This window comes from Salvelinus namaycush, chromosome 2, assembly GCF_016432855.1.
Source record: "Salvelinus namaycush isolate Seneca chromosome 2, SaNama_1.0, whole genome shotgun sequence".
NCBI lineage: Eukaryota > Metazoa > Chordata > Actinopteri > Salmoniformes > Salmonidae > Salvelinus > Salvelinus namaycush.
Genome location: NC_052308.1, coordinates 66735641 through 66864510, shown reverse-complemented (window position 1 = coordinate 66864510; position 128870 = coordinate 66735641). Strand labels below are relative to the sequence as shown.

Genomic DNA, 128870 nt, shown 5'->3' with positions numbered 1-128870 from the left:
CAACAGCCCTGCACCCCTCACTGCAACTTGCCCAAGCCTCCTCATTTCTCCTTCACCCAAATCCAGATAGCTGATGTTCTGAAAGAGCTGCAAAATCTGGACCCCTACAAATCAACAGGGCTAGACAATCGACTATCCTACCAATCCTTGACTTCGGCGATGTCATTTACAAAATAACCTCCAACTCTCTACTCAGCAAATTGGATGCAGTTGATCAGTGTCATCCGTTTTGTCACCAAAGCCCCATTTACTACCCACCACTGACCACTGCGACTTGTATGCTCTCGTTGGCTAGCCCTCGCTTCATATCTGTCGCCAAACCCACTGGCTCCAGGTCATGGTCATCTATAAGTCGTTGCTAGGTAAAGCCCCGCCTTATCTCAGCTCACTGGTCACCATAGCAGCACCCACCCGCAGCATGCGCTCCAGCAGGTATATTTCACTGGTCACCCCCAAAGCCAATTCCTCCTTCGGCCGCCTTTCCTTCCAGTTCTCTGCTGCCAATGACTGGAACGAACTGCAAAAATCACTGAAGCTGGAGACTCATATCTCCCTCACTAGCTTTAAGCACCAGCTGTCAGAGCAGCTCACAGATCACTGCACCTGTACATAGCCAATTTGTAAATAGCCCATCCAACTACCTCATCACCATGTTATTTATTTTGCTCCTTTGCACCCCAGTACTGCTACTTGCACACTCATCGTCTGCACATCTATCACCCCAGTGTTTAATTTGCCATACTGTAATTCATTTCGCCACTATGGCCTATTTATTGCCTCACGCCCTTATCCTACCTCATTTGCACACACTGTATATAGACTTTATCTATTGTGTTATTGATTGTATGTTTGTTTATTCCATGTGTAACTATGTTTGTGTCGCACTGCTTTATCTTGGCCAGGTCGCAGTTGTAAATGAGAACTTGTTCTCAACTAGCCTACCTGGTTAAATAAAGGTAAAATAAATAATGAATTCATGGTGGTCACAGACCAAGGTGATGCCATTGTCATAGGTGAGTTCATCCAAGGGGTAAACAACAGAATGGTGAAACCGGATTGGCTGTTTGCAACCTCCGGAAGTAGCATTAACCACCCTAGCGTCGTGTTAGCACATTTTTATTTTATTTCGGACGGTACCGATATTTTCCCTGGTTTTTAGGCCTGGTTGCCATTGAAGCTAGTTTAGGAGGAAACCAATGCCTTTGCAGCCAAATTGGAGGATGTTTTATGTACCTGCTCGTCGCAGGGACACGAGTGTATCACCAGCTGGACTGACTGCCTTGGGACACCAGAGATCAGACAACGTCAGGAATAATAGAGCCCTCTGGCGGTCCTTGGGGCTGGACTTGACTCTGGTTTTACACGTGCAACAGGGATTTATATAAACTCGATAGCAGTCAGGGTTGAATCTGACTGCTGTGGAAAATGATATAGCGAGTTTAATTTGGTTGAATACACTTATCTTGCGATGTCTGAAAATTCATTTTATTAGGCTACATCATGCAACGTCATGTCAGCTTGCAAGAATAATTCTCACTTGTCACTCCAAGTTATCTCAACGTTCTTTCTTGATACAATCTCTTTTGTTTTGATGTGTTTGGACTCTTTTCACATCTATGTTAATATGGCAAAAAATTTGCTAGCTAACCAGCAAATGGAACATATAAGCCTCTCTACCAGACGAATTCAATGCATCTTATCCACGTTTAGACAAAAAGACAACACTGAGCCATTCACAAGGGCTCCCGCAGTTGAAGAGGGCTGGGTGTTCTCGCTCTCCGAGGCCGACGTAAGGTTTTTTAATCTGGTCAACACTCACAATGCCGCGGGGCCGGAAGTATTCCAGGGCGCGTACTCAGAGCATGCGCAGCCCAGCTGGCAGTGTAGGAGTGGCTTTGGGACAAGTCTCTGAATATCCTTGAGTGGCCCAACCAGAGTCCGGACTTGAACCTGATCAAACATCTCTGGAGAGACTTGAAAATAGCTGTGCAGCGACACTCCCCTCCAACCTGACAGAGCTTGAGAGGATCTGCAGAGAAGAATGGAAGAAACTCCCCAAATACAGGTGTACCAAGCTTGTAGCATCATACCCAAGACGACTCCAGGCTGTAATCGCTGCCAAAGGTGCTTCAACAAAGTACTGAGTAAAGAATCTGAATACTTATGTAAATGTGATATTTCAGTTAGTTGTTTATATATAAAAATATCTAAAAACTTGTTTTTGCTTTGTCGTTATGGTGTATTGTGTGTAGATTGAGGGGGTAAAAACAGTGTCTAATCTATGTTAGAATAAGGCTGTAATGTAATAAAATGTGGAAAAAGTCACTGGGTCTGAATACTTTCCGAATGCACTGTGTATATATACTGCATTTATTTAAAAATAATTCTCAGAAAATTTGGGGGGCCAAATAAAACCTCCTGCATGTCAAAATCATCCCGCGGACCACCAGTTGGGGAACCGTGACCCACTCCAATTTGCATACCGCCCCAACAGATCTACAGACTACAAGTTTGGGACCCTTGGACTGAACAACTCCCTCTGCAACTGGATCCTGGCTGACCCCAGGTGGTGATAGTAGGCAACAACACCTAGGCCACTCTGACTATCAACACAAATGTTATTCTGCAAAAAAATAATAATAGTGTAACACTTTAAAAAAATATATATTTAAATGTATTTGAACCGTGAAGTATCAATTTAGTTGAACATCTTTTTCGGAAAGTGATTATCTCAATTAAAAGTGACAGTCACATATATTACCTCCCAACCAAAGTAAAAATATATAATAGTCCTCGCTTTTAGAAGGTATTTAAACCTTTCTGGGGGAAAAATGGGTGCAGACGTAAAGGTTAAACTATGAAGTTATGTTTTTAGTAAGAAATCTATGTATTACATTGGACCAAATCATGGTTTCTGTTTCTTCCACCTATTTTCCATAGAAACCATTCTCCGGGTAAAGACAGGGGAACAGGTTACCATGAAGTGCTCCACCACTCTAAAAGACCAGGAAGGAATGTACCTGTATGTTGGGATGGACAGGGACAGGGAGGTGCTCTATTACTACCAGCATGACTCCAAGCTGAGCCCCAGGAAACGCTACTGGGACAGAGTGAAGACTGAGGGACCTGTGGACCAACTGACCATTACCATCACAGGTGTCTGCTGGTGTGTTTACGCAAAAGTCAATGAAAATTATATCAACCAAGGAACAAGCTCCACTCTGGTAGTAGTGAATGGTAGGTGTATGTTTATAATAGTAGATATGATGTGTTTTACTCTTCTCAATGTGGAAAGTAATTTCACATGTAGAAAAAATGTATTGTAATCTAGAATCTAGACGGGTGTTTCTCAATCTGTGGGTCATAATCTGGCAACGGTCCCTGAGGTGTTCCAGGGCGATTTAGTAGTCTCATGTTAGTTTCAAATAAGCAATTATTCACAAGAGCATAACTTCACCTATACCAGGCAGGCTCTTTGTGAGTAGTAACGGATCTCCGACAGAGAATATCTCTACATTTGTAGACCATTTTGTGAAACACTGGGCGATCTCCCTTCCCATGAATACTAGAGACTATTGATTTTATTAATCATATACAGTTGAAGTTGGAAGTTTACATACACTTAGGTTTGAGTCATTAAAACCCGTTTTTCAACCACTCCACAAATTTCTTGTTAACAAACTATAGTTTTGGCAAGTCGGTTAGGACATCTACTTTGTGCATGACACAAGTAATTTTTCCAACAATTGTTTACAGACAGATTATTTCACTTATAATTCACTGTATCACAATTCCAGTGGGCCAGAAGTTTACATATACTAAGTTGACTGTGCCTTTAAACAGCTTGGAAAATTCCAGAAAATGATGTCATGGCTTTAGAAGCTTCTGATAGGCTAATTGACATCATTTGAGTCAATTGGAGGTGTATCTGTGGATGTATTTCAAGGCCTACCTTCAAACTCAGTGCGTCTTTGCTTGACATCATGGGAAAATCAAAAGAAATCTGTAGACCTCCACAAGGCTGGTTCATCCTTGGGAGCAATTTCCAAACGCCTGAAGGTACCACGTTCATCTGTACAAACAATAGTACGCAAGTATAAACACCATGGGACCACGCAGCCATCATACCGCTCAGGAAGAAGACGCGTTCTGTCTCCGAGAGATGAATGTATTTTGGTGCGAAAAGTGCAAATCAATCCCAGAACAACAGGAAAGGACCTTGTGAAGATGCTGGAGGAAGCAGGTACAAAAGTATCCACATCCACAGTAAAATGAGTCCTATATCGACATAACCTGAAAGGCTGCTCAGCAAGGAAGAAGCCACTGCTCCAAAACCGCCATTAAAAAGCCAGACTACGGTTTGCAACTGTACATGGGGGCAAAGATTGTACGATTTGGAGAAATGTCCTCTGGTCTGATGAAAGAAAAATATAACTGTTTGGCCATAATGACCATTGTTATGTTTGGAGGAAAAAGGGGGTGGCTTGCAAGCCAAAGAACACCATCCCAACTGTGAAACACGGGTGTGGCAGCATCATGTTGTGGGGGTGCTTTGCTGCAGGAGGGACTGGTGCACTTCACAAAATAGATGGCATCATGAGGAAAGGAAAATTATGTGGATATATTGAAGCAACATCTCAAGACATCAGTCAGGAAGTTAAAAGCTTGGTCGCAAATGGGTCTTCCAAATGGACAATGACCCCAAGCATACTTCCAAAGTTGTGGCAAAATGGCTTAAGGACAACAAAGTCAAGGTATTGGAGTGGCCATCACAAAGCCCTGACCTCAATCCCATAGAAAATTTGTGGGCAGAACTGAAAAAGCGTGTGCGAGCAAGGAGGCCTACAAACCTGACTCAGTTACACCAGCTCTGTCAGGAGGAATGGGCCAAAATTCATCCAACTTATTGTGGGAAGCTTGTGGAAGGCTACCCAAAGCATTTGACCCAAGTTAAACAATTTAAAGGCAATGCTACCAAATACTAACTGAGTGTACGTAAACTCCTGACCTACTGGGAATGTGAAAAAGCTTAAATAAATAATTCTCTCTACTATTATTCTGACAATTCACATTCTTAAAATAAAGTGGTGATCCTTTTTTTCATCTTTGTTTTATACATTTTCAACCATTTGAGACCCGTATAATATGTTTGGCAACAGTTTTATAAAAGCAATAAGGCCCTAGAACCTGGGGACTATCATGTGATAACTCCCTCCTAGTTATCACATGATAATCCCTTTAACATCATGCAAGGTTACACCCCTACTAGGCATCACCATCTCACTGGAATTAGATTTGTAATATTCCCCTATGGTAGAAGAGGAATAATAATAATGGACCCCAATAAATACAACAGGTTTCACCAGTGTCGCTGATGAACCCCTAACAAGAACAACAATACACATTGTTAAGTGAAGTCAACCAAGACCTCTCTGGTATGTCTGCTCGTCGAACATCTCATTCCAAAATCATGGGTATTAATATGGAGTTGGTCCCCCTTTTGCTGCTATAACAGCCTCCACTCTTCTGGGAAGGCTTTCCACAAAATGTTGGAACATTGCTGCAGGGACTTGCTTCCATTTAGCCACAAGAGCATTAGTGAGGTTGGGCGCTGATGTTGGACAATTAGGCCTGGCTGGCAGTTGGAGTTCCAATTCATACCAAAGGTGTTCGATGGGGTTGAGGTCAGGGCTCTTCCCCAAACTGTTGCCACAAAGTTGGAAGCACAGTGTCACGACTCCCACCAAAGGTGGCTCCTCTTCCTGTTCGGGCGGTGCTCGGCGGTCGTCGTCACCGGTCTACTAGCTGCCGCCGATCCCTTTTCCCTTTTCTGTTGGTTTTGTCTTATTGGTTACACCTGTTTCTTGTTTAGGTTTTTAGTTGGGCTATTTAAGCCGGTAGGGCCCGCCTGCTCTTTGTGCGGGCTTATTTTTCCTCTGTGTAGTGCATTCCCCTTTGTTTTTCCTCCGGACTGGCTGGGTCCTGGTTTTGGGCCGGTCTTGTATGTGCGCCCGGTATTGGCGCGAATTTTTTTCTCTGTGCCGGAATAAAACATTGTTCTGTACCTTCTGCTTCCTGCGCCTGACTCCACACCCACTACGTCTAAAGTGCGTTACACACAGAATCGTCTAGAATGTCATTGCATGCTATAGCGTTAAGATTTCCCTTTTTTTAAATGTTATTTCACCTTTGTTTAACCAGGTAGGCTAGTTGAGAACAAGTTCTCATTTACAACTGCGACCTGGCCAAGATAAAGCAAAGCAGTGCAACACAGACAACAACACGGAGTTGCACATGGAATAAACAAACATACAGTCAATAATACAATAGAAAAAGTCTATATACAGTGTGTGTAAATGAGGTAGGATAACGGAGGTAAGGCAATAAATAGGCCATAGTGGCGAAATAATTACAATATAGCAATTAAACACTGGAGTGATAGGTGTGCAAGTAGAGATACTGGGTTGCAAAGGAGCAAAATAAATAACAGTATGGGGATGAGGTAGTTGGATGGGCTATTTACAGATGGGCTATGTACAGGTGCAGTGATCTGTGAGCTGCTCTGACAGCTGGTGCTTAAAGCTAGTGAGGGAGATATGAGTCTCCAGCTTCAGTGATTTTTGCAGTTCGTTCCAGTCATTGGCAGCAGAGAACTGGAAGGAAAGGCGGCCGAAGGAGGAACTGGCTTTGGGGGTGACCAGTGAAATATACCTGCTGGAGCGCCTGCTGCGGGTGGGTGCTGCTATGTTGACCAGTGAGCTGAGATAAGGCGGGGCTTTACCTAGCAAAGACCTATAGATGACATGGAGCCAGTGGGTTTGGCGACGAATATGAAGCGAGGGCCAGCCAACGAGAGCATACATGTCGCAGTGATGGATAGTATATGGGGCTTTGGTGATGACAAAACGGATGGCACTGTGATAGACTGCATCCAATTTGCTGAGTAGAGTTTTGGAGGCTATTTTGTAAATGACATCGCCGAAGTCGAGGATCGGTAGGATGGTCAGTTTTACGAGGGTATGTTTGGCAGCATGAGTGAAGGATGCTTTGTTGCGAAATAGGAAGCCAATTCTAGATTTAACTTTGGATTGGAGATGTTTGATGTGAGTCTGGAACGAGAGTTTACAGTCTAACCAGACACCTAGGTATTTGTAGTTGTCCACATATTCTAAGTCAGAACCGTCCAGAGTAGTGATGCTGGACGGGCGGGCAGGTGCAGGCAGTGATCGGTTGAAGAGCATGCATTTAGTTTTACTTGTATTTAAGAGCAGTTGGAGGTCACGGAAGGAGAGTTGTATGGCATTGAAGCTCGTCTGGAGGGTTGTTAACACAGAGTCCAAAGAAGGGCCAGAAGTATACAGAATGGTGTCATCTGCGTAGAGGATCAGAGACTCACCAGCAGCATGAGCGACATCATTGATGTATACAGAGAAGAGAGTCGGCCCAAGAATTGAACCCTGTGGCACCCCCATAGAGACTGCCAGAGGTCCGGACAACAGGCCCTCCGATTTGACACACTGAACTCTGTCAGAGAAGTAGTTGGTGTACCAGGCGAGGCAGTCATTTGAGAAACCAAGGCTGTGAGTCTGTATTGGCCAGGTCGATGAATACAGCTGCACAGTATTGGAACTAAGGGGCCTAGCCCGAACCATGAAAAATAGCCCCAGACCATTATTCCTCCTCCACCAACGACGCATTGGGGCAGGTAGCATTGGCTTGGCAAATGGTTATTTTAGGATTGTGTGCTGCTGCTCGGCCATGAAGCTCCCGATGAACAATTCTTGTGCTGACATTGTTTCCAGAGGCAGTTTGGAGCTCCGTATTGAGAATTGCAACAGAGGACAGACTATTTATGTGCTACGCGTTTCAATAATCGGCGATTCCGTTTTGTGGGCTTGTGTGACCTACCACTTTGCTCACAAACGTTTCCACTTCACAATAACAGCACTTACAGTTGACCGGGGCAGCTCTACCAGAACAGACATTTGACAAACTGACTTGTTGGAAAGGTGGAATCCTATGACAGTGCCACGTTAAGTCACTGAGCTCTACAGTAAGGCCATTCTACTGCCAATGTTTGTCTATGGAGACTGCATGGCTGTGTGCTCGATTTTATACGCCTGTCAGCAATAGATATGGCTGAAATAGCCAAATACACTCATTTGAAAGGGTGTCCACATACTTTGTATTTATACAATGCATTCTGAAAGTATTCAGACCCATTGACGTTTTCCACATTTTGTTACGTTACACCCTTATTCTAAAATTGCTTAAATCATTTCCCCCTCATCAATCTAAACAATACTCCATAATGACAAAACTAAAACAGGTTTTTAGAAATCTTTGCAAATGTATCAAAGATAAAAAACTGAAATATCACATTTGCATAATTATTCAGACCCTTTACTCAGTACTCGAGTCTTCTTGGGTATGACACTACAAGCTTGGCACACCTGTATTTGGGGAGTTTCTCCCATTCTTCTCTGCAGATCATCTTAAGCTCTGGCAAGTTGGATGGGGAGCGTTGCTGCACAGCTATTTTCTGGTCTCCCCAGAGATGTTCGATCGGGTTCAAGTCTGGGCTCTGGCTGGGTCACTCAAGGACATTCAGAGACTTGTCCCGAAGCCACTCCTGAGTTGTCTTGGCTGTGTGCTTAAGACATTGTCCTGTTGGAAGGTGTACCTTCACCCCAGTCTAAGATCCTGAGCGCTCTGTAGCAAGTTTTCATCAAGGATACCTCTGTACTTTGCTCTGTTCATCTTTTCCTCGATCCTGACTAGTCTCCCAGTCCCTGCCACTGAAAAACATCCCCACAGCATGATACTGCCACCACCTTGATTCAACGTAGGGATTGTGCCAGGTTTCCTCCAGACGTGACGCTTGGCATTCAGGCCAAAAAGTTCAATATTGGTTTCGTCAGACCAGATAATCTTGTTTCTCAGGATCTGAGAGTCTTTAGGGGCCTTTCGGCAAACTCCAAGCCGGCTGTCATTTGTCTTTTACTGAGGATTGACTTCCGTCTGCAACTCTACCATAAAGGCCTGATGGGTGGAGTTCTGCAGAGATGGCTGTCCATCTGGAAGGTTCTCCCATCTCCACAGAGGAACCCTAGAGCTCTGTCAGTGAACATCGGGTTCTTGGTCACTTTCCTAACCAAGGCCCTTCTCCCCCGATTGCTCAGTTTTGGCAGGGCAGCCAGCTTTAGGAAAAGTCTTGATGGTTTCAAACTTCTTCCATTAAAGAATGATGGAGGTCACTGTGTTCTTGGGGACCTTCAATGCTACAGAATTTTTGACAATCCTGTCTCTGAGCTCTACGGACAATTCCTTCAACCTCCTTGCTTGTTTTTTTGATCTGACATGCACTTTCAACTCTGGGACCTTATATAGACAGGTGTGTGCCTTTCCAAAATCATGTCCAATCAATGGAATTTACCACAGGTGGACTCCAATCAAGATGATCAATAGAAACAGGATGCACATGAGCTCAATTTTGAGTCTCAAAGCAAAGGGTCTGAATACTTACGTAAATAAGGTATCTGTTTTTATTTATTTTTAATCCATTTTAGAATAAGGCTGCAATGTAACAAAATATGGAGAAAGTCAAGGGGTCTGAATACTTTCCAAAGGCACTGTATATATATCCGACAAACATATTTGCAATCAAGTTGAGCTGCATCACTCAAGCTTGTAAACGTCTTTGGTGAAATCAAGAATAAACTGAGGCCTACATTTTGCAATGTACGAATCATTATAATTATTTTCCTGCCCCACTGCCATTCGCTCCGACAAACATCGCCCTGCAGCTGAATCCATTTGCCTACCCCTGACGTACGTGTTAATACAGTATGTTTATATCAGCTGTGTGAAAAGTGTGGTGAAGCAGCCCTGTCGTTTGTGAGAATTTACGTCTCTATTCTTAGCTGTTGTTTTCCTGTTCATTCTGTTGTCTTGTAACCATGGCATGTACACCTTTTCTTATTCTAGGTTGAAGATACCCATTAACTTCAACCTATATGTAAACAAGAAGGTGAGAAACTTAAAAGGCAGGTTGGCTATTTAGAATGCACTGGGTACGGTAGGAGGAGATACTTGGATCACGTGTTCCGTCCGGTAAGAGGACAGGAAAGATAGGGCAGGAATCCAGTTAGAGTTTGAGCTCCCATTTCCTTTCCACTTTCAAGGCATGGAAGAAAAATTATACAAATATTTCCCCTTCCTCTGAATATACAGTACACCTGTACAAAAACATACAGTACTTTTGAATACATTATTTATCTATACATAACTAGAAAGGCATCAAATCTACATATTAACCTACAGCAAGTCTCTCTCTCAACCCTGAAAACACATGCAGCTGAGTGAAACTAACACCTAAGATGTTTTGGAGAGATTGTGGTTTGCCTTACTGACAAAGAGATAGGAAATAGAGCAAGCAGCTAGAAAATGACAGGTTGTAGAATAGCAGATCCAGAGTAACCAAGGGAGGTGATAGGTGGAATGGACCCATGGTTGCAGAAAATAAATTCTTGAATTTCGTGTAGAGGAAGAATTTCAGGATGCATGGCTTAACTTGAAAAACAGTTGTCCGTAGCAGTAACATTCAGGATACAAAAACTCACAAAAATGGCAGCGAGTCTAAAGTTCAGCCCCTCAACAGGGTTCCTATTGCAGCTAAGACTATGCCTAAATCATTCCATGGAGGGCCTAGTGTCTGCAGGATTTTAAAAAAAACTTTCAGTTTAAACCTAGACTACCAGGTGAGGGAAGATCTTTACTAATTAGTGACATTAATTAATCAAGTAAAGAGAGGAGCAAAAACCCACAGACACTCAGCCTTCTGTGGAATGAGTTTGACATGTGATCTAGACAATGACGTTGAACCAAAGTTGAACAGACGTCTGTGCCCAGTGGGTATTTTGTCACAGACTTTTTTTTATTTATTTTTTTTTATATTTTTTTTTACAATCGGCAGCTGTTTTACGTTTACAACCAGCAGCCTAATCAATTCTGATTGGCTGCACAAGGCCCGTATGGCATTTTTTTTGCACATTCAGGCGGCAGATAGGTCAACATCATTCATATAAAAAACGGACTACCAGAGGAGGCTGGTGGGAGGAGCTATAGGAGGACGGGCTCACTAATGCCTGGAATGGAATAATTGGAATGGTATCAAACACAAACATATGGAAACCACGTTTGACTCCGTTCCATAAACTACATTCCAGCCACTAAAATGAGTCCGTCCTCCTATAGCTCCTTCCACCAGCCTCCTCTGCAGACCAAGTATAGGCAGCCTGGATCAAAATGTTGTTGTTTTAAAAGGTCAGATTTGGAACTAACCATTTTAAATGGATAAGTACTGTATTTCATCAAGGTAAGTGTTTATTTTAGGCTTCACAAGAGGAGCCCAAATCATGTCTTAACCTAAAGCTCGTGTGGATTTAGCCATTATCATTACACCACATCAATTGCACTACATTGGGTCATTGGATGACCCCTTTAGCCTTGTCAGGGAAATGCCCCGACTCTTAGACGCTGCCCAAATGCTCTGTCTAATCGCAAATACACCTCGCATTCGAAACAGGTTTGGAAACATTTGTAACTTAACTTTAATATGAATGACAACATTTTCAAACACAAAGATACACTTACTGTATACATTACACAGTATAGCAAAGTTGCAGCCAGCTGTGTTTTGATTAACACCTGCTTCTGACCAGAAATGTGGAATAGAATGGTCCAATGGAAATGTAAGTGCACAGTGAGAGTATGTGTCATTCCATGGCTGAAGGCTGTTACAGCTGGGTGCAACTTTCTAAACTGCTTACAGTAAGAGTTGATTCTTACTCACTGGTATAAAAGTTAAGTTCCAAAGGTTTCCAAAACCATATTGCGAGCTAGGATTATGAACGTTTCTAAACGTTAAAACAGAGTGTTGGGATTGTAGTTCATATAGAGCCAGTTGTGGTCCAAACCTTCAGCTAACAACCCAAAAGGCTATAAGCCCCCTTGGGTTCTTGAGAGCTAGTGTGGATTTAGATAAGGCCCAGACAATAGGAGCTCACCTGCCTATTTCACGTGAAATGTGAAACTTAAGCTATGAGTATAAAAGATTAAGCGAGTGACTAATCTCATCCATATTAAATTCTCCTTTTTCATGTGCTATAATAAAAAGTTTGGAGCTGAAGTTTTTGTCAGTGGCCTAAAGAAATGATGACACATTGCAGTTGGGGTAAAAAATATTTCAGCGAGGCAAAGGCCAACATTATTAGGTCTATGCGCTCACTGAATTAGTTTCATTATTACTACAACTATACTGAAAAAAATATCAACCCATTGTAAAGCTTTGGTCCCATGTTTCATGAGCTGAAATAAAATATCCTAGAATTGTTCCATACCCACAAATAGCTTATTTATCTAAAATGTTGTGTACAAATTTGTTTACATCACTGTTAGTGAACATTTCTCCCTTGCCAAGATAATCCATCCACCTGACAGGTGTGGCATATAAAGAAGCTGATTTAACAGCATGATCATTACACAGGTGCACCTTGTGCTGGAGACAATAAAAGGCCACTAACGTGCAGTTTTGTCACAAAACATTGCCACAGATGTCTCTAGTTTTGAGGCAGCATGCAATTGGCATGCTGACTACACGAATGTCCACCAGAGCTGTTGCCAGAGAAATTAATGTTCATTTCGCCACAATAAGCCACCTCAAGTCATTTTAGAGAATTTGGCACTACTTACAACTGGCCTCACAACCGCAGACCACGTGTAACCACGCCAGCCCAGGAACTCCTCATCCGGCTTCTTCACCTGTGGGATCGTCTGAAACCAGTCTGAAACCAGCCCCCCGACCAGCCACTGAGATTATCCACCCGAAACCCATTCTGATTGGCTCCAAAATCCCAAAGTGGTGGGCCTATGCCCTCCCTGGCCCACCCATGGATGCGCCCCTGCCCAGTCATCTGAAATCTATAGATTAGGGCGTAATTTTCTTATTTCAATTGACTGATAACCAATAAATTCAATCAATTGACCTGACGCCAATGAGCTCAAACACATTTTTTCCATAGAGCAACAGCCCATGACCTCGTCTCTGAGACCTTTCTCTCTTCACATGGATGGATTGGATGCTTACGCACGGATGATGTCAAGCATGGAAAGCGCAACACTAAAATAACAGCATGGTCATAAGTGGGACGTGCGTAAAAGGCACATCAACATCCATTCATGCCACTGATGCTGATGTGAAACATATCAGGCGACAATAAATAATACAGGCTAGGCTACAATAAGTTAGAGTTGGCTACTCGGTGGTTTGAATTGTGATTCTGCTGACCGTTACGCATGAGCCGCCGCAGACTAACAATGAGAACAGTGAAAGAACAAGCGGGATCGAGTACAAGAATACTTGGACGAATAATTTATGTATTTTGGGGGGGGAACGTTTACTAAATCGTCGCCCAAACGACCAGAACATGAAGAAAAGTCCTGCGAATTCGGGTTGTTGGGAAATTGTTATTTCACTAGTGTGGAATGCACTCTTGTGCGCCTGCCCATCAATTCCAAGTAGCTTTATTTCAAAAAGATGTTGGGGGCTTGTTGTAGCTAATGTGATATTTTTGCATGTCTGTCTGTGAATTTTCAGCACTTAGTTTGAATCCTTGGTATTTTAATTATATTGATTTGAACCTCTTATATACATTTCTGAATACGTTTTAGTTTAATGATCTATAGGCTAGTGTTTTTCCCTACATGTCTGCATGTGTACCATATGCCTGGATTTCCCTGTATTTTCATTACTTGCATGACTTGTCATTAGATAAATCAAAGAGCCTATACTTTAACACAGGGAGCAGTACAGGTCAGTCACCTCTATTCCCTTTCTCTCCTTGTTATTGTCAGACTCTCCTTTTATTTGATCTTTCTCTGTCTCTTTTTTAATGTTTCTTCTCTCCCCTCTGACCAGTGTGTGTATGCAGCCTGAGTGTTCTCCATCTAGAGGAGAGCCCCCTGGACTTCTCTAGCCATTAAGGCCTCTGTCTGTTTCATTATGCATCATCCCTCTGTCCGTCTCCTTCCTGCTCTCTGTGGCTGTGATGTGCTGGCCCTCTCTAGGCTGTACTCTATTAATACACATAGTTTTGTGTGTGTGTGTGTGTGTGTGTGTGTGTGTGTGTGTGTGTGTGTGTGTGTGTGTGTGTGTGTGTGTGTCACAGCATACCTCTGCTCACTGGCTCATCTCAGACCCCATCTGTGCTTCCCTCTCGTTCCCAACGTTCAGGACCACAGGACAGGCTCCTGGGATCAAGTGGATCAGAGAATCGGAATATAACACATGCTGATGCCACAGTGTTTTTTAGTGTGATTCATTCATTTCAGTGTTGTCAGTGATGTGTACGCCGAGGAACTTAAAGCTTTCCACCTCCTACACTGCGGCCCCGAAGCTGGTTGAGAGAATGCCAAGAGTGTGCAAAGCTGTCATCAAGGAAAAGGGTGGCTACTTTGAAGACTCTTTAGCACTTTTTGGTTACTACATGATTCCATATGTGTTATTTCATAGTTTTGATGTCTTCACTATTATTCTACAATGTAGAAAATAGTCAAAATAACAACAGGCCCTCCGATTTGACACACTGAACTCTATCAGAGAAGTAGTTGGTGAACCAGGCGAGGCAATCATTTGAGAAACAAAGGCTATCGAGTCTGCCGATGAGGATGTGGTGATTGACAGAGTCGAAAGCATTGGCCAGGTCAATGAATACGGCTGCACAGTATTGTTTCTTGTCGATGGCGGTTAAGATATTGTTTAGGACCTTGAGCGTTGCTGAGGTGCACCCATGACCAGCTCTGAAACCAGATTGCATAGCGGAGAAGGTGCGGTGGGATTCGAAATGGTCGGTAATCTGTTTGTTGACTTGGCTTTCGAAGACCTTAGAAAGGCAGGGTAGGATAGATATAGGTCTGTAGCCGTTTGGGTCAAGAGTGTCCCCCCCTTTGAAGAGGGGGATGACCGCAGCTGCTTTCCAATCTTTGGGAATCTCAGACGACCATAAAGAGAGGTTGAACAGGCTAGTAATAGGGGTTGCAACAATTTCGGCAGATCATTTTTGAAAGAAAGGGTCCAGATTGTCTAGCCCGGCTGATTTGTAGGGGTCCAGATTTTCCAGCTCTTTCAGAACATCAGCTGACTGGATTTGGGAGAAGGAGAAATGGGGAAGGCTTGGGCAAGTTGCTGTGGGGGGTGCAGTGCTGTTGCCCGGGGTAGGGGTAGCTCGGTGAAAAGCATGGCCAGCCGTAGAAAAATGCTTATTGAAATTCTCAATTATAGTGGATTTATCTGTGGTGACAGTTTCCTATCCTCAGTGCAGTGGGCAGCTGGGAGGAGGTGTTCTTATTCTCCATGGACTTTAGTGTCCCAGAACTTTTTTGAGTTTGTGTTGCAGGAAGCAAATTTCTGCTTAAAAAAGCTAGCCTTAGCTTTCCTAACTGCCTGTGTATATTGGTTTCTAACTTCCCTGAAAAGTTGCATATCACGGGGGCTGTTCGATGCTAATGCAGAACGCCATAGGATGTTTTTGTGTTGGTTAAGGGCAGTCAGGTCTGGAGAGAACCAGTTCTGGTTCTAAATATCTTGAAAGGGGCATGCTTATTTAAGATGGTGAGGAAGGCATTTAAAAAAAAAAAACCAGGCATCCTCTACTGACGGGATGAGGTCAATATCCTTCCAGGATACCCGGGCCAGGTCGATTAGAAAGGCCTGCTTGCTGAAGTGTTTCAGGGAGCGTTTGACAGTGATGAGTGGAGGTCATTTGACCGCTGACCCATTACGGATGCAGGCAATGAGGCAGTGATCGCTGAGATCTTGGTTGAAAACAGCAGAGGTGTATTTAGAGGGCAAGTTGGTTAGGATGATATCTATGAGGGTGCCAGTGTTTACGGCTTTGGGGTGGTCCCTGGTAGGTTCATTGATCATTTGTGTGAGATTGAGGGCATCAAGCATAGATTATAGGATGGCTGGGGTGTTAAGCATGTCCCAGTTTAGGTCACCTAGCAGCACGAGCTCTGAAGATAGATGGGGGGCAATCAGTTCACATATGGTGTCCAGAGCACAGCTGGGGTCAGAGGGTGGTCTATAGCAGGCGGCAACGGTGAGAGACTTGTTTTTAGAGAGATGGGTTTTTAAAAGTAGAAGTTCAAATTGTTTGGGTACAGACCTGGATAGTAGGACAGAACTCTGCAGGCTATCTCTGCAGTAGATTGCAACACCGCCCCCTTTGGCCGTTCTATCTTGTCTGAAAATGTTGTAGTTAGGGATGGAGATTTCAGAGTTTTTGGTGGTCTTCCTAAGCCAGGATTCAAACACGGCTAGGACATCCGGGTTGGCAGAGTGTGCTAAAGCAGTGAATAAAACAAACTTCGGGAGGAGGCTTCTAATGTTAACCAAGGCTATTACGGTGACAGAAGTCATCAAAAGAGAGCGCCCGGGGAATAGGAGTGGAGCTAGGCACTGCAGGGCCTGGATTCACCTCTATATCACCAGAGGAACAGAGGAGGAGTAGGATAAGGGTACGGCTAAAAGCTATGAGAATTGGTCGTCTAGGACGTCCGGAACAGAGAGTAAAAGGAGCAGGTTTCTGGGGGCGATAAAATAGCTTCAAGGTATAATGTACAGACAAAGTTATGGTAGGATGTGAATACAGTGGAGGTAAACCTAGGCATTGAGTGATGATGAGAGAGATATTGTCTCTAGAAACATCATTGAAACCAGGTGATGTCATCACATGTGTGGGTGGTGTAACTGAAAGGTTGGATAAGGTATAATAACCAGGGCTAGAGGCTCTACAGTGAAATAAGCCAATAAACACTAACCAGAACAGCAATGGTCAAGGCATATTGACATTAAGGAGAGGCATGCTTAGCCGAGTTATCATAAGGGTCCAGTGAGTAGTGAGGTTGGTTGGGGTCACGGCGATTCAGACAGCTAGCCGGGCCATGGGTAGCAAGCTGGCAGAGGATGGAGGTCTGTTTTTAGCCACCTCGTGCGATTCCGTCGGTAGATTAGTGGGGTTTCGTGTGGTAGAGGGGACCAATCCAATTGGCAAAATAGATATAGTTATAGTGGCCCAAGAAAATTGTCCGATAGACCTATTCAGATAGCAGCCTATAAGACAGCTAACGATTAGCGGGCCGCAGATGGGCGTTCAGGTTACGTCGCGACGGAGGGGCCAGTTGGATAACTCCCTCAGGCAGATAACGTCGGTAGTCCAGTCGTGAAGGCCCGGTGGGGGCTCCGCATCGGCAGTAAAACGGGTCCGGATAGGTGATTGTATCCCAGGAGTGGCTGATGGAACGCTTCAGCTGGCTAGCTCCGGAATAATTGATGTTTGCTCCGGGACCGACGTTAGCCAATAGTCACTCGGATAGAAGCTAGCTAGCTGCAAGATCCAGGTGTAAATGTCCAGAGCTTGCTGTAGAAATCCGGCGATATGGAGAGAAAATAGGTCCGGTATGCTCTGGTCTGAGTCGCGTTGTAGAAAACTGCCGATAGCTTTTCGAGCTAAAGGATAGCTGATGACCGCCAACCGTGGTTAGCTGAATACTAACGTTAGCCAGTGAACTGGCTAACTTCTGGCTAGCTTCTGTTGTGGATTTCAGATTTGAGGTGAATAATACTTTCTTTTTTTTTTTTAAATTGGTGAGGCCGGTTGCAGGAGAGTGTTTTGAAGTTGAGTTTTTAGAAAAAATATATATAAAAAGATATGCGAAGAAAATATGTAAATATATATATATATACGGGACACGATAAGACGAGGACAAAGGACGTCTGACTGCTATGCCATCTTGGAATGTAATAAGTTATGTGAATGCAGTGAAGTTCATTTACAGTTGGATATGTTGTTGTGGTTCTATAACAATGCAGTCCATCTAAACTCTCCACTCACCATATTTTATGTCCAACACACTAACACAATAAACCATTGAAATCATAATAACATATATAGAGAATTTGATTCAGTAAAGTAATCTAAATTAGATTGTGTATAGTGTTCAGTAATACAGCTATTCTTAACCAGGGGTACTAGGAACCATGGAGGTACTTGGCCTATCCACAGCAGGAACGTAAGAAGACTCATGATTAGACCATTGGCTTACTGGTAAATTGCATGAGGGGGTACTCCAGGCAGAGCAACATTCAGTTGGTGGTACAGTAACTGCAAATGGTTGGGAACCACTGCAGTAATACATGAAGGTGTGGTTGACTGTGAGGGACTGTGATGTCAGATGTATCCTATTTCCTGTTCTTTATAAGTAGATGTCAGACAAAGACAGACAGCAGTACACAGACAGCTGTGGTAATGGTGATGTCACTGCTGAGGAGTTTGCTGTTGTTCTACTTCTCATTCAATGAATTGACCACAGCAGCAGGTAAGGCAAGCTGTTTCCTCCCACCAATCAAGGTTGATTCTGTGTTAAATCATCAGTATGGTACATATGTATCTTTGAATCTAACAACCATGGTTTCTCTTCCTTCCCTCTCTTTTATATAGAAGCCATTCTCTGGGTGAAGACTGTGGAGAAGTTTACTATGAAGTGCTCCACCACTCTAAAAGACCAGGACGGAATGTACCTGTATGTTGGGCTGGACAGGGAGGTGTTGTATTACCACCAGCGTAGCTCCAAGCTGACCCCCAGGAAAGGCTACTGGGACAGAGTGAAGACTGAGGGACCTGTGGACCAACTGACCATCACCATCAGTAACCTGACTATAGAGGACACAGGAGTCTACTGGTGTGTTTACACCAAATTCAATGAAGCCATGTATGAAAATGACATCAACCAAGGAAGAGGCTCCACTCTGGTCGTGGTGAATGGTAGATGTATTTTTACACTCTAGGGGTTGTGATATGTTTTACTCTTCTCATGAATGAACAGTCAATTTCACATGTACAAAACATTTGTGTAATCTAGAATCCAGACTGGTGTTTCTCAGTCTATGGTTCATGGACTGGCAGCGGTCCCTCAGGTGTTTCAGACCAATTTAGTCAACTCTCAAGTGTTAGTTTCAATCTAAACAACCATAGCCTGTTGGTCCAGATACCAAAAAGTTGACAAACACTGTTCTTCAGTGGCTTTTCTGTTGTACAATTCTTTCTCTAGTTATTTTGTGTGAGTGCCGCAGCATATTGGTTAATATTCCCATCTGGTGATGTCTTCCATAGACGATGCCCCCCAGCTGCCATGCCCCACAGCTACTGCAGTACCACTGACCCCCTTTCACCCAGCCAACGACAAGCCGTGCCCATCTGGCGTGGTAAACATCATCATCATTAGCATCTTGACCATCCTGCTGTGTGTCATCTTCCTCATCTGGGTCGTTTCACGGGTGAGTGTGCTGAAGGTTGCCCAGGTGATGGGTTAATGACGTATATCTGTCAAAACATTGTCCTTTATTAACAAGTTGTCCTGTCCTACTAAACACGTTCATTGCATATTACCAGTACGCAGATCTACATTTTGTTCTAAACTCTCAAAACACAATGTCCTTTCAATGCCAGTCATTGTCGTCCAAGAATAATTAAAGTGGTTGAATTAGACAATATAATTGATTGCTTGTAGCGCATCAGAAGATATGAATGGAGCAACATTCCTGTTGTACAGGTGAAGAGGTGCTTTAACCAGGGAGGATACACACCCCAGGTCTTTCCTGACTCGGTCTATGAAGACATGGCCAAGAATCACATTTATCCACCAGACACACAGCAGGTAGAATCGGACCCGTTTTCTGTGTCTACCAAAGGAGGAAGTAGGACAACTGAGTAGCTTCTTCAAATGCTTTCTCTGAATATGGCTTCTTTACTTTCTCAGAATTGAAAAACCTGTCTGCTGTATTTCACAGTTCTAGCCTCAATGCTAGTCTTATTGGTCAAATTGTTTGTGTGTGTGTGCGCGCGTGTGTGTGTGTGCGTGTGTGTTGCGCCATACCATGCTTATGTGTGTGAATAAAATCTCTATATGGACAGTATTCATTCATATTTCAACAGAAGAGGGAACAGCCAATGTTATATTCCAGTTCTATTCAACTATATTCTTACGGGGGCCAGATGTAAAAAAAGGTTAATTTCAGGGGGGCCAGACATTTTCCACATGCGACCCACACACACCAATAAAGCACTTTTCTTCTAATGAAATGTTGCTAAAAGTAGTTGGGGAAGAAGTGGAAAGTGCTCGATCAACGTGAGTTGAGGTGCAACCAAAAAATGTGCTCCTCTTTGAAAAGAAAAAGGCTCAATGCTTGCTCATCCTTTTAACTATTAAAAGATCCTTAAATGTAATTAGGTCATTTGAAAATCATCTGAAAACTAAGCATCTCAATAAATAACAGACAACAACCATAGTGCTTTTCATTTTGCCACTGAACGTCGGATTTTGGTGCAGATCTTTTGTGAATGTTCAGAATTGATCAAAGGGCCAGTCTAAATTACTGAACGGTTCAGATCTGGCCCGCTGCCGCCAGTTGAATATCCCTGTTTTAGTCCATAAGGTGTACAGTTGATAGCGATGGAGGCCTCCCTATAACTTTTTTCAATAGATCAGGTCATAAGATTCATATTGCTGTTTTCTAGTGTTTTTAGGTCACTGGACCACTCATCAAGCTGTTCCTGTGCATGTTGTCTGCCACAAAGTCAAAAGAGCTTCAATGTTAAAATGAGAACAGTTTGTTAAGACTTTTATTATATTTTATCATAGGTACAAATATTTTAGCTGCCTAAACTTTCAGCTATATCAGGATATAAGCCATTTTTACATTCCATTTGATCATTCTATGGTTTTAGTTGAGATAGCTAGTAGGTTAAACCATAATGGTCTGAGTACATTGTTTTCATGCTGATACGGAGTAATGAGTGCGCCTTGTGGTTGGAAAAACAATGATTCATTTTTACCAAGTGACGTAGTATTTGTCTTACACTACGAGTCACTGTTTTTAACTCATGTTTCAACTTCCTAACAGCTATTTTCACTTTAAATAGTTGTAAATGTGTATTGTATTTTTTTAAAGGAAGAGAAATATTCTCACCGTTTGCCTTTTAATCAAAATATTGATACATCATTGATAGTCATGTGATATTCCACTTGTGTATTAATGTTAATGTTGTATATGTGTATCTGGTATGCATTGGTGATGTTCAGCTATATTTCTTACAGTAAATTGTATGTTTGGAAAGTTTTCTAGTTAAATCAATCGAAGACAAGTTCAGACAGGAAACCAGAGTATTTGTATCAGCTGATATTGAACCAATTAGATTCACTCTACCGAAACATGGCGGTCTATTTAGTTAACCAGGTAATGCAAACTCATTTCATTATGTCTGCTGCACACAAGCTATGCACTGGTGTTCTTGGTGACATGCTATGCTGTAACATGCAGTACTCGCCCTGCATGTCTGCTTTCCGACCACCCACCCCAGACTCCCCTGTTTGGGCACAGCTTTTGTTTCAGTCAGGGGGATTGGTATAGCATACCTGGCTCACTGTTTGTTATTATGTTATCATTATGCATGCTCTGGCAGTGAGCTACCCCGAAGGAGCAGAGCCTAACGCCAAGAGTAACATATTGAATGTATTGTAATCTTTTTGAATAAATGGTTAAACGGTCTGAACCACTTTCAATGTCCAATTTACGTTTCAGTATACATGAGAAGCATCATTAAGTTGTTTTTGACACTACATTCTACAATCATGTCCAAAATCATAACCATAAGTCAAGTACGATATAAATGTCAAACAGACCCATGTAAGCCAGACCTCAGTGTGCTGCTGGTGACAGTGATTTATGATGTGGTGGCAGCAGACACATGCAAAACTATACCCAACACCCCAGGGGAACATAGTGCTTCCGTTTAACACGCCCACCATTTTCAAAAACCAACCACAGTGAGTGAATAACTCAATTCCAAGGCCCTCCAAAACAACCAAACACACAGAGCATGACCTGCATGACATATGAATATGGAACACAGGCTGTATCCCTATTCTCACACACTCTACGACTTTGTCTTTGTGAAACTCTCATTCTTGAATCAGAATGCGCAAGGCCTAAGTGGTACTCTCTTCTGATTTAAAAATGTCTTTAAAAAATTGTGCATGTTTTAAAACTCATAGTTATAATAGTATGAAGTATGAAAATGGAAATATGAAAATAGTATGAAAATGCACACATACAGAATGTTGCTTTTTGGCAAAATTGAGTTTTTATTTTTGGGTTATTTAAATAAAATGCTATAATTGGCCATGGTGATGTTACAGTTGGTGGTAGCAACTGGTAAAACAGTTATTTTCAATAGAGGCAGCTCTGTTGTCGTCCTCTCTGGAGATCACAGAGGAACACGTTATGCTCCTCCAGATGCGGCTGAAGATCTTCCTAATGACGTTCTTTTTCTTCTTCGGCTATTTGCCTCCAGCTCCGTCCTCTATAAACAATGAAATACAGTTGAGTATTGCAACAATTTGCAGTGTTGATGTACATTGCCTAAATAAACATTTCAAAAGCATGTCTGTTATATGAGATTCAATAGAGATGGGTTGTGTTGCCTTGAATATAGAACGACAGACCTGAGACCACCGCTAACATACATTCCTGAGTTACGGCCTTCAGCAGGCACTCAGTGTTCTGAAAACAGACAGACGAGAGCACTGTAAGAGGAGGAATAACGACACAATCTTTACTGTAGCTGTTTCACAAAACATACCACAGACATCCAAAGAAAATAATTGTTAATTTGTGATATGATGTTACTTTGGACACAGTCGAGTGCCAGGTATAAATCATAGCCTGTTTCTGCACCTCTTGCAGGAGGAGGACATCTTTGTTACAGTTGTCTTCGCTGTTGGTGTTGCTCAGAGCGAGTTGCTCAGATTTAATCTCCAGGCACATTACTCCTTGGTGAATGGTGCCTAGCTGGTTGAGGTCTGCATTCTCTGTGGAATCCTTCTGCAAACAGACAGACATACCGCATATAACTATTGGAACCTAGTAGCAATTTTACAAAACATATCGAAGTCATTTATACATAGACAACTTGACAATGTCCAAAATGATACACATAACCTATTTCATTCAAAGACTATCATAATAATAGGCCTTTTCAGATGGCTCTTATTTCTTACCTCAGTGTTCACCTCCTCGTTGGCAACCTATGGTATCACCAGAAGATGCTTGTGAAGGCTGAGGAAATCTACCTCTGGCTTTCCAACACCCATAAACTCCAAGGGCTGCTCCTCCATCTTCGAGGGCTGATGCTCCTCAACCTCCACAAGTTCCTCCATGTTGGTACCTGGGTCTGAGGTCTGGACCTCAATGAGGATGGTGATTGATGATTCTAAAATTTTCCCCATCCCTCGCTGGATCAACAGGACCTCCTCGTAGTCGGACAGGCATTGGTCTGGAACCCGTATTGCGGTGTTCACTGCCACGAAATATTCCAAGTATCTCTCCAGGTTTGGAATATCAGCCACTCTGCTTTAGAGCATCAGGCTATCGGCGAACATCAGAAATTATGTTGGAGTCAACCTAATATCAACCTTTTTCTACGTTGCTGGCAGAGGCATGGAACAGAGGGATGAAGAATAGAGTGGCTCCTATTGAGCAGCCTGATGGTCTGGGGAGTAGAAGCTCTTGGCCAGTCTTCCAGTTGTTGCCATGATGCTGCTGTACTGCCTGCGTCTGAGTGAAGGAAGAGGGGAGAACAGGGCATGGCTCAGGTGGCTGAGGTCCCTGATCATCCTATTTGCCTTCCTGCGACACCTGGTGGTGTAGGTGTCCTGGAGGTCAGGCAGTGTGCACCCAATGGTGCGTTTGGCTAAGCGTACCACCCTCTGTAGCACCTTGCGGTCCATGACGGTGGAGTTGCCGTACCAGACTGGGATGCAGCCCGACAGTATGATCTCGATGGTGCTCCTGTATATATATATATATATATATATATATATATATATATTTCAACATAAATGTTTATCTTCGGGGAGATTTTACAGAGTGGTGGGAACAGGACAAGGGAGGGGGCGACAATCCCCAAATAACAAGTAACAAGTATGAGACAACAACAAAGGAAGGGTTAAATGCTATCCTTCAGGAGTTTCATGGGAGTGTGAGGAATGCTAAGGGTGAAGTGTTCGGGCTGAGTAGCTTCACGGGTCTCCGTGCTGGTGTTGTGCCGAAATCCCCCCCCCCCCACATTCGTGTGAAAACGCACCCACTCAAGTTGTCATTGCACTTGCTTGCTAGTTGAGATTTCTGCTCTTCAGTCCGTTGTCAGTTTAGTCTACATTTCAAGGATCTTAGTAGCAGAAAGCATTTTTTTTGTGTCCTTCAAGGCACCTGTCAATGATCACATTAGGCTGCGTTTCATTTGATTTTTTATGGTGGTTTGAACACAAAAGGAGGAATTAGTCATGTCTGCAGTTTTCATTTTGGCTATTTGTTTCAAGTGTATTAGTCTATAAATAAATCTCATCGCCAAAATTCGTCATCTCTCCCATGTTTTATTTGACTAGTAGTTGTTCTGAAATGTTTATTGCGTGCCTACATTTTACTTTGTTTAATATAACACACATAGATTAATTATTAATTGTCTTTGCCTGTCCTGACTTGAAGTTTGTTCTATAGAAAGTATTTGACTCTAATGACAAAATTAAGGAAATTAGAAATTGGGGTGGGTGTGGGGATTTCGGCAAAGCAATTTTCTTACCTACCAAACTTTGTGGCTAGAGTCAAATCATTTTTCGATGAAACAATGTCATTAATATTTGTATAATATGTTTGGCAACAGTTTTATAAAAGCAATAAGGCCCTAGAACCTGGGGACTATCATGTGATAACTCCCTCCTAGTTATCACATGATAATCCCTTTAACATCATGCAAGGTTACACCCCTACTAGGCATCACCATCTCACTGGAATTAGATTTGTAATATTCCCCTATGGTAGAAGAGGAATAATAATAATGGACCCCAATAAATACAACAGGTTTCACCAGAGTCGCTGCTGAACCCCTAACAAGAACAACAATACACATTTTTAAGTGAAGTCAACCAAGTCCTCTCTGGTATGTCTGGAGTAGATGGCAGCAGGATCAAGATGATGATCCTACATGAACAAAAGTATGTGGACACCTGCTCATTGAACATCTCATTCCAAAATCATGGGCATTAATATGGAGTTGGTCCCCCTTTTGCTGCTATAACGGCCTCCATTCTCCTGACGAGTGGCTTCCGTCTGGCACTCTACCATAAAGGCCTGATGGGTGGAGTTCTGCAGAGATGGCTGTCCATCTGGAAGGTTCTCCCATCTTCACAGAGGAACCCTAGAGCTCTGTCAGAGTGACCATTGGGTTCTTGGTCACTTCCCTGACCAAGGCCCTTCTCCTCTGATTGCTCAGTTTGGCCGGGCAGCCAGCTCTCGGAAAAGTCTTGGTGGTTTCAAACTTCTTCCATTTAAGAATGATGGAGGCCACTGTGTTCTTCGGAACCATCAATGCTGCAGAATTTTTGAAAATCCTGTCTCTGAGCTTTACGGACAATTCCTTCAACCTCATTGCTTGTTTGTTTTTTTTGCTCTGACATGCACTGTCAACTCTGGGACCTTATATAGACAGGTGTGTGCCTTTCCAAATCATGTCCAATCGCTTGAATTTAAAACAGGTGGGCTCCAATCAAGATGATCGATGGAAACAGGATGCACCTGAGTTCAATTTTGAGTCTCATAGCAAAGGGTCTGAACACTTATGTAAATAAGATATGTTTATTTAAATGTTTTATCCATTTTAGAATAAGGCTGTAATGTAACAAAATGTGGAAAGAGTCAAGGGGTCTGAATTACTTTCCAAAGGCACTGTATATATACACTGCTCAAAAAAATAAAGGGAACACTTAAACAACACAATGTAACTCCAAGTCAATCACACTTCTGTGAAATCAAACTGTCCACTTAGGAAGCAACACCGATTAACAATAAATTGTGGCCTGCTGGAGGTCATTTTGCAGGGCTCTGGCAGTGCACCTCCTTGCACAAAGGCGGAGGTAGCGGTCCTGCTGCTGGGTTATTGCCCTCCTACGGCCTCCTACGGCCTCCTCCACATCTCCTGATGTACTGGCCTGTCTCCTGGTAGTACCTCCATGCTCTGGACACTACGCTGACAGACACAGCAAACCTTCTTGCCACAGCTCGCATTGATGTGCCATCCTGGATGAACTGCACTTCCTGAGCCACTTGTGTGGGTTGTAGACTCCGTCTCATGCTACCACTAGAGTGAAAGCACCGCCAGCATTCAAAAGTGACCAAAACATCAGCCAGGAAGCATAGGAACTGAGAAGTGGTGTGTGGTCACCACCTGCAGAACCATTCCTTTTTTGGGGGTGTCTTACTAATTGCCTATAATTTCCACATTTTGTCTATTCCACTTGCACAACAGCATGTGAAATTTATTGTCAATCAGTGTTGCTTCCTAAGTGGACAGTTTGATTTCACAGAAGTGTGATTGACTTGGAGTTACATTGTGTTGTTTAAGTGTTCCCTTTATTTTTTTGAGCAGTGTATATTTGCATTCAAGTTGAGCTGCATCACTCAAGCTTGTAAACGTCTTTGGTGAAATCAAGAATAAACTGAGGCCTACATTTTGCAATGAACAAATTATAATGATTTTCCGGCCCCACTGCCATTCGCTCCGACAAACATCGCCCTGCAGCTGAATCCATTTGCCTACCCCTGACGTACGTGTTAATACAGTATGTTTATATCAGCTGTGTGAAAAGTGTGGTGAAGCAGCCCTGTCGTTTGTGAGAATTTACGTCTCTATTCTTAGCTGTTGTTTTCCTGTTCATTCTGTTGTCTTGTAACCATGGCATGTACACCTTTTCTTATTCGAGGTTGAAGATACCCATTAACTTCAACCTATATGTAAACAAGAAGGTGAGAAACTTAAAAGGCAGGTTGGCTATTTAGAATGCACTGGGTACGGTAGGAGGAGATACTTGGATCACGTGTTCCGTCCGGTAAGAGGACAGGAAAGATAGGGCAGGAATCCAGTTAGAGTTTGAGCTCCCATTTCCTTTCCACTGTCAAGGCATGGAAGAAAAATTATGCAAATATTTCCCATTTCGCTGAATATACAGTACACCTGTACAAAAACATACAGTACTTTTGAATACATTATTTATCTATACATAACTAGAAAGGCATCAAATCTACATATTAACCTACAGCAAGTCTCTCTCTCAACCCTGAAAACACATGCAGCTGAGTGAAACTAACACCTAAGATGTTTTGGAGAGATTGTGCTTGGCCTTACTGACAAAGAGATAGGAAATAGAGCAAGCAGCTAGAAAATGACAGGTTGTAGAATAGCAGATCCAGAGTAACCAAGGGAGGTGATAGGTGGAATGGACCCATGGTTGCAGAAAATAAATTCTTGAATTTCGTGCAGAGGAAGAATTTCAGGATGCATGGCTTGACTTGAAAAACAGTTGTCCGTAGCAGTAACATTCAGGATACAAAAACTCACAAAAATGGCAGCGAGTCTAAAGTTCAGCCCCTCAACAGGGTTCCTATTGCAGCTAAGACTATGCCTAAATCATTCCATGGAGGACCTAGTGTCTGCAGTTTTTTTTTAACTTTCAGTTTAAACCTAGACTACCAGGTGAGGGAAGTTATTTACTAATTAGTGAACATAATTCATCAAGTAAAGAGAGGAGCAAAAACCCACAGACACTCAGCCTTCTGTGGAATGAGTTTGACACGTGATCTAGTCAAGGGGGGTAGCAAACTCGATCCTGGGTTTCCCCACAGGATCGGCAAGGCAATACTATGAAGAACAAATTAACTTAATTACATTCATTTGTTTAAATTAACATATTTAGTCAAGGAGACTACTTTAAAAGACATAGATCTGCATCAAGTAGAACATGACTAGAACTACTCCTCGGAGACTGAAAGCATGTGTGAGCTGCTTGTTAATTACATAACTCACCACACCTGGCTTCAACCTGAGCAATCAACTTGGTAGCAAACAATTAAGGTCAGGCACACCTAAAACGGCGGCTAGCTATGCATGGCAATGGACTAGTTCACTTTATCCAAACCACACATGTATATACTTTCAAGCATTTTAGATAATATTCACTTCATGAAATACCTTTTAAAATGGTGATGAGGCCAGGCTAAGGCTGCCTCATCACACAGGTATAAGATGTGTTTAAAGTTTATAGTGATATCTGCTGTGGCCTCTCCCTTGTAAACCAGAAAAGATGTGACTGTCATTTTGCAGACAGTACCAGAAACTGTAATAGTTAAATGTATGCTCACTAGAGGGCAGCAAAACCATGATAATGTAGGGGTAGGAGGGGATGCCACTTGCCATGTTCGAGAGCATCAAATCCATGATGCATTGTGGATAAATGGTGACTGACTGACTGATCTACAAATATTCATGAGTAGTTATTTAAGATGCAAGGGGATTTGTAGATCAGTCCTTCGGCAGTCGCCAACAATGTCGAACAAGCCCAATGGTCGCGTTCCCCTGCTCAGATGTTGCTTGCATGAACCAAACTGTCATCAACTGACAAATTGCTAACAGAAGCCTGGTTGAATCAACGTTGTTCCATGTTATTTCAATGAAATGACGTTGAACCAAAGTTGAATAGACGTCTGTGCCCAGTGGGTATTTTGTCACAGCCTTTTGTTTTAAACAATCGGCAGCTGTTTTACGTTTTCAACCAGCAGCCTAATCAATTCTGATTGGCTGCATGAGGCCTGTATGGCTTCTTCTTTTTTTTGCACATTCAGGCGGCAGATAGGTCAATATCATTCATATAAAAAACGGACTACCAGAGGAGGCTGGTGGGAGGAGCTATAGGAGGACGGGCTCACTGTAATGCCTGGAATGGAATAATTGGAATGGTATCAAACACAAACATATGGAAACCACGTTTGACTCCGTTCCATAAACTACATTCCAGCCACTAAAATGAGCCCGTCCTCCTATAGCTCCTTCCACCAGCCTCCTCTGCAGACCAAGTATGGGCAGCCTGGATCAAAATGTTTTTTTTTTTAAAGGGTCAGAGTTGGAACTAACCATTTTAAATGGATAAGTACTGTATTTCATCAAGGTAAGTGTTTATTTTAGGCTTCACAAGAGGAGCCCAAATCATGTCTTAACCTAAAGCTCGTGTGGATTTAGCCATTATCATTACACCACATCAATTGCACTACATTGGGTCATTGGATGACCCCTTTAGCCTTGTCAGGGAAATGCCCCGACTCTTAGACGCTGCCCATATGCTCTGTCTAATCGCAAATACACCTCGCATTCGAAACAGGTTTGGAAACATTTGTAACTTAACTTTAATATGAATGACATCATTTTTCAAACACAAAAGATACACTTACTGTATACATTACACAGTATAGCAAAGTTGCAGCCAGCTGTGTTTTGATTAACACCTGCTTCTGACCAGAAATGTGGAATAGAATGGTCCAATGGAAATGTGAGTGCACGGTGAGAGTATGTGTCATTCCATGGCTGAAGGCTGTTACAGCTGGGTGCAACTTTCTAAACTGCTTACAGTAAGAGTTGATTCTTACTCACTGGTATAAAAGTTAAGTTCCAAAGGTTTCCAAAACCATATTTCGAGCTAGGATTATGAACGTTAAAACAGAGTGTCGGGATTGTAGTTCATATAGAGCCAGTTGTGGTCCAAACCTTCAGCTGACAACCCAAAAGGCTATAAGCCCCCTTGGGTTCTTGAGAGCTAGTGTGGATTTAGATACGGCCCAGACAATAGGAGCTCACCTGCCTATTTCAAGTGAAATGTGAAACTTAAGCTATGAGTATAAAAGATTAAGTGAGTGACTGTCACGTTCGTCGTATGGAGGAAGAGAGGAGGACCAAGGCGCAGCGTGATATGAATACATCTTCTATTTATTATAACGAAGAACACTTAACCAAACAACCGTGACGCTATATAGAAAATAGTGCTGAACACAAAACACTACACATAGACAATCACCCACAACCCACAATGACAAAACAGGCTACCTAAATATGGTTCCCAATCAGAGACAACGACTAACACCTGCCTCTGATTGAGAACCATATCAGGCCAAACACAGAAACAGACAAACTAGACTACAACATAGAATGCCCACTCAGATCACACCCTGACCAAACAAAACATATAAACATATAAAGCAAACTATGGTCAGGGCGTGACAGTGACTAATCTCATCCATACTAAATTCTCCTCTATCCTGTGTTATGAAGAAAAATAATTGAGCTAAAGTTTTTGTCAGTGTCCCAAAGAAATTATGACATTGCAATTGGGGGAAAATACATTTCAGCGAGACAAAGGCCAACATTTTAGGTCTGTGCCCTCACTGAATTAGTTTCCTTATTACTACAAATTTACTGAAAAAAATATAAACGCAACATGTAAAGCTTTGGTCCCATGTTTCATGAGCTGAAATAAAATATCTCAGAATTGTTCCATATTTACATCAAAGCTTATGTATCTAAAATAAAACATCCCTGTTAGTGAATATTTCTCCTTTGCCCAAAAAATGTAATAAAATCATCCACCTGACAGGTGTGGCATATTAAGAAGCGGATTAAACAGCATGATCATTACACAGGTACACATTGTGCTGGGGACAATAAAAGGCCACTAAAATATGCAGTTTTGTCACACAAGAATCCCACAGATGTCTGAAGTTTTGAGGGAGCGTGCAATTGGCATGCTGACTGCAAGAATGTCACCAGAGCTGTTTCCAGAGAATTTAATGTTCTTGTCTCTACCATAAGCCACCTCCAACATTGTTTTAGAGAATTTGGCAGTAAGTCCAACCAGCCTCACAACCACAACCCACGTGTAACCAATTCAGCCCAGGATCTCCAGATCCGGCTTCTTCACCTGTGGGATCATCTGAGACCAGCCACCCGGACAGCTGATGAAACAGAGGAATATTTCTGTCTGTAATAAAGCCCTTTTGTAGGGTAAAACCCATTCTGATTGATTGACTGGGCCTGGCTCCCAATTTAGTGGGCCTATGCCCTCCCAAGCCCACCCATGGCTGAGCCCCTGCCCAGTCATGTGAAATCCATAGATTAAGGCCTAATTAATTTATTTCAATTGTCTGATTTCCTTATATGAACTCTAACTCAGTAAAATTGTTGCATGTTGCGTTTATATTTTTATTCAGTAATAGAAACATCTGAGCCATTTAATATTTTACACTACAATAAAATGCAATGGATGTGTTCTAATTTACGAATAGAACCTCCTCAATCTTCCATGTAATGGTCAGTAGAGCGACATTTTGGGGACGCCAATGAGCTCAAACAAATGTATTCAACAACCTATAGGTCAACAACCTATGACGGCGTCTCTGCGACCTCTCTCTTCACATGGATGGATTGGATGCTTACGCACGGATGATGTCATGCATGGAAAGCGCAACACTAAAATAACAGCATGGTCATAAGTGGGACGTGCGTAAAAGGCACATCAACATCCATTCATGCCACTGATGCGCGCGTGATTCCATATGCACGCTCGTGTGGTCTGAAACGTGGAGCATCCCACGAAGTGCACATCAGGCTTGGTGAAACATCCAGCGACAATAAATAATACAGGCTAGGCTACGATAGTTAGAGTAGGCTACTCGATGGTTTGAACTGGGATATTTCGAACGGTTACGCATGAGCCGCGGCAACAGTGTGAACAGTGAAAGGACAAGCGGGATCAAGTACAAGAATACTTGGACGAATACTCAATACATTTTGGGGGGGTAACGTTGACTAATTGTCGCCCAAACGACCAGAACATGAAGAAAAGTCCTGCGAATTCAGGTATGTTGGGAAATTTGTTATTAATTTGTTACCCCTCAATTTCAAGTTGCTTTATTTCCAAGAGATCTTGATGGCTTGTTATAGATGATGTGATATGTTTGAGTGCATGTCTGTCTACTGTGTATTTTCAGCACTTAGTTTGATTCCTTTGTATTTTAATTATTTTAATTTGACCCTCTTTTATACATTTCTGAATACATTTTAGTTTAATGATCTATAGGCTAGTGTTTTCCCTACATGTCTGCATGTGTACCATATGCCTGGATTTCCCTGTATTTTCATTACTTGCATGACTTGTCATTAGATAAATCAAAGAGCCTATACTTTAACACAGGGAGCAGTACAGGTCAGTCACCTCTATTCCCTTTCTCTCCTTTTTATCATCAGACTCTCTACTTATATTTATTTTCTCTCTCTCTCTATCCACCTCCTTATTTTTAATGTTTCTTCTCTCCCCTCTGACCAGTGTGTGTATGCAGCCTGAGTGTTGTCCATCTAGAGGAGAGCCCCCTGGACTTCTCTAGCCATTAAGGCCTCTGTCTGTCCCATTATGCATCATCCCTCTGTCCGTCTCCTTCCTGCTCTCTGTGGCTGTGATGTGCTGGCCCTCTCTAGGCTGTGCTCTATTAATACACATAGTTTTGTGTGTGTGTGTGTGTGTGTGTGTGTGTGTGTGTGTGTGTGTGTGTGTGTGTGTGTGTGTGTGTGTGTGTGTGTGTGTGTGTGTGTGTGTGTGTGTGTGTGTTTAACAGCATACCTCTGCTCACTGGCTCCTCTCAGACCCCATCTGTGCTTCCCACTCGTTCCCAATGTTCAGGACCACAGGACAGGCTCCTGGGATCAAGTGGATCAGAGAACCAGAAAATAACACATGCTGATGCCACAGTGTTTTTTAGTGTGTGGGGATTCATGCTCAGATCACAGTTGGCAATACAGCACAAATGGATCAAGGACCAGGCTAAGCATCATTAAGTCAGTGTATGACCTTTCAAAGGGAAGGAGAATGGCCTTTAAAGCAGGACCTTTTCCTATATGGCATTATCCTCAGCAGTTTATGGAGTGCTATCAGTGATTATCACTGTATGTTGGCTCCTATCTCTGTTTATAATCCCAGATCCCTGGGAGAGCTCTGATACTGATACCAACCATCTCTTAGTGGTGGTGTTGAGACAAACCAGACAGCCTGTCCCAAAACACTCACTAACCCTTCTCCTTGGGCTTATCCTTTTGATGTTAAATCTGTAGGTTGTTAGCAATATGGTGGAAGGTCTCCCACTACACTGCTGAAACCTGTCCAGACCCTCCAGATCTGCTTATACTGATACTAGGGCTCTGTTTGTGAGGTTGAGACGAAACAGAGACCCACTCTGAAGGGAAACTCACCCATGGTTTTATTGCTTAGTTCAAGCATTGCATGGATGCGTGCCTGTATTTCTGAGCTGACTCTTCATGAGTTATGATCATGCTCTGTTCTAGCGGCAATTCTGGGCTTGTGTAGTTGTCACAAGTGGAGATGTTGAGAGAAATCTCTATTTCCCATCCCTGTGGTTAGCGCTGCTCTATTTTCCATCCCTGTGGTTAGCGCTGTTCTATTTCCCATCCCTGTGGTTAGTGCTGCTCTATTTCCCATCCCTGTGGTTAGCGCTGCTCTTTTTCCCATCCCTGTGGTTAGCGCTGCTCTATTTCCCATCCCTGTGGTTAGCGCTGCTCTTTTTCCCATCCCTGTGGTTAGCGCTGCTCTATTTCCCATCCCTGTGGTTAGCGCTGCTCTTTTTCCCATCCCTGTGGTTAGCGCTGCTCTATTTCCCATCCCTGTGGTTAGCGCTGCTCTTTTTCCCATCCCTGTGGTTAGTGCTGCTCTATTTCCCATCCCTGTGGTTAGCGCTGCTCTATTTTCCATCCCTGTGGTTAGTGCTGCTCTATTTCCCATCCCTTTGGTTAGCGCGGCTCTATTTTGCATCGCTGTGGTTAGCGCTGCTCTATTTTCCATCCCTGTGGTTAGTGCTGCTCTATTTCCCATCCCTTTGGTTAGCGCGGCTTTATTTTGCATCGCTGTGGTCAGCGCGGCTTTATTTTGCATCGCTGTGGTTAGCGTTGCTCTATTTCCCATCCCTGTGGTTAGCGCTGCTCTATTTCCCATCGCTGTGGTTAGCGCTACTCTATTTCCCATCGCTGTGGTTAGCGTTGCTCTATTTCCCATCCCTGTGGTTAGCGCTGCTCTCTTTCCCATCCCTGTGGTTAGCGCTACTCTATTTCCCATCCCTGTGGTTAGCGCTACTCTATTTCCCATCCCTGTGGTTAGCGCTGCTCTATTTCCCATCCCTGTGGTCAGCGCTGCTCTATTTTCCATCCATGTAGTTAGTGCTGCTCTATTTCCCATCCCTTTGGTTAGCGCGGCTCTATTTTGCATCGCTGTGGTCAGCGCTGCTCTATTTTCCATCCCTGTGGTTAGCGCTGCTCTATTTCCCATCGCTGTGGTTAGCGCTGCTCTATTTCCCATCGCTGTGGTTAGCGCTGCTCTATTTCCCATCCCTGTGGTTAGCGCTTCTCTATTTCCCATCGCTGTGGTCAGTGCTGCTCTATTTCCCATCGCTGTGGTTAGTGCTGCTCTATTTCCCATCCCTTTGGTTAGCGCGGCTCTATTTTGCATCGCTGTGGTCAGCACTGCTCTATTTTCCATCCCTGTGGTTAGCGCTGCTCTATTTCCCATCGCTGTGGTTAGCGCTGCTCTATTTCCCATCGCTGTGGTTAGCGCTGCTCTATTTCCCATCGCTGTGGTTAGCGCTGCTCTATTTCCCATCGCTGTGGTTAGCGCTGCTCTATTTCCCATCGCTGTGGTTAGTGCTGCTCTATTTCCCATCCCTTTGGTTAGCGCGGCTCTATTTTGCATCGCTGTGGTCAGCGCTGCTCTATTTTCCATCCCTGTGGTTAGCGCTGCTCTATTTCCCATCGCTGTGGTTAGCGCTGCTCTTTTTCCCATCCCTGTGGTTAGCGCTTCTCTATTTCCCATCGCTGTGGTCAGCGCTGCTCTATTTCCCATCGCTGTGGTTAGTGCTGCTCTATTTCCCATCCCTTTGGTTAGCGCGGCTCTATTTTGCATCGCTGTGGTCAGCACTGCTCTATTTTCCATCCCTGTGGTTAGCGCTGCTCTATTTCCCATCGCTGTGGTTAGCGCTGCTCTATTTCCCATCGCTGTGGTTAGCGCTGCTCTATTTCCCATCCCTGTGGTTAGCGCTGCTCTATTTCCCATCGTTGTGGTTAGCGCTGCTCTATTTCCCATCGCTGTGGTTAGTGCTGCTCTATTTCCCATCCCTTTGGTTAGCGCGGCTCTATTTTGCATCGCTGTGGTCAGCGCTGCTCTATTTTCCATCCCTGTGGTTAGCGCTGCTCTATTTCCCATCGCTGTGGTTAGCGCTGCTCTATTTCCCATCGCTGGGAAATGGACATAGATGTGGACAACCAGTGGACATAGATGTTATTCAATATTTTCTTCCACACAGAGGAAGACTTTTGTTTTGTGTCTGATGTCTCCTATGAAGGCAAGGCCAGGGAATCTTCATCTGGACAGAGTCCTCTGTCTGTCTGTCTGGGATACACATTGAGAACTAATGGGCTGGATGTACCTATGTTGTTGCCTATTTCCCAGTAACAAACTCCAAATGAAAGTGTGGTGGGGGCTCAGCTGAGTAAATGCACTCCCCATCTCTCCCTCTGTACACTTGAGCGAACCCAGTCAGCTGCACTGTACACTGACTCCTCTCAAGATTTGTCCGCACACTGAATGGACCTTTTGTGCTAAGGAGTTGCTCAAGGGGGTGTTATGAACTTGTTACACTTGCTATTTTTTGATGCTGGCCTCCATAATGAAGTGGGTGTCAGGTCTCTAATGTGCATTAGCAGCACGCCTTTTAAAGACTTAATAGCAAATCAAATGGTTCGGTGAAGCGTAACGTCCCCATCAGCATGATTTGTCATCACGAAAATCGTTATCCTGACCTACAGCGTTTTACATCCTAGTCTTCAGCTAAGTTAGTACTAACAGGAAAGAGAGACCAGAAATACATGTATTGTTAGTGCGTATGAGTTACTAATCTGTAACAGTGTTTGTGTTTGTCAGATTATCTGTGTGTGGCGTAGTCATCCCTAATGGGGCAGCACTCCCGGTGATGTCATTGATGTGAGGAAGTGACAAAATTATCTCAGTCCTGTGTACAGTATTTGGCCTAAGGAGGCTGTTGGTTTAGGTTTGCCCCCCCCCCCCCCCCAGCAGATGTCGCATCGGGGTCAACTGGGACCGCTAGGCATCTCTGGTTCCTGGGCACAGACAGTTGAAAGTAGGGCAGAGTCTCTCAACTCTGGTCCAGGGTACCCCCACACAGGGAGTGCAGGCTTTTGTTCAAGCCAAACACTAACTCTTGAATCAATTAATCAACCAGTTGATTCAGGTGTGTAAGTGCTGAATCAGATTAGTGATGGGCTGGAACAAATGCCTGAATACTGTGTGAGTGTCCCTGGACCAGAATTGAGCAACACCCTTGTAAAGGGATGCTGTGTATCAACCCTCCGTGTGGCTGGACGAGTTGAGCAACCCTGTATGTAATAAGGAACTTTGTATCTAGTTTTTCTCATTAGGCTCCAGTGTGTCAGCTATCCTCCTACTCAGTAGCACAATGTCAGATCCAGGTCCCGTAGTGACCAAGCAGCAGATGAGGAGTCAATACTGCTCTTTATGTCTCCTTAACAATGCTGCCTTACAGTGAAGCCAGCTCGTTCCCTGAGTCTGAGACACTCTGTACTGGACCAAACCCAACTCACTGTGGATAGTGCATCCAATGGTTCACTGAGTTCAGCATGTTGCTGGCAACACATGGGTCGTGGATTAGATTTCCCTCGTGGGCCATTGTTTTTAATGTTCATCCTGTGTCATTGTTAATGTTGACTATTCTGTCTCTTTAGAATAAAGTGTCTGCTAAGTGACCTATTAAGCTCTCTCGTTGATGAGTATCACACCAGAACTCCCACTCAGAAAAACCCACTACTTAGCCTATGGTTCTCAAAGGGACTTGGTGTTCTGTGAATTTGCGTATCCGCACAAATGGTTATATCTCCATTTCCTGCTGGAGAAGCTTTAAGCTTTCATTAGCCTAATCTTAAGCCCCCCCCATAGGAAGTAACCCATTACTTATTATGGCTCATTTGTCTCCAGTCTCCCCAGGTCCAGATGCCTCTATGATTAGTCTCGTTGTACAGGAATGCCCACTGACGTTTTGTTTCGGAATGCCGTCAAACCGCTGGAAATACTGTGGTGCGCTCTATGACATCATTAGCCAGTGTGTCAGAGTTCAGCTATATATAGGGTTGTTGATTTGTGTAACACGGATGATATTTCAGCTTAAAGCCTAGTCCCCCCCCCCCCCCCCCCCACACACACACACACACACACACTGAAAACAGGACACTGAAAACAGGGCCATGTCACTACGGCTTAGGGTGATGGGCAGTCTTCTAGTGTTAACCATTATTTAGTTATATAACTTATATAAAACACACACACCTTCTGTTGAGAGCAGATGTCATTAACATAGCATGACTAATGAGCTAGTCATTATTGCCATGCAGATTAGCTTGTAAACATAATGTGGACAGTCATATTATGTTATATTGTTATATTGTTTATTGAATTTCCGCAAATGCATTAAAAACAGTAATAGCATGTGTTTTTAAAAGAGTCGATTTTAAGGTACTATGGTAGGTAATGTGGATGGCCATGTCAATTAATAGTTGCATAATGTCTCAGTAGAAGCCACGTAGGGCATATTTAACACTCTGTGGTCTTGTATTTATCTGGGAGTGCTCTGTGACCAAACACCAAATGCACAGACACTACCACAGCGCTCGTGTGTGTGTGTGTGTGTGTGTGTGTGTGTGTGTGTGTGTGTGTGTGTGTGTGTGTGTGTGTGTGTGTGTGTGTGTGTGTGTGTGTGTGTGTGTGTGTGTGTGTGTGTGTGTGTGTGTGTGTGTGTGTGTGTGTGTGTGTGTGTGTGTGTGTGTGTGTGTGTGTGTGGAGACTGTCTGGGTCAGTGCAGCAGATTTAGACATCAGGAGCCTGCCATGCTGATTACAGGGGCACAAGCCACAAGGAACCACAGGAACTTTTTCTCTCTCTCTGCCTCTCCATTTCTCCCTCTATTGTTCTCTCTCTCTTTCTCTCTCTCTTTCTCTCTCTCTTTCTCACTCTCTTTCTCACTCACTCACTCACTCACTCACTCACTCACTCACTCACTCACTCACTCACTCACTCACTCACTCACTCACTCACTCACTCACTCACTCACTCACTCACTCACTCACTCACTCACTCACTCACTCACTCACTCACTCACTCACTCACTCACTCACCATGACTCAGTTTAGTCTAATTCGCAGGGACAGGACAGAGGTGTGTGTGTGTGTGTGTGTGTGTGTGTGTGTGTGTGTGTGTGTGTGTGTGTGTGTGTGTGTGTGTGTGTGTGTGTGTGTGTGTGTGTGTGTGTGTGTGTGTGTGTGTGTGTGTGTGTGTGTGTGTGTGTGTGTGTGTGTGTGTGTGTGTGTGGAATCCCAAAACACACATTATTGTTGACTACCTAGCCCTCAGTCTTGTTTGTCCATGCACTCTGTACCCTGCTGTGTGTTACGCAGTACTTAGTGAATTGATAAGGCATCCAAGCCACTGTTGATGATTCATTTTCTCAATGTCAACATGTGTCAGTATTTAACTCCATCTGTCAGTTCTAAATGCTAAGTGTGGTTCTGACCTGGGCATTTTATAGCCTGAGTCCAAGATCTGTTTGTGCTGTCTTGCCAACTCCCTTGCTATGAGTGTCACGCCAAACAAGTTGGAACACAAACAGATCAGAGACTCAGGCTAGGTCTGGGCTATGTAGAGCCGGAGACTCCTGGGCCTGGACCCGACACTGTGAGGATATATCCCATTCTGGCCTGTCTGCTGCCAGCTTCCTCCAGGCTCTAATTACTACCTTATGGTGAGGAAATATCCAGCAGATGTCCCAGTACTACCACAGCCACGCTGGGAAGGACAGACAGACGGACTGCAGTCCAAGCACTTTTTCAACACTTTGATTTAACATCTTACTGACCTGGAATTGGGGTTGGGGGTTGTCAGACTTTTGGAAAGAAAAAAGTCTGTCTTTGAGTCAGAGTTGAGAAATGATTGTCCTGAGGGGATTAGATAGTATCTACAATCTGTTTTGTACTGTGAGCAGCCATTCCCAGAGTAATTACTCAGCCTTTGGGACATGACTTATTCAGCTATATATTGGCCATGAAATTCATTCTCTATTTGGTTATGAACTGGGAAGTGTAACTTCTCTCTCTGACTGGTTTACACCAGGTCATCTTTAACCAATGAAAACCATGAGAAATTGATAGCAAACAGAAACGTCAAAGACCAAATCTAATCACTGTGTTATTGAACGCAGGCCTTGCTCATTAACTCAACCACACTGACTCCGCATAATCACAATCTCAATCCGCGTCTTTACACCGGGTCAATTCCCCCAAAGCCCCAGTGAGCCCCACTCACGCATCCCCTCTCCCTCAGCATTTGGACACCATCAGTGGGGAATATGTGGATGGGATTGGGGATGAGCATGTGGCTGCCATCGAGAGCAGAGAGAATCGGGTGATTGGATCAAATCAAGGTCCCTCAATCAGGCAGAGTTTGTGTGTGTGTGTGTGTGTGTGTGTGTGTGTGTGTGTGTGTGTGTGTGTGTGTGTGTGTGTGTGTGTGTGTGTGTGTGTGTGTGTGTGTGTGTGTGTGTGTGTGTGTGTGTGTGTGTGTGTGTGTGTGTGTCATAGGCCCTAGATTAACAGCTGCTGGATGTGTCGTAGCAGGGTGGCAGATAGAAATGAATATGTCTAGCTTATCGATTCCTGAATGTTGTGAATGAATCCCAGGCCAGCAGGTCTGGTTGTAAAAGCAGGGCAGTAGACTCATGAGAAGGACAGGCCTGTCTGTGTCTAACAGAGAATAGAGGAGCTGCGCTGTGTAGCGCTGAGATGAGGTCATAGATTGTGGCTGCAGTGACGAATCGGGCACAGTCTGTTTTATTTTCTCTCCCTCGCTCCCCCTTTATTCTGCATCATCAGCTCTTACTGTAGGTTTAGAAAGACGGTCTAAAATTGTGTGTGTGTGTGTGTGTGTGTGTGTGTGTGTGTGTGTGTGTGTGTGTGTGTGTGTGATTATGCCTGTGTGTATATCATCGGCCCCCCGAGGCCCTTCCCCAGATGTGCAGAAGACATGCTCCTGCAGAGGGAATCTCCTGATCTCTCCTCCTCCTATCCTCCCTTTTACCTTAACTCCTTTCTTCTTCCTGTCCATTTACATTCAGTCCTTTCACTACCTCCTCCTCTCTTTTCTCTTCCCACTCATCTTTTATCTCCTTCTGACTGTTCTTTCTCCTTCATAGTGCATCACCGCCCCATAAGCATGTCTATACTAGTGGTCCGCTGTGTACTGGTCCAGTCTTTGACTCTTATGTAACTAAATGTAGCATGTCGGGGTCAGGCGTTTGGTCATAGATCATGTAGTAAAGTGACGGCTTACATTTAATGTGAACCCTTCGGCTCACCATGCAACGTCAGTCACCGTGTAGGCTACAGCTTTTTGGGGCTTGTGTGTTTGGTCTTGCATGGGTGCTTTTGTGTACATGGCTGTCTGCGTTCTATGCCCATCTGCCTTACTGCACAACGTGTGTGTGTGTGTGTGTGTGTGTGTGTGTGTGTGTGTGTGTGTGTGTGTGTGTGTGTGTGTGTGTGTGTGTGTGTGTGTGTGTGTGTGTGTGTGTGTGTGTGTGTGTGTGTGTGTGTGTACAGGATGTACGGTCATGCGAGAGGAATCTGCTCTGGATAACAGCCTTTCTCCCCAGGCTGGGTGGTGATGGTGGTGTGTGTGTCTGCATATGAGTGTGTTTGTATGTGTGTGCATGCCTATGTGTGCATGCGTGCACATGTGTATGTGCGTGTATAAGTGTGTGTGTGTGCATACGTGCGCGTGTGTGCATACATGCACGTGTCTGCATATGTGTGTTTGTGTGCATACATGCGCGTGTGTATGTGTGTGTGTGCATACATGCGCCTGTGTATGTGTGTGTGCATACATGCGCCTGTGTGTGTGCATGCGTGCACGTGTGTGTGCATATGTGCGTGTGTGTGTGTGCATACGTGCGTGTGTGTGTGTGCATACGTGGGTGTGTGTGCATACGTGCATGTGTGTGCACATGTGTGTTTGTATGCATACATGCGCTTGTGTATGTGTGTGTGCATACATGCGCCTGTGTGTGTGTGTGTGTGTGCATACGTGCGCGCGTGTGTGTATACGTGCGCTTGTGTGTGCATACGTGCCCGCGTGTGTGTGTGCGTGTATATGTGTGTGTGTGCGTGCGCGTGTGGGTGTGCATAGTGCGTGTGTGTGCATACGTGAATGTGTGTGCATACGTGTGTTTGTGTCAATGCATACGTGCGCGTGTGTGCATACGTGCGCGTGTGTGCATACATGGGCGCGTGTGTGCATATGGGCGCGTGTGTGCATACGTGCGCGTGTGTGCATACGTGCGTGTGTGTGTGCATACGTGTGTGTGTGTGCGCGTGTGTGTGTGCGCATACATGCGCATGTGTGTGTGCATACATGGCAGAACACTGACATTCCTGTCATGCAGGAAATCACGCACAGAACAAGCAGTATGGCTGGTGGCATTGTCATGCTGGAGGGTCATGTCAGGATGAGCCTGCAGGAAGGGTACCACATGAGGGAGGAGGATGTCTTCCCTGTAACGCACAGCGCTGAGATTGCCTGCAATGACAACAAGCTCAGTCCGATGATGCTGTGACACACCTGCATGTTCATTAATTGTTTATGGTTCATTAAACAAGCATGGGAAACAGTGTTTAAACCATTTACAATGAAGATCTGTGAAGTTATTGGGATTTTTACGAATTATCTTTGAAAGACAGGGTCCTGAAAAAGGGATGTTTCTTTTTTTGCAGCGTTATTATTATTATTATTCCAGTCGTTTACCGCTCTCATTGTCGGAGTGGACACGTTGTTTGCAGAGCGCATAACCTATACTACACTTGTAAGAAACACATTTTGGTTTATTTCATTCCATTTACGAGTTCTGTCAATTTAGTCATTTACAGGAGCACTCCAAACAAAAGACAATGTTGAGTAAGAACGTGCACCTGATTACGAATAGAAGTAGGCCGGCCTATAGGCTTCTCAAAGTAATGTTTTCTTCACCTCAAAGCAAAGTCTGTTGAGACTAACAATTGTTCCTCAATGTATTTGAAAAATCTTTCCAGCTCTCTCCCTTTTTGATAACCACTCAGTGTGAAAGGAAAAATGTCATGCTCTGTCTGTGTCACGATCGTCGTAAGGAATGGGCCAAGGTGCAGCGTGGTAGATGTACATTTTTTATTTTAATAAATGAACACCGAACAAAAAACAACAAAACGAACAAACGAAACGTGAAGCTATACAACTAGCGCTGACAGGCAACTAAACATAGACAAGATCCCACAAACACAAATGAGGAAATGGCTACCTAAATATGATCCCCAATCAGAGACAACGATAAACAGCTGCCTCTGATTGGGAACCATATCAGGCCACCATAGAAATACAAAATGACCTAGATTACCCACCCAAGTCACTATCACGCCCCAACCAACACAGATAAAAAACAGCTTACTATGGTCAGGGCGTGACAGTCTGATCCAGTGGAAGCATCATAAAATAGGCCTACCTGATTACTACTTATCCCTTGCACAAATACCCTACAGCTGATGGCATAGAATATTTTATACAATGTTGCAAGGAGCTCCAGGCCAGACCCAAGTTAAGAGTTAATACAATGTTTCAAGTTTGTTGCAGACAGGCCATGTGTAGACACTGCAGGCTGCAATGTTTTTATTTGTTGGCTTTATAGGCTATTTTTACATAGTTGGCAATAGAAGTTACTTTTGAAGTTTATATCATTTTCATATAGAATTGGATAGAATTTTGATGTACCACATGACAATGATTTTGAGATATACGAAGACATTATTATGAATAAAATGAAATTGTTCCATGACAAATGTGAATATGGAAACCATAACTGGTACACAGATCAGTAAAAATTGTAATATAAATTGGCATTCCATGTGAGAAAGTTGGCCGACTCCTCGTGTAGCCTATTACCAGCAACTTCAGGAGAGTAACAGCAGAATCTGCGAAAGCCAGCGGGAGTTGGATGGTTGGGACAGGTTAAGGTTTTTTCTTCTGGTTATCTTGATCTCTGGCTCCTTCTTGAGTCATTTGTGTCTTATTTCATCAAACAGTGAGCTTAAAGCATCAGACAAGCTCAATGCATATAAAGTGGATTTTATTAAAACACATAAGGTGTGTCTATCACAGGAGGTAAGTGGCACCTTAATTGGGGAGGACGGGCTAGTGGTAATGGCTGGAGTAATGGCTGGTTTCCATATGTTTGATGCCATTCCATTCACTCTGTTCCAGCCATTATTATGAGACATCTTCCCCTCAGCAGCCTCCACTGGTGTCTATATATGGGACAAAATATATTGGTCGAAAGAACAGATGACTCTAGGTCGACCAAGATTTTGTTGTTGTTGGGGACAGCCCTAGTGTGGTGGGAGGTTCTCCTCTAGCAGGCAGGTTTGGATTATGTAGAGGGTAGGTGGTGAAACGTATGAGTGAAACCATCTCTCTACAGCTAGACACTGGAGCTGATCTCTCTCCTCTCTCTACAGCTAGACACTGGAGCTGGTCTCGCTCTCTCCTCTCTCTACAGCTGGACGCTGGAGCTAGTCTCTCTCTCTCCTCTCTCTACAGATAGACGCTGGAGCTGGTCTCTCTCGCTCTCCTCGCTCTACAGATAGATGCTGGAGCTGGTCTCTCTCGCTCTCCTCTCTACAGATGGACGCTGGAGCTGGTCTCTCTCTCTCCTCTCTACAGCTGGATGCTGGAGCTAGTCTCTCTCTCCTCTCTCTACAGATAGACGCTGGAGCTGGTCTCGCTCCTCTCTCTACAGATAGATGCTGGAGCTGGTCTCTCTCTCCTCTCTCTACAGATAGACGCTGGAGCTGGTCTCTCTCTCTCTCTCCTCTGTCTACAGATGGACGCTGGAGCTAGTCTCTCTCTCCTCTCTCTACAGATGGACGCTGGAACTGGTCTCTCTCTCCTCTCTCTACAGATGGACGCTGGAACTGGTCTCTCTCTCCTCTCTCTACAGATGGACGCTGGAACTGGTCTCTTTCTCCTTTCTCTCCTCTCTCTACAGATGGACGCTGGAGCTAGTCTCTCTCTCCTCTCTTTACAGATGGACGCTGGAGCTAGTCTCTCTCTCCTCTCTCTACAGATGGACGCTGGAAGCTAGTCTCTCTCTCCTCTCTCTACAGATGGACGCTGGAACTGGTCTCTCTCTCCTCTCTCTCCTCTCTCTACAGATGGACGCTGGAGCTAGTCTCTCTCTCCTCTCTTTACAGATGGACGCTGGAGCTAGTCTCTCTCTCCTCTCTCTACAGATGGACGCTGGAAGCTAGTCTCTCTCTCCTCTCTCTACAGATGGACGCTGGAGCTGGTCTCTCTCTCCTCTCTCTACAAATGGACGCTGGAGCTGGTCTCTCTCTCCTATCTCTACAGATGGACACTGGAGCTGGTCTCTCTCTCTCTTATCTCTACAGATAGACGCTGGAGCTGGTCTCGCTCTCCTCTCTCTACAGATGGACACTGGAGCTGGTCTCCCTCCTCAATTAGGTCTCACCATGGAGCCACTACAGTACAGCCCTGTTGAGGCTTATAGTAAACCAACGTTGAATCAGACCTGGCTTACCGTACGTAGCACCACTGTTTAAATACCGTACACATATCCCAAATCAAAAAGTGTGACACCAAAAGATACTGTTGTTTTGTTAGTTGCCTGAGTGTCACAAATAGGAAGTCACAGATTGTCACGGGTGGTTCTGTGTGTGTGTTTGTGCGTGTGGTCGCAAGCGTGCCTGCTTGCATGAGTCTGTGTGAAAGAGACCACAGTGCTTTTGGGCTCAGGCCAAGGGTCTGACTCTGTCTCGCCTGACCAGCTGAGCACTGACTAGGTCCAGGGTAGACCGGGTTAGTGCTGCCATTTGGCTGCCCTAAAGAGTTCTCCTTAATTAAAACATGTCATAAGCAGTCACTGCATTCCATTAACTTTGTTATTGCTCAACAGCTTTAACAGCCTTAAAACCGGGCCTCTATTTTTGACAGACTTGGGTAACATTGACAAACACCATGTGGATGGAAGTTGGCTTCTTCCTTATGACTGAGTTCCTCTTTAATAAAGGTGAAAATGTATCCAGAGTGTAGCTCTGATCTGTTTCTTTGTGTGACCTTTAGTAACCACACAGTGTGTGTGTGTGTGTGTTTGTGTGTGTGAGCGCACGCATGGACACACCAACATACACATATGGACACACACCTACAAATCTACACACACCCCTATCCCTCCATCCAGTCCCTCTACTCCCCCACACAGACATATGGCCATATGACTTGAAGAGTGGGGGAGTGAGGAGAGCCAGAGGAAGGAGGTGCAGCAGAGGTGGAGAGACATACAACTCCACAGAGCTGGTTTGGGTTAGAAGGGACCCTAGATAACGGCTTTCTGTTAAAAGGGCTATGTAGATACAGATAACCCCACTGCTCATCCATGCCTGTCTCATTCCCACTAGGCTCCAGTGTGTGTGTGTAGATTGGGGTGTTTGTGTGTGTCCCATCTGTTGGCCATGGGGCACCCTTTCATGACTGGTTCCAACTTCCTTGGGTCCTCCATACAGTAGATGAAGCAATTTAAAAAGAGGATCTTACAAGACAGAGGGAAAACCCAGAGAAGGTTATTATGAGTGTTTGTGAACTCACTTCTGATCACACTCTTTGGCAGAGAGACTGCAAAGTTTGGCTCCGGTTGAAGTTTTTGACAACGTACAACAAATCCCCGTCGACACGTACACCATCCCCAGCCCCGTCTCTTGTATCATCACCTCACCTCAGATAAAGCCGGGCGTTTGTCATCGGGGCGAGGCAAGAGAAACAACTTGCCCTATCGCAACTGTAGCATATCACTGTCCTCACCCAGCCGCGGTTCCTGTAGACTAAACTAAAACAGCCCAGGACAGGTCACATTCACCTGAAAGAGCCAAAGGGTTTGTCTCCAATCATGTTTACACTAAAGCTATCGAGATAGCTAAGTCGCTATCTCTGGCTAGCTAAAGGCGCTAACTCTGCACTATCTAGGGAGGGATTGGATGTCCCTATGAGAACAAATGGAAAGGGAAGTGAAGTGCTTGTAACTTGGGCTGCGTGTGTTTGTTTGGCCGTTTTCTCGCCCAGACGGCAGCTCGCTAAGTGACCCTTGACCTCTCCTGAGAGCAAGGTGGAGGGTCAGAGGCCAGAGTGCGTCCTGCTCTCCTGGCGTCAGGGGAGGGGTTGGAAAGGGAGTGGGGTTAGGGGTGGGCACTATGGAATGCTCCAGGTCTGTTAAGTGACTCCAGTGTTTGTTTTTCCTGATTAAACCCCAGTCAATAGAACTGGAGATACTCTGGGAGGATAGAATACACAGTCTCTGGTCAGGAAATGTTAAAGTTCCTCTATAACTCACTCAGTTGAGTGTGATGTTGTTTAGGGGTGTATTCTTCATCCGCTTACCCCACGTTTACCTTGAAACCATGGCGTCTTAGAATGGTGTCGAAGGTCCCTACACATACAGTATCAGAGAGTATGTGTGTGTGTGTGTGTGTGTATGTATGTGTGTGTGTGTGTGTGTGTGTGTGTGTGTGTGTGTGTGTGTGTGTGTGTGTGTGTGTGTGTGTGTGTGTGTGTGTGTGTGTGTGTGTGTGTGTGTGTGTGTGTGTGTGTGTGTGTGTGATTGGGTGCTGTTAAATAGAGGTAGCGGAGTGCTTGAGTTCCATGATCCTTCTAGAGAAACTTTTTTTAAAGATAGAGAGAACTTCTATATGATCAGCACATGGCCACACGGTACTAACACTGCATTATCACACAGTACTAACACTGCATTATCACACAGTACTAACACTGCATTATCACACTGTACTCACGCTGCATTATCACATGGTGCTCACGCTGCATTATCACACAGTAATAACACTGCATTGTCACACAGTATTAACACTACATTATCACACAGTGCTACCGCTGCATTATCGTGCGGTACTCACGATGCATTATCACACAATACTAACGCCGCATTATCGGGCAGTTCTACCGCTGCATTGTCGTGTGGTACTCGCGCTGCATTATCACACAATGCTAACGCCGCATTGTCACACCGTGCTACCGCTGCATTATCGCACCGTGCTAACACTGCATTATCGCACCGTGCTAACGCTGCATTATCACACCGTACTAACGCTGCATTATCACACAGTGCTACCGCTGCATTATCACACCGTACTAACGCTGCATTATTGCACCGTACTAACACTGCATCGCCACACAGTACTAATACTGCATCGTCACACAATACTAACACTGCACTATCACACAATACTAACGTTGCATTATCACACAGTACTAACGTTGCATTATCACACAGTACTAATGTTGCAGTATCACACAGTACTAACACTACATCATCACACAGTGCTAACACTGCATTATCACACAGTACTAACACTGCATCATCAAACAGTGCTAACACTGCATTATCACACAGTACTAACACTGCATCATCACACAGTGCTAACACTGCATCATCACACAGTGCTAACACTGCATTATCACACAGTACTAACACTGCATCATCACACAGTACTAACACTGCATTATCACACAGTACTAACACTGCATCATCACACAGTACTAACACTGCATCATCACACAGTACTAACACTGCATTATCACACAGTACTAACACTGCATCATCACACCGTACTAACACTGTATCATCACACAGTGCTAGCACTGCATTATCACACAGTACTAATGATGCATCATCACACAGTACTAACACTGCATCATCACACAGTGCTAACACTGCATTATCACACAGTACTAACCCTGCATCCTCACACAGTACTAACACTGCATTATCACACAGTACTAACCCTGCATCCTCACACAGTACTAACACTGCATTATCACACAGTACTAACACTGCATCATCACACAGTACTAACACTACATTATCACACAGTACTAACCCTGCATCCTCACACAGTACTAACACTGCATTATCACACAGTACTAACACTGCATCATCACACAGTACTAACACTACATTATCACACAGTACTAACACTGCATCATCACACAGTACTAACACTGCATTATCACACAGTACTAACACTGCATCATCACACAGTGTTAACACTGCATCATCACACAGTACTAACACTGCATTATCACACAGTACTAATGATGCATCAGCACACAGTGTTAACACTGCATCATCACACAGTACTAACACTGCATTATCATGGCAGATTGAAGACATTAGACCTAAAAGGGAGGGAGGGGGAGAGAGGTGATTAAGTCAGACAGAAAAAGGGGAAGTCTTCAGCAAAAAAAGGAGAGAGAGAAAAAAGACAGACATTACATGTGGCTGAGGCTGTGAGCAAGTAATGGAGCGAGACAGAATAGCCGGTAAGTTCTGGGCTCTCAAACTTTTTTCTTCTGTGTAGTTTGGAGTCTTTTTCATTGAAGAAAAGCTGCTTAATTCTCTCTTTTCTAACTCACTTGGTAACTTTAGTTTGCTGCCTTGCCTGTGTAGAGGAAGCCACGAGTCATTCGGGGTTCTGTTTGCTTAGTCGGGCAGTACAGTAGACGCTGGGGCACGCTGTCTGTCTAGTCCGCTTGCCTCACTACTGTTTGAAAGAGTTTAGGACTAACCAATTCATCTTGCTAGTGAATTCCACAAGAATATGATCATCGGCTCTAATTCTCTCCATTTTTAAGGGTTGACTTGTAATAGTTTACTCTACAGCTGGTGGTTGTCTTTGTCTCTTTCTGACACTGTCAGCTGTGAAATACTGTACGGCTGCCTTTACTGAGTGAGTGAGTGAGTGAGTGAGTGAGTGAGTGAGTGAGTGAGTGAGTGAGTGAGTGAGTGAGTGAGTGAGTGAGTGAGTGAGTGAGTGAGTGAGTGAGTGAGTGAGTGAGTGAGTGAGTGAGTGAGTGAGTGAGTGAGTGAGTGAGTGAGTGAGTGAGTGAGTGAGTGAGTGAGCGAGCGAGTGAGTGAGTGAGTGAGTGAGTGAGAATCATGTGAAGAAGTGTCTTAAGCCCCATGACTACAAGGTATCCCGGATACTACTATGGAAAGAAATGTGGAAAAGCCACAAACAAATATTGAATTTGTGACTGAGGCATTGCAGTAGGATTGCATTGGATATGATGGACTAATGATTCACTACAGCTGACCCTGATGTGGGAGCTAGACTATAGACATGATTCACTCTGAATAATGTCATGGCCATGCGTACAAGGGAGTTTATGCTTGGTTTCAGTCATCTGGATGAACTATGATTGATGGGAAAGTCTATTTTTAGTTATGGGATGAGGCATGAGCTCATGTCTCATGTCGTCGCTAATATGCTTTTTTTCCGGTTGTGGCCTCCGCCAGCGTCTTTTCAGGAAAGCCTAGCACGTCCCACACACTGTGTGCTGTCAGACCGCGTGTCTTGTCATGCTGTGTCCTCCCCGCTGTTGCTCTCAGCCTCAGGGTTGATATTCCTCCACTTCCCCTGTTCATGTCATTCTATCTGTTTACACACAGTGCTACGACTGAAGCTATCTCTGATCCATAGATCTGCCTTATCAGGTCTTTCATTGGATTTTCAGTTTTTTGGTACGTTTTGCATGTCGAGGGGCTTCTAAACTGGCCCGTATGGGCTCAGACTGGATTAAAACGATAAGGCTAATCCAACAGGCTTGTGGAGATTAGCGTCGGACATCAAACTGAGCGTCACTCTGAAAGTTTGCCTTCATTCAGCTGCTAATGAGATGGCTCCGCTTCAGCTCCGAGTGCATCTGATCTGCTGTGCAGACTCTGTATAGTTCTAGATTAAACCACAGGGAGGCAGTGTTGCTATGTGAGTTTTCTCTTAGCCGTCTGTCTCTGCAGGCAGTCAGTGGAGTGCACCACCATTTCACTGAGTTCTGTGAAAAGTTCCATGTGGATGATTCATATTTTGCAGACAGGGATTTCTTTCTTGTGTGAGTTGGAAGAACCTTGCAAAGTCGGACGTTGGTGGGGGCGAGGAGAACTGTAATGTTTTTCCACAGCTCGAGCGTTTGGTGGCAGCAGTCGCCTTTCACCCAGGAAGCCCTGGGCTGAGCAACTTCCTGTTTCTGCTCAACTCTTTATTACATTTTTTATGGGGTTGTTTTTAGATGTGTTGCTATGACAACCAACTTTCCCCCCCAAAAAACCACTTGACTTGTTTTAAGAGTGATATGAGCTACAGTATTAAGTCTTAGCTGGACATTTTGGACCCGTGATCTGAGTCTCTGTCGCCACTCTCCGTTTTGGCTCTGCAGTGTTTCAAACCTCACTGCTATAAACCGTAGCGTCAGACCTCAGAGTTACGGCCGGGGTGTAGCCTCAATACCCTCAGCTGGGCTGGATTTAAGATAATATGTTCAATGTGATGTCTTATTGATCATCTCTACGTATGGGCAGCACATTGTGCTATAATGGCAGATAGTTGAATGTGTCTGGCTGGTGCTTCAGTGGAAAAATGAAAACCAGTGTTTAATAGTGGAATTGAGAGGAGATCAGAAATGCCATGTAACTGTCTGTATTGTGACATTTTAAATAGAGATATGATCAGTACAAGATATCCTGTTGGGTGACGATCTCATCACAGCCATGGCAGGCTATTGGTGGCTGAGGTGTGAGTTGATAGACCAATTGAGGTCAATGCGGAGGGAGGGAGGGAGGGAGGTGGCGATAGGGCTTTGCTCGGAACACTGGTTCTTACATGCTCTGGATCAACACAAGGCCTGTTCAGTGTGTCACATGTCAGCTTACTCATCCTTCGGCTGCTGTGTGTGAATATTCCTTTGCATTAGTTTGGGTTTTGCACAATGTAAACAGTGCAGTGAATGCTGACAATAGCCAATGCAGTACCCTTAAGAGCACAACAAACACATGCAAGACTCCACTCACACACATGCACACTACCCAATGGCTAACCCCTGTAGAGGAAGTTGCAAGGCTCTTTGTGTTCCATAAAAGCAATGTACAGGATTTCCTCCATGAGTCAGCTGTCGACACTTCTACCTTCCCACCTCTCTGCGCCCTACCTTTTATTGTCTGCTAGTATTATTATTTCTCTACTAGGATAAGACCGGGCCCAAAGAACATGGCCCTGGACATTGAGAACAGGAAAGTAGGAAACTGGGCGGGCAGGCTCTATGGAAGCCCCACCTTTTGGTGTTGGGAGTTTGGCTGGTACTAGGCTATTATATGGAAATGACGGAACAGGGGTCAAATCTGGGGTTAGGTTAGTCATGATATATTCGTCAATGGATACTAGTAGTCTTGAAGGTGTATCACGGCAAGGGCCAGCTCTCGTGTGACCCTTGTATGATCTACGGGTCTGACTGGGCCTTGCACCAGTGGAACATTCATTGAAGGTGTGGAAAATGCTAACGTAACGTGTAGGGAATGCTACAATAATGGTATGTTTAGATGGTACGAGGTAGACGGTAGATGGCAAAGCCGATGTCATTGTTTTCAATGAGAGCACGACAGTAAATGACGTTGAGGCTGGCGGTGAATGCCGTCAGCCGCCACGGTAGATGGGACTTGTGGTCAGAGTTCAAAAATGTTAACTTCTGCCGTCTGCCATAGCGTCGTTTTTTTACCGGATGTTGATTTGCATTGTTTGTTTACTGAAATCACCATAGCAATGCATACTATTGTGCTGACTTGCTTTTGCCTTCACCATCTTGCTTGCTTTCTTGTCTCGCTATGATCTGTTCTTTATTTTTGTCTTATTATTTTCTATCCTGATGCCTAGTCACTTTACCCTGCCTTCATATACATATCTACCTCAAAGACCTTATTATTATCTATCCTGATGCCTAGTCACTTTACCCTGCCTTCATGTACATATCTACCTCAAATACCTTATTATTATCTATCCTGATGCCTAGTCACTTTACCCTGCCTTCATGTACATATCTACCTCAAATACCTTATTATTATCTGTCCTGATGCCTAGTCACTTTACCCTGCCTTCATGTACATATCTACCTCAAATACCTTATTATTATCTGTCCTGATGCATAGTCACTTTACCCTGCCTTCATGTACATATCTACCTCAAATACCTCGTACTACTGAACATTGATCTGGTACTGATACTCCCTGTATATAGTTCCACATTGATCTGGTACTGATACTCCCTGTATATAGCTCCACATTGATCTGGTACTGATACTCCCTGTATATAGCTCCACATTGATCTGGTACTGATACTCCCTGTATATAGCTCCACATTGATCTGGTAATGATACTCCCTGTATATAGCTACATTCTTGTGTACTTTATTTTATTCGTCTTGTGTTACTATTTTTCTTTTTATTCGAATTTCTTAAATTCTGCATTGTTGGGAAGGGCCCGTAAGTCATCATTTCACAGTAAAGTCTACACCTGTTGTATTCGGCGCCTGTGACAAATAAAATTTGATTTGATGACGACTGATATGAAGTTTTGTTTTGCGTCCCTCGTCTAAATGCATCATAACGTGACATGTGAAAAGGCCCACTTCATCGCACAGTGTGTGTTTTATGCCTGATGGGCAAAGTGTGAAATTATCCAGTCAGGCTAGGAGGCCTGGCGTGTTTACGACTTCTAGTTGGACAGCTCTCTCTCGCTCTCTTGCTTTCTCTCGCTCTCTCACTCTTTCTCTGAGTTTTATTATCCCGTTTAATTACGTAGAGTTTCTCTACTCAAGCTTTTATTGAAGCCAAGTTCATTTAGCTCCGTCAATTTCATCAGCAGTCATCAGCGCAGTGTTGCCACGCTGTCTGGACCGAAAGGTCAGGACAATCACGTTTTTAAAGGTGTCATTTTCGAGAAACTGTCTAATCCCACACACACACACACACACACTCATAAAAGGAATTGATGTGGGGCGACTGGTTTTGTGTCACTTCCTGGTGATGACCGTCTATGGTTGTGTGTTCATATTCTTCTGAAATTGGCCTGACGACTAAGTCTGCAGGTACAACCAGTGAAGTATAAGGAGGCCTACACCGTAAGTGACAAAGCTAACCCACATATACTGGGGAGAGATGACGTGAAGTAGTCAGTGTGAATATGTGAAGCGTCCTAGACCAGCCTATCCTATAATCAAGTTTATTTTTATATAGCCCTTCGTACATCAGCTAATATCTCGAAGTGCTGTACAGAAACCCAGCCTAAAACCCCAAACAGCAAGCAATGCAGGTGTAGAAGCACGGCGGCTAGGAAAAACTCCCTAGAAAGGCCAAAACCTAGGAAGAAACCTAGAGAGGAACCAGGCTATGAGGGGTGGCCAGTCCCCTTCTGGCTGTGCCGGGTGGAGATTATAACAGAACATGGCCAAGATGTTCAAATGTTCATAAATGTTCACAAATAATAATCAGGAGTAAATGTCAGTTGGCTTTTCATAGCCGATCATTAAGAGTATCTCTACCGCTCCTGCGGTCTCTAGAGAGTTGAAAACAGCAGGTCTGGGAGAGGTAGCACGTCCGGTGGACAGGTCAGGGTTCCATAGCCGCAGGCAGAACAGTTGAAACTGGAACAGCAGCAAGGCCAGGTGGACTGGGGACAGCTAGGAGTCATAAGCACATTGTACTGACCCAAACCGGCACCCTTTTACACAAACAACATGCATCTACACCACAGCTCTCCTGTCTCCTCTCTCTCTCTGCCATGATCCAGGACCAGGCTGTATTGTTTTGGTGGGGATTCTTCTACAGTTTAGCCCTGAGCCTTCAAACACTGTTTACTGGGCTATTTCAGGGGTACTGAAACACACACGCGCTCCAGATGTTGTTTTGAAAATCTGTCTCTCGATGCCTGGAAGGGAGCCATCATCTGCGCGTGCGTGTGTGTTTGCGTGCGTGTTTAGATAAATATATGCTGGCTGGGGAGGTGTGTATTTCACGCGGTGTGTTTTAGGTTTAATTGAGGACTGAGGCTGTGTGGCATATGGTTTACAGTACTGCCACTGGGTCTGAGTACCAGGGGGCCACACTGCTACATTTGACCAAATATACATACATGAATGTATAGTGAAGATGTACTGTAACACACACACACCGCACGCCTATACACAGCTGTCAGGTTTACTGGATGTGTGACACACAGAATGTGGGTATGTGAGTACTTATGAGGCTGACTCAACCCATGGTTGCTTTCAGCACTGAGAGGCACCCTACACAATCCATAGAAGACTGTCACCTTTCCAACACAGTACAAGTGGTAAACATGGTAGCAGTCTAGCAGAAGTATTCCAATCCTATAACTGGTATATATCATAAACACACACACTCCATAGTCCTTGGACACACACACACACTCTACCTGGCAGCCTCTGGCCCTGGTCCCTAGACACTCGCCATACAGGGGAACCAGAACACACAATAAAACACAACAGGACCGCTCCTGACCTGAAGGTGTTAGGGTGAGGCGACGCCAGCCACCAGGTGGGCCCAGGTTCCTATGATGACAATGACCTTCTCAAAAATACCTTTTCATTCATACAACCGGCTAGTATACATAGTACACATTCACAAGACAGAAATATGTATGGCTTGTTGGCGTCAGAGTGGTCCTCTGTATGGTCCATATGCTCCACCAAGGGTGAAATACACTGTGTGATTACAATGTTGACTTCCTGTAGGTCTCAACATGTCTGGCTCCAAACAGGAAGTGAGTTGCTCTGGAAAAGCCATGAGTCACTCATCACTATTTACGCTATTGCTTTGTTAGCGTAGAATGCTAACGGGAGATCATAAGCAGATAGCTCTACTATTGCTTCCTAATGCTAATTACTGCAGGGTGACTGCGGTGCAGACTTTAGTATGAAACACAAGGACAACAATATGTTATTTTTTGTCTTTTTCTATTATTTTTATATCAACAGTTTTCCAAGCCTTCAGAACTTGGTACTCACCCCAAAAAAAGTAGTCCCCAGGGTAATGTAATCACCACTCCGATCAAATGCTGTCTTATCAAGCTCATTCCCGCGTTGTGTTATTAGGTTACACACTCTCCGAAATCCCCACAGATCTTAACTTCCTGTGTTTCTCTAGGAACCAATTTTTAACAGGGAGCGAGTCTGTATGTGACTCGCTCCCTAGCCGCCCTAGGCCCTACAGTGTAGTCAGTCGTTCTGTGTCAGTCAGGAAACTCCCAGAGAAGTGAGTGTTCTTTAATTAGAGAAGTAGTGAGTCAAAGGATGAGTCTGAAATGGAACCCTATTACGTGTGTGTGTGTGTGTGTGTGTGTGTGTGTGTGTGTGTGTGTGTGTGTGTGTGTGTGTGTGTGTGTGTGTGTGTGTGTGTGTGTGTGTGTGTGTGTGTGTGTGTGTGTGTGTGTGTGTATATAATTATATATATATATAATACTTTTTTATATTTTATACTGGTTCAATTGTGCCCCAACCTATGGGACTCCCAATCACTGCCAGATGTGATGAAGCCTGGACTATACTATATAGTGCACTACCTTTTGACCAGGGCTCATATAGTGCACTACCTTTTTGACCAGGGCTCATATAGTGCACTACCTTTTTGACCAGGACTCATATAGTGCACTACCTTTTTGACCAGGGCTCATATAGTGCACTACCTTTTTGACCAGGGCTCATATAGTGCACTACCTTTTTGACCAGGACTCATATAGTGCACTACCTTTTTGACCAGGGCTCATATAGTGCACTAGCTTTTTGACCAGGGCTCATATAGTGCACTACCTTTTTGACCAGGACTCATATAGTGCACTACCTTTTTGACCAGGGCCCTATATAGGGAAAAGGGTGCCATTGCAGATTCTGTCAGACTTTGTGTCAGGAAAGTACCAGAGAAGTGAGTGTTTTTTAATTAGTGCTAGTGAGGCAGAATTCCATGTTAATCTATAACTACTGAGGTACTTTCTGAGGTGGTCAGTTCATGTTAGCTCGAGTGGAGTGGGACTGAGTGGCTTGAGGTTTATGAAGGCCATTTTTGAGGACCTGACTTTTTGACTGGTTGGCTGAGGGAAGAGGAGCTTGCTGGTTGATTACCTGAGGCCAGGAAGTTGGTTAAGTGGCTGTGTGACATTTCCCCTGTTGGCTCATGTCTTTTTACATGTTGTAGAATGTTATGGGATCAGACTTGACACACAGACACAGTCATGCACGCGCACACACACACACTCATTGAGAGGGAGACGGCAGTCAGTGAGATGCACAATAAAAGAGGGAGGGAGTTTCTCTCTGAGGGGAGGAGAGGAGGGCTTGCCTTTCACTCTCTGAAGACTGAACGCTGCGATGTAGTGCCAGGCATAGGAGGAAGCAGAGAAAAAGAAGTTGCTCCTTTAAGAAAGCTGTGGGCTTGGATCAGATCGACTACTCAGCACTCTGGTTTTTTATACTGGCTCCTAATTTGGGATTTGTTTAGAATCAGTAGAGGGACTGGGGAACGTTACATTGATTGGGAAGGGATTCTGTTTACTTTTATATCAAACCAGCAACATGTCTGACTCCAAGGTTACTGCTCACTTGGACGGAATTATCTCTGACTTTGAAGGTTTGTCATGTTTTAATTATACGTTTTGATTACTCTCTTTTATTTGTCACAGACCTTCCTATCGACAGCCAGTGGTGACTAACGACTGAAGATAACTGATGTCAAAAATTCTATTTCTAGATCAAATTTACAATTGAGTCACTAGCCTTCTTCACTTAATAGCACTGGTCTCTCCCTTCTCTCTCTCGCTCTGTTTTTGTTTCTCGAGTTTGTTTGTGTGTGTGTGTGTGTGTGTGTGCGCGCATTGGGCATGTGTGCCCCTCAGTTTCTTAATCTGAGTCTGTTATTGATTATATCCTAGTTATGTCAGCAGAGTACCCCAGTATTGACAGTGCTACTCCACCACAGGAAACGTTCCAACTGAAAGCATTAAAGGGACTCATAGTAAAGCCTCATCTGGCCACCGCATCAAAACCCCATTCATTCACAACTCCTCAGTGTGTCCTCTGTCTCTCTCCTTTGTTTTCCTAGCTGTCCTGTGAAACTAACATTGATTTCCTTTGTTGTCCTCTTCCTCCTTTCCTCTTCCTCCTCCGGTCCGAGTGTGTCCTTCCCTCCAGGTGTGAGAGGTCTGACAGAAGCGCCACACACACACACACTGACCCACACACACACACACATACACACACACACACGTTTGTTTTGCTATCCTTGTGGGGAACAAACAATTGATTCCCATTCAAATTCCTATTTTCCCTAACCCCAAGGGGTGCACGGATTTGGTTTTTGCCCTAACTAAACAGCTGATTAAAATGATCAAAGCTTGATGATTAGTTGATTATTTGAATCAGCTGTTTTCTGCTAGGGCATAAAACTAAACATGCACCCCTTGGGGTCCCAAGGACCGAGTTTGGGAAACCCTGCCCTAACCCCTAATCCTTAATCTAACTTTAACCCTAAACTAAATCTAACCCTTAATCCTTAATCTAACTTTAACCCTGAAACTAAACCTAACCCCTAATCCTTAATCTAACTTTAACCCTAAAACTAAACCTAACCCTTAATCCTTAATCTAACCTTAACCCTAAAACTAAACCTAACCCCTAATCCTTAATCTAACCTTAACCCTGAAACTAAACCTAACCCCTAATCCTTAATCTAACTTTAACCCTAAAACTAAACCTAACCCCTAACCGTATCTCGAACCCTAATTGTAAGCCTAAACCTAACTGCTAAGGCTAAAAAAGCCTTTTTCCTTGTGGGCTTGACAAAATGTACCCATTTGTCTGAATTTTCCTTGTTTTACTATCCCTGTGAGGGCTCTGGAGAACGATTACGTAAAGGTTATTTAAAGAGCAGTGGTACTATCGAGCAGTGTGCGGGTTTCTTATTTTTATCCCCACAAGGACAGTAAAACCAAAACACACACACATTGAACTGAAAGTGTGTTTACTCCGTCAGATCTGAGAATCTGAATGTGTGACTGAACACAGTTAATTAAACATGTCAGTATTGTTAATTCAATTGTTTAGGGTCATATGGACACAGTCCAACACTTGATGAGCGTTGGGTTCTCGCTCTCTTGGTCAGATCAGTCTAAACGTGAGTTCACTCCCTTAGAATTACACTTCTGGATGTGTGGTCCTGTTTCAGAAAGTCCTTTTGAGTCAATGAAGCTTAAAACAATATCAGTCAGACCTTGTAAGACCTTGTTCATTTGAATGAAAGGATTGTGGTGATCTCTCCATAATGGACAGACCAGACTCTGTCTCCCACATCTGTAGGTTTATGTCCAGGTAGTTTTTTGTTGTTGTGAGTGATTATGTGTTCAGCAGCAGTACTGTATGATCAAATGGATGAAAAATACCATATCAGTGCCATGTTAACAGGATGATGTCAGCCACCCTGTCACTCAGCCTGTCCTCTCAGGCAGTTGTGGATTCTGCTTGTATCTGATTCTCCCTGGTATCTGATCTGGGGTCTGTGTAGAAATATCCCTACTTGTCACACGCTACTGCTGACGTAGGCCTACTCTTCCGTTTACTGGCAAATCCAGTCTGGTCTCTTATCTGTCTGTCCCTCAGCTCAAACTAAAAGTGTGGGGATTTTCCAGAGGCTTGTTGTTTGTGGACAGTGTGTGTTTTTAGATTGTGTGGTTTATGTTTATGTGCGTCGGTATGGATTTTTATTTCTTCTTTCTGAGTGCATCTGAGATCAACATCAGGTCATAAGCCTTGGTCTCGTATCGCTCTCTGATCAATTGAATGAGCTGAATAGTGAATCAACCGCATAGTGAATCAACTGCATAGTGAATCAATTCGATAGTGAATAGGCCTACTCATCAACAGTGAATAGTCCTCTCACGATCTGTTTGCTATTGTGGAGTTTGAAATAGCTGCAGGTGTTGTCTGGAATCTGTCCACTCTTGATACTTCTAACATTGGAAACGGCTCCAGTGGTCAATAAGTGATGTAAATCAGGATGGCAGTAGCCTGCCGTACAGAAGGCTTTCTAGTCGTTAACCTGTGGGTGTTGCTTGTTCAAAGGAATGAACTGGGCCTTACCTGCCAAGCACCCAGGGGTTCAGACTGAAAGGTATGGAGCCAAGTACTACTGAACTACCAACAGCTGCATTCACTTTGAGTTCCTCCATATCTTTCTTTCTCTCTCTCTCTCTCTCTCTCTCTTTGTCTCTGTCGCTCGCTCTCTCTACTACAATTAGTTTGTGCTGAACCTGGTGTCAGCCGGAACACGAGCGAGTTACACACTCCGCCGCGTGTCAGCATAAACCCAACAGTGTCCAGAGAAGACACGAGGAAGTGGATATTTGACACCCTAACATTAGCGGTGGCTAAAGCTTTGGAGTGATCAAGTGAAATATAAGGGGAGGGTTTGTGTAACGTTGTCGGTCAGTCGATGGCCTTGCCTTGTCAGACGTGGTTTTGAAAGATTTCTATGTTATTATAATTCCACCGCATAATGTTGTAGCCTGCTTCTGCTGACACTGGCAGAACCGCTCTGTGCACACGTAGTACCACGGCGTTAAACTTCACCATTATAGTTTGTGTCAGTGTATCAAGATAAAGTGGTTGTCAACTTGAGTGGACTTTTCATTCAAGCCATAATCGCTGTTTTGCCAGCGGGTTTGGCATTGTATGTACGGTAGTATATGTCTGACACCGCACAGTTTTTAAATGCTAGCATTATATCCTCATGCCTCTTATGTTTTCATAGACCGTAATCTGGCAGTATTACAGTAACTGTCGGCGTCCTCATCGTTCCACCGTCATGTGATATTGATCAGGAAGTGAGCGAGTCTGGAATGTAAGAGATGGGTCAGTGGTTCAGTGAGACAACCCTTGACTACAGACTTAATACCATGGTGTTATGAGCAGAGAAACGTCAGCAATATTATTTGCCAATATCTTATTCAGTATCCCATAGATGGTGTGTAATACTATATATTTGCTACAGTACAGTTGGCCTTTTCTGCCCTAAAGAACCCTCAAAACACACACTTGCACATCCGGCCCAATAGACATAAATTAGACTAGACACACACACACTGATGAAACTCTAGCATTTGGGCCTCAGAGTTGCGGTCCCCAGGAGAGCTCCCTTCACTCTTCAGTTCTAACAGGCCGGTCTGAAGGCCGTCTGGCCCCCGTCTAGACCCCTTTCTTTGAGGAAGCTGATCCAGCCGGTCACATCAGGACTCAGACGACATGCCATGGAGCTCAGGGCCCATACTCACAAAGCGTCTCAGAGAAGGAGTATTGAACAAGGCCTGGGACTCTAACATGAAGGCCACCATGACGTCCGTTGGCCTTGTTTAGTTGGATAGTGTACTGATGTGGATGAGCTGTAGTGCAACAGTGGGCCCTAGAGAACACAACCTCATGTCTTGAACTTTTTAGTCAGTTTTGGTATATGTCTATGGTCTCTCTCTCTCTCGCCCTCTCTTTCCTCAGTGTTCAATCTTTTCTCTAGCCTCACTAAACCTCACAACAGGATGCGGTGATGACTTTGATCTTTCTGACCTCAGTCAGAACCAACACAACCAGGAAGTCAGTCTCGTTCTATAACTACCGTGAGACTGTAAACAGGAAACAATACGTTGTGGTTCTGATAGCTCGTTTGGTTGGAGCATAGTAACATTTCACAGCTCCATATCCTGCATAAAAATCTAATTTTAATCGTCACATGCTTCGTAAATAACAGGTGTAGACTAACAGTGAAATGCATACTGACTGTGTTAACTCAAACCATTAGATAAAAGCACCTGCATAACTGTATAATTATCATAAGCCTATCTCTTTCTAGCTGCATCAGAGCTGTACAGTATCTGTTGTCCATTACTCTATCTGTGTGTCCTCGAGGAGATGAGCTAACGCCAGTGATGCACACAGGGACAGGAAGTCAAGGCTAGCACCTGGGCCTAGCAGGGTGGGAGAGAGAACAAAAGTCTGTTTCCTCCTCTCTATTTAAATCTATTTAGGTGGGCCGGGGATGATACCAGTATCGCGATACTCGTTAGTGTCGTGGCAGGGAAACAAAACACAAAGCAGATTTCTTTCAGAAAACAGTGCTAATGTTGGAAACAAACATCATTATGTTGTCATCCAGAGTCACATGCATTTATTTTCCAAGCTACAGCACAATATTTTACATACTTTTTTAAAGGACCAAAGAGTTGAGTCTGCTTCGTGTTTTAATTTTTGCCATGGATATTTCTTTGCGATACTGGTATCTTCCCGGCCCTACTATTTAGGTCAGGTGGGAGAGAGCCTCCATCTTAATGTGTTGTGCTATGCTAGGACCAGGAGTTTTCCTAACCACAACATCTGGCCAGGAAAAACTCTGTTGGCCCAGTTATAGGCCTGGACTAGGGCCCAGATTTGTTCTTGGTCAGGAAAAATGCCAGGCCCTATGGCTATTTTTATGGTCATCCCCTCACAAGAGACTGTGAGACACTGAACACTAAGAGGTAGGCTACACAAGGAGAAAGAAGTAGGCTCTGTTTGTTAAGGAGATTCCGCAGAGACGTTCTGTATTTCCAGCTCATTGTCTGGGAATGCAATTTCACTTGGGGGATGAGACGGTATCGTCCGTCTGGCCTTCGCTCACGTCGGGATACTGGCACTCCGTGATCCCAGGTCAATCCAGCACGTGTGAAATCCATGACAGGGATATCCTTGGATGCTTCCTCGGAAACACGTGATCCTTCTTCTCTGTCTTCTAGTGGAATGATGTTCGAAAGAGTGACCTCTGAATGTATAGAAAACCATGGAAAACCGCATGGTAGAACTGAGTCGAGGAACATTCCTATTTGCTATAGTAATTCCCGTAATGTCTCTCTCTGAAGTCATTTTCAGGCATATGGCGACCGTTGAGAAGGTTTAATTTCTAGGTCATATTAAATCATATGCAGCCATCTTGGATGTTATGACAACACTTAAGTCCTATCAGTGTTATGCCTGTCTGACAGTCTCTATGCAACCGTGGTCTTTGGGCATTAATTGTACATTGTACAGTTTCTCTCTGATAATAACACTTAAGTCCTATCAGTGTTAGGCTTATACTGACTGTCTCTATATGCAGGCAACCCTGGAGCCTGTTCAAGAGCATGTAACGTTAAAGAACATTCAGATAGAAATGTATGTGATAGAAAAGATGGGACTGTCTGTCAGATTGAAAATGGAATCATGTCAGCTCTGTTCATTCTATTTCTGTCTGCAACGTTCAGAACGTTTCAGATCACTGAATACACCAATGGTCTTCCAGCTCACTGTTTGCTAAGCACTAAGCAGCAGACTGATTTGGCAGGTCAAATCCTAGTCCTGGACCGAGTTGAAAGTAGCCGGATCCTTGGAATCATTCAGCACAATCATAGAACACGAGAGGGAGGAAAGGGGGGTTATGGGGGATGGAGTCCAGTGGCAAAGTGGTTTGGACATGGAAATAACTTATAACCGTGTTCTGTTTTATAAGCGGCATATGGGATTGGGTCTCCCATTCTAATTAAAGATATGGGAGATGGGACGTGTTTTTAGTAACAGCCAAAGCAACACACATCCTTAAAACGGAGGGCTAAAATGTTTTTATAATGCCTCGTAGACTCCGGAATTTAACTCCAATATTCCCCAAATCATGAGAGCGTAATGGAGGAAGCATGAGAGAATAACAGTTAGTCGTTGGAAATAAGTGTTTAGTTGAGAACCTTTTTTAAAAGGTGTTTTGCGGGTTGTTAAGAGCATTTAACACCTACAGCATGTACACATGAGACCCTTCAAATACAGTTAGGAGGTTTAGCAGTTTGCTAATGCTGCTATGCTAACGTTGGTTAGCTAGCTTTTCAATGCACAGGGAATGCAAGAACAAGGTCAGCAAAATAAAATGGAAAGATGTATGGTAACCATAGCAGTAGTGAGTGTTTAAATAGAGAGATACAGAGGGAAGGGGACTAGCAACACCAATCATACGACAGCATATAGACATCATGGACACTTATGAGGTAGTCAGAGAAGAGCAGGACATTTGCTCCAGCTCGCTAAGTTATAGTTTGGCAAGAAGAGGATTTGTCTTAGGGGGAGAAAGAGTATCGCTGTCATAAAATTAAGAGTCTTATAGCAGTAAAATGTAGATTAGGTCCATAACTGATGTTTTGATGAAGGCTTTGGTGTGATTGTCTCCAGCTCTCTGGGTCCCATCACAGCTCGGACTGGGTTTATGGAGAGGGCAATGGGATATGGGCTGATTACCCCCTCTCTGTGGGTGTACATACATACATACATGCATTCATTCATACATACATACACTACTGTTCATACGTTTGGGGTCACTTAGAAATGGCCGTGTTTTTGAAAGAAAGGCACATTTCTTTTGTCCATTAAAATAACATCAAATTGATCAGAAATACAGTATAGACATTGTTAATGTTGTAAATGACTATTGTAGCTGGAAACTGCAGTTTTTTTTTTAATGGAATTTCTACGTAGGCATACAGAGGCCCATTTGATAATAACCATCACTCCTGTGTTCCAATGGCACGTTGTGTTAGCTAATCCTAGTTGATCATTTTAAAAAGGCTAATTGATCCTTAGAAAACCCTTTTGCAATTATGTTAGCACAGCTGAAAACTGTTGTTCTGATTAAAGAAGCAATAAAACTGGCCTTCTTTAGACTAGTTGAGTATCTGGAGCGTCAGCATTTGTGGGTTCGATTACAGGCTCAAAATGGCCAGAAACAAAGTCCTTTATAACCTGCCCAGGGACTGCGGTTGAAAATTAGCCGGCTGGCTAAAACCGGCACTTTTACTGAAACGTTGATTAATGTGCACTGTCCCTGTAAAAATAAAAATAAAAAAATAAATAAACTCTTCTGAAACTCATCAGTCTATTCTTGTTCTGCGAAATGAAGGCTATTCCATGCTAGAAATTGCCAAGAAACTATAGATCTCGTACAAAGCTTTGTACTACTCCCTTCACAGAACAGTGCAAACTGTCTCTAACCAGAATAGAAAGAGTGGGAGGCCCCGGTTCCCAACTGAGCAAGAGGACAAGTACATTAGACACGCCTCACAAGTCCTCAACTGGCAGCTTCATTAAATATTACCCGCAAAACAACAGTCTCAATGTCAACAGTGAAGAGGCGACTCCGGGATATTGGCCTTCTAGGGAGAGTTCCTCTGTCCAGTGTCTGTGTTCTTTTGCCCATTTTTATCTTTTCTTTTTATTGGCCAGTCTGAGATATGGCTTTTTCTTTGCAACTCTGCCTAGAAGGCCAGCATCCCGGAGTCACCTCTTCACTGTTGACGTTGAGACTGGTGTTTTGTGGGGAACTATTTTATGAAGTTCCCCCCACACACACACACACACACACACACACACACACACACACACACACACACACACACACACACACACACACACACACACACACACACACTCTCTCTCTTTAGGCCACAACAGAACTGATCATCAGCTTGGAGTTACTGAGTAGTACAGAGAGGTCATGGATGTGTGTGACTGTGATGTCATAACCAGCTCGTAACCACAGTGACTAGCTTAGCATCTTCCCCGTGGGATTCAAGTTGACTTCTAAGAGGCAATGCCTACAAGGCCAAACTAGCCTCGTGTTTTTGTTCAAACTTCTTTTTAGGATTTTCTCACAACTCCACCAGTAACCTGGGGGAGGCGTGTCTCCTTTTGTTCATTTGGTATTAATGCATTGTATATAGGCTATGCATCAGTTACTACCACTACTCATCCATAACTCATACAATATTCAAGAATGCATGTAGAGAATACAAGGCAGATATGTGACTTTCATTTATATAAGGCCATGCAAGTCTAAGGCCATTTGAGGCCGTGCAAGTGGGTGTATATATTGGATCACATTTTATAACATACAGTACCACACTGTGTCATACAACTGGCACCAGTTAAACTTGTATACACTTATAGAGTGCCATCTGCAGTTGTATGTAGTGACAGATTGGCACCACTAATAACGAGTTTTTGAAATGAGTTGAGCTTGGCTTAATTGCTTGTCGCTGCCATTTTCCTTTGTGATGTCGCCGAGATTGATTTTCCAGCTTCTCTCCACCCACTAACCTCAAGCAGCTATGATGCCACAGGGACGTCAAAACAGTTCATGTTGCTCCTCTGAAATTAGAATACACTGTTCATATATTTGCTGTCGTATTTGTTTCGTCCAGGACTAGCCTGGACTCATTGACTGAGTGTGTCTGTCTCATCTCACCCTCCATGCAGCTCTAAAGAGGTCATTTGAGGTGGAGGATGTGGACACCTCGGTCAACTCCTCGCCAGGCTCCCGCCGGGTTCCCAACAACACCAACCACCGCCCCGTCACGTCCCCCACCAGCATCTACTACCGTGAACTGGGCGCCAGCAATAACAACAACGGCTCCATCTCCAAGACCATCATGGGAGGGGGCGGCTCCAAGCCTCCTGAACCCATATCCCGAGGACGCACGGAGCTCTCCATCGACATTTCCTCCAAGCAGGTGGATCCAACCAGCCCTGGTTCCCTCCGATTCGCTGCAAAACGGCCCGAGGTCCTAGGCCACTCCAAGACACCCGAGATGGGCCACAAACGGGAGGTGACCTTCTCTAAAATGCCCCAGGAGGTGGTGATTCGCGCAGGGGCCCGGACCCCTGAGCCACCCAGCCATGCCCGGAGGTTCGAGCCCCTCAGTCTGGGGGACAGCCCGGCCGCGAGGACTACACCAGGGATCAGTGTCACCAAAGCACCCGAGACAACGGGGAATGGAAAGAACAACCACGAGAACCATGGTCATCATGCGCCGGTCCACCACCCGCACCACCCCAACCCCCACCACAACACCATCGTCACCACCATCCGCTGCTCCTCGCCCAACCGCACCAAGTCCCCCAACCCTGACAGTGAGTAACCTCTGACCCTAGGTTTCTTCTCCTGAACCCTCTAACTCCTTAGGTTCCTCATGTGATCCTGGACCCTCACTGGACCCCCAACCCACACTACCAACCCACACACTCTAACAGAGTGAGGGCCTTCAAGTGGTGGGGAACACAAACAGCCTTAGAGATGCTTGGGTTTGTAGGAAGGCCCCAACTTTCCATTGTGTTTCAATTGTGTCACTGTGAAGTTGCTATGGAGATGACCAGTATATACATGTGTAAGCAAGGGAGAGTAAAGCAGTGTTTTGAGGCTGTGGGCCTAGTGTGTGTGTGTGTGTTGCTAACCACCAGATCATAGGATCTGGTGTGTTTGGTAGTGTGTGTGTGTTTGATCTGGGCTGGAGTTCCCCGTGGCATAACACAGGCTTCTGAGCAGAGAGGCCCAATGAGGCGTGGAGGCAGTAATGGGCTCACACCACTGATCTGGGGACTGTTTCTAGGAGTGGCCTCTCCAACACAGGCTGAGTGCCTCCAGTCTGATACAGCCTGCCTTGGTGGAAAGATGCCACTCTGTAAAAGTGGTATGAGTAAGCAAAGTGCATCGTAGACTGGTCTCACATCTGTTCGTGCTATCTAGCCAACTCAAATCGTTTTTTGTCATGCCAAACATGATCCAAGACCAGTGAGGCTCGGTGTATATATAGAAACCGTGTACTATGGTCCTGCATTCATGTCAGCTTTCTGTTTTAAGACTATTGGCAATATGCACATACCTCCGCAGTACACAGTAGTGTAGGTATCCACATTTTGGATACACTTTTAGTTTTCAAACCTCCAGTGGTGGCGGTACAGAACATTTTACAGAACACATCATCTTGCTCCAGTTGTCCTCCTCTACTACCTCACAGAGGGACTGGAAGATGCAATCACACACAGAGTGGAGAGCTCTGGGTCCCCGGAGTGGGCCTGTAAGAGGAGAGGTCTGTTTGATTAGAGCCCAGCCTGGGCCTGTCTGTCAGTACGGCCTGTCCCTCCTGTCCCCCTCTGCTCTGTCTGGAGCCCAGCGTCTCAGTCCCCTATCAATGAATGTTCAGCTGTTTTGTTCTTCAATTCCCTCTCAACTCAGTCCCCTATCGCTGAATGTACAAAAACTATTCAGGCAATTTGTTCTTCAATTCATGCACTCTTGGTAGACTGTGAAATAACAACAATATATTGTTTTATTCTCCTACATATGCAAGTGATGAATGTATAAATGGAGGGAGAGAACCCTGTCCTAAAGCAAACCAGTGTGTTTTAGCAGTCGGCAGCATCTGACACATTTGGGTTCCACTCACTCACTTTCCTTTGCTTTGTACTTTCTTTGTCTATCCCTCTCTTTGCTCCTCTCTCTTTCTTACAACACACGCACAAACACTCCTCTTCTTTCCTCCCTCTGCAGATTGAGCGTGTCTCGGCCCCCAAAAAGGGGCGTCCGACACGAGCCAAGTTAGATTCCTGTAAACTGAGGGATAAAACCCGGAGCCAAATATTACCTAATGTGTCAGCATTTACACAGTCTTTAGACGGCATTCAAGCCATATTTAGAGAGCGTTTAGAGAATGTATAAATAACGCTTAGACAACGTTTTAGACCTGAGACTGAGGGAGCACACAGCATGGGGCCAGCTGCAGGGAAACTACAGCTGCTAGACGCATTGGTTTGTTTATCAGATGAACAAACGCACACATGTTGCATCCCAAATTGTACCCTATTCCCTACATAGTGGGGCTATGGCTCTGGTCAAAGCTAGTGCACTATATAGGGAACAGGGTGCAATTTTGGACACAGACACATGCAGAAAAGCATTCTACTTAGCCTTGCTCGTTCGCTTCCTCAAACTCGAACTCCGCAGTTATCAAATGAATCATGGCTTTCAGTATTTAATAAACCAGTATGTTCCAGTCAGTGCTATTAGCGATATTGCCAAGTATTCCATGACTTATTTGTCCTTAATTAACTATAATTCTGTAGGCTTTTTTCCTGTTGACACAGACCATTTTAGCATTATGTGTTCGTGGATTGGAACAGTATAAATTACCATACTTTATCATTCGGTACGAGTTTGTAGGCTATATTCCAATATTAGGAGCTCAGATTTGATGGGACGAGTGTGTGTGTGTGTGTGTGTGTGTGTGTGTGTGTGTGTGTGTGTGTGTGTGTGTGTGTGTGTGTGTGTGTGTGTGTGTGTGTGTGTGTGTGTGTGTGTGTGTGTGTGTGTGTGTGTGTGTGTGTGTGTGTTTCTGCTCTGGACCTGGGAGTCTTGTAGCCTGGTTCCTACTCAGGCCACAGAGGTCTGGGCTAGTTATTTGCCCAGAGGGAGAGGGCCTTATTAGGGCTCTCAATGAAGGGTGACCTGCCTGGAGGGCCTGAGGCCGGGGCCCACCCTGACTGACTGAGGGACTCTGACCCCTGCTCTGTCCCGCTCCGTCTGTCAATGTGGGGAGATGGCGTCAGTGGAGCAGAAACGTGAACAACACAGCACTGTAGTGGACTGGGAGTGTGGGTTGTTTCCATCAGATTTGTGTGTCAATTAGGAGAAATTGGCTCCAACATAATACACAAGTAGGCCCTAATTAATTTCAATAGGTGACTATGAGTGATAGATGTGGTGGTTTCACAAGTGACTTAAAGGAGAGATTGATCCTCTTTCATCCACCTAGATAATGGTGGATATGAAACTCTTTACACTGGCGTACAGATTGTTGACTCCGTGCCTTGTTTGAAATTTTCCACGTTACTGTCAGCTGTGTTTTTCTGAGTGATAAGCCGTTTTCCTGTCCATTCAGTTTTTCAAACGGGTAATGACATCAGAGGCACACACTCTGGTTTCCCCGACTTCCTTCCTTCCGTGTCCTGTCCGTCAGGGCGATTGTTTCCCCTCGTCCTGACCTCGCCGCTCTTCCTCTCTCAGCCTGGGTCATGTGATCTCACCACAATAGAGTACATCTGGATACATTTTTCGTTCGTTTCTAGGATCAAAATGTCAGTCTCTGATCTCTGTAGGTGGCTCTAAATATCAACAGGTAACTGATGTTTGTAGAACGCAAAATAACCTGTTTTTATATGTACTGTAGAAGAAACTCTTTAATTGAATCAGTGCACTGTTGCTCCCATTCACACATCTACATTGAACTTTACAGTAGATTGACAGGGTTATGATTTGCCTTGGTTGACTACCCTTTTTATTTTATTTAACTGGGCAAGTCGGTTAAGAACAAATTCTTATTTACAATGAAAACCCACTGTTCCCCGGTAGGCCAACTGCCTTGTTCAGGGGCAGAACGACAGATTTTTACCTTGTCAGCTCAGGGATTCGATCTAGCAACCTTTCGGTTACTGGCCCAACACTCTAGGCTACCACTAGGCTACCTGCCGCACTTTGACCTTCGTAGAACCACAGGTCCATTAGACTGTAGATGACTGTTATGTTATACTGTAACAATACAGGGAGGAATTCTCATTGAGATTCAACTTGACCACTCTGTCCTGGGGGGTGCTTGGTTATACCATCAGTTCTGCCACTTCAAGCCCTCTAACCCAGCATTGAATTTGTTTATATAAATCCTCAGTGTCTCATTGGCCCTGAACTGACATGTTTGGTTGCTCAACAAAGTTGTGACGAAGGAGTCTGATTGTTCCGTGACCCACTCCTCTCACTGCTCTCCTCCATGCCCTTTCATTCTCCTCTGGTGGCCTGCCTGTGTGTTGTCTGTCCCGGTCCCCTACCCCCTTGTACCACCATGTGACCTTCTGCAGCGTCACACCAGATGAGGGCCCCACTATCCCCTTTCTACACAGAATCCCTCCACACACACACACACACACACACACACACACACACACACACACACACACACACACACACACACACACACACACAGAGAGAGAGAGACAGAAGGGTCGGGAGATCCCAGGCTGATTAACATGATTAGCAGTGGACCCCCCAAGAGGAAAGTTTAGGGAATAGGGGGGCCGCTATTCCCATCTGGCTAACGTCGCGCTAGTTAGTCTCTGACAACACACACACACACTGGGCCTGTACTGTGAAATCGAGTGTAAACATTCCCAAAGTAAGAATCTTTGTACTAATTCCCTAGAATTCTAAAGTACTGTATTCAGTTTCGCCTTCCCCATGTCATTCCATGCTGTGCCACATATGTGGAACTAGAATGACCTCCAGCGCTATGTGATTTAAACTCCAGCTTCTTAGTCTTAGTTGAAGCACTCCGATTGGTATCTCAGGTAAAGTCGTTGTGATAAAGCAGCTCTTGACAGCAGGGCCCGTGGTGTATTCATTACGGAAACCGTTTACCGTTTAAGAACCAAACGGAAGCAAACAGAGCAAAACTGGAGTTTCTATTGGACTAATTGTTGCAACAGAATCGGCGTAATGAATATGCCCCTGGTATCCATCATAGCAAGAGATGCCTCTCTCTCGCTCGCTCGCTCGCAGGGTATTCATGAAGTCATTCACCAAGTCACTATGGTACGAGGAGAGAAAAGAGGCCCCACTCATTTTAACCAGGCAGATACTGAACTGGAGATGATGCTTATTGGGTGTTCTTAACAGATGTCCACTCTGGAGTCTGGCTTCACATTTGTTTTCAGTTTGTGTACAGGACTAGGAATGGGACAGGGGAGTGCCACAGGGTTTGGGCTGGTGTAAATGTTGCTTTTACATAGCTAACAAGCAGGGACTTGATGACAAGGAAGGACTATGACACGCACACACACATGCACGTACGCACCCCCCCCCCCCCCCCCCAGACAGTGGTCAGGCGTCTCACAGTTTAATTGCACTCAGCATGACCTGCTGTGTCATTATGAGAGAGAGAGAGAGAGAGAGTAGAAATGTCTGAAATGTCTACTCTTTTGGAACTTCTGTGAGTGTAATTTTTACTGTTAATTTGTATTGTTTAGTTCACTTTTGTTTATCTACTTCACTTGCTTTGGCAATGTTAACATATGTTTCCCATGCCAATAAAGACCCTTGAATTGAAATTGAATTGAGTAGAGGAGGCCGTCTGCTAGAGCATATCATCTTGGCTCATGTTAAACTGTTTACAGGTTCCAAACCTCTCAGGGTTAGCGTTAGCGGGCTAGGAAAACTACAGAGTGAGGTCATTAGACTGCAGTGTTGGCCACTCACTTTCAGCTCCCCTGGGGGAGAGTTAGCTCATAATCATGTATGTGGGTGCAGAGCTCAGAGTGGCCAGCAGGAGGTGCAGTATGACAGGTGGAGTGTAGGGTTAGGGTATTTTATTTTTTGATTTTTTTCACCTTTATTTAAACGGGTAGGCTAGTTGAGAACAAGTTCTCATTTACAACTGCGACCTGGCCAAGATAAAGCAAAGCAGTGTGACACAGACAACACAGAGTTACACATGGAGTAAACAATAAACAAGCCAATAACACAATAAACAAGGCAATGACACAGTAAAAAAAAGAACGTCTATATACAGTGTGTGCAAAAGGCATGAGGAGGTAGGCAATAAATAGGCCATAGGAGCGAATAATTACAATTGAGCAGATTAACACTGGAGTGATAAATGAGCAGATGATGATGTGCAAGTAGAGATACTGGTGTGCAAAAGAGCAGAAAAGTAAATAAATGTCACGGACGTTGAAAGAAGTGGACCAAAGTGCCTTTTTATTTAAAATGTCGCCAACAAAACAACAAACGAAAGAAACAAGCGCGAAGCTTACAGGGCTATAGTGCCACAAACAAAGTTAACTACCCACACTGAAAGGAGGGGAAAAGGGCTACCTAAGTATGATTCCCAATCAGAGACAACGATAGACAGCTGTCTCTGATTGAGAACCATACCCGGCCAAAACATAGAAATAAAGAGACATAGAAAACAAAACATAGAATGCCCACCCCACATCACACCCTGACCAAACCAAATAGAGACATAAAAAGGCTCTCTAAGGTCAGGGCGTGACAATAAAATAAAAACAGTATGGGGGTGAGGTAGGTAGATTGGGTCTGCTATTTACAGATGGACTATGTACAGCTGCAGCGATCGGTTAGCTGCTCAGATAGTTGATGTTTAAAGTTGGTGAGGGAAATAAAAGTCTCCAACTTCAGCGATTTTTGCAATTCGTTCCAGTCACTGGCAGCAGAGAACTGGAAGGAAAGGCGGCCAAATGAGGTGTTGGCTTTGGGGATGATCAGTGAGATATTCCTGCTGGTGCGCGTGCTACGGGTGGGTGTTGTTATCGTGACCAGTGAACTGAGATAAGGCAGAGCTTTACCTAGCATAGACTTATAGATGACCTGGAGCCAGTGGGTCTGGCGACGAATATGTAGCGAGGGCCAGCCGACTAGAGCATACAGGTCGCAGTGGTGGGTGGTATAAGGTGATTTGGTAACAAAACGGATGGCACTGTGATAGTGTAACGGCATTCCTCCTCCTCTTCATACGAAGAGGAGGAGTAGTGATTTGACCAAAGTGCAGCGGGTTGTGAATACATAATGATTTATTAAATCAAACGATGAAACACGAAAACAAACACTTGGAAGGATTTTACAAAATAACAAAACGGAGTAGACAGACCTGGACATGGAACTTACATAAAATACACGCAGAACTCACGAACAGGAACAGACTACATAAACCGAGACAGTCCCGTGTGGCGCGACAAACACTGACACGGACGACAATCACCCACAAACAAACAGTGGGAACAACCTACCTTAATATGACTCTCAATCAGAGGAAACGTCAAACACCTGCCTCTAATTGAGAGCCATACCAGGCAACCCAAAACCAACATAGAAACAGAAAACATAGACTGCCCACCCAAAACTGACGCCCTGACCAATAAACACATACCAAACAACAGAAAACAGGTCAGGAACGTGACAGATAGACTGCATTAAGTTTGCTGAGTAGAGTGTTGGAAGCTATTTTGTAGATGACATCGCTGAAGTCGAAGATCGGTAGGATAGTCAGTATGACTTAGGGGAGATAGCTATGGGACCTGGCTTGCATCTTATATAGGACATTGCTGAGACAGTAGTTAAAGGTGCATTTTTAAGTACTCTTAAGTAATCTCTTATTCTCTTATCCACTCGGTTTCTTTCATTCTCTCCACCCTTTCTCTTCTCTCACTCACACATTGTTCTATATCTCACTAAAACTGAATTAATGTGTCTGCTTGTGTTTTGTAGGATTTATTCCTGATGTGATTGAAAGTGTTTTGGAGGCTGTGGACTCTGACTGGGTCAGTGGAAAGCCTGTGGATGCCTGTGTGTATTGAGCGCTTCCACTGAGGGTAGAGTTGAGCTGAGAGAAGTGGAAACCGGACAGGGTCCCCCAGATAAGGTTTCCGGAAGCTTCTGTTTACTCTGCTCCGCCTGGTGGAAGTCAGGGGTTAAAGAAGGTTCCCATGCAGCACACACACACACACACACACACACACACACACACACACGCCCATACACTCCACTAAAACAACCCCAGTTCCCCCTTCCTCCTATTTCCAGTCTCCCTGAGCCACTATCTCCCAGTCCCCACCCTTGTCTTCCTTAGTGAGTTCTCTGAATGTTGGTCAAGCTGGCCTGACACTAGTCACGACCGTACAAAATAGGTAGGGCCAGGACTTTTTCCTGACCACTTGACCACCAGCCAACAACTATCATCACTATCAGTTTCTGGACCCTCCCCTGACTCTACCATAGTCTTTTATCTGGTTTATTCTGGTTTATCTTGAAGAGGTGTCTGGTCCTGTCTCGTCCTGCTTATAGACTGCACCCAGCTGCTACGGGCTGAACAGGATGAGCTCAGTATTTCTCAGTTTTGCCAACTGTACAGCTGGTTAACAAAGAGAAGGTCCACTTTGGGTCAGTGCCTCAGCTCTCAACATCCTCTGCTAATGAGGTTTCCCTCATTCTCTGGCTGATAGGGCCATGTTTGGAATGATAATGGTGTTTTTGCTGTAATTACTCTCTCTTTCACCTTAACAATACGAGGTTCCCAGATATTGACGTCATGTATAGGTCTTGTCTAGGGCAGTAACCAGCAGTCGTTGCTGTGTGGCCAGAGATTGAGTGAGTGTGAGTGTGTGCGCGCACGAATTGTGAGTGGGCACTGGACAGATGGCCAATACGTACCGTTGTTGTGCCATCTGCTAGGCTGGGCAGTGGGCAGATGGGAGGCAGGGCAGGGTATGTGTGGGGTCAGTACACCACCTCTCCCTGCTGGACCTCTCCCAAGGAGGTACCATAATAATAGTCATCAGCCACCATAGAAATATAATTACTAGAACGGGCGTCCCCATTCAAGTCAATGTTCTGTGATTCTAGTTCTAGCAGTCACTAGTCCATTGGGGGGGGGGGGGGGGGGGGGGAGAGACAGTACTGCAGGGGGTTATTGATCCTTAGACGTTCAATAGAAGAGGAAACCAGTTACTTTTTATGATCAATTATTTATTCATCTTCAATTATTTTTTTAAATGTCAAACACGAAGACATGAATCCATGTTAATTTAGTGTCTCACTGACAGATCTCATTGATTTGGTCGTATAGGCCCCTCCCAGGTTTGTTTGATTTGATCTGTCATTCAATCAATTTCCTCAGGACATAATGGAAGTACTGTAGTGCCAAAATGGTGTCAGTTTAACAGGCCGGTGCCCCATGCTGATAATAGCCGCGGCAACTACTTCCTAGCTGATGCTCACTTTACATTGAGGTGAATGAGACCACTCTTCATAATGGAGTCATCATCGCGCCCATTGACGCACGGCACAGTGCCTGGAGGTGTGTTTGACAGGGGTAATATTATGACTAGACTTAAACCCTAATCCCCTCTGAACAGCCCTAGATCAAACAACACTGGGTTAGCGCGCACACACACACACACTGCTTACTTGCCTGACTGGCTTCTCACCTCCATGGTGAACGGCTAGTCCTCTATTGTCTAAGCACAGCTAACACCGCTACATTGGGAGTCATTACCCTGTGGACGTAGCTAGCTTTGTCAGTTTAGCTAAAGTAGGTCGGCTCAGGGGAGCTCTGGGTGAACTTTCACCTTTGCACTCAGTGATGAGACACGGGGGAGAGAAGACGGAACGAGCAAGAGCAGCTGAAGATGTAGGGGAAAGGGCAACAGTACTGCCTCTGACAGAATGCGGTGTTGGTTAGCTAAGTAAAGTCGTTGAATTGCGTACAGTAGTACACATGTCTACAGTTAGTCCTATTCTCCCTTTCTAGACTGTTCTGACAAATCTTTTAGAAACAGGCTACACCATTTAAATCATCCAACTTACAGTAAAGCTATAATTGGAAAAAACGTTGACAACTTATGTTATGACTAGATCTTTTGGCATTCATTTACTGTAACACTGATAAGCTTTCTCTCTGTCTCTCCCAGTTCAGCACATGGCAAGGTTTCTATTATGGATAATTATCATCATAACTCTGGGAAGTTTTCAGGAACGACCGCACAGAGAGAAAGTATGTAATCAGAGTCCCGTCTTCCTCTCTTTCTTCTCCTCCATTCCAAGCTGAGTCATCCGGCTCCCCCTAGAATTCCAGCTGGAATTAGGGGCAGGGATTCCCCCGGAAGGCCAATCCGATCCGTGGAGCTCTGTTTATTGTTCAGTCTTGAGGCTCCGGGTAAGAAACGTTGAGTTGGGAACATCGGGAAGAGGGAGAGTTACAGAAATAGGGCATTAGATCCCAAGTGCTCCCAGGCGCTCCCAGCTGTCACAGTGAAGAGTTTAGGTTTGGGAAGCAGTTGGGAATTTTATTGGGGATTTTTTTTTTACTTCCACGTCGGAATAGTCTGTTCTGTGATGCTTCGACTGGGACTGCGATTGGAAGACATGGCTGCATGTGGTGCAGAGATGCACATTAACCCTGAGATGGAGGTCCTCTGTGAGTATGGCTGTTGGCCTGCGACACAAATGGCAACATATTCCCTATATGGTGCACTACTTTTGACCAGGGTCCATAGGGTTCTGGTCAAAAGTAGTGCACTATGTAGGGAATAGGGTGTCATTTGGGATGCAAACTTGGTGAAGGAAGGGGGAGGGTTGTTGCGACATAACTGGTGTGACTGAGACAACTGGTTTCTATTAAGGCCAATCAGGGCTACATGATGTTTAACTCTACTTTAGACGCTGAGGAAATGGAAAGACATTCAGGGACATCCCAAGATGCTTTTTAATAAGTTCCTCTCCTCCCCCTAAAACCTCAGTTTAGATGAGGTAAGGCCGCATAGGGTCTGCATTGATTTTTCTCTCCTTGAAGTTTTGTTTTATCATCTGCACTGTCTCGTGCTACTCTTGTATGTTGCATTAAGGCTCCATGTCCACAGTTGAGTTATTTATCACTAAGAATTTCCTTGTGTCGATAGTGGAGTTGAATAGTTTGTGCATATACACAGTATGTGTTATGTCTGAGTCTGCATGCTTCTAATGTGGTTTTGATGGAATCCTTGTACATGCTAATCTTGCAGTATAGCAGACTCAACAGCTCTCTCTCTCTCACTCTCTCTCTCTCTCTCTCTCTCTCTCTCTCTCACTCTCTAGCTCTCTCTCTCTCTCTATCTACTGTGTGTGTGTGTGTGTGTGTGTGTGTGTGTGTGTGTGTGTGTGTGTGTGTGTGTGTGTGTGTGTGTGTGTGTGTGTGTGTGTGTGTGTGTGTGTGTGTGTGTGTGTGTGTGTGTGTGTGTGTGTGTACACTACCGTTCAAAAGTTTGGGGTCCTTGTGCTTTTCTTTCAAAAAAATATTTTGTCCATTAAAATAACATCAAATTGATCAGAAATACAGTGTAAACTTTGTTCATGTTGGCCTTCTAGGCAGAGTTGCAAAGAAAAAGCCATATCTCAGACTGGCCAATAAAAATAAAAGATTAAGATGGGCAAAAGAACACAGACACTGGACAGAGGAACTCTGCCTAGAAGGCCAGCATCCCGGAGTCGCCACTTCACTGTTGACGTTGAGACTGTTTTTTTGCAGGTACTATTTAATGAAGCTGCCAGGTGAGGACTTGTGAGGCGTCTGTTTCTCAAACTAGACACTCTCTAATGTACTTGTCCTCTTGCTCAGTTGTGCACCGGGGCCTCCCACTCCTCTTTCTATTCTAGTTAGAGTCAGTTTGCGCTGTTCTGTGAAGGGGGTAGTACACAGCGTTGTACGAGATCTACAGTTTCTTGGCAATTTCTCACATCGAATAGCCTTCATTTCTCAGAACAAGAATAGACTGACGAGTTTCAGAAGAAAATTCTTTGTTTCTGGCCATTTTGAGCCTGTAATCGAACCCACACATGCTGACGCTCCAGATACTCAACTAATCTAAAGAAGGCCAGTTTTATTGCTTCTTTAAATCAGCACAACAGTTTTCAGCTGTGCTAACATAATTGCAAAAGGGTTTTCTAATGATCAATTAGCCTTTTAAAATGATAAACTTGGATTAGCTAACATAACGTGCCATTGGAACACAGGAGTGATGGTTGCTGATAATGTGCCTCTGTACGCCTATGTAGATATTCCATTAAAAATCAGCCATTTCCAGCTACAATAGTCATTTACAACATTAACAATGTCTACACTGTATTTCTGATAAATTTGTTGTTATTTTAATGGACAAAAAATGTACTTTTCTTTCAAAAACAAGGACATTTCTAAGTGATCCCAAACTTTTGAACGGTAGTGTATATATCTATCTATATGGGGGTTATTTGGCTCTGTTAGGTAACACAGCTGGGAAGTATCTTAACACTGTGAAACTGAGGGGAAACAATCCACTAGATAAACACCTTGGCTAAAACAAACCTCTGACCACAAATTCCGACAGTTTATCTACTTTGCGGCCGCTGTTCAAACAACAGGCGCATGGGTCCTTCAAAAGAGTGTGTGTGTGTGTGTGTGTGTGTGTGTGTGTGTGTGTGTGTGTGTGTGTGTGTGTGTGTGTGTGTGTGTGTGTGTGTGTGTGTGTGTGTGTGTGTGTGCAGATGAAAGCAAACAAGGCCAGGGTTATTGTAACCTTGAAGAGCAACATACAAGCTGAGGTCTGAGATGAGTCAGGAGCAGAGTTGGAGGCATCGTGTAGCATTGCTGGAGTGCAGCACAGTCCCTGAGGGAGTAGTGCAGTGTGTATATGGAGGAGGATTAGAAATGGACTGCACGGACGTCATGTCTTCATGGTAGCGAGAGAAGAACAAGTAGGGCTAGGGATTTTCCTGACCATGTGACCAAGGTCAGATTTTATCCTGTTCTGTTCACACAGTCAGGAAGAAGTCTGTCCCTAAAATGAACTCTAAACTGGCCTTTTTCTGTCTATACCATGTCTCTTATGTGGTGCCATGAGATTATGGGTTCATCTCAATAGTGTAAAGGGGCTACCTCTCTCCGTCTGCTTTCCTTCACGTACACTGATCTAATCCTAGTGGGAATTTGCTATCACTTATCCAGTTCCTCAGATAAGTGTGGACGAAGAGAAGGAGACAAGGAGAGGAAGCCACTTTGGAATAGAGAGATGCACCCAGGCCTCAGATGTCTTCATCTGGTTGCATGCATCCTCACATGCGGTCTCCATCTGCACCACAGGGGAGCAGAGCAGCCTCGGCTACAGCTCAACAGGAAGTCGCTTGTTTCTCTCCTTCCCAGATTAGCTTGGCCAGATGTTCTCTCCCTCCTCCTCTGTCCTTCTTTATCCCTTCTTCATAACTTCTTCCATCTCTCTGGGTGGGAGGCTGTATGTCTGTGTGAGTCACTCTCTCTGCTGAGTCATTGAGGTGACTTGGTTAATCAGCTCCATGTGTTCTAATCACTGTGTGGGCCTCCTCCAATCAGACCTGACCTCTAGTCCAATCAGAGAGCTCCCCTCTGGGGTTGTGCCTACATGGGTCTTCAGTTGCCTGTTCGGCCCACACAGTTTGATGTGATTATACGAATCTGGCCTTAAAATGGCCTCCAGAAGTGGGGTAAATGACAAAACAAACAGAATGACAAACAAAGCTCTGGAGAAACGTTCAGCCAACGGAGCAACAGTAAGAGCTGGGTCATTTAATAAGGTTCTGGCACAATAATTCAAATGTTTGTTTGCAACTGCAAAACAAGGAAGTGGCTCTGGGGTCTCATCTCGTTATCGTGGCATGTAATCAAGATAAGGAAGGAAGTCAATGTGATCTCTCACCCACAGAGCTTCTCTTTGCCAAAGAGCTATTCTGAGGTCTATTAGCTGAAGAGCTGAAGGGCTGGACTCGGATCAGTTGCTATGGTCATGAGCGTACACTAGTAATCGAAGGATGACTGTTCTGGGACGTCTATTTCTATGGGCCGGTGACTTAGCTATTTTGCAATGAATTGGAGCACTGAAATAGACTCAGTCAATGAGCAAAGCTTGAGTTCCAATTAGAATTTGCTCATTATGACAGGGGGATTATCCCGAACTAGCTGCTTTTCCACAGGACTAACTAAATGTATGGCGGTCATTGATTCAGTCCCATTTGATCTCTGGGTTCTCACAAGACGAGGGAAAGCAACAAACAGACAACGTTTGTGCTGCAGTGTTTTATGCTGCAGATGAACAAATCATGGACAAATCAGTGCATATTGCAGAACCTGCCCTACATTGAATCAGAAACCCCATGCAACTGCCTAGCTTCAATATGAGTATTTTCTGGAAGAATAAACAGACACAGCCTCAACCGAAGAGCATGCAGGTGATGATCTGTATTAGTTCAGTAGAAGACAACATACTCTCTCATATCTATCTCTCACTGAGACCGGATGCCAATAGGGCCAGGTGCACAAACCATGTGGTCCAATACATACACAAACCACCGAAACCATGACAGGAAGGTAGGCGTTTGTGCTGAATATGAGAAAACAACATCTCTTGGGCCTCGCATCAGCTTGCAAATGTGGGAAAAAGCTTGTTAGATAAGTGCAGTACAGAGATGTTTTTCTTTCCATCTTTCCACCCGCTTGAGATAAAACAAATGATCTCTTAATTCCAGCAATCGGATAAGAAAGAAGCGTGTTGTTTCAGCGCTGAAAGGATTGTGTCTTTTATAGTGTGAATGCAGATTTCTGATAGACACAATTCGACAGGTGTTGCATGGATAGCGCTGTGCAACAAGTGAATGTAGCTATGAAACCAAAAGAAAATACCACACTAATGTATTTCAGTGTATGTAGACATGATCAAAACCAAGCTCCGCAGTTATTGCATGCAACAAGTGAACGTATGAGACCAAAAGGAAATCACACATTGTACTCTTATACAGTTCATAATGTTTTGAATTAAAGTCCACAGAGCTGTTTCCCATAGAATGTTTCATGCTGAGTCTGATGACTCTATGGGATGGTATTCATTCGTTATCTGGGACATATTCCTTTAGTCATGGGGCTGTGAGAGGCAGGCATTAATGTGATGGATGGAGACTCATTGTAGCCCAGGAGGAGAAGGAGCCAGGAGGAGAGATGACCCAGTGTCCTCCTCACAGTACACACACACACACATATACACACACACACACACACACACACACACACACACACACACACACACACACACACACACACACACACACACACACACACACACAGACATACAGGGAGAGACACACTGCACTGAGCACTGGGAGGGAAGGGACAGATAGACATCAACACACATACTCTCTCTTTCACTGAATACACATTTGTTACAAAAAAATATATTTCCTTTTCAAGCACGTGCAAACTGTCACAAATGTTCTGTTTAATATTTCCGTTTCCACCTCTTACACACACTCACTTTTCCTGCCAAACACATACACCCTTTTCTCCCATTTCCAACTGCCCCCCTACACACACACACACACACACACACACACACACACACACACACACACACACACACTGCCTGTGTCCAGCACATTCACAATGCTCCCCATTCAACTCTCCCTGAATGAGGGGTGTGGCATGCCTGCTGCTGGCCTCCTGGCTGGGGTGTAGAGTGGTAGGTCATGTGACCAGGCTGTGGGGGCGGAGCCTGGGAGCAGAAGCAGAGCCTGCCCAGCTGGAGCAGAAATCAGGGCGGTTGAGAGGGAAGAGAGGAGAAAGAGAGGCTGGGGTGAGTGTCTCTGGTTTTCTGTTCATTCATATTATGCTATGGCTTCTTGTTTCTCTGATCGTGTATGATTTCCTTCTGTAGAGAGGCTGGAGGAGTGATAGAAAGGGAAGCGGGTATGGTGGGGTTGTTCAATGCATGCGAGTGTGTGTTTGGTGTGTGTCAAAGTTAGTTTGCCAGGTGTCCTGTCTGGACGGGGTTTTGGAGCTGAAGCGTGTAGTGTGTGTGACAGCTGTATTTGTCAGGGATTGGAACGGTGTCAATATTAAGACCAGACCTTTATTCTATCTGTCTTTCTCTTGTTCCATTGTGCTTTCTGGGAGAGTTGGGGTGGGGGGGGTTACTGCTCCCCCTCCTTTAGGTTACCCCCCCTGTTTCTCATCCCCCACTGTCTTCTCCCTCTGTCTGCTCGGCTCCATTCAGCTTGAATAATCAATCTGCTAAAATGGATGGGGGGAGTATTTATTGACCAATCATGTTAGTCCTAATTGCTCCCTGTGTTTTTAAGGTCCCTGGTATGTTTCTCTTATTTTTTTCAGTTCCCCCTTTTTTTTTTATCCCATCAGGGATTGTTTTCGCTTGACTTTGATACATTACAGTGGGTTAGTAAGTAAGATGTAGAGGCCAACTTTTCGACATGATTTAATTTTGGCAACCCCATGCATCTGCTCTCTGGTGGATTGCTGTAGCGAGTTCAAGGTGAGTTGAAGCGTCAGGACACATTTTCTGCATGAGACTTTTTTTAAATAGAAGAACGGACCATTCCTTACAACCCAGCCCCTCCGCTTCACTTGCCTCTCAAGAAAGGAAGAACCACGTTTGTGCCCCATCTTATGTGACTGACCACGTTCCCTGTTTCTGCTGTTGAAATATCAGCCATATTGCTTCTATTTGCAGTAGTTCCAGCTTTGGTCACATGACCTCCATTTTACCCAGCATTCAACAGGTTGTGTTGTACACAATCCACCAATAGACAACTATCATTGAAGACAGTAGAACAAGAAGCAGCAGTGTCGCTTTCTGTTCCAGTTGCTGTCGTCACACCATAGTACACGTTAGATGTTCTAGATGTACTTGCCTTGGGGTGTCCGCCACACTGTATCCCTATATGGCCAAGGAGTGATACTGTTAGCTTAACTGCAGTCAACATTCGTGTGTGTACACAATAGCTATGCTGCGAAGACAAGAGAATTGGTCCCAGCACCAGTGTAACAGATGTGACTGTACTTCGTAGCCCTCTTGCGTTGTTTTTAAAGAAAGGAATGCCCTGCCAGCCGTTCCAATTGTTTTGTGTTTATTCTGGCGATGGACACAAAGAAGCACATTAGATGTGCAGGACAACAGTATGTTGATGGCTGTAGATTCGTGATTCTGCTGTTAGCGTGGAAACAACTGTGAATTAGCAGGGGCTAATCTCGAGCTAGCTAACTCACTCTTACAGCAATAACATACAAAAGCACATCCCAGACTTCCCCCAATATATCTAACAGGTACCGTAGACATATACACTGAGTATACCACACATTAGCCTTCCAAATATTGAGGTCACACCCTTTTGCACTCAGAACAGCCTCAATTCGTTGGGGCATGGACTCTACAAAGTGTTGAAAGCATTCCACAAGGGATGCTGGCCCATGTTGACTCCAATGCTTCCCACAGTTGTCAAATTGGCTGGATGTTCTTTGGGTGGTGGACCATTCCTGATACACATGGGGAAACTGTTGTGTGAAAAACCCAGCAGCGTTGCAGTTCTTGACACAAACCGGGTGCGCCTGGCACCTACTACCATATGCTGTTCAAAGGCACTTAGATTTTCATGGTCTTGCCCATTCCCACTCTGAAAGGCACAGATTTAGCAAGTAACATCAAAAAGGGGCCATAGCTTTCACCTGGTCAGTCTGTCATGGAAAGAGCAGGTGCTCATAATGTTTTGTATACTCAGCGTGTATACACACCAGGACATGTACATAGTGAACTCTTACACATTGTAAATATGAAAATAGAATATTGCATTTCAGAACGTGACCTACCGCTTGCGTGTCAATGTCAGACCGGGAAGAATTTACGTTCGACATCTCCCACTATCTGCAAGCATGACCAATGTCATAACACCTTATTTGATATGTAAACTCAACCAACAAATAGGAATACAGAAACATCGAATACGTATTTCTGCAGTGTCAAGAGGGAACATAACCAACCCTGTTCCACGTGTTCAGTCCATCATTCATTATTTCACCGACGCTTTAGAGTAGGAGACACTGACGTAATATTAAACTATATTAAGCTGTAATGTGTTTACAGCTTCTGGGCTAGCCGCTACAGTTATTAGCCATCAACACAATAAACCAACAGTTAATTAGCTACATTAGCCCACAAGGGAGTAGTTGCATTGGGATTACAGTGTAACCTTTAGCTAATACGCCCACCATTGTTTCATGCTTTAGTTACTATTCAGCTCACAGGCAAGGTGGCAGGACTGAACGTGGGTCACACACCGTAGCAAAACACTTTACAACGGGAAAGCAAAAAAAAATCTGTCCCTTTTCACTCTGTTAAAAAGAAAAAGATATATATATATATAATGTTTTCCCTGTAGTGAGCCAGACCCTGTTTGGGTGACTATCCTGGAGGTAGAGAGCTCTTAAGAGGTGGATCTGTGGCCTGTTATGCCATAAACGCCATAATGAATCGTGTTCTTAAACAGCCTTTCCTTTTCTCATCCAATGACAGAGGAGTCTATCTACCAGACCCCACTGGGAGGTTAACAGTACTGTTAGTGTATGTGATGGGGGGAGGGAGGACGTGAGCAGGGAGGAACAGCAAACGTGTCATTTCCTGTTATAGGCGTCCGTTGTTGGTGTTCCAGCGAGGGGCCTGTGGCAGCATGTGCACAGCAGGCTATGGGCCCCCGCCTTATGACCGCTACACAGTCATGATGACAACGACATGATAGGACGTCCATCATTATTGTTTTTAATAGTACTGGGTGATGGAGTACACATGGTCCTCATTGGCGTGGTGTTCGTCAACAACACATGCTTGCTATCTAATGACTCCATTTACAGTGTGTCAATGTATCAGTCTGAATGATATTTTTTTAGAGGAATAGCTTCTGGGTTATGTGTAACCTTTGCTTGACATTAAACTAGCCAGTCATTGCAGCTGTCATTAATTTGTCAGTGCTGTTTCTAGATCAGAATTGGAGACTATTAGGTCTACCTCTGGTGTAACAGGATGGCTTTCTTTGATTCCCGTATGTCCTCTTTAATGTCCTCTTTAATGTCCTCTTTAATGACCTCTTTAATGACCTCTTTGCTGGCCTCCTCTGTTTGTGCTGTCTGAAGGGTACAGCCAACAGTCTGTTTGAACCCTGTTGTGTGATTACTCTTACGTAGTGGAACATGTTCACGTTGTTAACAGGGAAATTAGATCAATGTTTCTGGCCCTGTAGAACACCCTACTTAGGAGATATGAGCAAACAACTTGATTAATGTCCAGACATCTGTAAACCCTTTTTTCTTAAGTCTATTTAAGCCCCTTATTAATGCTTAAAGGAATATTAATTTGACTTCTGTGGTTGTTTTTGGCCATGGGAGGGATCATAATTGCATATCTTCCAATAACAAAATGTGTGGAAATATAAAGGGGGCAGCTGGCTAATAAAACTAATTGGAAACACATTTTTATGTGTAGCTAATTGCAGCACATGCGAGCACGAAATGAAACTAATATCTTGGAAAAAATATTCCCCACCGTGTCTTCTCAGTGCACGTTATTGTCTCATTCCTCCACTCTGAACGTAATTACATTTTCCTCTTATAAGGAAGACCAACAGTTTTCAGTGGGGATACAATATTTTTTTAAACCACCCAACTTCCCACTTCATGGTTGTGTGTCTGCCATACACCAGTTCCCTATAATGCTGCTCTGGATGACTCTGTGGCTGGGTTCCTTTCAGCCTGTCTTCCCTCTTTCTCAGAGGCCTGGAGGGTTTTATAGTGTTGTGATAGATAGATGACTTAAAGCAGCTGGTTCTCACACAGTGTCCGCCATGGCACTCAACAACACAATAATGGCAGCACTTATGCTGGGCCTTCCTCTCCTTTCTCATATACTCCATCTCTAGTTGACGTGTTCTCTCGCTCTCTCTCTTTCACCTTGTCATTGTCTTTGTAGCATGGGCCTCCCCTTATATTATCCTCAACTTTGTTTCCTTCTCTGCATTTTTCTCACTCTCACTGTATTTACAGCATGGACCTGCCTCACCTCTCATGCGCTCTCTATTCTCTCCCTCCATCCCTCACTCTCTCACTCTGCCACTGTCTCTGTGGTGGGTAAAGGGAGCAGGTCATTATCTTTTGTGTTCCAGAAGTTCCCGTGTGGAAAGCTGTCTTTTAACACAGTCTGCTTTGGGCCGCGCAGGGCCAAAGGTCACATTCTCAGGGGGCCGACGAGCGACGGCAGGAGTGAAAGATGAAGTGAGCCGGTAGCATTCTTCACCCACCTTCATCTGAAGCGCGTGTGTGTGTGTGTGCGCTGTCCACCGTTCTATTCTTCAAGCCCACTATCGCATGCTATGGTGTTATTGCAGTAAAGCGGCACGTTGACCTTCTTAATCAGCTGGTTCCCTTTGGTTCAAAGGACGGATGGGAGATTGAGTGAGTGGGATATCCTCTTGGATGTACCCTACAGAACAGTTACGTATATCCCCCTAGTGTACCTAGCCTCGTCCCTACGGACTGTTCCAGCCTTCCATTGACCCCCAGTTGTTTACCAACCGAAACATTGCCTATTTATCTCAATCACACAGATCACCCTTCCTGTATTATACTTAATGCTAAAATGTTTGTTCTATTCTACTGAGCCATTTACTTTATTCTTATATTGTATTAGTTGTTAGTGTTGCGTTGTCGAAGGAACCTGCAAATAAGCCTTTTGTTGGACGGTGTGTATACCATGTTTATCCTGTACATATGACTAAGACAACTTGAAACACTGTACTTGACTTGGTCCTCTTGGGAAGCAGGATGTCCAGCATTGCTCTCCACTCTTTTCTGCTTGAGGACTTTTAGTATGGGTTTAACCAAACAGGAGTAGTGACCAGATAATCTCCTACCTTACAATCGGAATGTTTCTTGATACCCAAGTTCAATCAAGTACATGTCTAACTGATTGAACAGCAGAGACAGAATGCAATATGGAATGTTATTAAATAGTTTGGGGTAATTTAATCAAAGTTTACTGGAGGACAACTTATTTTTAACTAAGAGAAATTAATGTATAACTGAATTTTTCCAGTATAATATACAGTGGGAGAACAAGTATTTGATACACTACCGATTTTGCAGGTTTTCCTACTTACAAAGCATGTAGAGGTCTGTAATTTTTATCATAGGTACACTTCAACTGTGAGAGACGGAATCTAAAACAAAAATCCAGAAAATCACATTGTATGATTTTTTTTGTTGTTGCCTTTTTGCCTTTGTGCAGATTGCCATGTCTCATTTTCGATTAATTGAAAATGATACTTTTTTCAAAGTATCTCTCTTTTTCAAACAAGCATTGCAGAGCTGGCTACAATTTCAATTTCATCACCCTGTAAAGATAGTAAAATATTATGACTGAACTCAAATGTGCTGGTTGATAAAATACCAGTATTTATGGGAAAGATGTTTGAAAAGGGTATTTTGTTATTAAATGATATTGTAAATTGGAATGGTAGAGTTATGTCCTTCTTGGAGTAATCAGAATTGTACGGAAAGGTCTGCTCAATCCAAGAGTACAACCAATTGATTACAGCATTACCCCAAAAATGGAGGAGGCAGGTGGCAACGGGAGGAGTTAGGGAACTGGTCTGTCTGCCCAATATAAAGGATCTAAACTGGAGGAGGAATAAAAATAGCATAAATAGGAAAGTATACCAGTTTAATTTGAGGACCAGGATGTTGACAACTGTGCCATACATATTGCAAAATAGTTGGGAATAGATTTTTGATGTACCGATTCCATGGTATGAGTTGATATATAAAACAAGGCAAGATTCAAGACTTTGTGCTTTTCAGCTAAAATTATCATATAGAATTCTTGCCACCAATAAAATGTTGAATATTTGGGGCATAAAAACATCGAAGCTCTGTAGATTTTGGTGTGAGGATACAGAATCAATAGACCATTTATTTTGGTATTGCCCTCAGGTAGCCTGTTTCTGGTCTCAGGTTCAGGAATGGCTGAAAATGCATAGCATTGATCTAAAATTGACCCTAGAAATAGTACTGTTAGGAGATCTAGAGAGACCGGGTCAGTCAATTACTAATACACTAATACTCTTAGTAAAAGTATTTATCTTCAACTCGCAATTTGTGGATTCTATTCGATTAGATAGATTGAAATTGTACGTTAAACATCACAGCATAGTTGAAAGATATGTGTTGCGTAGAAACCCGAAGTGGGTGGCCAGCAGAGACAGATTGGATGGGCTGAGGGTTAAGCTGAAGCTGTTAGGTGGAATTGGAGACAAGTGGGAGTGGAGTTGTTGTGTGGGAGATAGAATGATGGTCAAAGATAAAAGTTTAAAAAAAAAATTTAAAGTACGTTTGAATGACACTGAGGGGCAGTGTTTTTAAAGCTAATGCCGGCTTGCCTGAGGCTGATGCCGTGCAGGTGTTTGTACACATGCATATACACACACTCTCATTCAAATAAACACATACAAGAACACACACATACATGTAATAGTCCCAGACATGCACACAAACATATACAGTTGGCATTGCTGTTATGATTTCAGTTGTCCTTGATGTCCTTTGTTTTACATGTATAATTGTTTTGCATTGTTTGCTGTTTTCTTCTGTCTTTCTTTTTTCTCTTTAGTTCATCCTCTTGGTTGTTGTTGCACTGTGGGGTTCTTGGGGGTGGGGACTGTGGGAGGGGTCTCGAATGGTTGAGGGACAGCTATTGGGGAACTGTGAAGGGATCGAGTTCATGTTTTTTGGCCTGGTGGTAGATCGGTCAACGTGCCCTTGAGCAGGGCATTGACCCTGGATGCTTCTGTATGTCGCTCTGAATGGGAATCTGTTGGATGACTGGTATGATGTAGTTGTTGAGCGGTAGCCCTTTGCTGTGCAGCTGGCATCGAACCCAGAAAGGAGTTCCAATGACGGGCCTGAAGGTTATTATGGCTGCTGGTGGTGGGGAGGTGGATGGTTGTCAAACTGTTGCTGAAAAACAGGAAGTGAGAGAACATGGGTAAGTTGACATAAATACATCCCAAAGATTTACACCCCTTGGTTCCAGAGAGAGGAAAGTGATAATTGCAAGAGTGAGGCCATAGGTTAAACAGCAAGCGTGCGGAATGAGAGTTTTTGTGCCATGCTTATAGGCCATAAGGTAAATAGGGGAATGACATTCCACACATGACTAATAGGAAGAGCAGAACAAAACGCCATGCTGATGATGATACGTTTGTATTCATTCCCACTATACCGAGTAATAGGAAAACGAGTGATTGTGTTATGCTGCATTCAGACCAGAACTTTTGTAAATGACTTTACAATACTGTATTCTATTTAGTCTACAATGCCTCTTGCACGCGTGTCTTGTACAGTAAGCTATACAGAGGATGAGTTGCTCTTAGAGCAATAGTGACTACTGCAATATGTCCAATAGTAGGATCCGGTGCCATCCTGCCGTGCCTGTCCGTCAGCCCTCTCCCACACTGCCCCATGTAATCCTACCATCCACATATCTGCTCAAGACAGCAGAAGGCATACAACTTAACGATTGCTTCCTCCTCAAGAGAGAGACAGCCGCCAAAGCTATGGAAATGTCATCTCCTGTAAAAGAGAGGGGGGGAGGGAATGAATAAGAGAGATGGAGGGGGAGAGAGCATGAATAAGAGAGATGGAGGGGGAGAGAGCGAGTCAGACCATTTGGTTGGTACAGGGCTGAGACCTTAGCCTGGTCCCAGATCTGTTTGTGCTGTCTTGCCAACTCCAAGTCCTGGTGTGACATTGACACACATGGAGTTGGCAAGACAGAACAAACAGATCTGGGACCAGGCTACTGGGACACAAGGTCACCCCTTCGGGAACTGGGACTTTAAAAGAGCAGACCGTGTTGTTAAGGGGATCAGTAACAGTGTGTGACCAAGACGCGGATGATGCCTAGGCTTCCTCCCAAAGACATCCTTGGCATCCATGTGTTAAAGGGTTGTAGAGAAGGCATATACTGTCTCTTATCTGAGCCATGCAAATAGGATCTGTCACAATGTGTGTTGTACCAATTATGAGGAAGCAGCTTAACTGGTGTGATCTCCTCAGAAGTCCAGAGACCTTCAAAGTGGATTGGATGACTGGTGCTGTTCTCATTCTTTATGACCCGTTGTCTTGTGAAGAGACGAGGACATGTGGTCCTGGACCAGAGCTCTCTCTTTCTCTCCCACAGACCAGTCCCGGATGGACCAGCTTAATCATTGACCACACAATTCAAAAAGCATGGCCCAACATCAGGCCAAATTAGACGTTGTGCAGGAGATGAATCGTTGTCATGGTCTCTCTCATCCATGTTTCCCTTCTCTGTGGTATCCAGAGTTCTGGTATCATCAAAGGTTGGATTTGCCTCAAAGAACGGAGAAGAAAAAAAATCCCTTTTGTCATATAATTCACAACAGAAAGGCAACTAAAGAGCTTGTGATTTAATTGGAAAAGTTCTGGCGTCTTCTATGGGTTTTTTACACGTTTCGAGTAAGATTCCGCCGAATTGTATTTAATATATAGCATCCAAAACAAACCGAAAGCACATCGCCCCGCAAACAACCAACCCATTGCTTCATAACTCTACAAACAAGTTTTGAATGAAATTCATAGTATGAATTACACTCCTTGAATATTGTATTTGGGTCAGGAAGTGCCGGATATTATGAATGTTTGAACGGCAGAATGAAAGCAGAACAATATTTGGTTATGGGTGCATGTAAATCAGTATATGATCCACTGGTGCAGACTGTGGGCAGATTGTATCCGAATGGGATGTGGGAGAGATTCCTGAGAGAAAACATTCCTTTGGGAACGCCGTGTTGGCTGGCCAGGAGCATCGTGTGGGCACAGGGTGCATGTAGGGTAAGGGGATTGCTTTTCAACGAGGAGAATTGGAATTTCAGTTTACTGACTGAAGTTAATTGGAATTGACCCCAACTCTTGAGGGGAGTGGGGAATGTGGTGGCTGTGCTATTTAAGATGGTTTGATACGCTATAGTAGTACTAGTGCACCACTGCTGTCAGCTGGCATGATTAACAGGGAAATCAGGGGATTATGTTTAAGGTCTTAAAATGGTCAGTGTAGTTGTCATTTTGAAATGAATCTGCTGTGCTTGTTTTTTTTTTTTTAAACACGTTGATTTTTATAGTCTTCAGGTGGCGTATGAGTTGACTCATTTCTCATTGATGTCTCTTTCGCTCTCTCGTCTAGGCCTCTTCCGTTGTGTCTCTACTGACAAACAGGAAACCATGAATCTACCACAGAGCCTGAAACCTCACATATGGGGTTGAAAAATGTAGCTTGTGCGCAATCTTTACTAGAGAACACAGATATACATATCTCTGTATGAGCCCGTATTAACATTCATTATACATGACAGTAGAGCGGTTAGATGTGGCACGCAGACACTGGTGCTATCCCATACCATAACCACCACCAATGCAGTCCCCTATCATACCGTGTAGCATAATTCGCTTTCATCATTCAAATCTCAACCACTTCGTTACACAAGATAATTTAACTTCTAAACATCTTATTTCCACCCTTATTCGTTCATGCCTTTTTAAATAGAGTCCTCCTCATTTGACCAAGGTGCTGGGTGTCCACATGGTCCACATTGATCTAGGATGAGTGTAACGAACCAGTGTTTAGATGAATCAGAGCTGGTTCCCAATGGAGCAAATCTGGATGTGTAGTCTGGAAACAGCAGCTGTTAGGGTATCATCCATCCATCCATTCATTTATCCGTCCATGCAAGGAAAATGAGGATGGACTGAACCTTTAAACTCCACTATGTCCGTTCAGCAAAGCTCCAAATTCTTTCCCTTAGTACTTAAATCTCTTTTCACACTCAAGTCAGAAAGGGCAGTTAGCCTTTTTTCAACCCCAGCCGTAACAGTTGTCTGTTTTCAGAGTTCTGGTAAACACTGTGAATGGTAGTCAGTTGGAAAGGGTTAAGAAAGTGGAAGAAATAATTTGATGTTGTGTTTTGAGGGTTAATTCTGGGGTCAGCTAGGCTAGGTGTTTTCACAGGTCAAATATCTTATTTCCTTTGAATAAGCAACAGCTGCTTTTTGGGGGCTCAGGGGCCCTTCGTCTTCAGTTTGGATGCAATGTGTATTGGAGGGGGCTTCACATCAAATTAGGGTCATTTAGCGTGAGCTAAGTTTAGAATGTGTAGTAGTCATAGTTTCACTGGTCAGTTTTAATCAGGTGAATCAGCCAGAGACCCAGCAGGCTTCAAAGGCTACCAGTGCTCTGTAGAACAATTTCTACGCCTGGCTGCTATTCTGACTCATAAAAGGAAGGCAAGGCTTTCTATAAAAGTTTGATGGGGCCCCATCTATTGGATCTTCAAACGCCAATGTTTTTCTTGTAGCTCATAAATGATGAGGAAGTTGAAATGTTTCGCTACACCCGCAACAGCATGTGTATGTCACCAATAAGATTTGATCGGTGGTCACTGTTGAGGAGAGTGAAACTGATCGTTCTCGTCTGTTGTGCCAGTCAAACCAGAACAGAGAATTCAGACAGCAGCTTCTCAGGCCGGTTAAGCCACTGTCATCAGCACCCTTTTTTCTCCTCGCTCTCTCGCTCTCCCTCTCTCGCTCTCTCGCTCGCTCTATCTCTGTGTCTCTGTCTCTCTGTCTCTCTCTCTGTGTGTGTGTTGTCTCTATTCTTAGAGAACCCAGACGTTACCCACCAGATGGCACAGGGGGAGCTGGCATTGTGGTACCCAGGCATGGGATGACTTATAGACCCTTAATATGTCATTAGTGCTGGTTTGTATCCTGTCTCTTAGAGAGGCTGCTTCCTGCACAGTAGGGTCCTTACTCTTTTTTCTTCTTTTTCTTTTAACCCTTATTTTACCAGATAAGTTGACGGAACACATCTAATTTACGGCAATGACCTGGGGAATAGTTACAGAGGAGAGGAGGGGGGGATGAATGAGCCAATTGGAAACTAGGGATGATTTGGTGGCCATGATGGTATGAGGGCCAGATTGGGAATTTAGCCAGAACACCGTGGTTAACACCCCTACTCTTATGATAACTGCCATAGGAACTTTAGTGACCACAGAGAGTCAGGACACCCATTTAACGTCCCATCTGACATTTTTGTTGTTATTTAAGACGGCAATATCCCCAATCACTGCCCTGGGGCATTGGGATATTTTTTGTTGTTGTTGGGACCAGAGCAAAGAGGGCCTCCTACTGGCCCTCCAACATCACTTCCAGCAGCATCTGGTCTCCCGACCAGGACCAACCCTGCTTAGCTTCAGAGGCAAACCAGCAATGGGATGCAGGGTGATATGCTGCACGCACACATGTAGGTAGGCAGGTAGGCACCTGACACCACAACATCAACAAAGGCCCTGTACATGCCATTGTGTCAGTACTTTGTGTGCACTTCAACATCTTATTCCCACTACAGGGGATTGTCTGTTCAACAGGGATAGCAGCACAGCACATCTGCTCTTACATACAGTAGGGGCTAATGCGGTTTCAACCGACCAAAGGGTTCACATTTCCCCATTTGATGGAATGTTTAATGTAAGCTTAATGAAGGCGCATAAAGAAGTTGAAGAGTGCTTTGCCGGTCGAGGGAATACAAAAACAAAACCCAATACTCTGACGGTGATGTGCGTTGATTGATGACGGTAAAGAGGCACGGATTTTTCTTCTATAAAGTTCATGTTCCCAGGACGTTTCAGCCAAGCCGCTCTGTGGTATCTTAGCCTCCGTCGATCAGCACAGGGTCTGGGAAACTGAAGGTCGAGACTGCAGCTCCACACAGTTACTGGCAAGTGAAGGTGTGGTCCAACCCAACCGGCACCACCTACCCATTCTCTTCTATTGTGTTGTCTCACTCTGACTATTAGTGGAGGACAAAAGGACATTCAGTTCAGAGATTCAGTCGTTCAGATATTCATTCTGGGGTGTGGGGTGGGAAGTATGTTTTTTTAAATTATTATATTTTTTATTTATTTCACCTTTATTTAACCAGGTAGGCAAGTTGAGAACAAGTTCTCATTTACAACTGCGACCTGGCCAAGATAAAGCAAAGCAGTTCGACACATACAACAACACAGAGTTACACATGGAATAAACAAACAAACAGTCAATAATACGGTAGAAAAAGTCTAAATATATTGTGTGCAAATAAGGTAAGATAAGTGAGGTAAGGCAATAAATAGGCCATGGTGGCGAAGTAATTACAATATAGCAATTAAACACTGGAGTGATAGATGTGCAGAAGATGTATGTGCAAGTAGAGATACTGGGGTGCAAAAGAGCAAGATAAGTAAATAAATACAGAATGGGGATGAGGTAGATAGATGGGCTGTTTACAGATGTGCTATGTACAGGTGCAGTGATCTGTGAGCTGCTCTGACAGCTGGTGCTTAAAGCTAGTGAAGGAGATATGAGTCTCCAGCTTCAGTGATTTTTGCAGTTCGTTCCAGTCATTGGCAGCAGAGAACTGGAAGGAAAGGCGGCCAAAGGAGGAATTGGCTTTTGGGGTGACCAGTGAAATATACCTGCTGGAGCGCGTGCTACGGGTGGGTGCTGCTATGGTGACCAGTGAGCTGAGATAAGACGGGGCTTTACCTAGCAAAGACTTATAGATGACCTCGAGCCAGTGGGTTTGGCGACGAGTATGAAGCGAGGGCCAGCCAACGAGAGCGTACAGGTCGCAGTGGTGGGTAGTATATGGGGCTTTGGTGACAAAACGGATGGCACTGTGATAGACTGCATCCAATTTGTTGAGTAGAGTGTTGGAGGCTATTTTGTAAATGACAGAGTCGAGGATCGGTAGGATGGTCAGTTTTACGAGGGTATGTTTGGAAGCATGAGTGAAGGATGCTTTGTTGCGAAATAGGAAGCCGATTCTAGATTTAATTTTGGATTGGAGATGCTTAACCTGTCTGACTCTGGCGTTCCGCTAGCGGAACTCCTCCCACATTCCACTGAAAAGGCAGAGCGCGAAATTCAAAATATATTTTTTAGAAATATTTAACTTTCACACATTAACAAGTCCAATACAGCAAATGAAAGGTACACATCTTGTGAATCCAGCCAACATGTCCGATTTTTTAAAATGTTTTACAGCGAAAACAGCACGTATATTTATGTTAGCTCACCACCAAATACAAAAAAGGACAGACTTTTTTCACAGCACAGGTAGCATGCACAAAGCCAACCTAACTAACCAAGAACCAACCAAACTAACCAACAAACAACTTCATCAGATGACAGTCTTATAACATGTTATTCAATAAATCTATGTTTTGTTCGAAAAATGTGCATATTTCAGGTATAAATCATAGTTTACATTGCAGCTACAATCAGAAATTGCACCGAAAGCAGACAGAATAATTAGACACCAACGCCAAATACCTAAATACTCATCATAAAACATTTCTGAAAAATACATAGTGTACAGCAAATGAAAGACAGGCATCTTGTGATTCCAGCCAATATTTCCGATTTATTAAGTGTTTTACAGCGAAAACACAATATAGCGTTATATTAGCTTACCACAATAGCCAGAAACACAAACCATTTCCCAGCAGCAAAAGTTAGCGATCGTAACAAACCAGTAAAAGATATATAATTTTTGACTAACCTTGATATTCTTCATCAGATGACAGTCCTATAACATCAGGTTATACATACACTTATGTTTTGTTCGAAAATGTGCATATTTAGAGCTGAAATCAGTGGTTATACATTGTGCTAACGTAGCTACTTTTTCCCACAACGTCCGGATTTTTTTCTGACACTTTTTCTGACACACATATTCTGACCAAATAGCTATTCATAAACATAACTAAAAAATACATGTTGTATAGGAAATGATAGATACACTAGTTCTTAATGCAATCGCCGTGTTAGAATTCTAAAAATAACTTCATTACCACATAAGGCTTACGTTATGTCGACCGAGTGCCCAAAACCTGGGCGCAAAACTAATAGTACACAGTTCGACAGATATATGAAATAACATCATAAAATGGATCCTACTTTTGCTGATCTTCCATCAGAATGTTGTACAAGGTGTCCTTTGTCAAGAACAATCGTTGTTTGGATTTAGAATGTCCTCTTTCCCTCTTGAATTAGCAAGCGCACTAGCCAAGTGGCGCGAAGCTCTCCTTTCTGAACAAAGGCACACAACGCAACACGCCTAACGTCCCGAATAAATTTCAAAAATCGAATAAAACTATATTGAAAAAACATACTTTACGATGATATGGTCACATGTATCAAATAAAATCAAAGCCGGAGATATTAGTCGTCCATAACGGCAGCTTATCAGAAGGCAAATCCAGGTTCCTTCTTGCGCCTTCCTGAAAACAGGAAATGGGTGACACGTCATTCCAAGAGCTGTTATTCCACTTCAGACCAAGATAAACACCCCATTTCTTCTCTCACCGCCTCTTGACATCCAGGGGAAGGTGTATGACGTGCATGTATACTAATACGTATCATGCCCATTTATAGGCAGGACCTAGAAGAGAGCATAGTTTTCAGACTTTCCACTTCCTGGTCAGGAAGTTTGTGCCAAATTAGTTCTGTTTTACTCACATATAATTCAAACGGTTTTAGAAACTAGAGAGTGTTTTCTATCCAATAGTAATAATAATATGCATATTGTACGAGCAAGAATTGAGTACGAGGCCGTTTAAATTGGGCACGTTTTTCCCCCAAAGTGACAACAGCGCCCTCTGTCCTCATCAGGTTAATGTGAGTCTGGAAGGAGAGTTTACAGTCTAACCAGACACCTAGGTATTTGTATTTGTCCACATATTCTAAGTCAGAACCGTCCAGAGTAGTGATGCTGGACGGGCGGCAGGTGCGGGCAGTGATCGGTTGAAGCGTGTGCATTTAGTTTTACTTGCATTTAAGAGCAGTTGGAGGCCACAGAAAGAGAGTTGTATGGCATTGAAGCTCATCTGGAGGTTAGTTAAGTGTCCAAAGAAGGGCCAGATGTATACAGAATGGTGTCGTCTGCGTAGAGGTGGATCAGAGAATCACCAGCAGCAAGAGCGACATAATTGATGTATACAGAGAAGAGAGTTGGCCCGAGAATTGAACCCTGTAGCACCCCCATAGAGACTGTCAGAGGCCCGGACAACAAGCCCTCCAATTTGACACACTGAACTCTGTCTGAGAAGTAGTTGGTGAACCAGGCGATGCAGTCAATTGAGAAACCAAGGCTGTTGAGTCTGCCGCTAAGAATGAGGTGATTGACAGAGTCAAAAGCCTTGGCCAGGTCGATGAAGACGGCTGCACAGTAATGTCTCTTATTGATGGCGGTTATGATATCATTTAGGACCTTGTGTGGCTGAGGTGCACCCATGACCAGTTCTGAAACCAGATTGCATAGCGGAGAAGGCACGGTGGGATACGAAATGGTCGGTGATCTGTTTGTTAACTTGGTTTTCGAAGACCTTAGAAAGGCAGGGTAGGATAGATATAGGTCTGTAGCAGTTTGGGTCTAGAGTGTCTCCCCTTTGAAGAAGGGGATGACCGAGGCAGCTTTCGAATCGTTGGGGATCTCAGACGATACGAAAGAGGTTTATAACAGGCTAGTAATAGGGGTTGCAACAATTTCGGCAGATGACTTTAGAGAGGGTCCAGATTGTCTAGCCCGGCTGATTTGTAGGGGTCCAGATTTTGCAGCTCTTTCAGAACATCAGCTATCTGGATTTGGGTGAAGGAGAAATGGGGGAAGCTTGGGCGAGTTGCTGTGGGGGGTGCAGGGCTGTTGACCGGGGTAGCCAGGTGGAAGGCATGGCCAGCTGTAGAAAAATGCTTATTGAAATTCTCAATTATAGTGGATTTATCGGTGGTGACAGTGCTTCCTAGCCTCAGTGCAGTGGGCAGCTGGGAGGAGGTGCTCTTATTCTCCATGGACTTTAGTGTCCCAGAACCTTTGAGTGTGTGCTACGAGATGCAAATTTCTGTTTGAAAAAGCTAGCCTTAGCTTTCCTAACTGCCTGTGTATATTGGTTCCTGTATAGGTGATGTATGCGTGTGTGGTAGTAACTGGACGAGGGTCCTGGTTCGGCCCTGAAATTCTAGCTCTGATAGACCAGTTGGGAACACTGTGTTTATTTGCAGCACTTTTCCCAGGGCTTCCTTGTGGAAAGTCTAGGCCTTCCTAGTCCAAATAAAAGAAAGCTCCTACTGTAATGGTATCACAAAATGGTTACGTATTGTGTGGAATGCTATTGGAGAAATTTCTATACTGAATATATCGCGCTGAATTTAGTGTCAGATCTGAGGCAGCATGTTTTATGGGCATGCTCACAACTGTCGTTATCAGACATGGACAGGAAATAACAATGACTTCCCGTGTGCAAGGTGAAACAAAACGCAACACTTTAATCATCAGACCCAGCCAGCTAAAGCGAGAGGATGTGGATGCTAGTGTGATGAACAGGAAACCCAGACATTGGGGTGAAGATTTCACTGTAAAGACAGACATGGCTGTTGATACTCATCCATATTCATCAGGTCAACAGGCACACAGCTACAGGAGCAGGGTGACGTGGTTACAGACAGCTAGAGCTGATGTTGTCAAACTCAAAAGGGAGTTCTACTTTCTCTCATACTATGAGTGTACTGTATGGACACAAACTAGAATGTAAAGCACTGGAAACGACAGCCACAGTTCCCCGTGTCTGGAGCATGTTCATAGTGGTCCGTGTTTACAGTATGTACATTCGTCTTGAAGTTTGTCTGTGGATCTTCTGCTCGCATGTTTGAATTCATTCACAGCTTTTTTGGTGGCTGTGATGTGTCTCTGTCTGTGGTTTGGAGTGTCTGTAAACCTCGAGCAGTAGATGATACCACAGCACGCTGTCAAAGGAAAAACACACCCAACTATCTCCTCCCACCCCTCCAGGGCTAACGTGTGTGTGTGTGTGTGTGTGTACGTGTAACAGTTGAAAGCAGCTTGTTGTCTGTTTAGTAGGCTCATCCAGACACTGCTTTGGCAGTTAGCCTTGCTACAATAGGCAGTCATACCTTCTCTTCAGCAACTTTGGACTATTTTAGGTCTACTTCACCGTAGACTGTACTTTTCATCTACCTGCCTCCCAGTCACTCACTCAGGTGAGTTGTAACTTGTAACTGCTACTATTCTACAACACGAGTCTGTGTACCTTTTTTGTAGTTTGAAATATTGTGAGTACTACATACACTTTACAGCTGCAGCTTGCCACCATTTTTCACCATAACACAGTAATTCACAAGTCTGAATCCAAACAAAATGAATGGTTATTATAAGACACGCACGTACATCTTCAGATTTAGGTGATGTAGGGAGCGGATGTGTTTTGTCTGCTTTTCTGTGTGTAATTTATTGGGCTGAAGTCTCTATAGGTTGTTGGCTGCCTCACTCAGTTTAATTCCACAGGGATCTGTGTTTGTCTATTTTAGATGGTTGGGGGGGGGGGGGGGGGGGGGGGGGGGGGTTCTGAGTCATTTCATGCAATGTTTTGTGTCGGTTGTCTGAGTCGGTGTATGAGTGACTTATTGTGTGAGGTGGAGTTGTTAACTGTGATATCCGTGTTGATACTGCTGAAGCATAGCATCCATTATTCCTCAAACATGCCACTACTGTTGTGTAGAATCAGTTTGATAAGTTACATTTGTCCGGTGTAGTTTGAGTTCAGTTTGATATAACCAGCTGGAATTGAGTGAACATTCGTGATATCTACTCCTAGATCGGCAGCTACAGTGACGAGTGAGATGGAGAATATTTATCATAATGTTTGTCAGCATGGAACTCTCCTATATAAAATATTCCATGCTGAACACTGATCTCTCTGATCTCTCATCATCAGGGTCAGAAGTCAATCCGAGCCACAGCAACATGTCCGCCCCACCACATCCGCAACCCCCTGCCAAGGGAGCGTCACATGGCACTGGCGACTTCAGCTACGTGGGCATCGATGCCATCCTGGAGCAGATGAGGAGGAAGGCCATGAAACAGGGCTTTGAGCTCAACATCATGATCGTCGGTGAGTGGTGTTGAACAGTGAACACACACAAGCAGAACACACACGCATGCAACACACACCCTTTTGAAATCATGGATGTGAGTGAATGGTTTTAAACACACGAACACACACACACACACATACTTCGTCTGTTACATCCACACATCCCCAGAGAGAGCCAGACACTTTCTTTTCTATACACTGTATTTAAATGTTTTCAAGGTCACACTGTCATTTGGAAATGAGCCTGGAGTGAGTGCTTGATCTTCCAGGACTAACTAGCGTGAAACCCCATTGGGGAACCCTTACCCCGATTGCCCCTGAGATTGCTACACACCACACATCCTTCAGTAGATATAAGAAAGCTGTCAGGCAGAGAGAGATGGTGAGGTAATGAGGCCCATTAATGTTGACAAGCTCTAGCAGACTCTACCCTGCCCTCAGCTCACCACAGCTCGCGAGTCACCGGATCTCAGATCTCAACCCATTTGAACACTTATGGGAGATCCTGGAGCAGTGCCTGAGACAGCATTTTCCACCACCATCAACAAAACACCAAAGTATTGAATGTCTCGGTGGAAGAAGGGTGTCGCATCCCTGCAATAGAGTTCCAGTCACTTGTCGAATCGATACCAAGGCACATTGAAGCTGTTCTGGCGGCTCATGGTGGAGCAACACACTATTAAGACACTTTGTTGGTGTTTCCTTTATTTTGGCAGTTACCTGTGCTTTACCACGGTGAGAAGGGATTGAAGCTACAAAGAGCATGTTGAAGGACCTCGAGTCTCTCTTCCCAGCTTAGATGTCTCTTTGTATTTGTGTATGGTGGCAGTCAGTGGGGATTGTGGTAGAGTAGAACACACACACACACAGTTCTCCCTGCAGGAGTTTTTTGTATACATACTAGTTGTCATAGTGGTTCTGAGGAGATCCTAAACCATTGGAATGTTTTTGTTTAAAATAAAGTTGGCATCTCATGGTACCAAGTCAAAGAAGACGTATCTGGGCAAGGTCAAAAAGTATTCATTTCTGTCATCGCTGTCATGTAGGAAGATCAATTCAATCAAAAAAAATGACGCCAGACTTTCATCATCTCTGACTAGGCTATATCTTTCTCTTGTGGGCACGCCGTCACTGATATGCATCACAATCCTCATAGTTGTTTTCGGCAAAGGGCAGCATTCAGTCAGCGCGTTCAGAGACGTCAGAAACGTGTGCCCGCCTGAAGTGGAGTGGTAACGTTGGAGAAAGGCCCACCTGTAGTGAATGATAGTTGCGTTCATGAGCCCAGGTTATGTTGTGCAATTGTGCGCTTACATGTTTCGGTGGCTATTGGTGTGTGAGACATGAATCCCATGATAAAGGCCAGGGTAGAAGAGAGGGTAGTGTTATTGCTTGTTGCTGCATCCCTATCTGCACATATAGGATCTGTCCATCAAGTCCTGATGATTTAAGATAAAGAAGACATTTTATACGGTTGTCCTTTTTACAGGGATATAGTTGATCCAGTGACCTACAGTATCCAGGGTCAAACTGGATGGGAAGTCGTTTTACTACTGTACAAGTGCCTAACTCTGATTGGTTTTGAAGTGGCCGTTTTGGCCATCCTCTATGACCGTCGTTCCCAAACTCGGTCCTGAGGCCCCCTCTGGGTTTCTGCCCTGGCACTACACAGCTGATTCAAATAACCAACTCCATCGTCAAACTTTGATTATTTCAATCAGCTGTGACCTGCCAGGGCAAAAACCTAAACGTGCACCCGTGAGGAGCCCCGGGACAGAGTTTGACACAGCAGCAGTACTCTCTGTCCCTCTCTAAAGGCATTGTGTGAAAGGTCAGTGGAGATGTAATCAGACTCCAATCTCTGAAGGCCCCTCTGTGAGATGTATTACCTTAATCCCAGCCCTAAAGCCCCTTAGACCGCAGCAGTGTCCCCTATGCATAAAGGCTAATTAAGCTGGCACGGCTGTGCTGCCGATGCCCACTGTCAGGCCTGCTGCTAATGGATGCCTATGGGGAGGTAGAAGAATCAATCAAATGTATTTATAAAGCTCTTCTTACATCAGCAGATGTCACAAAGTGCTTATACAGAAACCCAGACTAAAACCCCCAACAGCAAGCAATGTAGATGTAGAAGCACGGTGGCTAGGAACAACTGCCTAGAAAGGCAGGAACCTAGGAAGAAACCTAGAGAGGAACCAGGTTCTGAGCGGTGGCCAGTCCTTTCCTGGGTCTTGGTGAGGAGTGTGTGTGGCTGGTCCATCTGTCCTCTGTGGCCCTACAGCATGCTGGAATGGCCCGACAGCAGGCTGGAATGGCCCTACAGCAGGCTGGAATGACCCTACAGCTGCCCTGCTGTTGTCATAGTCAGTGAGTGCATGAGGACACACTCTTTGTCTAGCTCGGTCTGTCACATGACTTGTGTGTAGGGTCTCTGTTCAGAGTCAGGGAATCTATTGTACATTCACGACAGGTTAGAAGAGCCTCATGGTTGAAGATAAGCCCCTCTGTTTTTGTGTGTCCAGACCTATAGTTCACCCCTTGTGTTGGTCTCTAACAGGTCAGAGTGGTCTGGGGAAGTCAACCCTGATGAACACCCTGTTCAAGTCTAAGGTCAGCAGGAAGTCTGTGGTGTCCAACCCCGAGGAGAGGATCCCCAAGACCATCGAGATCAAGTCCATCAGTCACGGTAACACACACACACACACACACACACACACACACACACACACACACACACACACACACACACACACACACACACACACACACACACACACACACAAACAGATCTGTGGTATGCAGTATACATTAACAATGTAATACATGTCATGGATATCTCCTGTGTCTCTGTCTAGACATCGAAGAGAAGGGCGTGAGGATGAAACTAACGGTAATCGACACTCCCGGCTTTGGGGACCACATCAACAACGAGAACTGGTGAGTTGTATTTTTTTTTTTTTATCCCTACCACAGAGTGAATGATTGTCGTCGCCTGTCTGTGAACTCCATTGCCCATGTGCCCCCCCCCCCCCCCCCCCCCCCCCCCCCCCCCCCCCAACAGCTGGCAGCCAATCATGAAGTTCATCAACGACCAGTATGAGCAGTACCTGCAGGAGGAGATCAACATCGACAGGAAGAAGAGGATCCCAGACTCACGGGTTCACTGCTGCATGTACTTCATACCACCTACTGGACACTGGTGAGTTATGGACTCACACTCACTCACACACTCTGTTTGTTTGTCTGGGACTTCACCACTTCCTCTAGACTGCCCCCCTTTTCCTTCGACCACTTATAGAAGTCATCTTGTCCACCGAGACTCAGAGGTATCGCTTTGGGAATCAGGTTTCACAAAGACTCCTTTGACTGCAGATGCTATAGTACCCACTGTCTTGGAAAACTATAGTACCGAATCCTATAGACTGTGAAAGCAAACCATGAGTGCCAGGGAGACTAAAACCATGTATGTACGACAAAGCGTTTAGGATACATTTGTATATTTGACCAGGAACCGCGACTTGGCAAATTGGAGAATTACTTTATATTAACTAACCGAAAGATAAACCATCAAAGTCCTAGACATTCATGCAAAGTTAAAAGCATTTATTCGAATAGACAGGGAAATGGTTAAGTGACTTCAGTCTGTCTCAGAGCATGTAAAGATTCTGTCAAGGTCCTGCAGTCTTCTAGACATGTATGCATTACTAACAGAATAGTTTTAAACACCCAGGTGGTGGCTATTTGTTTCATTTTTCGGGGCGGCAGGTAGCCTAGTGGTTCGAGTGTTGGACTAGTAACCGAAAGGTTGCAAGATCGAATCCCCGAGCTGACAAGGTAAAAATATGCCCCTAAACAAGGCAGTTAACCCACTGTTCCTAGGCCGTCATTGAAAATAAGAATTTGTTCTTAACTGACTTGGCTAGTTAAATAAAGGTAAAATAATATTAATACCAACCACATTGCTCCCTGCCGCTCTGTTAGTGATTTAGCAAGTGTTCCCTTTACTCATGTCTGCAGTTTGTTAGATTCATTTAACAGGGATGAAAGTGTCCGTGTGTGCACCCTGGGTGGACATACACACACACACACACTGTCTGAGAACATATCAGGACTCCATCTACTGGCTCACAATTGTCTCTTCCATCCGCCCACATCATTTCCTTGACCTGTAGCTCAACAGTTGTCCACTAGTTATTCTCTGGAGTGTATTGAGTGTGTGTGGCGTGTGTGTATCCCACTGTTTGACACACTCCCTCACCACCTCCTTATGACACCACAGCTGCATTTTGTGTGTGTGTGTGTGTGTGCCTGCCTGCCTATGTGGCAGCTCTACAGTCAGTGCATTGTCCAGACCCTCTTTCGCAAAGCACGAGCCAAGGCTTTTTCCTTCGTTCTCTCTCGTCCCAAAAGCTAAAATGCCTATCTTCCCCTGCCAATCCCCTCCCTCTCTCACCCGCTTGACCTCGAGTGCACCCTAACCCCCCCCCCCCCCCCCCCCCCCCCCCCCCCCCCCCCCCCCCCCCAAACAGGCTCTCTTGGAAACTTCCAAGCACCTGTCCCCTCTAGACCTCTTAATCAGGCCTGGAAACGGCGAGCAGGAAGTAGGATCTTCTTAACTGCCACCAGGAGATTTCAGAGCAGGAGCACAAAGAGGATGTCCTACCCCTCCACTCCCCACCACTCACTGTGGGGCTACAACCTGGCACTGAGCTAGAGAACACAAGCAACAGGCATAGGGATGCATTAAACACGAACACGAACACACACACACACACACACACGCACACGCACACACGCACACACGCACACACGCACACACGCACACACGCACACACGCACACACGCACACACGCACACACGCACACACGCACACACGCACACACGCACACACGCACACACGCACACACGCACACACGCACACACGCACACACGCACACACGCACACACGCACACACACACACAGAGCAAAAGCAGATGGGACGACAGGGAATGGGGGAGAGGCCCTAATAATGTGTTTAGTAGTCAATGCTCCTCTACAGGACAATCTAAGGATGAAACCCTGGAGTTGAACCTGGCCCTGTGGGTTGAACCTGGCCCTGTGGGTTGAACCTGGCCCTGTGGGTTGAACCTGGCCCTGTGGGTTGAACCTGGCTCATGGTCTAGACTCAAAGGTTCTGGAACTGTTCTCCCAACTCCCGTTCTTCTCTCCTCTTCATTGCTCTCACAAATGACTTCTCCTCTATGGTTGAGGTCTGCAACAAGGGCCTGTAACCAATTACTAACACACCATGCCAAGGCCATGGCTGCGTAACAAATGACACCCTGTTACCTATTTTAGTCCACTACTGTTGAGCAAGGGCCCCTATGTCTCTGGTCAAAAGTAGGGAACTACATAGGGAATAGGATGCCATTTGGGAATTAACCCATGTGTCTTGGATAGCTCCATGCTTTGGTGCCATTATGTCCATAATAGACACACTGAATATTCAGTAATACTGGTATCTCATATCACCAAATAATAGCAGAGACATCAAGTTTTATAGCCCAATGGTTGTGGCTCTTTTTATTGTCAAACTTCTTGACTGCAATTTGAAGGTATTAGGCCCTGGGTTAGTAGGAGTACTTTAAGTGTCAGCAATTTGCTTCAAGGTTTCATTTAGTAGCTAGACTGGTTTTCAATAGACGTAGGATACGTCCCAAATGGCACCCTATGCTCTGTGGGCTTAGGCCAAAAGTAGTACACAATATAGGGAATAGGATGCCATTTATGTCGCACCTGTAGCCAATGGAAGCGGATGCAGTCTTGACAGCATAGCATCCGTCGACTGCATGGTTGACCACACTCTTTCCCTCAAGGCTGTCCTCTTGTTACCTCATGAAGGATGCTTTCTTTGAGAACTACCAGGGTATCCCACGGTTACGCCAGGCAATGTTGCACTTGGACTCTCTTGACCCGTGAGGTGGTTTTAAAGACATCTGAGAAAGAGGGAAGAGAGCAGTCTCCAGTGCGGTCACCCCCCTTCCTCTACATGGTTGCTTCCATTTTGACCACAGAACAGCTTTCGGAGGGTTAGCAGTGACAGCTCACCCCTCCCTATGCAGACACAGCTACCAAGTTGACTATTTCCCTTTTTGAAGTGGAGAAGTTGAGCATATGGCATCTCTCTGTGTGCATAAATATGTACAATACAATACATAGTGTGTAGGAGTGCATTTTGTGTGTTGACCTTTTTGTTGATAATTTCCCGTTTTAAGTGAAGAACTGGATTATAGCTTAATTGTGTGTGCAGATGTGCATGTCTATCTGTGGTATGTGCGTGTGTGTAGACAGATATGTGGTACACATGTGCAGTGCGTCAATTTGAACCTCGGTCTCATCTATTTGTTCAGAACCGTGTGAACATCTTCATAGTCAAACATCTACCGTATGTATTTACTGACCTGTGTACAGTAGGCCTACATACCACTGATGCACATGAAACACGTGTGTGTCTGACTTAGTCCACAAAGCTGAGGTCACGATTCCTAAGGGGACAGGAGATCAAATTATAGGCGTAGCCAAGGAGAGCTGCAGCAGGGGATCGTTGACCTATGGGAGATCTCTCTCACACTCTCCCTTTTTCCATGAAGTGGTGTTCTCTCTGTCTCTGTCTCGCTGTCTGTCTCTCTGTCTGTCGCTCTCTCCTTCTCTGTCGCTCCTCGCTCGCTCTCTCTTACATGTCACGTGGGTCTCTCTCGGACACCCTTGGCATTGTAGCATGACGTGTATTGACACGCGTAGTGTTCTCTGTTCCCGCCCCGTTCAGTGTTCCGTGTGCATGTCTCTCCCCTCTCCTGAGGGGGCCCCTCTATAGTCCAGCTGCTCCAGGTCTTTGAACCAGGGTGACCCATCATGGCTGGGATAATTGCAGGGGAGAGGAGACCATAAGGAGGAGCTGGAGAGGGAAACAACCAGAGGCATTACTGCCAGCCAAGCAGAGAGTGGTGATACCATAAGAAAGAGAGAGACTGAAAAGAGATTGAGGGGGGGAAAGAGAGGGAGCATATAGAAAGGAGGAGGAGGCACTGCCAGGCCAGCTATGGTGCTGCTCATACAATGAGCAGAAATTCAGAATGAGCAACATCAAAAAGGGCTGTTTTTAGATATTCATATTTCAAATGTTGAATAAAGGAATGTGAAAATGTGTATTTCAGACTCTAGACGTACGGAACAACCAGAGGCCCTGCCAGGCTAGCTATAGCCTGAACATTCTCATTCATTCTCCTCGGATAGAGAGCAGATAGGAGAGTTTATACAGGATAGAAAGAGATGAGATGGGGAAGAGAGAAGGTTTATAGGAGATAGTAGAGAAGCTCTGACTTGACAACTTGGGAGTAGGATGTACAAGCTTTGAGTGGTCAGTTGAGGACAATATCTCTCATCACATGATGCTCAATATAGATATGTATTCAATTGCATTATCCCCACATTTTACCCTCTAAAACTGCCATCCATGACGAATCTTGAGAGGACCATTATCTGTTTCCAGGCTTATATCGGTTTCAGTTCTTAACCATTTTGTGTTTAACCTTGGAAAGAGGTTGTGATTCATCTTTTAAATTTGAGAATTAGGATTATACTGGTACACTGCTGCACAATCACTTTGTCATTGATCAGAAAATAATAGACAATGGACCATCATTGCCCCCTAGTGGTATATCTGTCTCATTTCATCCAAGACTGAAAAGATGTTTGAATAAACGTTTTGGACATGCTTTCAATTATACCACAGTGCTGCATTACAATATAACCTACCAAGTTAAGCTACAGGACTGTTTTACTAGCACAGACTGGAATATGTTCCGGGATCCTTCTGAGCGCATCACATCAGTCACTGGCTTCATCAATAAGTGCATTGATGACGTTGTTCCCACAGTGACTACGTCCATACCCCAACCAGAAGCCATGGATTACAGGCAACATCCACACTGAGCTAAAGGGTAGAGCTGCCGCTTTCAAGGAGTGGGACTCTAATCCGGAAGCTTATAAGAAATCCTTCTATGCCCTCCAAAGAACTATCAAACAGGCAAAACATCAACACAGGACTAGGGTTGAATCGTAGTACACCGGCTCTGACGCTCGTCGGATGTGGCAGGGCTTGCAAACTATTACAGACTACAAAGGGAAGCACAGCCGCGAGCTGCCCAGTGACACGAGCCTACCAGACGAGCTAAATTACTTCTATATTCGCTTCGCGGGAAGTAACACTGAAGAATGCATGAGAGCATCAGTGTTCCAGACGACTGTGTGACCACGCTCTCCGAAGCCGATGTAAGACCTTTAAACAGGTGAACATTCACAAGGCCGCAGGGCCAGATGGATTACCAGGACGTGTACTCCGAGCATGCGATGACCAACTTGTCTTCACTGACATTTTCAACTTGTCCCTGACAGAGTCTGTAATAGCAACATGTTTCAAGCAGACCACCATAGTCCCTGTGCCCAACACTAAGGTAACCTGCCTAAATGACTACCGACCCGTAGCACTCACGTCTGTAGCCATGAAGTGCTTTGAAAGGCTGGTCATGGCTCACATCAACACCATTATCCCAGAAACCCTAGACCCATCCCAATTTCGATACCGCCCCAACGGATCCACAGATGATGCAATCTCTATTGCACACCACACTGCTCTTTCTCACTTGGACAAAAGGAACACCTATGTGAGAATGCTATTCATTGACTACAGCTCAGCGTTCAACACCATAGTGCCCTCAAAGCTCATCAATAAGCTAAGGACCCCTAAACACCTCCATCTGCAACTGGATCCTGGACTTCCTGACAGGCCGCCCCCAGGTGGTAAGAGTAGGTAACAACACATACACCATGCTGATCCTCAACACGGGTGCCCCTCATTGGTGCGTGCTCAGTCCCCTCCTGTACTCCTGTTCAATTATGAATGCATGGCAAGGCACGACTCCAACACCATCATCAAGTTTGCCGATGACACAACAGTGGTAGGCCTGATCACCAACAACGATGAAAAGGCCTATAGGGAGGAGGTCAGAGACCTGGCCTTGTGGTGCCAGGACAACAACCTCTCCCTCAATGTGATCAAGACAAAGGAGGTGATTGTGGACTACAGGAAAAGGAGGACCGAGTACGCCCCCATTCTCATTGACGGGGCTGCAGTGGAGCAGGTTGAGAGCTTCAAGTTCCTTGGTGTCCACATCACCAACAAACTATCATGGTCCAAACACACCAAGACAGTCGTGAAGAGGGCACGACAAAGCCTAGTCCCCCTCAGGAGACTGAAAATATTTGGCATGGGTCCTCAGATCCTCAAGGTTCTACAGCTGCACCATCGAGAGCATCCTGCCTGGTTGCATCGCTGCCTGGTATGGCAACCGCTCGGCCTCGGACTTCCCGCCATCCTGGACCTCTATACCAGGCGGTGTCAGAAGAAGGCCCTAAAAATTGTCGAAAAGACGCTAGCCACCCTAGTCATAGACTGTTCTGTCTGCTACCGCACGGCAAGCGGTAGGAGGAGCGCCAAGTCTAGGTCCAAAAGGTTTCTTAACAGCTTCTACCCCCAAGCCATAAGACTCTTCAACAGCTATTCAAAGGGCTACCCAGACCCCTCTTTTACACTTCTGCTACTCTCTGTTCATCATCTATGCATGGTCACTTTAACTCTACCAACATATACATATTACCTCGACTAACCGGTGCCCCCGCACATTGACTCTGTACTGGTACCCCGTGTACAGTTGAAGTCGGAAGTTTACGTACACCTTAGCCAAATACATTTAAACTCAGTTTTTTACAATTCCTGACATTTAATCCTAGTAAAAATTCCCTGTCTTAGGTCAGTTAGGATCACCACTTTATTTTAAGAATGTGAAATGTCAGAATAATGGTAGAAATAATTATTTATTTCAGCTTTTATTTATTTATTCACATTCCCTGTGAGTCAGAAGTTTACATACTCAATTAGTATTTGGTAGCATTGCCTTTTGTTGGGGGAAACATTTTGGGTAGCCTTCCACAAGCTTCCCACAATAAGTTGGGTGAATTTTGGCCCATTCCTCCTAACAGAGCTGGTGTAACTAAGTCAGGTTTGTAGGCCTCCTTGCTTGCACACACTTTTTCAGTTCTGCCCACAAATTTTCTATAGTATTGAGGTCAGGGCTTTGTGATGGCCACTCCAATACCATGACTTTGTTGTCCTTAAACCATTTTGCCACAACTTTGGAAGTATGCTTGGGGTCATTGTCCATTTGGAAGACTCATTTGCGACCAAGCTTTAACTTCCTGACTGATATCTTGAGATGTTGCTTCAATATATCCACATAATTTTCCTCACTCATGATGCCATCTATTTTGTGAAGTGCACCAGTCCTTCCTGCAGCAAAGCACCCCCTCAACATGATGCTGCCACCCCCGTGCTTCACGGTTGGGATGGTGTTCTTCAGCTTGCAAGCCTTGCCCTTTTTCCTCCAAACATAACAATGGTCATTATGGCCAAACATTTCTATTTTTGTTTTCATCAGACGAGAGGACATTTCTCCAAATAGTACGATCTTTGTCCCCATGTGCAGTTGCAAACCGTAGTCTGGCTTTTTTTATGGCGGTTTTGGAGCAGTGGCTTCTTCCTTGCTGAGCGGCCTTTCAGGTTATGTCGATATAGGACTCGTTTTACTGTGGGTATAGATACTTTTGTACCTGTTTCCTCTAGCATCTTCACAAGGTCCTTTGCTGCTGTTCTGGGATTGATTTGCACTTTTCGCACCAAAGTACGTTCATCTCTAGGAGACAGAACGCGTCTCCTTCCTGAGCGGTATGACGGCTGCGTGGTCCCATGGTGTTTATACTTGCATACTATTGTTTATACAGATGAACGTGGTACCTTCAGGCGTTTGGAAATTGCTCCCAAGGATGAACCAGACTTGTGGAGGTCTACAATTTTCTTTCGGAGGTCTTGGCTGATTTCTTTTGATTTTCCCATGATGTCAGAGGCACTGAGTTTGAAGGTAGACCTTGAAATCATCCACAGGTACACCTCCAATTGACTCAAATGATGTCAATTAGCCTATCAGAAGCTTCTAAAGCCATGACATCATTTTCTGGAATTTTCCAAGCTGTTTAAAGACACTACGTTGACTGTGCATGTAAACTTCTGACCCACTGGATTTGTGATACAGTGAAATAATCTGTGTGTAAACAATTGTTGGAAAAATGACTTGTGTCATGCACAAAGTAGATGTCCTAACCGACTTGCCGAAACTATAGTTTGTTAACAAGAAATTAGTGGAGTGGTTGAAAAACACTTAGGTTGGATCATTAAAACTCGTATGTACACTTCCGACTTCAACTGTATATAGCCTCACTATTGTTATTTTCTGCTGATGTTTAATTGTTTGTTACTTTTATTTCTAAATAAGTTTTTTTTTATTTTTACTTAAAGCATTGTTGGTTAAGGGCTTATAAGTAAGCATTTCACTGTAAGGTCTACACTTGTATTTGGCACATGTGACCAATAAAATTAGTTTTGATCAGAAAATATCTCCTTAACCTTAAGAGTAATCTTATGAACATCTTTCCTCTCCTCCTTCCCCCTCTCTCTCTTCCTCCGTGTTGTCTCTCTCCAGTCTGAGGCCCCTGGATGTGGAGTTTATGAGTCGTCTGAGTAAAGTGGTCAACATAGTCCCTGTCATCGCCAAGGCAGACACACTCACCCTGGAGGAGAGGGACTTCTTCAAACAGACGGTAAGGTGTGTGCGTAATGTGTATACATGCACGTGTGTGTGTACACAAAAAGCCTATGACATTGATCTGTTGATTTGCTTTTAAACTAGTCCCTTTTGCACTACATGGCTGACATTAGGCCTTTACAGCAGGGTAACGAGAGGGTAAGATCACACACACGCCACCCGCGTGCACACACACACAGGGTAACGAGAGGGTAAGATCACACACAGGCCGGTATGAAGCGATGTAGGCATTACAAACAGCAGTCATCTGGATAAACTACTGTACTCTGCCCAGTCTGAGGAGTGGTGGTATGAAACCCTGGAACACTTAACGGATGTTTTTAGCCAGAAAGGAGCATTTTAAGAAGGGATTTATTTCCAGTATTCCAGCTTTCTGTAAACCTCCGAGGCAGCTGACGTCTGCACAGATGCCAGTGTACTGTAGCAGGTTAGTCTCTTATTAGCAATAAGCTACTGGGTACAGGAGATGGAGAAACCACACAGGACCTCAGATGAGGAGTTCCCCCCCCCAGAGTTTAGAGTAAGGTTTATGCAACACTCTGTAGAGGCTGTCTGGTAGCTGCTCGACAGAGGCTGTCTAGTGGAAGTCCGTCAGTAGCCACTCCTCCATGAAAGAAAGCACAGCCCTTTCTGTCGATGACTCATGTCTATGGTATAGAGGCCATCTCTACTGATTTAAAATTCGATGGAATTCTCTGTTGCTGCTTTCTCTTCCTGCGGTCTCTTGAAAGTTGCACTATACCAGGATACACAGGCCTATACGACCTGCTTGGCTTAGTTTAAAAAGGCCTCTGCACCCCCCTCTGTTCCAGTGTGTGTTTGTTGGCCAGTGATCAGCCTGGGAGAAGAAAAGAACATGCCTGCGCGTGCACACACACACACACACACACACACACTCAAGGGATGCTAGTCTCCCCCTCTCTGGCGTCCTGCGACAGATCTTTATTAATTCTGGAGGAGGAAACACGCTGGGCAACTTGGCTACCGTTTTCCCCGACAACGGCCAATGAGAACAAGGGCGGGCGAGATGGAAGCTCTGAGGCTTGTAACCAGCTTGTTTTGGTTGGCTGCATGGGCTGGGCAATGTACGACCCTGGGATTGTGATCTTAATGTTTTTTTTTACGTTTCTTTCTTGTTCTCTGCTCCCTGCAGCAGTTGACATGCATGCAAAAGGAACACGAGAGCTTTTTATTGTTTTACCCTCTGTGTCCACAGTTCGTTGCGGGCGTTCGTGTGTGTGCTCTGGTCACGTTCCCTCGACTGTTGTAGGCTTATAATATAGGCCTAAGGCTGAGAAAGTTACAAGTTTAAGCTTTCCAAGAAGTATAAACCGAGAAATTTAGAAAACCTGTTCGTCATCGACCAAGTGGAAACTGTCAAAGTAGTAATTGTGAGCGGAACGGTCATTCATTTAAAGGCCATCACTGCTGGCAGAAGAAGCCTGTCATTCTCACTCTGTCTGTGTTCCAGTCATTATAAAGACATAGAAGAAAGGCTGCCATTTTGTAAACCTGAGTGTCTGGCTGTGTATTTATGTAATAGTGGTTAACCTCCACATTAACTCTCAATGTCAGGGAACATTAAATGAGCATTTAACGTCAACACCAGCCTTAGCAGTGTTTACGGTGGACTCGGAGTGAGCTACACTAGAATTGTAGTCAGTCATTTCCTATTCTGTTATATTTTCAGTCACGGTCACCTCATACTGGTCTAACAATCTGGCTATCTGCATGAATCATTTGTTTATATTGTTGGCAGTTAGGCAGTGAAAGTGAAGTTATAAGAATGAGTAGGCTTAATTACTTTTGATGGATTCTGATGTGATACAAGTCTCAGCCTCCCTTCACCGGTCTTTCCCCTGGTGGTGAGTGAAAGACTTTGGTGTGTGATGTTGTACTGGGCAGGACACACACTCCTCCACCTCTAGGACTAGATGACTTGGTAGATGACATGAGGTGGAAACGGCCATTGTTTTGCCCTGACTGCTGTTCTACAGTACATTGGTGTAACACTGCAACCTGGTGTCAGATTGTGACGTGTTTTATGTTTGTGCAGATCAGGGAAGGACTGCGAGCCAACGGGATCGACGTCTACCCTCAGAAAGAGTTTGACGAGGATGCTGATGACAGGATGATCAATGATAAGATCAGGGTGGGTTTACAGTGTGTATAGGCATGCAGAATCACACACACACACACACACACACACACACACACACACACACACACTGATGCATGGATTCATTACAAAGCTATTGTTGGTCTTAAACTATGTGTGTGTGTGTGTGTGTTCAGGAGATGATCCCATTTGCTGTGGTGGGGAGCGACCAGGAGTACCAGGTCAATGGAAAGAGGCTTCTGGGCAGAAAAACAAAGTGGGGAACCATAGAAGGTAATTCAACACACACACAACCACTATCCCTGTCATACTAATCATGTCAAAAGGGTTGAAGCAGATTTTCCTGGCTGCACAGTACAGTGGATCAACCATGCATGTTACTGCTGCCAGTACATGTTTAAATCCCAGCCAACTGATTGAGTCTTTTGTGACTGTGAGCGAGTGTTTCTCATATCCACGTTTCTCTGGTCTGTGACTAAAGACATTTCTAACAGACCCAAGGAGGATTTACTGAGCCATCCGCATCCATAACACAGTGGGGGGGGGGGGGTGATGATGTGGAGGACAGACAGAAGGAGGAGGTCTAGAGAGAAAGAGAGATTGGGGGGGGGGAAGGAATGTCACAGCTCCTTTTCACTGGAGGGCCGACTGTCTTCTTCCCAGATTGCACCTGGCCCCTCCAGGGCCCATCTTGGCTCTTGGTGAATTCTCCTCTCATCACTCCATACTTGTAGACAGACGGCTGTAGAACAGATATATTAATCTGGACCTCTTGCTGTTAGGTCTGTTCAAAGGACCAACCAACCAGAGCTTAGCATACATAGCTTTCTAGAGTTCTAGTACTTAGGTCCTGTTCTGGAACTGTCAAGGTGTTCTTAAAACACCCATGGACTGCAATTGAACTCTAAGACAAAGGTGTGTTTGTAGGAGCACGGATGTGATAAGAGTGAGAAATGTAGTTGTCCCCTGGCTGAGGGAACAATGACTCTAGCCAGCCAGGCAGTCGGTGTGCTCAGGCGGAGGGAGGGAGGGAGGGAGGGAGGGAGGGAGGGAGGGAGGGAGGGAGGGAGGGAGGAAAGCAAAGCAAAGCAAAGCTAAGCTGCTGGACCTGTCTGCACTGCTATCATAAATTAGGCCACAAGAGGAGGGAGGCCTGTGGGCCCAGGGTTCTCATAGCCAGGACCTCTTTCTCCTCGTTCTCCTTCTCTCTCTCCTCCTCTTTCTTTCTCTCTCTCGCTGGTTGTCTTACTCGTTCTCACTTTTTCTCTCTCTCTCCTCTTTCTTTCTGTCGTCTCTAACGTTCTCTTTTTCCTCTTACCACTGCCCCAATGTCATTCTCTCTTTCTCATTATCAACCGTTCTTTCTCCCCCTCCTCATTCCATAAGTCATACTTATCTAGAGGGCTGGTACCTATACAGCTACATATCCAACGTGTCTGTCTCTGTGTGTTCTGGTGTTAATCCCCTGTTTGCAGGGTGGAGGAAAGTGTTACCCAGAGAAACATTTAAAACCAACCTGGTTTTAAATTAAGGGAGACCCACCACCACGTTAATCAGTACACCCACCCACAGATTGTGGTGGTCACACAGCAGCACCCTCTTCTCCCCCCTCCTCTCCCCCGCCCCTCCCTAAGAGGGATGAAATGAAATGTAATTTCCTGTGCTGCGATTTCACATAAATAGCGCTCCTTTTTCACTTTGTGGACTTGACATAATCGATCATTCAAACAAATGTTGGATCCTTTCTAGACTCCAGCAAATTGTCATGGAGAGTTTGTTAAACTGTCTGACTTGCTGAGGGAGCTGAGATGGATTAAATTACTTGTAGTGGAAGGTGTAATCTTTATTTAAGATAATTGCTGCAGATGTCAAGATAAATGGGTGTCCTTGACCTGTCTTTGGCGCAACACTCCCATCTTGTGGCAGAGTGTAGAATAGCACATGGCATTTAATTTGATATGCACACCCTGATACACAAAATATATGCCACGTGGCTATTGTATTGAATATTATTTGAGTAACTAAACAGAAAACACTTGCTGTTTATCCCATAGAATGTAATTTCATTTTCTTTACTCTCTTTTTGCAGTTGAGAACATTGCACACTGTGAGTTTGCCTACCTGCGAGACCTTCTCATCAGGTGAATATTAACTGTGTTTTAAGTGATGGTGATACTGACTGTGTTTGACCAGTGTTTTTGATGACGCTTGATGTTTCTCTGGGTAATGTTTCTCTGGGTAATGTTGATGTTTCTCTGGGTAATGTTTCTCTGGGTAATGTTGATGATTCTCTCACTAAATCTTCATCTGTGTTTCCTCTCTGTAAGGACCCACATGCAGAACATCAAGGACATCACCAGTAGCATCCACTACGAGGTGTACCGTGTCCGCAGGCTGAACGAGACCAACGCCCAGCCCAATGGCCAGCCACCCAACACACTGGTTAACCCACAGCAGGCCAACGGGGCGGCAGCACAGCACCAAGTCCTGACCCATGAGATGTAAATGTCTGACCATCTGCAAACAAATAAACACACACGCACACACACACAGACCCATATATATATCTTTAATGGCTGGCAACTGTGACACACCACATGCAAACACACCACGTGACACACACACACCCATCCTAACTGGCTGACATGGACTGTACACACTCCAAAGAGGATTCCAATATCAAGTATATAATAATTCATACATGATCAACTGCTAAACAGAGTTTCTGTTAGCTGGAAGTTCTAGTGTAGGTCGTTGTAGGTCAGAGCTGTTGGATAAACAGTACAAGATGTCCCCTAGGGAGATGGGATACCACAGTATTATAGCATACAGATGTGTACAGACCAGCTATCGAAGTATAGCACATCAATTAGCTAAACTAGAAATTACTGGTCGAAATGACCTGTTCTACGTTTGGATTGTGCTGTATAGTGTTGTCTAGATATTGGAGATATTCGGAGGTAGGGTTTAGCTTCTTTGTACATTTTGGACACATCTGCACTGCCCCGAAAAGCAGCAATGCAGTGTGGAGCAGCTTTGAAATCCCTTTGTCTTTTTCCGTTGCGTTTTCATATGTTTAAGACCTCTTGCCAAACCATCCTGTCTATACCAATATGCCAATGTCGTATCTTGTTAAACGTATCATGTTCATTCATACAGTGCATTTTACATTTACTGTTGTGTTATAATATTATTGTATTGTTGTCTGGATGGTGGGGATGCAGGGAACAGACATCCCCCATGCTCTCTGACCTTTCTCTAAACCAAATAAATGTCCTTTCTGTTTTAAAGAGAAGCGAAATATATAGAATTGATTTATAAATAGATATTTATGCTTGTTATGTATTCACTTTATAATTGAGTTTGATATTCATATAGCCTACCAGTCGACCTACACACTCCCGTTGTTCTCAGAGAGGATGGAAAATCTTCAGAGATCCTCTTTGGTTGTATCTCCTTGCCATCATGCATTGTCTCCCGTGTATTTATAGAGAATTCTATGAATCTAGATTTACATTGTCTTTTTGGACATGATACAGAATAGGACTACAGGTAGGTTGAATATGTAGCCTACATGCACCGCTTGAAATAATATTTAGTTCCCCGACAGTTTTGCATTCCCGGTGTAGTCAATGTATAACACCCTTATCTTCCCTACTAAACATTTATTCCAAAAAGTCATAAATGTTCCCTTCAGCCAAACACAATTCTTCACTCCGCCAGAAACTCATGGACAGAGGTCAAAACCAAGAGTACTATTCATTCAGCAATGTAGCTCACGTAACATAAACAATGACGAAAGGTAATACAATGTTTACTGTTGTATAGTTATTGTGTAATTTGTTATAGTATGATGAGAGTATGGTTTATCTTTGATATGCTATGTCAAATAAATAAAGATTGATATTTTTATTGTTTACAATTGTCTTGATTGCCAATCCATTTCACCTGTGCAGGTGACTCCTCTCTTAACCAATCACAAAAGCCCCTTTGGGCATGCGCAATTTGGCATGTTTGAAACTGTGTGAAAAAGGATACCCTTTATGTAGTGTTTGCCATCAAAGTTTGGGTTTTAGTGTCATAACAAAGTGTCTTTGCAAATTCATAAAGTTATTTCAAACAATCTGTGGGTGAATTGAGGTAAATACAGTGTGTATTGGAGGGGGTTTTACATCAAATTAGGGTCATCAGCGTGAGCTAAATTTAGAATGTGTAGTCATATTTTCACTGGTCTGTTTTAGTCAGGTGATTGGATCTTCAGATGCCAATGTTTTTTCATGTCTACAAGCTCATGGCCAAGGGCCCATAGACCAGTGTTTCCCAAACTCGGTCCTTGGGACTCTAAGGGGTACACATTTTGTTTTTTGCCCTAGCACTACACAGCTGATTCAAATAATGAACTCGTCATCAAGCTTTGATTATTTTAATCAGCTGTGTGGTGCTAGGGCATAAACCAAAACGTGTACCCCTTAGAGTGCCCAGGACCGAGTTTGGGAAACGTTGCCATAGACAGTTGAACGTTCAGGACTGGGAATACAGTAAGTGTGTTCTTGGAGAACACAGATGTCACATAACCCAGCAGATGGCACAGGGGAAGCTGACTGGCACTGTAGTGGTATCCAGGGGCGGGATGGCTATAGATTGAACTTTAATATCATCATTAGTGCCTATTTATATCCTGTCTCTTTCTCAGTTTTCAGCGAGGCTGCCTGAAGGGGTTCTCAAACCTCTCCTCGGGGACTCCCAGCCGTTCCACAGCTGGCATACCTGATTCAACTTGTTGACTATTCATCAAGCCCTTGACTGGGTAAATCAGGTGAATTAGTTCAGGGCTACAAAAAAATGGTAAAATGTCTGGGGGTTCCTGAGGAGAGGTTTGAGAACCACTGCAGTAGGGGACCTTACTCCATCTCCTAGTGACACACACAGTCACACGTGTGTACACACACACCCACAACACACATTGCAGCCAGCTACACATACACACACTCCACTTTACAGCTTCCCATCATTGTTCACCAAATGTTCTTCTGGGGAATGCAACAGTCTGAATCCAAACCAAATGAATGGCATGACGGGTTGAATATTTATCTTCAGATTTATGTGACGCTAGAGAGCGGATGTGTTTTGTAAACTGCTCTGTGTGATTTACTGTTCTCTGCAGGTTGTTGGCTTTGTTTGATCCCTCGGGGATCTGGAATCTTCCATTTTAACAGGTTGTTGGCTTGGTTTGATCCCTCGGGGATCTGGAATCTTCCATTTTAGTAGGTGAAAGAGGGTGTCTGAGTCATTTCATTCAATGTTTTGTGTTGGAGTATGAGTGTTTAGTCCTGTGGCTAAAGTTGGACTCTTGTTAGACATGGTTGTGGGTGAGTGGCGTTTAATATGCACGTAGACACACACACACACTCCAGTTTGTTCTTCGAGTACTAGCATGGAACCCTTACCCCGAGTGCCCCTGAGATTGGTACACACTACACATAGTGGCATGCATCCTTAAGTAGATATAGGAAAGCTGTCAGGCAGAGAGAGATGGTGAGGTAATGATGCCCATTAATGTTGACAAGTTCTAGCAGACTCTCGTTAAGAGAACATCAACAGCTCAAAGGGGCCAATTAAAAGCCACCACCAAATCTGTGCCCTTCACACACACACACAGAATAGGGGCTCATAAACCCAGTGTCTTACAACATTGCCTTTTTAAAATTGTGCATGCGCTTCTTGTGTGGGTGTGTGGGCGCCCGCGTATGTGTATGACCGGAATCATCAACTAGATTCAGCCTTGGGCCAATTATACTTTTTTTGAGTGGATGGATGGGGGGGGCGGAACATTATTACAAATAATTTGTAGACAGCAAACTGACCGCAAGAAGCCCGAACAGATATAATATTTGACTAAAACGTTATAATTTCAAACCTTGCTTACGTTTGTATACGATTGCATGTATCTATTTTACAGTATTATGTGTGGGACTACTTCGTAAAACATTTCCTGAATTAAAATCACTTGGAGCTGATTTGCTGGTGTATTTAGTCTTATGTCCAACAACAAACTTGGGAGGCCAAATAAAATCCCCAGTTGGGGTACCCTGGTTGGTGTATGAGTTAAGTGTGTACCAGTGGAGAGCCCTAGGCTAGGGAACGGCTAGGGAACGGCTAGGGAACGGCTAGGGAACGGCGTTACGTCTGAGTAGCTACTCGTTATTGTTATTTTGTTGTTACTATTTCCTTTTTTATTTAGCAAATGTTTCTTTTTAACTCTGTGTTGTTGAGAAAGGGGTCGTAAGTAAGCATTTCACAGTGAAGTCTACACTGTTGTATTCGGCGCAAGTAACAAATACAATTTGAAGAAGTAGGGTTTCAGACGTTTTCGGAAGATGGGCAGGCCCTCTGCTTTCCTGACGTTAGGTGGAAGCTCGTTCCACCATTGGGGTGCCAGGACAGAGAAGAGCAGGGAATGACAGATTGTTGTCCATGGTCACGCCAAGGTTCTTTGAACTCTGGGAGGGGGACCCCATGGCGTCAACCGTGATGGAGAGCTCTTGGAGCGGGCAGGCCTTCCCCGCCGGAGGAAGAGCAGCTCCTTCCTGTTGAGCTTGAGGTGGTGGGCTGACTTCCAAGCTGAGATGTCTGCCAGGCACTCAGAGATGCATGTCGCCACCTGTCAGAAGGGGTGGGAAGGAGAAAAGTAGTTGATAGGTGCAACTGTGAGGATATGATGGAGCCGAGTGATTTGGTGTTTAGAGGAGAGGGCCTAGAACTGAGCCCTGGGGGACACCGGTAGTGAGCGCATGTGGTGCAGACATGTGGTGCAGACACAGATCCTCTCCATGTCACCTAGGAGCGACCTGCCAGGTAGGATGCAATCCAAGAGTGTGCAGAGCAGAGCCTGAGCCAGCAGATGGATCTAGGAGAATGAGAACACACTGAGAAGTGATTGACGCTACAAAGAGCATGTTGAAAAACCTTGAGTCTTCCTTCCCAGATATCACTCAGTGTTTTAAGGTTCAAGTTTTAATGTCAGGTGTGTGGAGTTGGTATAAATGTGTGTGCATGTTGTGTGTGATGGAGTGTGAGTGTGTAGAGTCAGTGAAAAAAAAAATGTAATAGAAGGGTCAATTCATTCTGTTGGTTAAGGCTTGGGGATAGAAGCTGTTTAGGAGCCTGTTGGTGTCAGACTTGATGCACCGGTACTGCTAGCCATGTATTTATGTTTGTGTGGTGATGCTGGTAGAGATGAGAGAATGCCCAGACATGCGCGTACACACACATATAGTGTGTTTGTATAGGAGCCCTGTGGGATTGTGTTTTGTATATATACTAGATGTCATAGTGGTTCTGAGGAGATCCTTAACCATTACAAACAGTGATTGGGGAATGTTTAAAATAAGGGTGGCATCTCATGACACCAAGTCAATGAAGACCTATCTGGGCAAGGTCAAAAAGTATGAATTTTCTCTCATTGCTATCATGTATGAACTAGGAAGATTGTGTGTGTGTGTGTATGTGCGTGTCCGTCCGTCCAGAGCTAAAGCTAACTAACCCCTGGTTGCAAGATCGAATCCCCGAGCAGGCAAGGTAAAAATCTGTTGTTCTGCCCCTGAACAAGGCAGTTCACCCACTGTTCCTAGGTTGTCATTGAAAATAAGAATTTGCTCTTAACTGACTTGCCTAGTTAAATAAAGGTCAAATATATAATTCGTCTGCACTTACGGACTGCCCCCTTTATTCAAACCACATGTTTTCAAAAGGTTTCAAGTCCAGAGACTGAGACGGCCATTTCAAATGTTGATTTGTGGCCAATTTAACAATTTCTTTGTGGATTTTGATGTGTGCTTGGGGTTATTATCATGAAGGACGAGACCGTTGTGGCCAAGTTTCAGCCTCCTGGCAGAGGCAAGCAGCTTTTTGGCTAAAATGTCCTGGTACTGGGTAAAGTTCACTATGCTGTTGACCTTAACAAGGGCCCCAGGACCAGTGGAAGCATAATGGCCCAAACATGTAGGTTGATGCATTGCTATGTTTTCATTTATAAAGCCTTTTACAAAAAGCCCCACTGTACCTAACATCATTACTAAACTTTAGACATACGAGTTACAACACTCAGTCTTGAGGATGGCTAACTCTGGAAAATCCTTTGCTCTCGACTGAGTTAGGTAAATCAGCTTCTTACACCTTATTTCTGGAACAATCTTCAAAGTGTTCTTAAATGTGATGTTGTGGTGCCTCTAGGGCAAGTCAGGAAGCTGATTGAGGACATTTTTACCGATGAATGTGTTTATTTTCTTATGACCTGGTTTCCTTCTTGCATTTTGTATTTATATTGATGTTTGTTTTCTGTAATTTCTGTAATTCAGGGCTCACCTGTAGAAGAAGCCTTGGTCTCAGTATGACTCCCTGATAAAATAAAGGTTCAATACATTTCACCACTATATTTTAAAGTAGGTATGGGATTAATTTCTGCTCATGCATTCTCATTTCGACGCCAAACCCACAACTGGTGTGCGTGGCCAAAGATCTCTATTTTCATGTCATCTGACTTAAGCACCTGTTCTACTCGATGCCAATGTTGTTTTGAAAATTCTAGTTAAACTCCATGCAAACTCTGTTTACATTTGTTGGATGAGAGGAAAATATACTGTAGCTCTTTGGCCTATGAACAACAATGGTGAGGGAGTTATATTCTTATCCTCTTCTACATGATAAATGTGACTTAAATGTCAAAGACGCACACTGGTTCTCTTTCAATTATTTGTTTCGACATAAGTAGCTTGAAGGACTAATCAGACCGGTCAAGTGGCGAATGAGGAAGCCCTCATACCAAAGAGCCACTCACCTTCCCTCTTCTCATTCTCACCTCTCTTCCTCACAGAAGAGTTCTACTTGGCTCTCCTGAGCACGACTTGATACTTTTTCCTGTTTAACTGTTCATGTGCCGTTAAACCTGCACTTGGTGCCGTAACCTTATTAGCTCACGTCTTTTGTGTTGGGTGACATTTTCGAGTAAGAATTTGCTTCAGTGCCTTTCTTCCTTTGTCTCCTTTTGTAACTAGCATTACACGACTAACTGCGGAGACTTGGCTAGCTTAGCTGCCATGGCTAGGTAACCTGGCTAGCTCGCTGCAAGGCTAGCTATCCTATGACTAGCTTTTCTACTTGGAAGGGTAGAATTACTAGTTTGCTCTCTGTTAGTTCGACCCTTCATCGGCGTTGACTGGACCGACCATCCTAGCGTCACTGCTTATTGGTCGAGAGCCATGCTTTCGTTCGTTGCAAGACCAACGTAGCACTAGCTTCCTTTGGCTAACTTTGTGCTACCTAGCTAGGCTAGTGGCGAACGCTAGCTACGTTCACATTGTTAAAGGATTAGCTTTTCTGGACAGCACTGTCTTAACTAGCTAGGTTACTAACCCTCGTGGCGAACGCTAGCTACTTTCACATTGTAAAAGGATTAACTTTTCTGGACAGCACTGTCTTAACTAGCTAGGCTACTAACCCAAGTGGTGAACGCTAGTTACGTTTCACTTTTTCAGCTGTTTTTTGGAGCCATGGAACCTGCTAGCTTAGCTGGGCATCGATGGCGGATGAGATATTCACTCATTGATGTCAGCAAACAGGCAGCATATTGAGTGGCCTGAACCCATGGGGGGTGGCATCAGAGAGGGACTGGTAAGACAGGAGTAAACTTCCCTCTAGGACCGTCCCAGGAAAACAACTCCTCTCCGCCTGCATGGCTGAAGCCAAATGCAATTTTGAAAACCTTTGACTAGCAATGTCCAAACCAGACTTTTTGCCAAAATGAATGTCAAGGACAATCCACCGGTGGTTGAGCGGTCACTGACCAACCACTTCAACCCCAGTACCTTGTCAAAGATGGACACTTCTCTCCCTGTTAAGACGAACCGCTTCTCCGGATCTATCTACGAAAATGTGTAAGTGTCTGCTGTACATTCTTCACGGGCGTTGAACGTTACATCCCTACTACTGGCTTACCAGGCCGATTTTGATGCTGGAGATGCATAATCTCCTATCGATTGGCAAACCTAACCCAAACCTTTGGGAAGAGATCTGTGTCTTCATAGACGACACCTCCGAGCCTCCAGGGGTGCCATTCAAGCCTGTGGTTGTGCCATGAGCCTTGCAGTGGTAGGGGAGAGAGCCCTGTGGCTAACGGACAAGGAGAAAGTACATTTCCTTAACGTTCCTGTCGAGCTGAAAGGACTGTTTGGACCACCTGTCGCCATCATTCGGCAGAAGTGCGAACTGTAGATCTGGGAATCGTGGTTACCCGGCCAACCCCTCCAGAAGCCAAGGCTTCGTGCCAGAGAGAGGGAAGCTTTCTGCGAGAAGCCCCCACCAACACAGCGGTCTTCGACCCCACAGTTCGGATCCCCTAACGGGCTGACAGTGGGGAAAACGTTCCTTCCCTGCAGCCGCGTCGATGTCCGGCTCACTTGAATCCCCTGCGGGGAATGGGCGCCCAACCTAGGGGTACACGGCAGAGAGGGGCAACCAACAGTTCGCCCCACTATGAGGGAGGGGCACATCTGTGCTCCTAAAACCCTTCCCTTTGTGCAGCGACCCATTTTTATGCATTCACTCTTTTTTTTCCTCAATAAAAAAAGCCTCTGCTGTATCCAGGCATCCACATACACAGGTTGAAAATACAATGAAAAGGTAGATTCGATTCGTGCCTCGCATACTCCCTTAAATAGATAGACATTTGCTTAAAAAAACAGCAATATTACTGTTTGTCCCTCGTCATGTAAAAGAACATGTAGTAACACTTCCTCAAACTAGTTAGAATTAATCAAAGATAAGTCAAGAAATATGTTATTAATTTTGAAGTTTTTGCAGAGGAGGCTTTAAGATGTTTGCAAGTGACAAAATGTGCATGGCAACTAGTCGTCTGTCGTTGAATGACAAACACTTCATTGAAGAATCCCTACTGTTGACCAATCACCAACGAAGGGGTGTAGACTTCGGCTACCAAACTTCGGCTTGCCTCAAGAGAAATGGTTGTGTGCTCGAACATGCCGGGAAAAACCCCTGCCGAATGATGCCGAACACCAAAACGAACAAAAACGTCAAATTGTCATATGTGCGAACTGTTTCGACTGGGAAGTATAAGCTAAGCTTAACCCAACTCTCCGAGCTAGGGTTCAACATCAATCAGAAAAATAACTGTTTGTTGCCAACACAGAGAATAGAATACCTTGGCATAATGCTGGGTACTCTCCCTCGGGCAACACTCTCGGAAGACTGCATCGCCTCGTTCCTACAGTGCCTCTCCCTGTTACACAGGGGCGCTCGGTCACGTTCGAGACATGTTCGAGACATGCCTCCGAGTGCTGGGTTTGATGGCATCCACCATCTCAGTAGTACCACTCGGCCTACTGAGGGTTTTGCCTGTTGTCTGTCAATCGCCGGATAGAGGTGACATCCGCATGTCTCTCGGCTACCAGTCACTGGAAGAGCCCCTCGATCTTCATTTCTGGCACTCCCAGTGTTGCCAACTCCTCAGTAAGGAAAGTAGCTATTGGCTGTTCTAAAGGTCGCTAGAAGTCGCTAAATGACGTCATCACATAATTTGCATAATTGGCCATGTGCATGTAATTGTGATGGACGCTGTAGGAGAGAGGAATAACGTCGTGGGAGAGACAAAAAGTGAGTAAAAAACATCCTAAGTATGTTTAGAACTACAAATTAACTTTCATCTGTCGATTCTTGTTTTTTAAAATCTCACAATTCCAACCTGTTGATAAAACATTTACTGGAGACAGGAGATCAAGTTGAGACATAGGACGAGGTGTATAATTGTATAATAAGGCAGTTTATTCAATGGTAAAGATATCTGGCAAAGCGTGCTGCACGGCCCCGTTCTGTCTGATTCATATGGAATCGTCGGAAGAAGGGACTCTAAACATATTGTGCAGTTCATTATACACTGAATGAAGTAGGTTGATCTAGTAGTCTGGCCTTCTGATTGGTCGATCTGGGACGTGGGTAGTCCTGTTCGGGCCTGGTATCGACGTTCCATTGGCTCTTAACATAGTTCTTTGTCTTGAGTCCCAACCTTGAATATAGTGTGTGTGTGGTTGTTTTAGCAGATTCCTGTTCATGGGGGAGGGTTGTGTGTGTGGGTCTGTGGCTGTTATCTGATGAGAACAACATGTGTGGGGAAAAGAGGGGGATGGGTGCCTGTTGTGTCAAGTATAGCTTGTGTTGAGAAGTTTGTTAAAACCAGTTACCAGTGTCTACTACAATTTCTTACAAATCCCCCTCTTCACGTCTTTATAGACGTGACATAAAAGTAAAAAACAAAGCTATGGGATAAAATTTGTCAGAAGACAAATTTTTTAATTCCCCCTCTTCACGTCTCACAAGAGACGTGACATAAAAGTATAAAAGACAAAGCTAAAATTTGTCAGAAGACAAATTTTTGATTCCCCCTCTTCACGTCTCACCAGAGACGTGACAATAGTAAAACAAAACAGGGGAAAATTTGTCAGAAGACAAATTTTTAATTCCCCCTCTTCACGTCTCACAAGAGACGTGACATAAAAGCTAGATCTGGTTCATCTGCCGCAAGCAAAGGAAAAAATAAGGATATAATGAAAACAATAAGCCCCCTCAAGTATGGGTAAATGAGCAAGGACTAAAAGGAGACCACTCCAAGTGCTACACCTGGAGTGGCCAATCACACATTAGTAACCAAAAAAAAACGAGATCATGTTAAACCCTCAGGTCCATCCCTCTATACAACCTGTACCAGGTGGGCTCGTCGCCACCCGGGAACTTCAAACCTTCACAACAGGGAGGACAAACATCACTTTTTATTCATTTGACAACCTCAACTGCAGCAAACCAAGGGTCCTCCTCTGTCAGGCCCACTCTCCTGCGAAAGCTTGATTTCGTATCAGCCTCTCCAACTGAAGCATCAAGCAACGGCATCATACCAGAGGCCCTTTCCACATCTGTAACAGACTTCTTCAAACAAGGTATGATACAGGCAGCACAGCACATGAGCATACCCTAAAACAACAACTAGGGTCAGTAATCCAGTATCATCATTGCAGTGTACTTACCAAACCAACCACCCAGCCAGGGGAACAGTCCACTCTCCTCCACACCTGCAAGACCCTTCATCTCCACTGATAACCTTGCCAACCCACTCAGAGCTTTTGAAATGCTCCCATCCGGACTAGTATTGTTAGGGACAAACGTGCATCACTGTTCTCCAAACATTTTACATACACCTCCCTGGTTGGCCAGAATCATGTCCAGTGTTAGTCTATTGTGTCTACTAGTTTGAGAGGTAGCATCCAATTGTTCAGCCATCCCTGTAAGTGCTGTGTGGGTGTATTTAACAAATCATTATTAATTATAGTAGATATAATTGATCCAGACATTTTGTTTTAGCATCAACAATAGCTTGGCCAATGATGGGCATCAGATGCCACAGGCCATCTTTCCTGTTTAATGTCTGGAATTCGTGGGGGACCCCTATTGGGACCCCCAACAGGTTGGTGTGAATGTTATCTGTACCCTCGGACCAAGGAGCGTCACGTTTCTGCCGTCTCCTGGGTTGGTCCCAAGCCTCTGTGTCATGTGCGGCTCCCAGAAGTTGGTTAGCTGTAACCTCAATAATAGGCAATGGTGTTTATCAGACTGGCCAAAGCACATGTGCCCTGACAATCTCCTTTCACAATGGGGTCAACCGCCTGGCAGGTCCACACATCCACCATACATCAGCAACACCTCTAGTTAATAGTGACATTAGTGATGCAGGCAGTAGTAGGGAGCCTCCCATAGTCTATACCTCTACCTGTACCAGTGATACAGCTGTAATATCCCCCATATGCCTTAACTCCCCACGTTGCCTTCTGGGGAGGGACTTCTGGGAACACAAGACTCAGAGTCTTACACAGGGTTGAATTTGGCTTAAGCTTTCCAATATGCACATCCAACCTTCCCCATTACTTAGGACAAATGGGTGAGCAGCCAGAATAGGTCTGGCATGTCCACATACGACACAGTCCTTTCTATTAAGTGTTTTGTAGGCCAACCACATATTCTCCCTTCCCTCATAACCAGTTTCAGTCCCCAATTGGTCACTATCTGAGATGTCTTTTACATTTATTACCTGTACCAGATTGGAGAGCTTAGGTGATGGCGTGGGACTTGGTCTTGAAGTGGTGGAGGAGGCCGGCTGAACCCTGGTCCGTTGGAACTGGTGGTGGTTCTGGCAGTACTGTGATGGTAACACCCCCATCGTATCCTAATCAGACAGCTCAGGACTACAAGCAGTCCTGTAAAGCCCCACCCTCTCCCAGAGAACACATCATCAGCCAGAGATCAAGCAACACTTTCACTTCTATGAACGTACACAGTGAGGAAAAGTCGGGGGCAGGAAATTCTTCATTAAGGAGTTGACCCCCGAACTCTATTAGCAACGGTTCTTCTCCTTAACTCTGTGATCATTCGGCAGTGTCAGTGTGTCTCACCCTCCAAATGCGATATGCCCCCAGATCTAGTGAATCACCTTCTCCTTTAATTCACCTGTAATGCATAAAATCTTGGACATACAGGTTTGATTAACAAACAGTTTCTCATTTGTTCTATCTGATTATATATTTAACTTCTATGCCTATTTGTTAGCTAGAAATTTTTAGTTTTAAATTAGTTTATTATCCAATAGGCCCCATCCTATCCTAAACCACAATGTACCCCTCCCCCATTTGATACCTGGCTCAGGCCAGGTATCAACCTTACTTACTCTAAATAATGACTTAGGTAAGTTTATGGTCAAGAGTTATAAACTCTATTATAATCATTTTAACTCAAAACTAGCATCCCAATGACCACAAATTCATTATTCTCACTACATCCCCCCGTGAGTGATCAAGTCACAGGAAAATGCAATGAAAAACAGGTCAAAAGGTTACACCTACATTCGTGTTCCATACCATATCTAGACATACCAAAAGAACCCTTTATCTTAACAAAGTCCCTTGATAATGGAGCACCACTGGCGTCCATCCATGGAGCCAACACATAAGGTTGGCAACCCTCCCTCAGACCTGGTGGGATAACCAGCCTCAGACCATTTTGTAGTTTAGTCAATGTAAGTTCCTTTCGCCATAATAAGACGTCCCGTCCTTTAGCATAACTCGACCAATCGGGACCCGTCTCAGCGACAAGGTTTTTCCAGGACCATTTATCTAAACCCCCCAATGTCATATACCAATGAAATCCGGTCTGCCATAATGTCTTGTCTTCAGCACTGTCCCTAGAACTTTCCAGCATTCCCCAGGGTACCGTGACAGTGGTGGTGGCGTTTATGGGGACACATAGGGTGGTACTTCCAACTCGGTCTGTAGTACAGGTATGGTTACTAGTTACAGTATGTCGTTTGTATATTTTGTGGTTGTAGATGTGTGAAGTGGTGTTGGATGTGACATTAGTTTGGCTGGTGCGTGGGACAGGTGGATGTGCCAGGTGCTGTATTAGCCATGTG

The 128870-nt window shown here is 44.5% G+C and overlaps 2 protein-coding genes and 1 long non-coding RNA gene across 9 annotated transcripts; 2 read left to right on the top strand and 1 right to left on the bottom strand.

The window, feature by feature from the left end:
• Nucleotides 1-17837: 17837 nt before the first annotated feature.
• On the top strand, nt 17838-22061 carry LOC120066580. The gene is made up of 4 exons (XM_039018009.1): nt 17838-18438; nt 18561-18884; nt 19233-19396; nt 19672-22061. Exons 1-4 carry the CDS (start codon nt 18288-18290, stop codon nt 19831-19833), a joined length of 801 nt encoding a protein of 266 aa, XP_038873937.1. The 5' UTR covers nt 17838-18287; the 3' UTR covers nt 19834-22061.
• Nucleotides 22062-22254: 193 nt separating this feature from the next.
• On the bottom strand, nt 22255-23843 carry LOC120027678. Its single transcript, XR_005473332.1, has 3 exons — nt 22856-23843; nt 22624-22681; nt 22255-22481 (listed from the first exon to the last, which is right to left on the bottom strand). It is a non-coding gene; the product is annotated as an uncharacterized LOC120027678 (long non-coding RNA).
• Nucleotides 23844-31591: 7748 nt separating this feature from the next.
• On the top strand, nt 31592-117267 carry LOC120066534 (septin-9-like). 7 transcript variants are annotated; one of them, XM_039017966.1, is made up of 11 exons: nt 31592-31910; nt 65466-66119; nt 99319-99495; nt 102035-102163; nt 102333-102414; nt 102539-102676; nt 111109-111226; nt 113288-113383; nt 113527-113623; nt 115440-115491; nt 115678-117267. In XM_039017966.1, exons 1-11 carry the CDS (start codon nt 31886-31888, stop codon nt 115853-115855), a joined length of 1746 nt encoding a protein of 581 aa, XP_038873894.1. In that variant the 5' UTR covers nt 31592-31885; the 3' UTR covers nt 115856-117267. The 7 variants fall into 7 exon arrangements, with proteins under 7 accessions (XP_038873894.1, XP_038873898.1, XP_038873886.1 ...); XM_039017970.1 differs by lacking the exon at nt 31592-31910 and adding an exon at nt 48515-48609; XM_039017958.1 differs by lacking the exon at nt 31592-31910 and adding an exon at nt 56518-56751.
• The last annotated feature ends 11603 nt before the right edge of the window (nt 117268-128870 follow it).

Bases quoted from the DNA above. Each gene is read 5' to 3' on its own strand.
- LOC120066580 (XM_039018009.1), top strand. From the start codon at position 18,288: ATGTCAGATGTATCCTATTTCCTGTTCTTTATAAGTAGATGTCAGACA. The intron at 18,439-18,560 runs GTAAGGCAAGCT...TCTTTTATATAG, and splicing joins TGAATTGACCACAGCAGCAG to AAGCCATTCTCTGGGTGAAG. The intron at 18,885-19,232 runs GTAGATGTATTT...TGTCTTCCATAG, and splicing joins CACTCTGGTCGTGGTGAATG to ACGATGCCCCCCAGCTGCCA.
- LOC120066534 (XM_039017958.1), top strand. From the start codon at position 56,697: ATGTCTGACTCCAAGGTTACTGCTCACTTGGACGGAATTATCTCTGAC. The intron at 102,415-102,538 runs GTGAGTTGTATT...CCCCCCCAACAG, and splicing joins CACATCAACAACGAGAACTG to CTGGCAGCCAATCATGAAGT. The intron at 102,677-111,108 runs GTGAGTTATGGA...GTCTCTCTCCAG, and splicing joins ATACCACCTACTGGACACTG to TCTGAGGCCCCTGGATGTGG.